Source organism: Engraulis encrasicolus, chromosome 6, assembly GCF_034702125.1.
Source record: "Engraulis encrasicolus isolate BLACKSEA-1 chromosome 6, IST_EnEncr_1.0, whole genome shotgun sequence".
NCBI lineage: Eukaryota > Metazoa > Chordata > Actinopteri > Clupeiformes > Engraulidae > Engraulis > Engraulis encrasicolus.
Genome location: NC_085862.1, coordinates 30,797,465 through 30,940,463, shown reverse-complemented (window position 1 = coordinate 30,940,463; position 142,999 = coordinate 30,797,465). Strand labels below are relative to the sequence as shown.

The 142,999-nt window shown below is 44.4% G+C and overlaps 9 protein-coding genes across 18 annotated transcripts in view; 6 read left to right on the top strand and 3 right to left on the bottom strand.

The window, feature by feature from the left end:
- The first annotated feature begins 2,151 nt into the window (after positions 1-2,151).
- pdcb (phosducin b) lies at positions 2,152-4,720 on the top strand. Its single transcript, XM_063202051.1, has 3 exons — positions 2,152-2,182; positions 3,503-3,648; positions 4,202-4,720. Exons 1-3 carry the CDS (start codon positions 2,152-2,154, stop codon positions 4,718-4,720), a joined length of 696 nt encoding a protein of 231 aa, XP_063058121.1.
- An 18,151-nt stretch (positions 4,721-22,871) lies between these two features.
- LOC134451087 (DET1- and DDB1-associated protein 1) lies at positions 22,872-26,623 on the top strand. The gene is made up of 5 exons (XM_063201250.1): positions 22,872-23,273; positions 23,959-24,039; positions 24,135-24,186; positions 24,331-24,392; positions 24,782-26,623. The coding sequence occupies exons 1-5, from the start codon at positions 23,250-23,252 to the stop codon at positions 24,884-24,886; spliced, it is 324 nt and encodes a 107-aa protein (XP_063057320.1). The 5' UTR covers positions 22,872-23,249; the 3' UTR covers positions 24,887-26,623.
- Positions 26,624-26,664: 41 nt separating this feature from the next.
- On the top strand, positions 26,665-28,694 carry LOC134451085 (uncharacterized). The gene has a single exon (XM_063201246.1). It carries the CDS (start codon positions 27,259-27,261, stop codon positions 28,222-28,224), a length of 966 nt encoding a protein of 321 aa, XP_063057316.1. The 5' UTR covers positions 26,665-27,258; the 3' UTR covers positions 28,225-28,694.
- Positions 28,325-32,379, bottom strand: prpf38a (pre-mRNA processing factor 38A). 2 transcript variants are annotated; one of them, XM_063201247.1, is made up of 10 exons: positions 32,172-32,379; positions 31,835-31,994; positions 31,552-31,673; positions 31,357-31,442; positions 30,950-31,060; positions 30,107-30,216; positions 29,937-29,963; positions 29,660-29,769; positions 28,979-29,027; positions 28,325-28,742 (listed from the first exon to the last, which is right to left on the bottom strand). In XM_063201247.1, the coding sequence occupies exons 1-10, from the start codon at positions 32,299-32,301 to the stop codon at positions 28,706-28,708; spliced, it is 942 nt and encodes a 313-aa protein (XP_063057317.1). In that variant the 5' UTR covers positions 32,302-32,379; the 3' UTR covers positions 28,325-28,705. The 2 variants fall into 2 exon arrangements, with proteins under 2 accessions (XP_063057317.1, XP_063057319.1); XM_063201249.1 differs by having other exon boundaries at positions 28,325-28,739.
- A 56-nt stretch (positions 32,380-32,435) lies between these two features.
- Positions 32,436-55,684, top strand: orc1 (origin recognition complex, subunit 1). 2 transcript variants are annotated; one of them, XM_063201242.1, is made up of 19 exons: positions 32,436-32,619; positions 32,908-33,023; positions 33,158-33,285; positions 34,557-34,729; positions 35,836-36,298; positions 36,892-37,123; positions 37,575-37,682; positions 39,152-39,214; positions 39,855-39,956; positions 40,192-40,435; positions 40,736-40,854; positions 40,945-41,046; positions 42,059-42,230; positions 42,768-42,875; positions 43,281-43,430; positions 51,779-51,898; positions 53,285-53,454; positions 53,666-53,753; positions 54,824-55,684. In XM_063201242.1, exons 2-19 carry the CDS (start codon positions 32,917-32,919, stop codon positions 55,016-55,018), a joined length of 2,844 nt encoding a protein of 947 aa, XP_063057312.1. In that variant the 5' UTR covers positions 32,436-32,619; positions 32,908-32,916; the 3' UTR covers positions 55,019-55,684. The 2 variants fall into 2 exon arrangements, with proteins under 2 accessions (XP_063057312.1, XP_063057313.1); XM_063201243.1 differs by lacking the exon at positions 37,575-37,682.
- An 11-nt stretch (positions 55,685-55,695) lies between these two features.
- On the bottom strand, positions 55,696-65,181 carry mpl (MPL proto-oncogene, thrombopoietin receptor). Of its 2 annotated transcripts, none has more exons than XM_063201244.1 (12): positions 65,001-65,181; positions 63,934-64,054; positions 63,401-63,573; positions 63,136-63,278; positions 62,550-62,694; positions 61,987-62,113; positions 61,371-61,531; positions 60,725-60,867; positions 59,551-59,710; positions 58,979-59,060; positions 58,455-58,542; positions 55,696-58,062 (listed from the first exon to the last, which is right to left on the bottom strand). In XM_063201244.1, exons 1-12 carry the CDS (start codon positions 65,083-65,085, stop codon positions 57,577-57,579), a joined length of 1,914 nt encoding a protein of 637 aa, XP_063057314.1. In that variant the 5' UTR covers positions 65,086-65,181; the 3' UTR covers positions 55,696-57,576. The 2 variants fall into 2 exon arrangements, with proteins under 2 accessions (XP_063057314.1, XP_063057315.1); XM_063201245.1 differs by having other exon boundaries at positions 58,455-58,536.
- A 2,503-nt stretch (positions 65,182-67,684) lies between these two features.
- Positions 67,685-90,410, bottom strand: tie1 (tyrosine kinase with immunoglobulin-like and EGF-like domains 1). Of its 5 annotated transcripts, none has more exons than XM_063201237.1 (23): positions 90,144-90,410; positions 88,799-89,089; positions 86,651-86,764; positions 86,353-86,508; positions 85,669-85,800; positions 84,248-84,388; positions 83,490-83,618; positions 82,923-83,068; positions 82,472-82,616; positions 81,234-81,389; positions 80,132-80,269; positions 78,661-78,966; positions 77,826-78,122; positions 77,271-77,464; positions 75,094-75,307; positions 74,464-74,574; positions 73,800-73,990; positions 73,364-73,498; positions 72,640-72,710; positions 71,346-71,386; positions 70,516-70,612; positions 69,742-69,841; positions 67,685-68,810 (listed from the first exon to the last, which is right to left on the bottom strand). In XM_063201237.1, the coding sequence occupies exons 1-23, from the start codon at positions 90,184-90,186 to the stop codon at positions 68,739-68,741; spliced, it is 3,420 nt and encodes a 1,139-aa protein (XP_063057307.1). In that variant the 5' UTR covers positions 90,187-90,410; the 3' UTR covers positions 67,685-68,738. The 5 variants fall into 5 exon arrangements, with proteins under 5 accessions (XP_063057307.1, XP_063057309.1, XP_063057308.1 ...); XM_063201239.1 differs by having other exon boundaries at positions 73,385-73,498; XM_063201238.1 differs by having other exon boundaries at positions 77,271-77,461.
- A 40,711-nt stretch (positions 90,411-131,121) lies between these two features.
- On the top strand, positions 131,122-140,604 carry c6h1orf210 (chromosome 6 C1orf210 homolog). The gene is made up of 6 exons (XM_063200185.1): positions 131,122-131,249; positions 131,703-131,781; positions 137,538-137,673; positions 138,182-138,734; positions 138,869-138,970; positions 139,674-140,604. Exons 3-6 carry the CDS (start codon positions 137,551-137,553, stop codon positions 140,123-140,125), a joined length of 1,230 nt encoding a protein of 409 aa, XP_063056255.1. The 5' UTR covers positions 131,122-131,249; positions 131,703-131,781; positions 137,538-137,550; the 3' UTR covers positions 140,126-140,604.
- Positions 140,605-140,760: 156 nt separating this feature from the next.
- tmem44 (transmembrane protein 44) overlaps positions 140,761-142,999 on the top strand; it is a 6,585-nt gene continuing 4,346 nt past the window's right edge. For 2 of the 3 annotated variants that reach the window (XM_063200183.1, XM_063200182.1), the window contains exons 1-6: positions 140,761-140,979; positions 141,087-141,216; positions 141,312-141,402; positions 141,678-141,841; positions 142,246-142,332; positions 142,695-142,865. In XM_063200183.1, coding sequence (XP_063056253.1) covers positions 140,786-140,979; positions 141,087-141,216; positions 141,312-141,402; positions 141,678-141,841; positions 142,246-142,332; positions 142,695-142,865 — 837 coding nt within the window. In that variant the 5' untranslated portion in view covers positions 140,761-140,785. The remainder of the gene's footprint in view (positions 140,980-141,086; positions 141,217-141,311; positions 141,403-141,677; positions 141,842-142,245; positions 142,333-142,694; positions 142,866-142,999) is intronic. The other variant, XM_063200184.1, reaches the window with a different exon arrangement.

Genomic DNA, 142,999 nt, shown 5'->3' with positions numbered 1-142,999 from the left:
GTTCGTCATGATGGTTCTGCCTGTGGTGACAAATACCTGTCACTGTCCTCTTTTGCAGTCATCTCGTCTGCCCAAAGCAATGGAAAGGTACACAGAGCTAGCTTTGGTGATAATTGCAGGTAACCAATGGTAGCATTCCGCCTCAGCAACCGTGTTTTTTAAGCTAATGGAGGATTGGGCTAATGCACAACAGTAGCCATCAGTCAGTAGCTAAAAAGGTCTGACGCACATGCCACTGTTGCATGTTACTTTTTTATTCCTGAGGCATTGTTGGGCAAACTTCCCCATTTTATCTGTTATTTACTGACTCCTTGCACTTCATCATATGGTACATGTTCCTCACAAAAGTTGTTACTTCAGTCTTGCTCTTCTCGTACTGAATTAGGGAAAACACACTTTTCTTTTTATGCTCCATACCTATGGAATGAGTTGCAGAATATATCTAGTATGGACTCTCTGCCCTCATTGGAGACGTTTAGGAGGGCAATTAATACTGTATAGCAGAATGTCATTGTTTCTAAACATACCACATAACTTTTATCTGATACTATTATGTAAGTTCCTTTTTTATGTGGCTTTTTAAAGTTTATTTTCCTTATTATATGTCTGTGTCTGTCCATGTCTGGAACTATATGTAGGCTGCCATTTTGACCAGGACTCCCTGGCAGAAAAGACTCTTAGTCTCAATGGGACAATCCTGGCTAAATAACGGATAAATGAGCCTAAGAATGAGTCTAGCCATGCCTACCTCAACCGTCACTTTTCTTTTCTGGCAATGATGCTATCTCTGTCACAACATCCAGTTCCTGTTTGTCGGATCAGATCACGTGTGCTAGTAAAAATGAGCTAATCCACTCAGGGCCTAATCCAGTGGGGTCTGCGGTTAATCCACCTAAGGCTGGAGTGATGCTAACATGAGCCAATCGCGTGTCCCAGACACACGCTTAAGCCCTCCTACCTTTAGGCCATTGCATGAATCAACCCTGATTATGTAATGTGTGAAGAGGGAGTGGATGCGTAAATGATGCAATGTGTTATGTAGCGTTTGTCTGGGCTAAAGCATGGAAGCTGACAGGTGGGGGGGATGATCGTTACAGGCCCAGGCATAGGGTGGGGCCCAGAATTGGGTCCCGTTTACACATCGTACTGTATGTACTGAGTGGAGAGGAATTTCGGATGGTTTTGTCGCGGGCCCAGCCGAAGCTGTCACTGGTGCTGTGTGCCTGTCCTGTATTAGAGAAGTCTGCCATGTTCCTTATGTTGATGACAAAAAAAGAACAGTGAACCTATAGTTAGCAGCTGTGTACTGACACCACATATAGGATAGTTAGTAAATAGTTAGGAAGTGCAATTGGCTTTATAAGCAGCTGAAACATACAATCAAATTTCCTGAATCATCCCCTAAAACAATTTCAGAAATTGACAGACCAGCAATCACTTGCTGTTTAATTGTTTAATTGATAAAGCTACAGAAAGGCATCATACATTGTCGACAAACATTCTTCCACAATATTCTAAAAAATACAGCATTTGGTTTTGAGTTCAGAAGACAGTTAAAAATCTCAGGTCAACACCAGAAATAGCCATTTTTGGTGATGGTAAGGAACAATACACAATGAAACGAATCACTAAGCTGGGCTAAGATGGCCAGAGTGTCAGTGGTGGCAAATTAAGGTTGATATACAGTATATGGGTTACGGTCACCACTGTCCACAGAGACCTGGGTACATATTTTGGTTCGGTTACTTGCAAATGCGATGTACTGTGCATGTATAAAGGGCCACATTTACACTACTGGATCCTTGTGATCTTTTTTAGTCTAAATTTTCTGATTCCTGTTAATCGTATGCCATTTTAGTATTCTATTATTACAAGGTTATCTTCCACACGCCGCGCTCTTCCGTCTTGTTGGTGCGTCTCTGAAATAATCTAGTAGTAGAAAATGGATAGCACTCAATTTTTCTTCTTTCTTGTTGTCTGCAATGTTAAAATAAAAAGAAAACAACAAGAAAGAAGAAAAATTGAGTGCGATCCATTTCCTACTACTAGTATTCTATTATTACTCAGCATATCTTGACGTTAACGTTTGACTCCTATCCTCCTAATTCTCACATTCATGCCTCCTCAGGTAGAAGAAGATCCAGAGACAACATGGCAGACGACGAACAGGTTACACAAACAGGTGAGCGGAAATTTGCCCCAAGTTCAACGGTGTTGTCAATTCATCAAAGTGAAGTGTTTGGTGGTTGCTATTTACACTGGCACAGCCAGATTAGATGCAGCAGGAAGGAAACATGGTGCAGTTGCTGCATCATGCATTATTTTCTCATTACTTACTGTACTTCTATCAACAACTGTAAGAGCAGCGACAGCATGCAGCTTTGAAGCACCACCACCACCACCTTGATTTGTGTATGTGTATCCAGGCAACACACAATGAATGGAAAAAAAGAGAGAACAACAGTCACTCCGCTCAATTCCATTTCGCTATGACAGCCATGAAGTGAAAGACACTGGAGCTTCAAAACAATATTGTCTGCCAAAAAGCAAATAGGACATCCTGACAATACAAGTACCACAAAAAATGGCTATCACATGCTTGTTTGATGCAGATTAACTTCAAATCCCCATCTCAAGTGAATAAGATTGGCACCCTGACTGCACGTGGTTGGCAGACAGTTGACACATGATTGGCACTCAACACGATGTGGTGCTTAACAAAATAATACAATGCTTATTACAATGACAGCTCAAAGACGGCACATGATCGGCACAGGATTGGCAACGTGGCACGACTGGCAAGGCTGTCTGGCAGGGGACTAGTTGTAACAGGAAAGGGACAACAACAGTTTGGCTTAATCCACTGATTGGATCGCCAATGTAATGCATTTACCCAAAATAGAGAATTCGGTGCATCAACTAATGCTATTGCAACCTTGGTAGTGCAGTAAAAGTACAGTAGGCCTAAAAACAGTAAAAGCCTCTATACGATCAGTGCAGAGCCAGGTAATATGTTTGTGCATTTAAAACTCTGAAAAAAACATCAGAGTCTAATGCACGCCTAGCTGGTGTTGAAATAAATTGTCCACACTATTAGGCAAATGGCGAGATCATCTCAAAAGCATTAGCACATGTCCGCCTGTGGCAGTGTTCGTGACAACACGCAGAGCTGATTATTTCATAGAGCTATCAGACAGGGAGTGAGTGTATATGTGTGTGTGTGTGTGTGTGTGAGTGTGAGTGTGTGTGTGTGTGTGTGTGTGCGTGCGTGTGTGTGTGTGTGAGTGTGTGTGTGTGTGTGTGTGTGTGTGTGTGTGTGTGTGTGTGTGTGTGTGTGTGTGTGTGTGTGTGTGTGTGTGTGTGTGTGTGTGTGTGTGTGTGTGCGCGCACGTGTGTGTGTGTGTGCGCGCACGTGTGTATTGTCTGTCTGGGATCTGGCATCTGTTTGGCGTGTGTGTGCGCGCCCGTGCGTGATGTTGTGTGCATTTCTGCGTATGTCCAGGGCCCAAGGGGGTGATTAATGACTGGAGGAGGTTTAAGCTGGAGAGCATGGACGTGGAGAACCTGCCCCAGAAGAAGAAGGAGCTGCTCCGGCAGATGAGCTCGCCAAACAAACCCAACGACGGCCGGGGAGGACTCAACCGCAAGGTTGGGACAAACGTAAACACACACGCGCACACACACACACACATTCACTCAAACACACACACACACACACATACACACACACACACACACACACACACACACACACACACACACAGACAAACACACACACGTGTGCGCACACACACACGCGCGCGTGCACACACACACACACACACACACACACACACACACACACACACACACACACACACACACACACACACACACACACACACACACACACACACACACACACACACACACACTCGGATACTCTAGGAGTGCCCCTTTTTCTCATTCTTTGATCTCTGCATCTGATCTCTATTATGGATTTATAAAAGTGTATTATGCACGTGTTTTGGAAAAAAATCCTTGCTTTTTTCTTTCAATTCTCACAATGTTTTCTATCAATAGCACTTGATAGTACAACAGTTTTTTTCAATTCTCATGATGATAATAAGAACTATTGGTGGTAACTCATGATCTTAACTAATAATAACTATCAATAAAATGTTCTCATTGTTTTCACTTTTCTCCCTCACCACCTCTGCAGATGAGCGTGCAGGAGTACGAGCTGATCAAGGAGGACATGGCGGACGAGCAGTGCCTGAAGCGCTACCGCAAGAACTGCATGCAGGAGATGCACGAGCGGCTGAGCTTCGGGCCGCGCTTCGAGGGCGTGCACGAGCTGGCGGACGGCGAGGCCTTCCTGGAGGTCATCGAGAAGGAGCACCGCAACACGGTGGTGGTGGTGCACATCTGGAAGGCCGGCGTGGCCGGCTGTGACATGCTCAACGGCTGTCTGGACTGCCTGAGCCTGGAGTACCCCACCGTCAAGTTCTGCCGCATCAGCGTGGAGGCCTCGGGCGCCGGCGAGAAGTTCTCGGACGAGGTGCTGCCGGCGCTGCTGGTCTACAAGGCCGGCGAGCTGCTGGGCAACTTCCTGGCCATCACGCAGAACTTCAACGCCGAGTTCTTCGCCACCGACGTGGAGGCCTTCCTCAACGAGTACGGACTGCTGCCCGAGAAGGACGCCGCCATGATGGACACGGAGGACGCCGACGTGGAGTAGAGGGAGCGATGGGAGGGATAGGAGGGATGGAGGGAGAGAAAGAGAAGAAAGGGGGGACAGAGGAGAGGGGAGGGGGGGATGTGGGGTTATCAGAGGGGGAGAGAGGGGGAGGAGAGATAAGATAGGAAGGGGACTGTAGTGATGGAAGGAGATACAGAAAGGAAAGAATGTGTGAGATGTTGAGAGGAAAGAGAGAGAGAGTGTGGGTGGGATAGACAGAGGGAGGGTGAGGCATGGAGTGATGGAGAGATGAGAATGACAAAGAAAGAGGGAAGGAGGGAGAGGCAGAGATGGAGGGAGGCAATGAAAGGAAAGAGAGAGAAGGGAAATGTGACAAGGGAAAGGAATAGAGGCAAAGGTGGAGATGTATTGAAAAGAAAAATAAGGGGAAGGAGGGAGGGAAGGAAGGAAGAATAGAAAGAAAGAAGAAAAGAAAATGGAAAAGGGCCGTTGGATGAGAACAAAGCGTAAGGAATGTATCCATGTATCATGGACTACTTTGGTGAAAGAGAAGGCAAAATCACCATCATCAATCGTCCCCACTATAAATATCAGCCCTTATTTTTGCACTATCATCTACCAGACCTAGCCCTGCGTGGCTCAGGTGATTGGTAATGGTGACGAAATTTACTTGTATTGGTCTTGTCTTATTAAATGTAGTTAAAGGAATCATCTCCAACGCCCATTCTGGGTTAATTATTGGTAAAAAATATATATATTTAATGTGAATTGAAAGTTGAATCATAGTGCATTTTATTGTTTTTTTGTTTTAATTTGTACATGATTGACCACATTGTTCTTTATCTGAAGATCAGAGAATGAAAAAATATAAAAGAAATAAAAATGTACAAATACAATATGGTACATTATTGATGCCCCGTCCTGTATATAGATGACACTGTTACCTTATAACATTGATACAATTTGAGCTAATTTACCCTCTATTTAAAAAAAACGCATAAAATGGTACAAAAACTCTCACACTCTTCCACAAGTGAGTTCAACAAATGTAAAATAAAGTGTACAGCCTCTTTTGAACTGTGCTTAGCCATTAGATACACAACGATGTGTTACAATACTTGAATAAAGTTGCATGTTACTATTGTTAAGATTATTGCAGTCTTTGCAATTAGTGCCATTAAATAAGATTTTATATCAGTTTTACATCAGATATCAGTTATATCAATTGATTAATCCTGTGTATGTGAACACTAAAAGCTATTATTCACCCCTCTTCCCCTTTAGCAGTCCATTCGTGTGTGTGTGTGTGTGTGTGTGTGTGTGTGTGTGTGTGTGTGTGTGTGTGTGTGTGTGTGTGTGTGTGTGTGTGTGTGTGTGTGTGTGTGTGTGTGTGTGACTGCCTGTCTGTCTGTCTTATGCGTGTGTGTGTGTGTGTGTGTGTGTGTGTGTGTGTGTGTGTGTGTGTGTGTGTGTGTGTGTGTGTGTGTGTGTGTGTGTGTGTGTGTGTGTGTGTGTGTGTGCTTGTGTTGTGTGTGTATGTGTGTTTGTGTTACGTGCGGATGTCTTGGTGCGGGCATGGAAAAGCTACTTCACATGTATATACAGCACTCTGCAACCCGAACACATTTGCACCCAGCGAACCCATTATTCAGAAAGTCCAATGACCTCACATGCAAGAAATTCACAGCGTAACCCTGGCAACGGTGCTGGGAAGTGGCTATTAAACGTCTGTGACTGGCTTTCCTCCATCTTGAGACTATTGTTTGGATTGGACGTGCTACAAACAGCTGACTCCTTACACCACAGCAACTCTCGACTTTCTGTCTGTCTGTCTGTCTGCGTCACACACTTCTGATTCTCTCGCCTGTTTTTAATACTAGGGGGAAAGTGACTAATAAAACCATGACCCATGGCTAAAGTGCGGGACTGCTTTCTTCACAGTCAGTAGCTGAATGCTTTTGTCTTAGAACGTAATGCAAGCCCACAAACTGTGTATCAGAAATCAAGTGACACATTGCATGCATGGGAGAATTGTCAATGTTCCATATAATGGACTGACAATCTGGTCAGAAGAAGGGTAGTATTTAGTGGCACGTTGACCCTTCCTTTATTTCACTGAACCTTCTCCATCTCTCTCTCTCTCTCTCTCTCTCTCTCTCTCTCTCTCTCTCTCTCTCTCTCTCTCTCTCTCTCTCTCTCTCTCTCTCTTTCTCCATCTTCACCTTCTGCAGACATGCACACCTGAACACAAACAGACACACACGCACGAACGCACACACACACACACGCTTACCCAAGTGCACGAAACCACACGAAAAGTTCACAAGTTCGTGGCTTACATAAAAGAGGAACTTGCAGCGGTAGATTGCGCTGTGCTGTGAGAGCGTGGTCCAAGTCATTAAGCAGTAATTGGAGGTGTCAGGAATTACATTCATCAGCCTCCCCTTCTGTCTACTGCAATGAACTGCAGGTGAACCGCATGCGGTTAGGCCAGCGTAGTCCTGGGAGCAGCGCCTGGGAATTTATCTCTCTCTCTCTCTCTCTCTCTCTCTCTCTCTCTCTCTCTCTCTCTCTCTCTCTCTCTCTCTCTCTCTCTCTCTCTCCACTTCTGTGTACTGTAAGTGAGTGTCTCCTTTTTTCCTGTGATGTGCTTGAGAGAATCTCTCTTTATCTCTCTTGCTCTCTTTCTCTCTCTCTCTTTTTCTCTGCCTGTTTGTGTGTACAGTAGGTGCGTGCCTCTCTTTCTGTCAGCGGTTCCCCCGGGATATCTCATTCCTTCTCTCTCCCTCTCTCTTTCTCTTCATCTCTATGTACAGTAGAAATGCATGTTTGTCTTTCTCACCCACATCCACTGATTTACAATGATCATTTTCCTATTCTGTTTGTGTGTCACCGACAGTTAGCCACACGGGGAAATCATTTTCTTAAAATGAATTGAATTGCAAGCTTAAAACAATAAACACACCGAGAAATACATGGGAGAGGAAAACCAAAGGTGTTGGGGAAGTATGGTGTTGTGAAATAACAACAAAAGTATGGTGTTGCGAGTACACCCGCTGTTTACCAACAACAACAACAACACAGAAAATTCTTGAGAAAAATTCACATGCATTCATATCCACGCGTGCGCTGGCGTACACGCACACACACGTACACACACACACACACACACACACACACACACACACACACACACACACACACACACACACACACACACACACACACACACACACACACACACACACACACACACACACACACACAGAGAGAGACACAGAGACACACACACACACACACACACACACACACACACACACACACACACACACACACACACACACACTTTTATTTAATTTTCCTCACCCCAGTTCTGTCCAAAAGCCATAAAACATAAGCTTTAAAGATCCTGTTGACATGTCAATAAAGGAGTGTTAAAATGGATGCTGTAAATTCTCTTCTTTTGCCGATGACAGTGTATAATTATGTGTAATAAGCTGTTGTGTGGTGGAAGCTATCTTGCCATATCAGGCATCCACAGGGAAAGCTCCGGAGAACCGCATGACACTAAATGATACACTAGGATGAAAAAAAAAAAAAAAAAAAACGCTTCCAGCGATAGAGCAGCTGAAAGAATAGGCAGGAGTTTACCAAATCTGCAAAATGGACACTCTGGCAATAAGTATACAAGGAAGCCAATATTTCTCTGATGAGTGGTATAGTGTAGAGTAATTGTGCACACTGTGCACATACATAATGCACTCTGATTGCTTTGTGCTGCCTAGTACCCTTTACATTTTAAGAAAATTAGAACTAATGAGATAGTTTTGGTAATACAAACTCCTCTGAAGTAAATCTGACAGCTTTGACACACTGACACAGTGAACTCAAGCAGGTGCAACCCAAACATCAACACCAGCACGGCACAAGCCCTGCACCATGATGCACCACAGTGCGCAGCAGATATTAACCATGTACAGTAGAATACAGCGCAACACACACTAAGGTGGGGTGTGGTGTGTGTGTGTGTCGGGAGAGAAGTCACACAAACACAGCGGCTTATCAAACACTTCTCACGCTAACCTGCCCGGTGCTACCTGTGGCCTTCCGTGAGATGCATGCGTGTGCCTAGGGCTTAGCTGCAGATAGTATGTCTGGTTGGCTAAGAAGCCCAATCACACAAACACACGCACCTGTGTACACACACACACACACACACACACACGCACCCACACACTCACACACACCCACACGAACACGCGCACGCGCACACACACACACACACACACACACACACACACACACACACACACACACACACACACACACACACACACACACACACACACACACACACATCGTTTCGTCCTAGGGGCTATATCTAAGACATGCCTTCACTGGCCCAAACATTTGCTCATATACAAAAATCTTTCTCCCCTCCCACACACACACGTGCACACGCATACACACACAGACATGCGCGCACAACACACACACACACACACACACACACACACACACACACACACACACACACACACACACACACACACTCTAAGAGAATTTCCCTGCAAAATAACGGCAGTTACTGGCAATTATATTTACCTGTAATTCTACTGTTATTTCACACCAAAAATCAAATACAGCTCATTGCTGTTTAATGTATCACAGTATATAACATTTTTTCAGCAGCAATTGAACTGTTAAATAACAGTACTCTACAGAAAAATAACAGTACCTTTCAGTTAAAAAGTTGAATTGTACTGTGTGATGACAGGCAAATACTGGGTCATAGTTGTATTCATGAATATGGCCATGGCAACTTCCCACCCCACCCATCATTCTCCATAATTGTGGTACCCTGGCCATGTTACCACCCCACCCTCCCATCGTTCACCATGACTGGAGTGCCTTGAGCATGATACTATGGCGCAATGCTGTATTGAGAAAATGGTTTGCGGTGGTCCTTTGAAAGTGTGGGCATGAATAAAATTTCAGAGTACGCAGTGCTATGTTACAATAATAGTTTGCGAGGTGGGCTTTTTACTGTATCTCTTGATGAGCCAATGATAAATATAGCATTGGTCAGTCTTTAAAAAATTATTTTGCACCAAGTAGCACAGCAAACAAGCAGCACTACAAGCTAGCTCTCAAAGCAATACCTAATTTGCAGCAGGCACATTATATGCAACAATGCCACAAATGATGCCACATACAGCAAGCTTTCACAAAGAGGAAAGTGTGCAAGCATGTAAGCAAGCTTGTAGGCAAGCTTGTAGGCAAACAAGTGCTATGCTGTGCCATGCAGGCCAGCCAGTAGGCAGGCAAGCAACTGAAGTGTTGATAGTCCAGATTTATATACAGGTGCAAGAGTACCATGTGACCAGAGTCATCAGGCCCTTGGCAGGTGACGCCCGTAATTGAATAATGGCATAACAGCCCTACTCAGGTGAGGCCAGGCACTGATTAGCAGATTGGTTTAGATGGGGCTGCTTGTTGCAAGAGTGTTACAAGTTCTTAAAATGTTTAAGCCATTCACACTTTCATCACTATCAAAATGCATGTGCTACACACACTTTGCTGCATTTCCTTAGAAATTGTTTCATCATGCTTGATAGTATCAGATAATCTTTAACCAGTCAGAATGACTTCAGTTCTTCAGGAGGTATTGAAGTTTGATGGTGATCACGGACAAGTGGAGAATGAATGGGTTTCAATGGTGCTGCCTAAAATAACTTGTTATTTTCTAGAGATGCACCGGATCCGGTTCCGGTTCCGGATCCGTCAGGATAATAGAGTTTTTCACAGGGTCCGGGTCCGGCAGGATCTTAAGCAGTGGATCCGGTATCCGGCATGTTACCTAAAAATCAGGGTCTGGTGCATGTCTAGCCTAGGCTTTTCAGTCTTTCACAACCCCAATCACTGCATGGAGTGAAATCCCTTTGGAAGCGGCTATTGCAGGCAGTGTGGCAATAAGCCAATGCGTCTAAAAAATAGTTTGCGCCAACGTAATAAAAAGGGCCCACGTGTGCGAGTAGACTATATGTTTCGACCCTTTTGTAGGATCCGGTATTCGGTTCCGGATCCGGCAGGATCTTATTCAGTGGATCTGGTATCCGGCAGGATCCTAAAAATCAGGATCCGGTGCATCTCTAGTTTTTTCCACAACGGCGAATACTGCTATTGTGCAGTACTTACTGTTTATGCTCAATATGTGACTCAAAGTAATATTTTCACAGTAGTTGTCTGTTTTTTCGAAAAACAGTAGAATGCTGTTGCAGAATTGCCGTAAATAAACAGCTATTTGTTACAGTGCACACACACACACACACACACACACACACACACACACACACACACACACACACACACACACACACACACACACACACACACAGACACACACCATTTTCCTTTCAGTACCATATCAATAAAAATAATGTGTCTTTTCCATAAAGATGTGACAATAAATACAGCAATGAATGTCTTTAAATACAGTAGAGGACTCATGCTGTAACGTTGTCTGCAGCAGGTTTCCGAATATTTCCCAAACCAGCATGCCGGCCTGCCAATGTCCTCTAGTACATTGCTCTGTGTCCTGTGGTGAATAAACTCGCTGTTTTTGTCACTTACTGTATTCCCTCCCGATTTATGTGGCAGAGACATTTCTGGAAGGCCAATGGATGTCACCGTCAACCGCCTCTCTACACAAAGGGCCATTGGTGTCGTAGACATTATTCTAGAGAAACTGGGGGGGGGGGGAGATTTGCACAGTTTTTAAAACCCTCATACTGTCTTAAAAATGTAATGTAATATTATTACAAAATGTTAATATTCATTTAATAATGTGATAAAATGCAAATATAATGAAAAATGTAATCACAAAAATAGACAATTGTGCTTAATCACATCTGAGAATCTTCATCAAGCATGAATAAAGCTTTTCCAGCTCTTGCCAATCACTTGTCTAAATTTGTTTCTACAAACTAATATTCAAACCTTGTAACAATAATAGTAAAACCTGACTTACTTTAAAAGTAAGATGATAGTAATTAGGTTACACCTTATTCAGCGTCAGACCTTTCGTGTTAAGATATAAAGTGGAATTAAATGAACTAAACAATGCCATGTGGCATGGTTTCCTGTTTTTGTCTCAAAGAGAAGACACTGATGATGACTGTTGGAGCGTGTTCCATTCTCCACTGTGCACTGTGTACTGTGATACAGTGCACTTTCCACCCTCAACTTAACGGCAAATTTTGAGGGTGAAGTGTAGGTCCAATTTACGTTCTGTCTGATACAATTCACGGAATGTCATCGGAGTTTACCAACCGCCAATATACAATTCATCACAGAAGACACTGTTCCTTATGTTGACATTTTTTAAAATTACCCCTTTCTCTTATACACATGGCTATTGTCTTTGGAATCAAAACTATGCTGTCATCACAGAGCTTCGGCAGTTTGACCGATCTGACACTCACTCAACGACGTAACAAACATGGCGGCCGTTGAGTGCGAAAAGTGTACATAACTCCACACTTCAAAAAATGGCCGGTTTGAGGGCGTTTTCCGGGTAGTTTACAGTACACTTCGCCGCCGCGATTACAAATGGAACCGCCCTGCGTATACCCAAACACAGTGCAGGAAGGGCGGAAAGTACGAACATTCGAACAGGCTCCAGGTCCTGCATGGTCTCATCAGCTGCAGATGAAGTAAGAGGGCCACCCAGACACACACACATTCACACGCACACATGCGCACACACGCACACATGTGCACAAACACACACAAATTCTCACGCATCCAGGGACATTGACATACAGCATACTCACACGTGCACAATGTGCAAGCACACCGCCACACACACACACACACACTCATGCACGCACGCACACACGCACGCACATGTGGGCACAGACCACAAACTACTTTGTAGGTTGAGACACACTGTATGAATCATCAAAGTTGACCATTCACAAAAAGTGCAAAAGGTCACAGTAGAAAAAAGTCATGTGAGTGGATCTCGTTAAAACAATCCCACCTCTTACTGTACATCCGTGTGGCCACCCACGTTATCACACACGCACAAATACACGCACACGCACACGCACACACACACACACACACACACACACACACACACACACACACACGCCGTGAGAGGCCTTTCTCTAAGCATCCTTATTGAGGTTTGTCACGCAAGGGCAAAATGACTGAGCTCTATTTGTGTTTCCATGGTGTGTGTGGTAAAACACAGACAGTGTCTGATTCACTAATAGAAACACTCACACGTGCATGTGACAAGTACACTGTATCCATCTAGATGCACACATACGCACACAAACATACGCACGCACACATACACATACACTATTATATATCATCCTCAGTCTCCACAAAGAATAATAAAAAGAGTTTTTCAGGCATTTTCACATATCATTTTAAAATAACGGGTTATAAATTAGTCCAATCGTATCATATACACAGTATGTTGTATCTGTGTGTGTGTGTCTCTGTGTGTGTGTGTGTGTGTGTGTGTGTGTGTGTGTGTGTGTGTGTGTGTGTGTGTGTGTGTGTGTGTGTGTGTGTGTGTGTGTGTGTGTATGATAAAGTGGGCAGCCACACGGATGGAAGAGGTGGAATTGTTTTAACGAGATCCTTACAGCTCAGAGCCATAACCCATAGGCTTTGCAGCACTCTTCATTCCTACTCACGTTACATTAATATCATTCCTTTGGACTTAATCATACCCTTGAGCCACCCACGCACACACACAATTGCATGCCACTACCAGCTCTCCTCACCTCTGTCTTTGAGATAGGTGTAGCCATTCAGATGCACGTGCAGCTCAACACCTACAAAGTCACAAGGCCATTGCAATGTACGACCTCAGACAGCCTAGCAACTTCGAACAATCACAATACAGCATCACGCAGCTGTTTCTTATAGTTTACATAGAGTCCGTTTCATCAAACATTACCTAATGAGTAACAGATGCAGACGGCTGTTTCTGCTACAGCTCCACATGTGCAGATTCAGAAGCTATAGGAACGGCATGTTCAAGCCAACGGCAGTCAGTGCAGTCAAGAGACACCAAGCCGACCCAACTCCTATACTGGATGGGTGTGAGGGCATTTCTGTGGTGCCATAGCGCCCCCAAGTGCATGTATTTATTATCTGGTCCAAGGGGTTGGGCCTGGAATTGCAATGACCCGGGTAGAAGGAGAGCCTGTCTGTCTGCTTGTTTGTGTGTTTTGTGCGACAGGTATGTGAAAGTCGTCTGCAGGGGGCATCACATACACAATATCAACTGCATCTAGTGTTTCTCAATAGCCTCCCAGTCAGGGGGCATTGGTGAAACGTAGGGGGGCGTTGAGAAGGATACAAATGAGAGAGGGCAGTGCATTATCATTTGGGGGCACTAGTTAATTTTATTTTTCAATACTAAGAGGGGTGGGGGTGGCATGGCTTATGACGAGGTCAAGGGGGCATTGGGCGGCTTATGATGAGGTCCAGGGGGCGTTTATTGTAAAAAGGTTGTGAACCACTCAATTCCACCATTAGCCAGAGGGGCAACTTTCCATCTCTCATTACTCTTGTTTTATCCGGCATTCATTCTGTGGTGCGAACATATGCCAAGCCGCTAGAGGGAGCTGTCTTGCTCCAGAACACCCCTGTCTTATAATGATTCACCAGTGTCTGATGGTCAGTTCTACAGTATTACAGTAAAGACAAGTCACGCTTAACCTGGTCTCGTTATTCTTATATTTCACAAAGAAACCTTACTCGACATAGTGTCAGAAGTGGCTCGTCGGTGAAAAGTATGAACGTGAGTGTGTTTATATGAGAAGAGGGAAGTTTAGTTTAGTAAAGTTTGGTTAGGGCAGTTTAGCATGTCGCAAGAGGAGCAACCGCCGATAGCGGGGGAGCAGCTAGCCGTGCCGGCCATGGCGGAGCAGCTAGCCGCGCCAGCCATGCCAGCTCAAGCACATGCGAACGCCTCCGCTACGTTCTCAATAAATCCACCAGAATCCTTCGACTTTTCGAAGCCACAAGACTGGGAAAAGTGGATAAGACGTTTTGAACGCTTCCGAGTGGCCAGCGACCTGGACAAGTCATCGGATGCAAACCAGGTGAATACGCTGATACACTGCATGGGCGACGAGGCAGAGGATGTGTTTAGGGGGCTGTGGATCACGGAGGAAGAAAAACTAGTATACAGCTCAGTAAAAGACGGCTTTACAAACTTTTTTGTGCCTAAAAAGAATGTGATATACCAGCGAGCCAAATTCATCATGCGAGTGCAGGGGGCAACCGAATCTGCAGACTCGTTCATCACAGCCTTGTATGCACTCGCTGAAGACTGCTGATATGGGGCACTTCGCGAGGAGCTACTACGTGACCGGATCGTGGTGGGAATCAGAGACAGCATGCTCTCGCAGAAAATGCGGATGGAGAGAAAGCTGGACTTGGTGAAAGCCATCAACATGGTCAGGCAAGTGGAGGACATTAAATGGCAGCAAACGGACATCCGAGGGGAACCATCGCATGCAAGTAAAGCGACAGTGGACGCAGTGAACAGCACAGCCAGCCTGGAATAGCAAGAAACCGCCAGCTACGCAGACCATGGACAAGCACAACACACACGGCGCAGAACAGTCATGCCAGAATTGTGGTAAGGCGCCATTTCATGCCAAATTCAATTGTCCTGCAAAGAATGCAGATTGCCATAACTGCAGGAAACGTGGGCATTACGGCAAAGTGTGCAAGTCTGCCAAACGTGTGAGTGCAGTCTCAGAGGACACAGACACTGAGGAGGACATTTACCTTTTCACAGTAGACGCAGGGAAACAGGCATGGACAGTTGATTTAAAAATCAGAGACACAAATGTGACATTCAAGATAGACTCAGGGGCTGACGTTACAGACTTACCCGAGCAGGTGTATAGACAGATGTGTGGGGGGGCATCCAGCAGCCTCACACCAGGCAACAAAGCGCTGTTTGGGCCTGGGCACGTGCTACTGTCTGTTGTTGGTGTAGCCAGAGAAGTGTTGCACTGTGGGAACAAGCACACCACAGAGGACTTGTACATAGCTAAAGGCCCGAACACAGCTCTGCTGAGCCGACCAGCATCAGTCAACCTCAGACTGGTAGCTAGGAAAGACAGCATAGACAGGGACTCAGTGAAGCAGACATACCCGAAGCTGTGTACTGGGCTAGGTCTAGTGCAACAGCCGCACACCATTAAGCTCAAGCCTGCCGCCAAGCCTGTGTCTCTGAAAGTGCCACAACGTGTCCCACTGATGGGAAAAGTAAACAGGAGCTCCAGCACATGGAAAAGCTCGGGGTCATCAGCCGCATAGAAGAACCGACTGAGTGGTGCTCCGGCATGGTGGTGGCACCCAAAAAGAACAAAGATGAGGTTCGAATCTGTGTCGACCTCACCCCTCTGAATCAAGCCGTACGCAGGGATAAGTTCATTCTCCCATCAGTGGACCATGCTGTCAGGGGCAAAGTTCTTTTCGAAGATCGGCGCAAACATGGGGTTTTGGCAAATCTCACTGACCAAAGACTGTGCCCACTACACCACATTCATCACCCCATTCGGGCACTACTTCTTCAACCGCCTGCCATTCGGCATCTCGTTGGCGCCGGAACACTTTCAGAACCGGATGGTGAAGGTGATGGAGGGGCTCGAAGGAGTCGTCGGCCACATGGACGACGTCCTTATCTGGGGGTCCATGCAGGCTGAGCACGATGCCCGTGTGCATGCAGTTCTGCAGAGGGCACAAGAAGCAGGCATCACTCTAAACACAGGCAAGTGTGAATTCAGCAGGATGATGGTGAAGTTCCTCGGTTACGTCATCTCGCCAGAGGGAGTGGCCCCGGACCCCGAAAAGACACGTGCCGTGCGAGAGATGGATCCGCCACGGAACATCAGCAAGCTCAGGAGCTTCCTGAGCATGGTGAATCAGCTAGGCAAATCCCCGCCCAACCTTGCTGAAAAGGAGAAAGCTCTGAGGGACCTGCTGTCGAAAAAGAACCAGTGGTTCAGGTGGAAAAAGAAGCGCTGGCCCTGACCTGGGCATGCGAAAGATTCAGGGACTTCATCATTGTCCTTCACTTCGAGCTGGAAACCGACCACAAGCCCCTTGTGAGCCTGCTGGGGGGACAAGCGCTGGATACACTCCCTCCTAAAATACAGAGATTCAGGATGGGACTCATGAGGTACAGGTACACCATCACACACGTTCCAGGGCCTCACGACTGCAGACACACTCTCCCGGGCTCCGCTGCAGTCTGGTGGGGTGACAGAGCGTGACGCCCTTCTGGAAGAGACGAACATCTACGTGGACTGTGTGCTGGCAAACTTACCAGCAAGCAAGGCTTACCCGTCGGACCTGCGCAGACAGCTGAGCGCAGACAGCATCTGTTCCGAAGCGATGAGGCACTGCGCAGAGGGCTGGCCAGATTGCAGCAGACTCGACGCACTGGTAAGACCCTACTGGGCTGAAAGAGCCGTCCTTAGCACACACAATGGACTGTTACTGCGGGGCACTAGACTAGTTATCCCCTCAGTGATGAGGAACAGTGTGCTAGAAAAGATCCACGAGGGGCACCAGGGAATCGTCAAGTGTCGTGGACGTGCCAAGCAGTCAGTGTGGTGGCCGGGGCTCAGTAGCCAGATCGAAGAGCTGGTGCTGAAATGTAATGCATGTGAAACCAAAGAGAACCAACCCAGCCGAGCCCCTCATGCCAACCAAACTGCCAGACAGGCCGTGGCAGAAGTTTGGGGCCGACCTGTTCACACTAAAGAACACAAACTACTTACTAGTGGTGGACTATTTCTCTAGGTACATAGAGGTCGCACAGCTGAGCCCGACAAGGTGTGCTGACGTCATAATGCACCTCAAGTTAATTTTTGCCTGGCATGGCATACCTGAAACTCTAGTGATTGACAACGGCCCACAGTTTTCAGGTGCCCAAATGTCAGCATTTGCAACAGAGTATGAGTTCCAGCACGGGAAGAGCAGCCCGAGATATCCTCAAAGCAACGGGGAGACTGAGCGTGCCATCCAGACCATCAAAAACCTGCTGAAGAAAGCGTCAGATCCTTACCATGCACTGCTGGCCTACAGGAGCACTCCCCTGAGCAACGGCTTCAGCCCAGCCCAGCTGCTCATGGGCAGGCGACTGCGCACCACAGTGCCTTCCTTTCCAGCGATGCTCGAGCCAGCCATCTCAGACCTGCAAGCAGTGCAGAGCAAGGAGAGAGAGAGAAGATGGATGGACGTGAGCAACTTCGACTACAGGGTGAGAAATCTCCCTCACCTGTCCCCAGGAGATTGTGTGTGGATCACAGGTACTGTCACATCTGCACATGACACATCCAAATCTTACCTGATCAGCGGACCCCAGGGCACCATCCGGAGGAATCGGCGTCACCTTGTGCCCATGGCGTCCGACAACAGTGACAACACACAGCACCAAGCTGCCAAGGCAGACTCACCTGACACTGCCCGAGACACTGTTACGGTGTCCACTGAGGGGTCACAAGGGTCACCTCCAATTACCCGAACCAGGTCAGGCATACCTGTCATCAAGCCAGAAAGACTGGACATGTGAAGCTTGAAAAAAAAAGAAAACAGAAATGTTGTATGATGTTATGTTGAATGGTATAATTTATGATCCGAATGTTTGTATTTTGTGATCTGGTGATGTAAGGAGGGAAGTTTAAAAACAACCAGAAATGTGTTACAGGATGATTTCAGTGGCCTGCAGTTTAAGTTAAAGAGGGCCAAAACATATGAGGAATTAATAAGGTTAACTTCTTAAATGCAAGAATGTGTTTCACAATGTTCAGCATTATTGTGTAAGCTTCCAGAACAGAATCTTAGGAAGTAAATGTTATGGTGATAACTGTAAGGTTAACCGTTCCATATTAATGAAGTTGTTGGGGAGATGTGGTGTAATCCATGTGTGAACATATGCCAAGCCACTAGAGGGAGCGGTCTTACTCCAGAACACCCCTGTCTTATAATGATTCACCAGTGTCTGATGGTCAATTCTACAGTATCACAGTAAAGAGAAGTCACACTTAACCTGGTCTCGTCATTCTTACCGCAGAGATACACCAGCGGCGACGCGATTCAAGCGACAGAGTGTAGCAGCAAGCGATACGAGAGATTGAGGAGACTAGAGTATGTCCGTACAGACAGAAGGCAAAGCATTCAAGCATTCCCATTGGCTGTGGTCACTGACCTCTATACAGTCATTGGCTGTCGCGGCTTGTCGCCGAACCGCGTCATAGAAAGTTGAAAAGATTTCAACTTCAAATTGTCGCGCTCGTCGCGCAAATCGCTCTAGTCTCCAGAATCGCTTTTGTCTCTCGACTCAATACAAAGTCAATTACTTCCGTCGCTCGACTCGCTCAGATCGCCGCTGGTGTATCTCTGCGGTTATATTTACAAAGAACCCTTACTGGACACATTCCTCTTTCCACTTGAGTTTCTTGTTGTTCTTCAACAAATACACAACATGATGAATGTTTCCCACTGTGTTTTATGTATTGAACTGCTGTCTTTGTAAACTGAGTGACATGCCTTGTATCTCTGAAAATCATCCTCAAAGCAAGGGGTAACTTAAAAAAAATGTCAACATAAGGAACAGTGTCCTCCGTGATGAATTGTATATTGGCGGTTGGTAAACTCTGATGACACGCAACAACCGTCATTTCCGTGAAGTGTATCAGACAGAACGTGAATTGGACCTTCACTTCACCCTCACAAGAGTCGCCTCCAATTACCCGAACCGGGTCAGACAGACCTAGCCTGGGCGAAAAGCCGACTGTTGACTCGGTCAATCAGTCTGGCAAAAGCCATGAGAAATCCGTCTCCATGGAGGGTGGGAGATGGTCTGATCTTACTCTACCATTTAAATTAAAACCCATATTGTGCCCATTGTGCTTTATTAGCGTGCCTGTTACGATATAGCGTCCCAAAAGCATACAAATAACAAAATGAAAGTATGAATACAGTTACCTTAACCAATCAGTAACGGACATCGCGGTTGAGTTCTGCGTCAGCAATCTCAACTGTTTTCTGATTGGCTAAACACTGAGAGAACCGAGCTTGAGGCTTTTGCCAGACGACGTGCGGAGCCAAAATCTTTGGGTGGAGTACATCGGATGGCGTCGCCAGGCTAAGGCAGACCTGTCATCAAGCCAAAAAGACTGGACTTGTGAAGCTTGAAAAAAAAAGAAAACAGAGATGTTGTATGATGTTATGTTGAATGGTATAATAGCCTATGTGATCTGAATTTTTGTATTTTGTGATCTGGTGATGTAAGGAGGGAAGTTTAAAAACAACCAGAACTGTGTTACAGGATGATTTCAGTGGCCTGCAGTTTAAGTTAAAGATGGCCAAAACATATGAGGAATTAATAAACAGAACGTGAATTGGACAGAACGTGAATTGGACCTGCACTTCACCCTCAAATTTTGCCCTTAAGTTGAGGGTGGAAAGTGCACTGTATCACAGTGCACAGTGTGGAAAATGGAACACACTCTTGGTAGCCGGCTAGTCATGAGCCCCCAGCCTTTACCACGAAATAAAACATCCAAAATGCAACTTGGTATCTATCTAGTTGAGTCTCCATTTGGGTCTGGCCGCGGTGAATGTATTTTGTTAAGTTAATTTCCGTACGTTCTATGAAATCTACTCACGCACCCCAAATCATTTGCCTGCCAGATGAATGACTTGCCAGAGACATGACATCTCTTGGGCAACGTCATCCTGTCCCGTGCACCTGCCTGGCTGTCTTTTGTAGTTTGCTGTCACCTTGTGGACAAAATGTAGACTGCATAGGCCAGGTGATTCTAACTGAAACATCTGGAATGAAGTATGGGTGCAAATGCAATGATGTGTTTTTGAATAATTGGACTTAAATTGTGCAAACACATATTTACATAATCATATTTACATTTCACAAACAGATTCCCACCATAAAAATATGGCTGCCTATATTCTGTGCATACACATATTTATATAGTCATACATTTACATTTCGCAAACAGATTCCCATCATAAAAAATATGGCTGCCTGCACATATTCTGTTGCATATGACTGTGTGAGCTTTTTCCACTGGCCTGGGCCCACTCATATTCCTGTGACACACCAAATTTCATGTTCAAGTCTTATTACAGTATATGTTACAATGATCTTGCAGGCCAACTTAAATAACTCCACGGGCCAGATTTGGTCCCCGGGCCTGAGTTTGACATCCCTGTTTTAAGTCAATAGTTCTCAACCTTTTTTGAACAAAAGCCCCCTTGGCCTCCAAAATGTCCCTTGACCTCATCATAAGCTTGCCAACGTCTCTCAAAGGGACAAATTCCACCCCCAATAGCAACTAAGCAACCCCCTCCCCCTCTCGTCTGTATCCTTCTCAACACCAAAAATGGGTGTTCCTCCCAAAAGCCTCATACAGTGTCGATGCTGTATCGTACTGTGCCTCCCATTTCCGAATCCATGTAGTTGACGAGGTCGCAGGTTCGCATCCCAGAGGGGGACGAACAGGTGCAGGAAGACCTCTGTCACAGTGGTGCCGTGACCCGGATTGGGAATCAGGTTTAAGGGGGAGAGTGTAACTGAGGCTAACTAGCAGAGTTGGTTTGGAAGGTTAGTAAACCTCCCTCCAGAAAGCCTCATACATTGTTGATGCTGTTGGGCTGGGGGACTGGTCCTTTAGTCCAGTGGTATCGTACTGTGCCCCCCATTTCCAAACCAATGTAGTTGACGAGGTCGCTGGTTCGAATCCCCAAGGGAGACGAACAGATGCAGGAAGACCTCCGTCACACATGTTTCATCTGTTTGTGATAGTCTACGTGTATTTCCTTTTCCTGGTGTTAACCTTAAACATAACCTTTTTGATCAAGGACCTCATCCACAAGTGCAAGGGAAGGAGACACCAATCCTGCTGCAGGACTCTATTGAAGACGGAAAAATCTTGGAAAGGAAGGCCTAGGCCAAAGTCTCTTGAGAGTACCATCCATTATTTTCCGACTATAGAAACCATTGTGAGAGCATACACAAAACAGCTGATTCCTCTCCTTTACCAAACTGAAAAAGGAGACGTGGCATGTTTTTTTACAAAGAAGTGTGCTGAAATGGCTGCAAAAGACACAGACACAGGGTTTTTCTCCGATGAGTGCCCCACGACAACTGAATCAATTTGTTGTAATTTTTTTTTTTTTACCTTTATTCTCCCAGGAAAATGGACCCATTGAGATTAAAAATCTCTTACAGGTTACAAGTGGTGGCAGCACAAGTTACAAGGCAGCACAAGTTACAAAAACTATTATACTGTCTGTGGGCCCGGCCAATGGAGTATTGAGTATAGAGTTTTCTATTGCTTCTTTTCAATATGGACAGTCAGTGAGCAACCAACTCAACTCTGCGTGGTCATGTGGCCCTCCGATGGTGGCGATGAGAAAACGTGCCCTTCCTCATCGTAAAAGTTGCCCATCCCTGATTTACATACATGCATCATCTGTGTAGTTACAGCCTGGTCATGGTTATGGGTAAGCAGTTAGGGCATCAGACTTGTAGCTCAAAGGTTGCCGGTTCGAATCCCTATCAGCCAGGTTGGTGTAGGCCTAATCACCAGTAATTAACCAGTGCTCTCACCCATCCTCCTCCATGACTAAGCATAGGCTACCGTGCCATACTGCTCCCTTCTGGGCGGCATTGGGGGCTGCCGCCTTGCACAGATGAGGCATAAATGCAATTTATTTGTGTGCAGTGTTCACTTTTGTGTTCCCTGTCACAATGACAATGGGAGCTGGAGTTTGCCAGTTGAGCTTTCACATGCGTAGTCTCAGATGTAGGCTGGGCAAAAGTTAAACTAGGTTCATCAAATGTGTAATATTTCAATTAGTTTTCATTAAGTTATGTTTCTCTAAAGGTAATGGGTAGAGACTGCTGTAGGTTTACCATGGAGAGAGAGAGAGAGAGAGAAAGAAAGCGCAAGTACGAACAGAGACGCAACCTATCTATGGGGCGGGATTGTTGGGTGAATACCAATGAGATAGCAGTTGTCTTAATTTACTCCATCCAATGGAAAGCCAGTGGGTGTAGCCACAACAAGAGAGTGCTTGCGTTGACCAGGCAGAAAAAATGGTGGGTGTTGTGGTAAAATATCTAATGCAATACCAAATGTAACGCTGAACACGCGAAATGAGCTATGTTGACATGATTACTGTTGATCTTAGGTACCATGTGAAAATGTAAACTGGCTCTGGACATCGTTGCTATTACACTTGTCCTGTTACATTGTACCTAAAGTTGACGTTAACTGTAGCTCAGCTAGCATGTTGCTTCTGGTGTGGCTAAACCACATAGCTTGTTTACGCATTGCTCTTTAGTCGGATCTGTTCGTTTTGGCCTGAATATCAGTACTTTGGACCATATTCGAAGTTGGCCATCTCCTCGCTGTCTTGACTGTTCTATTTGGTGTGTGGTGGTGGCATCAGCCTTTGGAGACTGCCTTGAGTGTGTGGACATATGCGAAGCAGCAAGATGGACAAGGTAACGTGTTAGCCAGTGGCCTAGCTAGACAGTGCTAGCTAGTTATCAACGTTATGTACTGCAACCAAAACTATGGTGTATTGGCAAGCAGTTTTTCGATATCGATTTAAGAATTAAAAGTGTTGTGTGCCTGTTATTTTGCCACAGCCGTTTACATCTTACTGGGCGTTGTTGTCTGTAAAACGTGATGAAGGTAGGAGCCATGCTCTGCTTTGGTGCAATGGACCAATTTGACAGCTAGAGGTATTTAATTCAGTGCAACGTTAATTGTTTCACAGGAATGTTAACTGATTCGGTTATATAACGCTGGCAATTTAAGTGCAATAAGTCATAGAGGACACGGCTTCATATCTCAAGATTCGTGTTGGACAGGGAACGCCCATGGTACATTAGTTCTACACGTAGAAGATGATGCGGCTGCCAGAAGTCAGTGCTGGGAGGAAAAAGTAAATATTAGGACAACTCGCAAAAAATGTGAATTTTTCCTGTATTTGTTGGCTTTCGTCGTTGTCTCGAGACGCATTTTACTGTTTTCCTTCATGGGTACTGTTGATGATTACGCCAAATCTGACTGTCAAAAACATGTTGACTCCACACGACTTGATCAACAGAGTTCCAATCCCCTTGAGTTGCATCTTCAAAAATTGTAAACCACCGACCTTCGTCTCTCTTGTTTTTTCTGCAGGCAGATTTTTTGAAAGGTCTTCCTGTCTACAACAAATCCAATTTCAGCAGGTTCCATGCAGACTCTGTGTGCAAGGCATCGGTAATAATGTGAACCATTTGTTTACATGTACAATACATGTCGTAAGTGGATATGTCTTGGGTGTTGAAGTATCTTTGTATTGTGTTTGGTTACAGAATAGAAGACCATCTGTCTATCTTCCAACAAGAGAATATCCATCAGAACAGAGTAGGTGTTTGCAACAACAACAAAACATTGTGTTTTGGTCATGATCAACAATTAGGATCCATGCCTAGAATAAGGCATATAATTTACACTACGTAAATGTACTGACAGGAATGTTTGTAATGTTCTCTATTTAACTCTTTACAGTTATTGTGACGGAAAAAACGAATATCCTCTTGCGCTATCTTCACCAGCAATGGGATAAAAAGGTATGGGAATGGGAGCGTGTACAAATACATTTCACCTACAGTTATAGAAAAAAGGTTTAGCCGCTTACATAATGCAAGTCGTAAGCCTCTTAATATAGGGGGATCTATGGCTTTGTTTTGCTAGAGGAATTTTAAGTAAGTTTACCCACTGTATGTGTATTGGCAAGGAGATGTTGAATGGTTACAGTAGGCCTATATTATTTATGTTGTGGGCACCTGTGGCCCTTTGAAGAGTACCATCACGTATGTGATTAGAATTTTGACAAAAGTTTGAGTTCTCACTATGATGTCACACAGAGTTCTATGGGATCTGTAGCATGTTAAAGGGTTAAATCTCATTGTACTGACGAAGGCTTTCTGTACTACTCTATTCTTTGAACAAATTGCAGAATGCGGCTAAGAAACGGGAGCAGGAGCAAGGCGAGACAGGGAGCCCACCGCCACCCCGGAAAATCGCCCGGACCGACAGCCAGGAGATGAATGAAGATTCATAAAAGCGGAGTGGAGATGGTGACACTACATGACTACGGACATTTAAAAAAAAAAAAACAGACATAGAAGGGCGAACAGGCACACAAGAAAAAAATCTGAAAAACAAAAACAACGATTGAGCATGTTACAGAAAAAAAGGCTTGCACATCCAGCTCTTCTGTCCTGTATAGGTGCCTGAACTCTGAACTGCTGCACAACAATATAGAGGAGCAGGATTTTTTGGACATGAAAAGACGATAGGATTTATATTTTTAAAGTTGTTGTTTTAGTTGTTGTTACTTTTTACAAAGAGCTGTCTGTCAAGCTCTGTGTGTCCTTTCTCAGCTTAACTGCCCAGTCTTGAGCACATGCCGGGGGCACTATGTTATATTTTCACTGCCAGTTATGTAGTAGACCCATGAAAACACTGTGAACTGCCAAGTAGTAGTCTGTAGGGAAAGCCTGCACAGTGTGTTGAACTTAACCATGCATAATACTGTGTTGGGAGTTTTCGTTTGGTAGTTCTTGCTGCATTTTATTTTTTCGACGTATGCAGATCCCCTTCTTGTGTGCAAAGGGTCATTAGAAGAACTCAATCTTTCAAGCTCTGAATCATAAATGATTTTTTTGATGCATGTCAGTCTAGAATGGGATATACGTATTATGTTGTTGAAAGTGTTAATGTTCATATGCTTTTTTTGTTTTGTTCATTTTGTTTTTTATTTTTTGCACAGTGAACATACCAGGAATTTCATTCTGTCTTATAAAGGTGTTGTCTCTTTTTAACAAGGGATTTTTACGCTATTCATTGAACCCTCCATCTCATGGCAAATTTACATGTTAATATTTGGAGCAAAGGTGGAATGTCAGTTCTGTAGAATTTTTAGACCTTGTATTGCAGTGAATGGCATTTCCTGTTAAATATATGATTTGTAAGCCGGCAGTGAGAGAACTGATGGTATGTGCGTTCCCATTTCACTCATTAGTACCATACCAGCCTTTTCGTGGTGTGTGAAATGTCTGCAAAAACCAGTAATATTTAGTTAAGCGAAAACAGAACGATCTACCATTGCGGTGTCAATGTGGATATGCGTTTCTGTTGAGCAAGATACTGGCAGTTTCTTTTCTAGTGTCTCCGTTTTGCAAGAGTATGTGGATGTGCGTGTTCATACAATTAACCAGGAGTGCGTTTCTCAAAAGTGTTGTTGCTAACCAAGTTAGCAACTTTGTTTGCAGTGCAATTTCCCATTGGCAACATACTAAGTTGCTAACTGGTTAGCAACAATGCTTTTGGGAAATGGGCCCCAGACTAGTGGCTCTGTGATGTTTGGAAATGTTTACACAGAGTGACCTCTGGATATATAGATATTGAAATCGACATCACAGTGCAACCCTCAAAGGCAGGCTGGGTATGTACATAAGTAGTGACCAGGCATGGGCATCAAAGGAATGTTGTACAGTACCTATCGAAGGGTCAGTTTCGGTCCATACACCAGTGTGTGCCATGAATTATAAGTAATGGGAACAATACCCTGCATTTGTTTCCTTCAGAAGATAGATGTTACATCCGGCACTTAACAGTGCAGATGTGACAGCACACTGAGAAGAAATGTGGAAGAAGAGATGGCAAGTCAACCTTTTCTTGCTTAAAAAGATTTTGTTTGCCATCTCCGATTTGGAGTGACTGTCTTATCGAACGCTTCCACATGATTTGCTACAAGTTCCTTTGCAAATTCAAATAAATGGTGGGGAAAGCCTAACAGTTGTGTGAATGTTTCCTTTATTTTTTTATTTTTGGAAGCTGGTGCCGTTTGTGGGAAACTACCTTGACTTGGTAAACCATAGGCAAACAGTGACAAGCATTAACAGTGAAGTGCTACATGCAGGGCCGCTGACAGCCTTGGCCTGGCCCTGAACGGGCCCCCTTATCCAATACATACAATGTAGTGAGGACCCAATTCTAGGCCCCCTCTCCACCTGGGCCCGGGACAGCTGACCCCTTTGTCCACCCCCTGTCTGCTTCCCTGACAACATTTGATGTCCTTTTGCTCAGCAAAACTCAACAGACAGAACTTAAGTTTCAACTATCCTTATAAGATTCTTACACTAGATAAGTGATTATGTGGCTAGTTTTTGAAACCCTCTTGATGTATTGCAGATTGAAGGAATTATTAGAAATCAGTGTGTGTAGTGTTAATGTCAGATTAGGTGATGGTACCTTTGCCACCAAGGAGCAGACACAGACCTTAGTCTCAGTATCTTTTTTTTTTTACAGTTGAATGTTAAACACACCGTCCAAATATTGACACAAGCCAGATCAGAGTCCTTCCTTTTCCCCTGATCTAGTTCTGTAACTCGAACCAAGCACAGCACAGCACAGCCAGAGTTTCCAACAATGTGGTTCCAGCAAGAAGGATTAATCATGGGAAGCAATGCATGTGCTCCTTCTGGAGAGACAATGCAAAATATCTTGTCCATGGCCCAGATTGGGGGCATTATGCCGGACGTCGCCCTTGACAGGACCCTTGCCGGCTACCTTTCCCTGAACTCTGGAACGGCGCTGACAAGCCACTATGAAGCAATTCAGGAGCGTCTGTCTAAGGACCAACTGGCTTTCTTCAACCAGAACCTGACTTCAACATTCGGTGGCAACAAAGTGACACTTGGGAGAACAGGAGTGGTGGCACTGGCCTTGTCCCTGTTCCTGGACATTGTGGCCAACGACATCATGGGTCTACCCACCCCAGATCCCATGCAGAGATTTTTAGGAGTGACACACTCCTCCATTGGGAATATAATAGGCGACTATCTAAGAAAGGTGCCTGAAGTTGTCAACAACAGCGATGGGATGGCAGACATCACAGACCTCTGTGATCTGGAGCTGAAGTTTGAACTCATTGACCTCTTCGAAAGGATGACTCTTCACGGTCAGTTAAACTCCCGTAACCTCAAACTATGGCTAAATGGGGCAGCCATCCACCTGCACGTCAGGATCCATGGGATCCGTCTAGGTTCTGTCCCGCAGGGTTCGGCCGAGTCACTGCGCCTGTCCTACAGCACCGCGTTCCCGAGTCTGGTGCGGAGGTACACAGGGTACCTGCGGCGCTACATCAGGGAGACGCCCCCCTCTCCCAGAACACACGCGACTGGATTTCTGGTCATTGAGCCCAACAGGAACGCCAGTCACTGGGTCAAGCACAGTCCCTGCGAATCTCGAGCCATCGAAAACTCCCTGCTGGCTCACATCATTAATGCACAGCGTGTACCATCGACTGAGGAATATCTCGAGAACTTGGGGAAGAACCTTAACCTGCTGGTCCGACACCGAAACGATTTTGAACTGACAAAAAAGGGAGTTTGAGACTGTATGTGCTGCCCATGCAGCTAGTATTTTACACCTAATTTTAGGGGGATAGAAAGAGACAGAATTAGCTACAATAAGTAAAAGAAAAGAAATCAGATTCAAAATTACAATTGGGTTTATTGTTTCAGCTGCCCAGATGTCTAAAATGTATGTAGGTAGGTATAAATTATGTTTTACACTTTCAAATGGAATTCTGTATGAGCCAATTTTACCTCACTATGCTGTAGTATTTGAAAAAAAAAAAACCTTAACCCTATAATTAACAAAAAAATTTTTAAAAAAATTGACCAAAAAAAAGTTAAACATCTTCACTTTTGGGGGAGGAAGGGTGGGTGTCTATTGTAATATACATCACTTTTTTGAAACATTATCCTGAAAATGGCTCAGAATAGATCAACCAGGACTGCAGCCAAGTAAAAACTGTACAAATGACAACATGTATTGGTGGAATTAAAAAAAAAAAAGAACCATTAAGAAATCAATCCCTTCTCTTCTTATGGCTCCTCTTTGATCTGCTGCAGAAACAGGACAACAACAAGAGACAGAAACAAGATACAGTGAAATCAGTAAAGCTTTCAACTGTAGCACAGTCCCATAATAGAGTTCTCTAAAATGGTTCTCATGAGCTGACTGAAAATTGAATGAACATAATAAAGTATAAAATAATAAAACTGTTCTCATGATGTGCAAATCTATGTATTTAGGTGAAGCGAAAAGCAAATGTGTGTGACTTGTGTTTACATGTTCTTACCTTTCTGGAGATTTGGAGTGACTGCGATGTCTGTGACTCCTGTGATGGCCTGTAAAGACAAGAGAGGTCAGTCAGTCTTTCCTCCATAAAAGCCTCATGTTAACCATAGTCTACACACAGTTAGGCAAAGAAGGCAGTCGGAACAGGCAGTCCACCCATCATTGAATGTGCCATATTGCTACCTGGGAAAATAAATCTGAGTTGGATCTTTTAAGGTTAGTACCACTGCATAATTTGTGTCTGTCTCTGTCTATACTGTAACAAGACTTAAAGTGATACTGTCCCATTTTTTGGGAAATAAGCTCATATTAAACCTCCCCTTGAGTTAAATAGTTGAGTTTTACCTTTCTCCTGTACTCTCAACCGTTCTCTGAGTATGGCAGTGAAAATTTTACCTCCATGCTAGCAGTTAACATTGAGTCCTATGAGACCAGCTGGCGGCTAACTGGTCTTATAGGACTCAAAGTTAACTGCTAGCTTGGAGTTAAAATTTGCACTGCCATACCCAGAGAACGGTTGAAAGTATAGGAGAACGGTAAAACCCTATTATTTAACTCCAGGGGAGGTGTAAAATAAGCTTATTTCCAAAAATGGGACAGTATCACTTTAAGTGAACATTGGTTAAGAACATAGCAAATTATTGCAAGGATGTCGATATAGAACTCCTGAAGGTGGCTGTACCTGGAGATTTGGAGCGGTGACGTCTCTCCCTTGAGCGACTGCGGTGTCTGCGTGGGCTTTTGCTGCGGTGGCGTTCGCGCTCACGGTCCCGCTCACGCCTCGGGGAGGGGCTAAGATTTAGAAAGAACATGGACATTTTAGACACCCTTCTTAGACCAATTCTTCCTGAGATAATTTTTAAAAATTAGAATTTAAAAACAAAGATGAAGGAGTATCGCATAAATACATGTACAAAACAGCATGCTTATGTAAAACATTGGCAAAGGGCCACCCTTACCTTCGTCGTTTTGGCGATCTGCTCCTCCTAGAGACGGAGGAAAACAGAACACACAGTATACATTATTAAAATGGAGAGAAATGAAGCGATCACACAGTTTATACATTCAGGCTAGAGGTTAGCTGTGAAAAATGCCTTTTGAGAAGAGAGATAAAGTTCAGCGATCTAACCTCCTGGGTGATCTGCTGCGCCTGTAGCGAGGAGACGGGGAGCGACGCACTCTGTCGTGGTCACGGTAGCCGCCGCGTCTGTGAGGCTCTGGGGTCATCGCTCTCTCAGGCTACAGGAAGCAACAAGGGCAATCACAGATGGCAAAATCTTTAGAAGAGTAAAAAAGTATGCACACTAGTAGATGTATGTATTGTACATAAATAAGTAACAATATACAGTCAATCCGAAAAGTATTCACAGCGCTTCACTTTTTTCACATTTTATTATCTCTTAACTATCAGCCTTATTCCAAATGCTACAAATGAATCTCTGTCAGCCTTTTCCGAGATCCTAGTCATTGTAATGGGGGCATGTGTTCGTTTACATTTCAAAAACATCTTGATTTATTCCAAAAAACATCCAAAAGGTTATCTAACATCAGCAGACAACTAGCAAACAGCGATACCTTTTGGGAAAACTTTTGGAGTAGGCCTATGTTAAGATTTTTTAAATGTAAACAAACACCTGCCCCCATTAGAATAGCTCAGATCTTGGAAAGGGCTGAGATGAAAAATGCGGCATCACCGGGTAGTGACAAGTCAAGGGTAGCGTGAGCAATACAACAGCATATTGAAATTGGCTGAAGTGGTCCTTCAAGACTTCACAGCACAGCCAAAAGTCTCCCCACATCCACTTAAAGTTGATCATCGTAAGAAATCAATAATCACACACAACTCTGTGCATACGACACACATAAAACGCCCAAATTCTGGTACAACTTGACAAGTGAAGTTAATCGCCCAGCAAATGCAAAATGCACAGCACGTAAACCTCCCAAGTGCTTTGAGTGCTAATGACAATACCCTTTCTTCTTCCTCATCTTCCTCCTCGCTGCTCTCCACTTCATCCAGGTCTTCCTCCAGGGCAGAGATCCGCGTGTCCAGCAGCTCAGCTTCTTCCAACACCTGTCTTTTCTGCATCAATTACACATTGAATATAATACATTAAACAAAGAGGAAACATATGGAGGTGGCATTTCATCACTCGCTTGCTTGCTATGCTTACTCACTCACTCACACATCCTAAGAACCCATGATATTCCTCTGTTAAAGCTAATGTCAACATCACAGTCATGCCAACCATCTGCCTCCTCTTGGATAGAGCATCTAACTAGAGCATCTACTACTCACGGCATCTGTTTTATGCGCAGCAATGGATGAAGAATTTTATAGTTTTCCTTTTTAAAGAGCAAAAAAAGGTAAGCACTGACCTGAAGTCGGGGAAGAATGACATCACACACCCTCTCTGCATGCAGCAGCTCATCAATGAACTCATCTACGTGCATGATGTCAAATTCTGCAAGAATGGAAAAGAGGCATGAGTTTACAATGCAACATTGCTGAGGAAATAAAGCAGGCAGAACATGGCGTAGCTGTAACTAAATGTACAGTTGATGTGGATATACCTCCATCCCTCTTCTGCATTTTGACTTTTCTGTAGTCGTTGTAAAGTGGTTCCAAATACTTATAGCAATCCACTGATGTTCCAGTCAAACGCATGTACGTGGCTCCAAGAAGACGAACATACCTGCAATCAAAATAACAACGTGTATTTGTGGTTAACACAGCACAGGACAGTAGCAGAAACATCAAAAAGGTTCTAGCATAAGTGGAGATGAGCATAGTGCAGATATCTCTTTCTAAACATGTACTTCGTAGTAGCCTACAGGAACAAGAGTCCACGCTTACTTGAAATCTTCATTTTTTATGAACTCGACGATGATATCTTTCTCTGGCTGAATCTGTAGCATCTTGAGGGTCAAGCACAGGAAAGGGGCTGGTTTGATGTTTCCACCATACACACCTCCAATGTACTTCAGCTCCATGGCCTTGTCGACAACAAGCTCGGCTTCACAGGAGAATGAGAACATAATCAAAACATTATAAACCACGTACGTTATCATACATTCTTATTTTGTGAGAGTTAACTGTCCGTGTGTATTATTAAGTGTTTACAACAAGGTTGGCGTCTTTGTAGGCTAGCATGGCTAACAGTAGAGCCACACTAAATCATAACAGAACTCACCAGTGAGTCCAAAGCATTCTTCTTTCCAGTATTTAGACTCGTAGATACGTGTCCGTATGATCTTTTCTACAAGGTATTGAGGATTTGTTCCATGTATACTATTAGCATCTTTGACTGTCCTATTTGCCATTTCCAAATAAAATTGCCGATAGAACGCGACGCGTTCAGAGAAAACTCAAGAATTTCCGGGTCAACAGAACATTTTCCGGAAGTGCAGAAGTGGGTGGAGGATAATAATGTGTTTGTCCAATCACAAGAGAGTTTGATGAAACTTCCCGCGAAACTCCGACGAGGTGGCAATCTGAGTTAAATGACACCGTAGAAGTCTCTTCTCGATAGCAAACAAAGCAACTTTCTGTGAGGACAAGAAAGAGTATAATCGATTTTAACCGAAAGCAGTTGTTGGTGTTTTAACAGTGCTGGGCGGTCTAACACGTCCATTTTATTCGTAAGTATTCTCCGATTAACTTGCCATTTAAAACCAACCAGCTAGGATAAGCAGACACACGCTGCTGTTTTAGTATGAACTGCTTGCTACTACAGCCTAAAAGTCTTACATGACTGAAGCCGATTGCTTTTCATGAGGAGTTTTTTTCTTTGTAAGGGCGTATGGTCCTCAAGTGTGTGAGTGAATTAAGACATGTCAGCTCAAATGGAATTTGCTATCAAGCAAATATGGCCACGTCGGAGGTCAGAGCTGTGTCACCATCACGGTTGTTCTTTTCCCCCTTTGCAGACTCGCAACATGAGTACTAATTCAAGATATTTCACACGACTGCGGGTGAAGAGGAGTTACAGATGGAGAGGTGCTCCAACAAGCATCGATAGGAAGCTGAAGAGACAGTTCCACGAGTATGTTTCTATGAATGTCTTCTATTTTATTCCTGGCAATGATATTGGATCAATTTGCCTGAAGGAAACATGTGTAAACTCTCATATAACCGTACTTGCTAAGTAAGAATGTTAATCAGCACTTCTCCTCGCAGATCCATGATGATTCAAGTGGAAGGCAGACCTGTCGACATGGTTGTTAGGTTGGGCCAGTACATTCTCATTGAAGGTGACGATGATGACAACCCATATGTGGCTCGGCTTTTGAAGTTCTACTGTGATGGTAAGCTGTGCTATCATTATGTGATGGGCAGTGTTGGGTAAGTTACTTTATAAATGTAATCCGTTACAGTTACAAGTTACCTTGATTAAAATGTAATTGTACTGTAACTTTTTGGATTACTTTTACAAAGTAACGTAACTGATTACTTTTGGATTACTTTTGGATTACTTAAGGTTTAAATGAGCATTGACCCATGTTAAACATTTTATTTGTGAGAACGGACACTTTTTTAACCAAATGTTAAAATGTTGATAGAGTGTCAAGGGTCTTACGGATAGGCACACAGATACGGCAGTAACGCAGGAGATTATGTTTTTCTTTTTAGATGCGCCCCAGCATCTCTATAAGAGGGTATGTCAATGTACGAGCACTTGCAGTGCACTCCTCTCTCCTGGCGCTGCACTTGTCTCGCAATGCAATCAGCTGCGTGCTCCGGGGCCAAATAGTCAACACTGCCACCTTGTGGACACAGGAGGGAACAATTTGAAGAATGCGTTTCAGACGGACGGACAGACATACCCTCTTATAGAGATGCTGGGACGCATCTAAAAATAACAAACAAGTACAAATGCATGTCAACATGCAAACGGCAATAATTATGACGTTTTTAGAGATTAACCGTCAATGTGATGGCGAGAGGACGCATACACGCGAACGTGACCAATGATAAAAACGTCACTCTCGCCAGCACGCAACACTTTGCCAAACACGGAAGTGCTGCGAGACCGGTAAGACATGAAACTTTCAAATGCTCAAGAAACATTGCTAAGTGCTCTTAAAACACTGAAAACCCACTCGTTTTAACTCATAAGGATAAACAATGGAATTAGGCAAAACAAAATAAAGAAACAACAGATGTTGACAAAACTTGGATTTCGTGTGGTTTGATTGAAAATGTATGCGCGTTTGGATGCAATGTAGCCTATGCGAGTGTAATGTATGAACAGTCTACTCCGGGTTTAAATGGTTGTCAGCTAAGCATGTGTGTTAATAATTAATTAAATAAAAAGGGCCAAAGACTCAACCTCGCACAAATTGTAATCCTGTTAAGTAATCCCCATTCTCATTGAATGTAACTGTAATCTGATTGCATCGTTTTTTTCTTGTACTGTAACGGATTACAGTTACTTTTATTTTGTATCCTTTTACCGTAACGCCGTTACATGTAATCCGTTACTCCCCAACCCTGGTGATGGGTTTCAAATGTACAGTCTCACCTTTGTAGTGATTTCCCAGGTGACAAGTCAGTTAATGTCATGTCTCTCTTTCAGAAAATGGTAAGGAAAAGAAGGCTCAAGTGCAGTGGTATGTACGCTACTGCGAGGTACCTCAGAACAAGAGGAAACTGCTCGGCAGGCAGCCCTATCCTCAGGAGATCTTCTACTATGACGACTCTTCCTGTGACCGCGAGGTGGACGCAGAGACCATCCTAGGCACTGTGGAGGTGAGTTGTGGGCAGTGTCACTTGCTGCATGTGTGCAGCTTGCTTTGGCTAAAGATATTGGAATTATGGTTGTGTGTGAAGTGTTATTGTATAATAATAACTTAAGACACAAGGACGAGGAGTCTTGGATATAAAGCTCAGCTGATTACTGTTTACTGGGCAACTGGTAACTAACCACCACCGATAGACACATTACAGAATATAGTGCAACTGCGCGGCCAACATTCTATATATTACTCCGCGTAGGGTAATAGTGCAGTTAGATCACATATCACAACAGTGTGCAGCTACGCTTTACCTGCAGTGTCTCTTCTCAGTGATGATGGTAAATTTTGCTTGTTCAATAGACGCTTTTGCACACCTCTGTAGTTGGGCAGGTGCGTAGGATGTTATCCCAGCCGGGTTGTCAATGAAGTGAAAAGAAATCCCGCACACTGTCCGTTCCACCAACAAACTTTAATACAACGTTTCGGTCATCCGACCTTCTTCAGGTAAAGGATGCTTTACCTGAAGAAGGTCGGATGACCGAAACGTTGCATTAAAGTTTGTTGGTGGAATGGACAGTGTGCGGGATTTCTTTTCACTTCAGGTAAATTTTGCTTGGAAATTATCTCAGTGCCCCTGAACATGGGTATGGTATGGGCGTCAGACTTGCAGCCCAAAGGTTGCCGGTTCGAATCCCGACCCACCAGGTTGATGGGGGGAGTAATCAACCAGTGCTCTCCCCCACCCTCCTCCATGACTGAAGTACCCTGAGAATGGTACCGTCCCGCCGCACTGCTCCCTAGGGGCGCCATTGAGTGCTGCCCCCTTGCACGGGTGAGGCATAAAGGCAATTTCGTAGTGTGCAGTGTTCACTTATGTGCTGCGTCACAATGACAATGGGAGTTAGAGTTCCCCAATGGGCTTCCACTTTAAAACAATCTACTACAATACATTACTACTTCCAATATGCTGAAAATGATGACTATACTATGCGTGTCCTGATCTGGTTTTTACTTCGTGCCATTATTGCAGAGTTTGTCAAACCCTAAGAGCAATTCGAAGTCGCAATGGAAAATATACTGTCTGTTCTCTCTAACTCACTGATGTGTTCTCGTTACTAGGTGATCCATCTTCCGAGAGACCAACCGTTCCCTGAGAACTCCAAGCAAGGGGTGCTGTTTGTGAAACTGTCATGGAACACCAAGGCCTTCAAACCAATTCAACCAGACTCCCTGGATTCCTCTGAGAACGTCATGACTCCGCCAAAGCAGATCCTTCAGTCCCCTCCACGAGAGAGCCCCATGCTGACTCCAACGCTTCCAGCGCAACCGCCGGTGACGCCCCCCTCTCGAGGCACCACCCCGCGGCCGCTACCCACGCCCGACCCCCTGGTGATGAAGAGGGCCGACGCCGCCAGCTACACACCGTACTCTCGTGGCTGCATGAGCACGGGCAGGAGGAACGGCCGCGAGGCCGAGTCCGTCCACTCCGCCTCCAAGCTCTCGGCCTCCAAGCTGATGAGCGGCAAGAGGCGTGGGCGCATCGCGTCGGAGCCAGGCATCCGCAAGAAGCTGCAGCTCAGCAGTGAGTTGCCATTTTATGCCGTTATTCTAAGAGTTCTTTCCATTATCCCAACTCCCCCCGTCCTCCACCTGTGCTTGTGGCCTTGCGCTTTACTCTCCCTCTGTGGAGCAAACGGTACAGCTCTCCTGCCGTCAGCCCAGGCACAACAACTTTTTGGGGGAATTTTCCCCCTTCAACTACCCGATTGCAAATGAGAAAGTAGCCTTTGAATCACACTTTTGCTAGGTATTGAAATAAACTTCACAAGGCCACAAGCACAAGGGAGATCTGGAGTCAGGATAATCGAAAACATCTGGTATCGCCACCTTCAGAGGTTCTGAAGGATGTGGGTGACACAACTTTTCACAGCCCTTCAGGTTGACTTCGTAAATAACTGAAAATATTTTCCCAAGAATTAAACAAAATGGTGTGTATCTATGAGACTTAAAGAAATGAACATGTTCCAAATGTAACAACATTTATTATCTAACAAATTCTAAACTTTTGGTAGTGTCTGTCTGTGGTCTGGGCAACCTGATTGCAAGATCATTGACTTACAGCTGTGTGTGTTGGGGTGTGCACTTTTTCCTCATTAAGTCTGTTCCCCTTATAAGGTCCCGGTAAGAAGATGACCAGGGAGGACGTGCTGGGTGAGCTCCTGGATGACGACCTGGCCCAGACGCTCTCCACCTCCCCGCCGCGCTCCGTGAAGCTCACCATCCGCCTCACGCCCCTGGGGGTCAAACAGAACGTCCCCAAAGACGAGGAGGACGACTTCTGCCTCCAGCCGCGCCAGAGCCCCGATAAACCAGAGTCCTCCGCTCTGGACAACGAGGACCTCACAAGGTGGGCTGTCTTGATCATGTGGCGTACTCTACTCCAGTGTTTCCCAACCAGGGGTACGTGTACCACTAGGGGTACGCAAGCACACCTCAGGGGATACGCGAAAAATTAATAATGACAATTGAATAGAGTATAGTCATACTGGGATAAAGGAATATATAGAGAGCATGAGATGGGGGGTACTCATGGTACAACAAAAACGCTTAGGGGGTACGTGAGTGAAAAAAGGTTGGGAAACACTGCTCTACTCAAATGATTGGGAGTTTTTAGAATCTTGATCCTGTGCAAGGAAATCAGCTGTGGTGATGTCCATGTGTGGAACATTTTTTTTCTCCATAATGCCAGTGGGGGACAAACCAAAAAGTCACCCTACAGGCTCTAACGCTTTCCCATTGCAGGAGGGGGGAGGGGGGAGGTTCATACTACTGTACAGATGTTTTGCCTTCATTTCCAGTGTAGAGGTACGTGCTCTTGAGGAGTTTCTGGACGAGGGAGTGACTTCCGCACTTCCGACGCCAAAGCGCAGGAGATCTACTCCCAGGAGAGGGAGTCTGAGGCGGCAGTGAGTGGCAGCCCTCTTTGGCGCTCTGGGATGAGGCACCTCACACTGTATTGGCGAATGGGGTTTCACATCAGAACTATGCTAACCTACTCTAATATTTTTAAAGTTGTCATAGAGGTTCCTCGCTCTTTTAATTTCAGAGAGGGAGGTCCGCACACTTCAAATCCTTTTAGGAAACTACAGTCAGCCATTGTCCTGCACCTTTTCCTGGGATGTGCACAATCTTCACCTTCAACTCCTCGCTCTGTTAAAGCGATGGTTCGGAGTAGAATCACCCTAATGCCATTTGAGCCGTGACACCCATCCACCTTTACACCCGAAGTGTTTTCTGCCGCAGGCTTACATCAACAGAGTTGCCGTGTTATTCGATGTTTATTCCGGTTAGCTTGACTCAAGCGCATATGGATACTGGGCACCGTCTCCAAACTTTCCCCACAAAAATAACATGTCATGACACCAAACTTCTGCAGTAGCACAAATATGGTCTGTACTCACGAAACGAAGCATTTGGAAGTTTGGAAATAGTCCAGGAGTTTATTATTATCAACACAAGCCGAATAGCTTCTCTGCTGCTAAAGCTGCGCCAACGTTACTTCCGTCATCTAAGACAAGCATGTAAGAGTCCTCAACGAAGCTCATAATATCCACAATGAAAAGTGAATTCAGCATCAGATAGTAGGTAAGATTTGAAATATCTTTTAAGTATTTCCTTGAAAATATAAGCCTTAATCACAATTCAGTGAAAACTTTTTTAACACTCTCGTCTGGAAGTTTGTTGAAGACTTTTACGGGCTTGTCTCATATGACGGAAGTAACGTTGGCACAGCTTTAGCAGCAGAGAAGCTATTCAGCTTGTGTTGATAATACTAAACTCCTGGACTATTTCCAAACTTCCAAATGCTTCGTTTCGTGAGTACAGACCATATTTGTGCTACTGCAGAAGTTTGGTGTAATGACATGTTATTTTTGTGGGGAAAGTTTGGAGACGGTGCCCAGTATCCATATGCGCTTGAGTCAAGCTAACCGGAATAAACATCGAATAACACGGCAACTCTGTTGATGTAAGTCTGCGGCAGAAAACACTTCGGGTGTAAAGGTGGATGGGTGTCACGGTTCAAATGGCATTAGGGTGATTCTACTCCGAACCATCGCTTTAAGACATCTGGTGCATATTCTGCACTGTATGACTTCAGCACTACAAGTCAGTAGCAGAGAAGGTGGAATTGGTGTGGAACTGGTGTGATTCACTCGAGGGTTGTTTTTATTTGTTTTAGTTCCACTGGTGTGCACAGTCGTGGGATATGTTCTATATATTCTACTATTCCACTCCCTCTGCCCCTGTCCATCACTTGAGACATCCTATCAGTCAACTCTACTTAAGTCTTCGGGGAACAGGCCATTATTGAGAGGAACAGCAAATAAATGCTGGGTCCAAATGAATGACATTGTGTTGTTCTCATTTTCCTCAGGGCAAGGACCCCTTCACAGAGGAAAAGCTCTTCTGATATCGTGAGGTCATCGTTGTCTGTGCTGTGAGTCATTTTTCCCCCCTTTTTTGGTTCTCTCACCCCCTCTCCTTAAAATGATCTCTGTTTGGTCCCAGTGAAAGCAGAGTATATATCAATGCATAATTCTTCCGCTGAGCCTCTGGGTTCGGGGCATTATAGTTCAGTGGGCTGAGGTGTCATCTCATACATAAGTGGACCAGAGTTCAATTCTGCCCCGTGATCATATCCCGATCCTTCCCCATCTCTCTCTTTCATTACTTTCCTGTCTCCTCTTAAATGGTCCTATCCAAAAAAGGCACAATAGGCTCAAAAATATATGTATTTTTAAAAGTCTTGAGGTTTAATATTGAACGCTAGGGGAAGCAACATGGTAGAAGGATATTGATATGTACCCATGCAGTTCTGCCCTACAAAGGCAAAGTGCAGTAACTACACGTTTTGTCAAAATTGAGTTTAGACGGAAAATGGTGTTCATTACACCTCCTTTATCTTGTGACAAAGCCTTATGGTCCATGTGTGTCCCATTCTAGAGATATATTGCCATGTCAACTTTGCAGTATCTACAATATCCAACCCAATACAAAGGCTTTGAAGGCATTTTTCTCAGTTTTAATGTTGTCATAGCTATGTCCTGACCTCACTGCTTCTTGTCCTCATCTCTCAGGGCGGAGGAGGAGCATGAGGATTCTCCAGCCCAGACGGCAGCTACTCCGCGCTCCAGGAGGAAGTGTGCCCAGCTGGTGTCCTCTCGAATCAAACAACAACTGTAAGCATCCTTTAGACTGGTGTTAAGTTGCGCACAGGGGATCATCTTTTAACCATAAAGTGGTTAACATAATGTTTAAGAGGTATCTGTACTGATGTAGTCATTACAATTGTCTGACTTCCAGAGTGTTTGTGGTAGTGCACCTAATTGTAAATGTGTTCTGTGATCCTTCATGGAAGACTTTTCTTCTGTCATACCATTTGTGGAGTGCTGAATTTTGATTCTTACTTTCTAGTGGAATGTCTGAGGGGAAAGGCTCGGACGATGATGACGAAGATGGGGATGACTGTGCCTTCATTCCGTCCAAAATCGACCTGCAGAGCAGCAGTGACGAGGAGGAGGTGGAGACTAAAGTGGAGAGTGAAGACGAGCTTGTGGTGTCGCGTAAAACCCGACGGGTGAGTGGGGCTCGCACCCCGCAGCCTGCGGAGAAAACACGGGCCTTGACCAGAACACCACGCAAGACCCCCAGCAAGAAGGTAAGGCATAGAACCAGAGCACAGAGGCTTCTGATCCTATGAAAGAAACCAAATTAAGACCCTTTGTCATAAATCATAATTTTGATACCCCATTTTTTCTTGATCTTGGCCCTATGAAAAATCCCACAGATTTTTGGGGTTGTTGGTCATAAATGGGAATATTAATAGTCCCATGTATACGTTGGTCCTGTGTAATTGCTCCAGCTTTTCTCTGGACTGAACCTCTGACATCTTGGCCTTTTTATTTGTCAACTTGAGGTGCATGGTGTGTAAAGTCCCCCTTTCTTTCCCCCCATCCAGCAGACGGCTCCCTCTACTCCTCGGACTCCAAAGACTCCTCGTCACGCCACGCCCGCCATCCCTAGCCGACAGCAGCCTGCCCGGACTCCAGCCAACGTCCTGGAAGAAGCCCGAGCAAGGTGCTGGATGGCTCCTAAAAATACTGATATATCATGTTCTGTAAATCTATTTTGTTCGATACTAAAACGTATTTTTTTCTCCTCTTGTAGTTTGCACGTATCTGCAGTCCCAGAATCTCTGCCTTGTCGGGAGCAGGAGTTTCAGGACATCTATAACTTTGTGGAGAGCAAGGTCATCGATGGCACTGGAGGGTAAGACTGCTTCAGTGGTTTACTTCAGTAGTTGGCATTACCAACATTGCCTGAGGTTTATGGTGTATTATTTGTATGTGGTATTGATGTGCTTGTGCTACATGCGCTCATACTACACCACCACCAAGTCTTATCTGCCTTCGCAACTGAATCCTCTTTTCTGATTGGCTGATGGTGTTGCAACTAATTCCCTATACCTGTCAGGTGTCAAACGCGTGACTAAGTTAGGCGAACTGCCGTTACTAATTCTAAACTGCAGGTTGCTATGGCCAAAAGCCAGTCGTTAGTTCTATCGCATTTGTTTATCAAGTCAAGAGTCAGTCGTTAATTCTATCACATTTGGTTGTCAAGCCAAGAGCCAGTCATCAGTTCTATCGCATTTGGTTGTCAAGTCTGTCGTCCTAAAAGTTCTAGCCTACTATGCATCCGATAGTGGCATACGATATTAGCCTACGTGCACTCTAAATTATTCTGCAGTTGGCATAATTCATAGGTTTATAAATGTATAGATTCATAAATTTACAGATAGCAATAGATGACAAAAATACCCTGTACCGAAATTCTAAGCACCTGCCTCGCCATCAATTGTTTCCAAACGAGTCACCTCGTCATCTGCTCCACTCCCATGGTTTTTAAAATGTAGGCTATTTCCCGAAGCCTTTCCTTTTGTTATTGATCCGAAAACATCCCTTTTTTTAATTAGGCTACAGGAAGGAAGGAACACGTGTGTAAGGGGAAATGGGAGAGTTATTAAAAATGACCCTAGTGTGGGGAATCTGACTGCTTCAGTGGTTTACTTCAGTAGTTGGCATTACCAACATTGCCTGAGGTTTATGGTGTATTATTTGTATGTGGTATTGGTGTGCTTGTGCTACATGTGCTCATACTACACCACCACCAAGTCATAACCAGCAACGTACTGCATGTAAGGTTTGTGGTAAGTTCCATAATGTGTATGTGGTATCTGTGTGCTTGTACATTATGGTGGTATATGTGTGCTTGTGTGTGGCAGGTGCATGTATATCTCCGGCGTGCCCGGCACAGGGAAGACGGCCACAGTGCACGAGGTGATCCGCTCTCTGCAGCAGGCAGCGGATCTGGATGAGATCCCCCAGTTCCGCTTCATCGAGATCAACGGCATGAAGATGACAGACCCGCACCAGGCCTATGTGCAGATATTGCAGGTTTGTGTACTGAGAAGGTTCGACTTGGCCCTACCGTGGCTCTGGCGGTAGGGCACTAGGCTTCTGTGCCGGCGACCCGAGTTCGATTCCGGCCCGGGTCATTTGCCGGTCTTTCCCTGTCTCACTCTCCCCAATCTTTTCCTTTCTCGCTCAACTTTCCGGTCTTAAATAAATTCAAAGAAAGACAAAAAAAAAATAGCTGGGAAAAAAAGATGTTTGGACTTGTAAGCCAAGTCCTGGACATGCATAAATGTAATGATGTCAATGTCTTCGATGGTTGGTAAAACCCATAATAAACCCATTTTGAAACAAAAAGATTAATCAGTAATGCTGCCACCAGTCCATAAAGTAAGTGTGTTGCTGAATTATAATGCTTAATACTCTACATCTCTTGCCAGTATAGTGGATACGTCTTGAAAGGCTAGACGTGAACAAAGTACTTCGGAATGTTTTTTTTACACCACCACAGCATGCCCTTTTGAAACTCTGTATGGGATGTGATATTAAAAGCTAATGATTTGTATTGCGCGTCGACAGAAACTGACCAATCAGAAAGTCACACCAGACCATGCAGCCAGTCTTCTGGAGAAGCGCTTCAGTAGTCCCGCCCCAAAGAAAGAGACCACTGTCTTACTGGTCGATGAGGTAAGTTATACAAAACGAATGCGAAGTATCATGTTGATAGTAGTGAAAATACTCCATTGGTGCTCACTGTGCAGTTTAAATATATTACTGATGAGGACAATATTGTGGATACAAAACAATTTGACCGTACAGCAGCACACTTTTTTTGTTGCCTGTTGCTTTGTTATACCTGTCTGTGTCTCATGTGCCAGCGTCTGTACTGCAAACAAAATTGCCCCAGCCATGGGGACAATAAAGTACTACTACTACTACTACTACTACTACTACTACTACTACTACTACTGAAAAGCTTGTCAAACAATCATCTCGATATGCACTTTAAAGATGTATTTCATGAGAATTATGTGGTATTGTGGTATCCACAACTGAAATGTCTTCTTTTTTTACATTTGCCCATCTCTTCAGCTGGATTTGCTATGGACCAGGAAGCAGAATGTGCTGTACAACCTGTTTGATTGGCCAACACGTCGCCATGCGCGGCTGGTGGTGCTGACCATTGCCAACACCATGGATCTACCAGAGAGGATCATGATCAACCGCGTAGCAAGCCGACTGGTACGACCCTCTCTTGACTACTGCAGTTAACTAACTACTCTACAGTACTACACTGTAACTAAACCGTGTAGCCAGCTGACTGGTATGACCCTCTCTGGACTACCGTAGCTAGCTAGCTAACTACACTACAGTACTATACTGCTCAGCCAGCTGACTGGTAGGAGCATCTCTACTCCTGAAACTAACAAACTACAGTACATTAACTAAACTGCCTTAGTAACCAGCTGACTGTTAGGAGCCTCTCTGGACAGGGTCTCCGCGGATCCTTAAAAAGTCTTATAAAGTCTTACTTTTAATATTTGTTTTTTAAGGGCTTATAAAGCATTATATTTCGCCATTTTTTGGAAGTGTGGTATTATATTTACGTGGGAGGTCTTATATTTCATCTGGGTAGCTTGAGTGTAAGAAAAAAGGTCTATTTTTTGACGCTATAAACCTTATTTAACCGGCATACGTCTCTTATCAAGATGCGTAAAAGTAGAGGAAATAGATCTGTGTTGGTGGCGCAGCGCAGCCCGCTGGCCACACAGCGGGGGGCAGCCGCAGACCTGTGGGCGCAGCGTCTAGCCTACTTGCATGTTCTAGTAGAAACAGTCGAAAAAGTGGTCGAAAAAATATGAACGTGAATCGAGATGGGTAGATAGATGCACGTTCAGTGCAATGTGGCTTGAGGACAAGTAATAAAACGGTTAGCTGCTATCCAAAGCAACGTCGGAATATGAAGCTTGATGTTAACTGTGTCAGGAGGACGCATAGCCTAATCAGTCGTTGAGTGTAAGTTTTAAATGTCTATCGTAAGCATGTTAGCCATGCCCTCGTGTTTGGGTAGAAGCGTTTGCTAAATGTAAAGGGTTCATTTCATAAAGTCCATTATGACCGTATTCGAAAATAATTGTTCCTTCATACAATAGCCTACACTTTCAAAATCGCCTCTAGATACGTGACAGGCTATTGTGCCTATATGCCTCTGTCAAATGCAAAATTATTTCGTTAACATGATGGCAGCATGAGGAAGTGAGCGCAAGGCAATACGAAATCGGATGAGTAACAGAATATGTGCGACGCCAATGATCTGGCGAGGTGCGTAATGTCCAAATCGGTAACCAGATGGGCAACGGTAAACGCGCTAAATGCTTGCTATGGACATGCTGGAAATCGCTTCCAAGTTGTGCGCTGTTTCTTGCGCCCATCTAGAGAACAACAAACTACAGACAGGCTAAGCTCAAAGTAGAACGCTTGCTTCTGCTACCCGTCTCTGATAAAGCGAGCTGGAGAGGAACGGCACTCAGAGTAATCATACATTTAACCCTTTTGACACCAGGTGTCCTCTCTCCTAATAGCAAAGTGCATTCAACTATTTATCCATCAGAAATGATGAATTGTTGAGCCATTTTTAATGTGTACATTTAAAGGCATTTGATGAACATTCATCGGATTTTTCCATAGGCCGTCAAAACATGCGTGGGACCCTCAATTAAATGCCAATTGTCAGTTAACTGACCATATGCATGCATGGTGTCTGTAGGCCTACAGATCAGTTACACCTTGCTACTGCTTACACTGTGTTTACCCTAGGCTACACTATAAAAGCACAGTAGTCATATAATATTGTTTATTATATATAATTATGTACTAGGCCTACATTTCATTATAGCAATGCAAACTAATAACATTAGCAATATTGCAATGCCTCACCCCGAGCGGTGGTCTTATATTTTATCATCAGAGGTCTTATATTTGTCTTAAAAAGTCTTATATTTGGTGATCCAAAATGTGCAGAAAACCTGCTGGACTTCTTTAACTAAAGACTTAGTGTTATTTATGATCAGTGTAGTTTCATTCTAATAATCATTAACATTATGAATTAATATGTGTGTGTGTTTTGAGTATGCTCAGTAAATCCAATTGGTTTGGCTGTAGTTGAGTTATTTTAATAGGTCGTAGAAACATGCATTTTTACTTTTAATGACACAAAAGCTGTGTTTTCAACTCTGAAGTGAATCAACCACATGGTGGCACCATCATAATAGCAAGTTAACGTTTTTGTTAATGTCTCAAGCAGTTTTTTTTCTGAATTGGTCCTCACAGACCACCATCTGTAAAATCTATGTTTCAAAATTCAGACATGAAGTTGACTTTTTACGGGACTTCCGGCCGAGACGCTGACAAGATGGCAGCATGAGGAACCAGCCCCCGGATAAATAACTGAAATTTGCACCCTTAATATGAGAATTGTAACTGAGAGATACGTCATTGCATGAAAAGGACGATTATGTCAAACAAACAAAAAAAAGATAAGGAGAAATCTGGTCTACGTCCAGCAACATTACAAAATCGGACTAACAACTCTCGAAATAGCATGGCTGGAGCTGAGGCTAACCAACAGGAGGACACCACTAGCATGATTCTGCAAGAATTGCGAGATTTTCGCCGGGACAATAAAACGCAACTAGACGACATAAAGGAAGAAATAACCAAGACGAACACCAGACTAGATGAGGCAGAAGAAAGAATCAGTAAAACCGAGGACAGAATTCAAAATATGGAGGACATAGTCGCAGAAGTGATAAAACTCCAAGAGAATTTGGAAGCTAAGATAACAGATCAAGAGAGCCGTTCCAGACGAGAGAATATCCGCTTTTACGGGATACCAGAGGGAGCCGAGGATGACTCCCCGTCTATGATTGAGTTTGTCGAAAAATTGCTTGGTGACAATCTAGGCATTACGGACACCACAAACTTCCGTATCGAGAGGGCACACCGGTCGCTTGGAACTAAACCCCCACCTACTGCTCAGCCGAGATCCATTGTGGTGAAGTTTGCCAGTCAGAATCAAATATACTACTCTGCGCGATGTATGGCAAGAGAAGGGGCTGGACTGGCAAGGATCTAAAGTGAATGCCGACAACGACTACCCGCCACGCATAATCCAAAAGAGGAAAGAATATGCCGAGGCCAGGAGAATCTTGAAAGACAGAGGTATCAAATTCAACACGGTGTTCCCGTCCAGGCTCCATGTCAAGTATACAGATGGACCCGTGACTTACGAGACCGTCGAGGAGGCGACGCGTGACATGCACGAGAGGGGCTTCCCAGTCGAGGTTATCAAACCACCCGAGACGCTGATGGGGCGACTACGGCAGCTGTCCTGGCAGAAGAAAAGACGTGCGACCGACAGAACCTCTACATACAGAGCGAAACTACAAGTGTTCAGGAGGGGATCCCCTCCCGCAAACGCAGATGAGTAACAAGATTATTTATTCATCATGCTGAACCGGTGAGTTATGTTTGATTAATAGACAATGATGCTGATAAACATGCAAGGACGCTTAATTAAGGGACTGCTTATTGACTGTTGAATTTAAAAATGATTATCCGGGTCAACCTTGGACACTGGACTCTTCTTGCTCAACCATTCGCGAGGGCCCTCCTTCTCTGTATGGAGAGGGGGGCTTACCCTTCGAGCCACCTATTATCATCTGGTGGAGGGTCAGGAGCTATTATTTTTGTATTGATCTTTTTTCAAATGTTTATTTTTTTGTTTGTTTACAGTCGTTCTTAACTGTAAAGGGGAAGTCTTACAATTTTACAGAAGAAATGCTAGTGGATATAACTTAAATGCAGAGTATTCGAATAGCCTCTTACAATGTTAATGGTATGCATAGTCCTATTAAGAGGGGGAAAATTTTGTCACAATTGAAGAAAGATAGAGTACAGATAGCGTTCCTTCAAGAAACTCATCTGAATGCTTCAGAACATGCTAAGTTAAACAAAATGGGATTTAAACAGGTGTACTCCTCATCCCACGTCTCAGGACGTAGAAGGGGGGTGGCAATATTATTGGCAGGGGGGCAGAATTATGAGCATTTATCAAGGATTTCAGATACAGAGGGCAGGTTTGTCATGATAATAGGAAAACTGGAGGGAACACTTATTACTCTTCTAAATGTATACTCCCCCCCAGGCAGCAATTGGGAATTTTATAGGAAAATATTTGATTTAATGGCTACAAAATCACAGGGACCGGTTTTCTGCGGAGGAGATCTCAATGTGCATTTAATTCCTAAATTAGATGTATCACGGGGCAATTCAGACTCAACTCTTATAAGTAAGAAAATAAATGCATTAATGAAGGAAATGGGGATAGTGGATGTTTGGAGAGAGCTTTTCCCCACCAGGCGTGACTACTCATACTACTCCACACCACATGCAGTCTACACCAGAATTGATTATTTTCTTACTTTTAGTAGGGACTTACACATGATAGAACAATGTAGCATTGGCTCTATGACTCTGTCTGACCATAGCCCTATATATTTGACTTTAAACCTCAACGGAGAACGAAGAGAAACACTGTGGAGACTAAATTCATCCATTTTGAACAATGTGGGCATAAAAGAAAGTCTAAAGACGGAGATTAACACCTATTTAGAAATCAATGATAATGGGGAAGTTACGCCAAATATTCTCTGGGATACGCTGAAGGCAGTCATGAGAGGCAAAATTATCTCTATTACATCACATATGAAAAAACTCAGAACACAAAAGTTACAAGACTTGGAAAGTGAACTAAAACAGTTATTAAGAGTCCATAGTCATACTTCAGACGCTCAGACTAAACAAGAAATTGATAAACTAAGAAAACAGATACAAGATATAAGTACATTAGACATACAAAACAAGTTGACATTTCTTAAACAGCGATACTATGAGGTAGGGGGGAAGGCCGCAAAACTTTTAGCATATAAACTAAGGAAGCAGCAGGCAGATAATTCTATACACAAGATAAGACATCCAGAGTTAGGAACAATAGATCACGGATTGAAGAACATTCAAAAACATTTTGAAAATTATTATAGGACTCTCTTAGCCTCGCGAGCCATCCTACGTACTTCCGCCAAAGGATTGGCTCCACTACTGTAGTCTGGCCGTGCTTCTCTGTGGAGTGCTTGCAGCAGTAGAATTTTGATTGCAACGCCCCCCCAGAAAACAGCCAATAATCGAATACGCCCCCCACGTGGGGACGAAAGGGAGAGAACGCTCGTGACAATGACGTACACATCTGCGCCAGAGCCATTGGTCTGCGCTATGTTGTTGTTGAGTAACTGCCAGCGATTGGGTGAGAGGTGTCCAATAATTTCAAACTATAACTGAGTGCAAACTTCCTGCTTTCTACAATCGCTTCAGAGCAAACAAATGCCAGACCATAAATACGAAATGAAATGGTAGTATTATGGGATGGTCAGGACCAGGCTAGGACTCTCTACTCTCAACCGCAAATTGATAATGCTCCAGAAACGGACTCATTTCTTGCTTCATTGCACCTACCCTCAGTATCAGAGGAAGAAAACAAAACTTTAATATCAGAAATGAAGAACTGAATTCTGCTATTTCCAGATTGAAGGCTGGTAAAACACCAGGCACAGATGGATTCACTGCTGAATGGTATAAAGCGCTACGCGAGCAACTAGCCCCAATATTATTGAGAACTTATAATTGGATCCTACAAGAAAAGAAAATACCACCCTCCTGGAGAGAAGCGATAATTTCCCTGATTCCTAAGGAGGGAAAAGATAAACTTGAATGTGGCAGTTATCGCCCCATTAGTATCCTTAATGTAGATTATAAATTGTTCACTTCAATATTGACACATAGGATAGACAAGATTTTACCCAGACTTATCCATACAGACCAGACAGGTTTTATCAAACAGAGACAGACACACGACAACTTGAGACGCACATTACATATTGTTAGCCATATTACTCAACAGAATACAGAAGCAGTACTCGTAAGTTTGGACGCAGAGAAAGCGTTCGATTCCGTGCGTTTATCCTTCCTATATAGGGTGCTAGCAAGATTTGGTTTTCACAAATCCATCATAGCAATATTCCAAGCCCTTAATGATTGTCCCACTGCAAGAATTAAAGTAAATGGCGCTCTATCTAGATCTATTACTCTGGAACGAGGGACAAGACAAGGATGCCCTGCCTCCCCCCTCCTCTTTGCCCTGTTTATTGAACCACTGAGCCAGTGGATTAGGCAAAATGGTAATATTAAAGGGATAAGAATGAATGCTGACGAACATAAGCTTGCGCTATTCGCAGACGACGTCTTAATTTATCTAACGCAACCCACATTAACATTCCCCAAATTGATGGATACATTACACAGATATGGGACATTTTCAGGATATAAACTGAATGTGCAGAAAACTCAAGTCCTCTCATGCAACTACACCCCACCCGACCATATATCAAGGAAGTATAACCTGAGATGGGACGCGGATTACATAAAATATTTGGGAGTTAATATCCCTAAGGACATTAGAAAATTGGTTGATTTAAATTACACCCCTTTAAACATCAATATTAGAGCGGACTTGCAAAGATGGACACTTATCCCTTTCCTAAGTTTACATTCTAAAGTTGAATCTATCAGAATGAACATACTCCCGAGATTATTGTACCTTTTTCAAGCACTTCCAGTAGAGGTGCCTACCCATCAGTTTATTGAATGGGATAAACTTATCTCAAGGTTCCTGTGGCAAGGCAAAAAACCTAGGACTAGATATAAAACATTGCAGTTAAATAAGGGAAAAGGAGGCCTAAACCTTCCCTGCTTGCGTGACTACTACTACGCAGCCCAGTTGAGACCCTTGGTGTGCTGGTCCAGCTCCAATTATGTTGCTAGGTGGAAGGATATTGAAAATGATATATCTGGTGAAATTCCCCTTGCGGCTATTATTGCAGATAGTGAATTACAAAAGAATGTGCTAAATCTAAACAACCCCTGGATAAATGCAGGCCTGAAGGTTTGGCAGAGGATAATAAAATCCTGTGATATGGAAAAGCCACTCAGAAAGCTGAAATGGTGCGCATTTGACACAGACTTTCCTCCAGCAAAATTGGACGCCAGATTCCAAATGTGGAATGAAAAGGGGTTAACAACATATACCACCTTTGCAGTGAGAGGGAATTTTAAAAGCTTTGAGGCAATGCAGAATGACCATGGTCTGCAACGGCAAGACTTTTATAGATACCTCCAAGTCAGACACCACTACAATCAAAATATAGCAATAACTCAAGAGGCGGTAGGAAAGGAGGTGTTAGAAGTGTTTGAGAAAGCGTCTATCTTACAAATTTGTTTCAAAGTTGTTTCTAGGGTGTATAGTGCCCTCCGCAGAGCCAAGTTAGATGATTCACTTTATATTAAAGAAAAATGGGAAAAGGAAAGTGGGATTCAACTTACAGCTGAGAACTGGGAAAGTCTTTGTTTCCTGCAATGGCAGACCACATGTTCTAATTCTTGGCGAGAATTTAGTTGGAAAAATCTGTCAAGATTCTTTATTACTCCCTTGCAACAGCGTAAACAAAGGCCTGGTATTAGATGCTGGAGAGCTTGTGGCCTCATTGAGGCCAACCATTACCATGTCTTTTGGGAATGTCCTGTCTTGGCAACATACTGGCAAGAAATACACACACACCTGGAAGCTGTTTTTCAGGTCAATATCCCGTTCCGGTTCGACACAATGTTTTTAGGAAGTATGGACCTGGAGGACTGGAATCACAATGATAAAAGACTACTACTAATGCTTTTAACTGCAAGTAAAAAGGCTATTACTAGGAGATGGTTGAAACCAGATCCTCCTCAATTAAATGATTGGCTAGACGTTATCCACGACATATATGTGATGGAAAAAATGACATACTCATTAAGAATCCAAATTGAAAAATTCTCTGGAATTTGGATCAAGTGGACTGGATATATTTCACACATAAGAGAGGACTTTTGTTAGCTAAATTATTTTACCCTCTGTCTTTTCTTTTTGATTTTTTATTTCAATATACTAAAATTGTATATACAAAGTAACGATTGAAATGCTATGTAAAATGTAAGCTCCCCATGTTCATGTTCTTTTAATTTTCTCTTTTTTATTTTACATTATGTGTAAAAACTGTATAAAACTTTAGGCCTTCAGTGGAAGACTGATATGTGTAATGCAACTAACATATTTTTGTGCCTAAATAAAAAAAAACAATGACAAAAAAAAAAGAAGTTGACTTTTTACATTTCAAGTGTCCAAATCTTTAAATATGTTCAATCCATCTCTCCTCTGTTTTGTGTGCGTCTGCTTGAGTGTGCGTGCATGCTTGCATGCTCTGTAGTCCGTGCCAGTGCCTTATCTTCAATGTTTCTCCGGCCACACGGCTTCCAAAACTGATTTTAAGGGTTTTTCTACCTTGCTGATAAATCAAGAACCCAGATTTTCATGCGAGATTACTCATAATCCACATGCTGCCGTGGGTGTTTTTGACGTAGTTGTTTTTTTGTTTTTCTTTTATCAGGGCCTGACTCGAATGTCGTTCCAGCCGTATACCTTCAAGCAGCTGCAACAGATCATTGCGTCCAGGTTGAACCGCGTGCGGGCGTTTGAAGAAGATGCCCTTCAACTGGTGTCCAGGAAGGCAAGAACCTTTTTTAAAAAATATATATATATGTATTTTTAGGGCTTTTTGCCTTTATTTCTGACAGGACAGTGAGGCATTGTGACACAGCACTCCAAAGCACACAAGTGAACACTGCACACAATTAAATGGCATTCATGCCTCACCCGTGCAAGGGGGCAGCCTTCAATGGTGCCCCAAGGGAGCAGTGCAGCGGGACAGTACCACACTCGGGGTACCTCAGTCATAGAGGAGGATGGGGGAGAGCACTGGTTAATTACTCCCCCCACTGACCTGGCGGGTCGGGATTCGAACCAGCAACCTTTGGGATACAAGTCTGACACCCTAACCGCTTACCCATGACTGCCCTACTTACCCATGCGAGAGATGGGGATGGATCGGCAAATGACCCGAGCCGGAATTGAACTTGGGTCACTGGCGTAATAACCCAGTTGGGCCACGACAGGGCCAGACAAGCACCTCTCAACGTTCTGTTGCGTTTGGTGGAAGACAAAAAAAGAAAAGCAGTCTTATTTTTGAAGCGTAATAGATGCAAAATGTTACTATACATGCCAAAGAAGTGTGAAGAAATAATGATGCCACCATATCCTAACCAGAATTTACTGTAAGTATAGCATTGCAGAGCTCTTCAGAATCGATGTGCTAACTGACTTGCATCAGACACTGCTGGTGTTGTCATCTACCACTGGCAGAACTTGGGTTGCATTGTTCAGATTGGGTCAAAGTGCTGAGCACTCTCTCATGGATGTCAAGAATCATAATTCGTTATTATGACATTTAGAAATGCAATTTGGTTTAGTGTTGGCTGCTTTTTGGCCTTTATTATGAAAGCCCTTTGGGAAACTCCAACTCCCATTGTCATTATGACACAGCACTCCACAGCACACAAGTGAACACTGCACACTGCACACAACGAAATTGCATTTATGCCTCACCCGTCCCGTGCAAGGGGGCAGCCCTCAGTGGCGCCCCATGGGGAGCAGTGCGGTGGGACGCTACCATGCTCAGGGTACCTCAGTCATGGAGGAGGATGGGGGAGAGCACTGGTTGATTACTCCCCCCACCAACCTGGCGGGTCGGGAGTCGAACCGGTAACCTCTGGGATGCAAGTCTGACGCCCTAACCGCTCACCCATGACTGCCCTTTTGACAGGACAGTATGAGAGGAGACAGTAAATAATTCTGAGAGAGAGATGGGGTAGGGCTGGGGAAATGACCCCGGTCGGACTCAGACCGGGTTCCCCGTGGGCATGTACTGTAAGCCCAAATGTGGGGGGCTTAACGAGCTGCGCCACAGCTTCCCCAAACACACGATGCCTTTTTACTCCAGTGTTACTGTGCCAGGGCTTGGCAGTAATTCTTGTTTGTTGTTGTGTTTGCCTCTCAGGTGGCCGCGTTGTCAGGAGATGCCAGGCGCTGTTTGGACATCTGCCGCCGCGCCACAGAGATTTGCGAGTTCTCTGCCAATCCAAAGAGCGGCACGGGATTGGTTGGGATGAGTCACGTGATGCAAGCGCTGGATGAAATGTTCTCGTCTGTCTACATAACTGCCATCAGGTGGGAGATTTGTTTCAATTTATCTTTGTAATGCCAGGTTGGAAACATTTGTATTCTCAAATGTTAGTATTATTTGTAAGTTAGCTGAAAGTAAAGAAATATTCAAGTTATAATGTCAAACATGCAAGTTATAATATCAAATGTGCAAACATATCGAACAACGTTTTTCTATGTGTGCGTGTCCGTGCCCGTCCATCTTCCTGTCGTGCAGGTGTGCGTCTGTTCAGGAGCAGCTCTTCCTCAGGGCTGTCATAGCGGAGTTCCGACGCCTCGGCCTGGAAGAAGCAACTTTCCAACAGGTACGACATCATACACAGCAGTACAGACAACTCTACTTTGGACTTCCAAATGATGGGGTCGCAAGAACTCAAAAACTAAAATCCATTCATTCGATTCAAATCAGTCCTGATTTGCTAAGGAGATACTACATGGGATGCAGCTGAGACAATGTGTTGGATTAGAGCTTCTCAAGTCAGGTTAGCCACAACCACTGAACCTCTATGAAGTATATTGCATTGGATTTCCGTTCTTATCCTCAGTGATTATCATGAATTGGGCACCCTTCTCATAACTTCTGCTGTTTAGATCTAGCCCCTTCGATAGATAATGGGTTATTACTAACCCAACTCCTCTTCCCATAACTTTTTGAAAGCCCATTGGGAAACTCCAACTCCCATTGTCATTGTGACACAGCACTCCACAGCACACAAGTGAACACTGCACACTGCACACAACGAAATTGCATTTATGCCTCACCCGTGCAAGGGGGCAGCCCTCAGTGGCGCCCCATGGGGAGCAGTGCGGTGGGACGCTACCATGCTCAGGGTACCTCAGTCATGGAGGAGGATGGGTGAGAGCACTGGTTGATTACTCCCCCCACCAACCTGGCGGGTCGGGAGTCAAACCGGCAACCTCTGGAATGCAAGTCTGACGCCCTAACCGCTCACCCATGACTGCCCATTTTTCACCACTGCTAATGAAATGGTGTGATCCCATATCCAAGACCAACTTGCTCAGCCATTCATGCCAGCTACAACCATCACAGTAGATCCCTTCATGTGCTCTGGGAATTATGGTAAATACCAAACGCAGACATGCGAAGCACACATGAACGCCCCCCTTTGTGGTATATTCCACTGGACAACTCGTAGAAAATGTTTATATACCAGTTGCCAACACTGGATAATATCTACTGCCCAGAGCACATGAAGGGATGTACTGTAATGGTTGTGGCATGAATGGCTGATCAAGTTGGTCTTGGATATGATGGATGTAGAATAGACACAGTTATCTGTCTATGGATCACCTTCTATCTCAATCTAGGTTAAGAGGTTCACCTGAGTCGTTTTTGTCTCCACCCACCCTGCAGGTGTACGTGCAGCACCAGGCCCTGTGCCGCATCGAGGGCCTGGGCCCCATCACCGTGCCCGAGTCCATGGCGGTGTGCCAGCGGCTGGGGGCCTGCCGCCTGCTGCTGGTGGAGTCCAGTCGCCTGGACATCCTGCTGCGCGTCCGCCTTAATGTCAGCCAGGACGACGTGCTCTACGCCCTCAAGGCCGACTGAGAAAACGGCCCGAGTGACTGACGACCGACCAGCCAACTGACCAAAAGGTCAGACTGACTGATCAACCAACTGACCAAACTCGTTAAGTCAAAACTTTTCTCCGCTAATGCTCCAAGAACATTCCATTGTGCTCTACGCCCTCAAGGCAGACTGAGAAAACGGGCCAGAGTGACTGACCAACCAGCCAACTGAACAAAAGGTCAGACTGACTGATCAACCACCTGACCAAACTTGAGGAGTCAAAGCTCTTCTCCACTAATGCTCCAAAAACATTCCATTGGGCTCTTTTTTTAAGCCTAAGACTATGTCCCTCTCTCAAAGCCCAGTGTTCTAGTCTTGCTAGGACGTGAAACGCCCACCGATTGGATACTCTTTGGTGAACTCTGCAGGGTATCCGATCACCAGGCGTTTCACGTCCTAGCAAGGCTGGAACTCTTGACATGGAGATGGTTTCACTGTCTTGGTGGGGACCTGACCTCCAACAAACAAGACGCTGCTTTTGCAGCCTGTGAGCTAGAACTTGCACATCTTCTCTCCAGCTTTATCTGCTCTCATGTTATCTGCCACTTGGACTGAGCACTTGAGACCTAGCATCTTTTTGTATTGCTGGAAAGCCGAGGACACTCTCTCTCTCTCTCTGAAAGACTTGATCAGGTGAAGGAGAAGAAAATCCCCCCCGCCTCGCTTCAGTCACCAGGAAGTAGAACTTCTCTTTTTTTATCCTTCAGTGCTCTATAAGAAGTAGTCCATGGCTCAACATGTTCATCATCCAAAGTAGGTTAGTGACAAAACCAGTTGATTTAACCCACAAATAGCGTCAATCTGATCCAAACGGTGCTCGTTGGTAGTTTAGGGTAAGAAAATTCAGCCCCTTGGCTCTCCTTCTGATAATTTTATAACCACCTCTAGGTCTAGGTCAAGTTACTGTAGTCTGTGTCTTCTGGTAGACCTTCCCTAGCTTCTGCCATTGCTCCCCCAGTGGGGGGCATGGAACTGTACAGAGGCCCTTCAAGGAGAAATACTTTTTGGTCGTCTCAGTATCTGGTTTTATTGGGAGTTTGCTTTGTTTTTTGTTTGTTTGTTTGTTTTTTCTTATAGACACGGCTCCTTTAGATGATGTTGTCATGAAATACAGTATTTAATGTTTTGAAAGTTGTACGTGTGTGTGTAAGAGTGTGTGCACGTGTGCGGTTGATGATTTCTGGTTTATGGGTGGAAACAGTTCAGGTTTTGGTTCCTCTTTGAACAGCTTCTGTTTCAAGTCGAGGGCAGCCAGTTCACACAGACTGTAGGAGTGAGCGCTTGTTGTGACTGTGTAATTGGCATTTTTTTTAATCCACAAATCACATTGTATTTTATAGAATTGAGGAGTCCTCAGAGACTAGTTTTAGTCATTTCTTTTAGAAGGTTAGAATCTGTTTTGCTCATATTTACTACTACAAATCGTTCTGTCTTTTAATTTATCCAACAGGGCCTTTGTGTGTGTGAATTGTCATCCTCTGTCCTCAGTGTCCTTGAAAACTGTTTTTATTATATTTTCTATGAACAATTGTAAATACATGCATGTAAAGTTTGTGTGAGCTTAATAAAGGGTTTAACAGTATGACTGGACTTAGTTAACAGTGACTTTGAAAAGAAAAACTGATTCATGCAGGTATAAAAAATATTTTATTATTCCTTAATATCCAGAGCTTACAGTAAAACACAGGCATGTATATACGGTATGTATAGGCATATATAAAACACAGGCATGTGTATATAGGAATGAATAAACCAAACATTTATGGCCTCGCGTAGCACACAAAAAAAACAAGTTGATGCTTCATAATTTCCATATTGCGTAATAGTTATTCAATGCATCTTGAGCTCACTATACAATGTGTGAAGGATGCTTTACATTTACAAGGTGGAAGTATGGTAGCTGAATATGGAGTGGTATTTACAGTGGTCAGAATTATTTACACTCGTAGCTTATTTACACTTCATTATCCCATGGTTTACCTCACCACTGAGGAATCCAATAACTGTGTTACAACTCGTGTCATATGCCAAGGTTCCCCTTACCGATTATTCTTTAAAGGTGCACTGTGTAGAATGCGGCCAGAATGGGTACTGCAACTATGCTGCTCATTGCAACTGTGCTGCCTATTACCAAAGTTGATCTATTCATTAATATTCACTGAATAATAAACCCAAATATTTACTAGTATAACCAGAGAACAGTACGTTTTGCTGCTAAAAATGTCTGTTTAATTCAAAATGGCATGGAGAAGATCCTCCTTTTCATGTTTGAAAAGTGCAATTTTCCCAGTCATAATGAATAGTTAGAATTTGGTGGTGGTGGTAAGTATTCATGAAAAAGGTAACATTTGTGAATGGGCAGCATGAATTATGGAAATAAACTACAAAAAAATGACACTGCACCTTTTAAATGTTGCTTATTGATTCATTTCTCCTTACGCAAGGCCCATTTTGGTTTTCCCAACTTACTGTACCACGGAAGCAGTACGTTTAAATGTATTTACTTCACATCAGTTATTAACATGTAAGGTAACATGTTACATGTCGGTCGAGGATATATGAAGGCTTTGCGCAGTTCCGGTGACTGACTCATTCAGGTTGGTGTAGCGGTCACCATGGCCACTATCGCACCCCAGAGGGACCTGGTCGTCCTTCAGCTGCAGCAGGTAGGACTGGTTGAGGAGGCTGGTGGAGGTCAGCTCTGTGAGGCTCGAGCTGCGGGTTTGATTGGTCATGCAGTGGCATTGCATCTCTGCCGAGCCGACGGGCGCGTCACCATATACGTACTCGTTGCCCGACAGACACGGGATCATGACCTTGGTGGTTAAGGTGACGTAGTCGCGGCCTGCCTCCAGGTAGCCCCCTTCGCCACCCGCGTCTTCTTTCTGACTAAGCCGACTGTAGAGGCCCATCTCTGGGGTGGACGGAGCCGGAATGCTCTCGGTGCTTGCGTGGTTGTCAGACACTATCTCCACCACTGACGCTGGTGTGTCATCACATTGCTTGATGTTGAAAGTGGGGTCCTGCGTGTGGAAAGATATGATTTGCCATTGTTGAAAAGTAAGAAGTCTATTAGGTGGTGGTGATGCCACACTGGAACCCTAACAAGCACCAAGATTATGAAGTTGATCATAGCACCTTGCTGTGGAAGCAACTGCCAGGTCCACACTTCTTCTTTAATCTTTTATTAGCTGGTGACTATTCAACTAAGGCAGACACTTACTACTTCACCTATTTCTTTGCTTTTTTTGTACCTATAAGTGTTATTATTTCAGTGTATGTCTTGTTCATAAATGCAGAGTACATGTTATAACCAGAGATGGTTAATTCTGAATTAAAGAATCTTTGTTATAACTTTAAAAAAAGGAAAATCAATATCTAATTGTGATGCCAAGAAAGGACCCGTTCTCCTTACCCACTGAGGTCCTTCTGTTAGGAAACTCTCCAAGATCTTGTCCAATTTGGGAACTGGTGGCCACAGATACTGCTTGATTTTCCTAAAGCTCAAAGCAAGGGAAAAAATCCAAATCAAAATGACATTCCCAACAGTTTTGCCTTTAGCCTGAATCCTGGATAGGCTAAATAAGATAAATGAAATGTATAAAGACGTGGGAGGCAGGTGTCGGGCACTGTGTCTACAAAATGTCCCAGGCTGAATTCAGACCTTGGTGTCCATGTCCACCTACCAGTCCAGGGGTGCGTTTCTCGAATGCGTAGTTATTAGCCAGTTAGCAACTTTGGTAGTTGCCAATGGGAAATTGCGTCGCAAACAACAAAGTAGCTAGTGAAGATAGCGACTATGGTTTCAAGAAATGCACCCCATGGCTGTAATGTTCCCACACTGTGCCACAGCATCTCTCCAATCCATACTTTGAAATGAATTGTGAAGCTTCCTTTTTATGTCAATGTCATACTAAAGAAAGAAATGTCAGAACCAACCTGAAGTAGCGTGTCAGCACTGAGGTAATCACAGCTGTCAGGAGGAGGATGACAAGGGGAATGCAGGCAAAGAACAGCAACCCTGTCCAAGAAGAACAATGCATGGGTTCGCCGTGTTTATAAACACAATGTTGTGAGGACGGGCAAGACACTGGCAGCCAATGAGCTAATTCTTTGACCGACAGCGGTTTCCAACAATCAGAGGTAGATTTGTGCGCAGCTAGTTTCGCGCAGTAAGGGGGAAACAAATATTTAGAACCCATGTATACAGCCAGGGCTCTAAATAACCACCCGCCAAATAGCCAAATGCTGGTGAAAACTCAGTTTGGCTGATGGAAAACAAAATTTACCAGCCACTTTGATCCATTGGTGACGCCAGTAAAATTAATCTCTACTAGCCTTTTTGTCTTGTGCTGAAAAAAGGTTCATTTAGAGCCCTGTGTCCAGCACATGAAAATGCAGGTACTGTGACCTCAGAGGCCAGAGAGCATTGATGTTGATGTCAAACCCTGGTGCTGCCTTATTTAAAAACGTTTCCTACTGTACATAAAAATGTTCTCAATGGAATTCACCATTGTTGGATGGCAAGTCAGCAGTCAGCACGTCTGACCAGTCGCTCCAATATCCATCGTAGAGTACACCGTTGGGCTTGGCCTTGATTTGGACGAGGTACTGGCTGCCTGTTTGCTCATTGAGATGTAGGCTGGCCTCTGGACTCTGCCAGGTGAAGTGCTGTGATAAAAGGAAATGACATTGGATGAAGCAAAAATGATCACCAGGAAATTGTACACTACAGCTCTGGCAAAAATTGAGAGACCACCTCGATATTATCAGATGTTCTAGTCTTACTACTTATTGGCATGTGTGTCAGTAAAATGAACATTGTTGTTTCATTCTATGAACTGCTGACAACATTTTCTCAGAATCTCGAATGAAAATATTGTAATTTAGGGCATTTATTTGCAGAAAGTTACAAATGGTCAAAATAACACAAAATATGTAATAATACACTGTATTTTCAGACCTCAAAAATCCAAAGAAATCAAGATGATATTCACTTTATGACAACAAAATAGGAAAGTGTTAACTTGGGAAGAGTTCAGAAATCAATATTTGGGAGAATAACCCTGGATTTTAATCACAGCTTTCCATGCATCTTGGCATGTTCTCCACAAGTCTTTCACATCGTTCTTGAATGATTTAATTACACCCCAGTGCAAAGATTCAAGTTGCTGAGCTTTGTTTGATGGCTTGTGATCACCTCTCTTCCTTTTGATCATATTTCAGGGGTTTTCCATTGGACTCAGGCCTGGAGATTGGGCTGGCCATGACAGGGTATTGATCCCACCCCTAACCCCACATTGCTCCAGGGACTGTAACCAATACCCTGTAAATAACTATAAGTCACTTTGGATAAAAACGTCAGCTAAGTGTAATGTAATGTGATGTAATGAGTGGAGGGCCAGGGAAAGTTAGCCAGGCCATGCCCTCAGAGTGACACAACACCTTTGGCGCTGCTTCTAGTCAGGCCAAGAGCAATGTGAATATCGTTTCTGCTCTCCCAAAAAATCGGGAACTCCTCCCACTTTGTCAGGAAGCAAAACAACCAGTAGCAAACCAAGGGTGGCGGGGTCAACCATGCCGTTTGGGAAATGTAAATTGTTATGCTCTTGCTCAGACCAAGTCTGAAAGTCGATGATAATCAGGCTAAGGGAAGGTTAGAGTTGGGGTTTGCTTCCACTGTACCTTCCAAGCTGCCTGGTCCCTGGAGCGGTAGCGTATTTCATATATCAGGTGTTGTGCGAAGACCTCGGAAGGTGCGTCCCAGTGCAGGTGAAGCCTTGCACCGTCCGCCTCGCCCCGCAATGCCATTGGGGGTCCAGTCTTTACTGAGGACACAATCAAGATCCATTAAGTTGGAGAGTCATAGAAGCCACAACTTTCTCTTTGATGTGGTCTAGAAAAGGGTGCAGTGTAACTGTCATGAGAAATACATGACACATGTCAGGAACATTGAATGATGATGACACATTCTTGATGTTTATGACAATTTGTCATAATGTGTCATTCCGTTTTTGGAAAGTCGAGTTGACATTATTTAAATGTCATGACAAGAACATATGACAACAGCCATAAACATTAATAATGTGAGTGACTGTCACTAATGTTCCTGACATGTGTCATGTCATTCTTATGATAGACCACTTAGACCACTTAATAAAAATGTTACCAAATATTCCAGCAAGTATTTGCTCTGTCTGCTGTCACAATAGCTTTGAGTTTTCAAGTGTGCACATTTGAGACTTCAACAAAAGCACATCATGCGCTTGAATAATAATTCAATGCGAAATCGCAATACTAGCATTATGTAAAGACACAAAGACCAACTCACTGCTGTTGTTCATTTTGAAAGCCTCAGTGTAAAATATCTGATCTAGTGGTCCGGAGCCATCCCGGATGATGACTTGGTTATCTCTGTACTGTTCGCCATCAAAGCTACAGCCCTGGGTGCCGTTTCCTCTGGTGCAATTCTTCCAATCTCCCCAGTCAGTGCTGTGGTAGAAAATATGCACATGAGGCAATTATCTTTACTTGCTGTGATGCTGAAAATGTAGTGAAACGGGCGGTACAGTCCAATTTCAATATCCTAAGTAAGAGACCATTCTGAACATTTTAGTTAAGACCATTCTGTACATCTTTATACTGTAAGGGCTGTCAACCATTTCATGTCATAATGGTGTTTAAGAGTGTTGACTGGTGAGAATGAGACAAAATGACCTTTGAATACATTTGAAAATAGACAAAACATAACTAAGTAGTGAAAAACATACAGTATATACTGTGTATACAATACATAGTATAGTCAAAACATATTTCTCTTGACCCTGACAAAATGTCCTTTCATTCTACTGTGAATAGATATATCTGGGATATCGCCTAGCCTTACTTCCATGTCCAAGCATCTGGTTGTACAATACAACTGCATGATGGGAAAAAAATAATCTCACCCCATTTTTGTTCTGTAGAGAATGGCAAAGTTGTGATTTTGAGAGCCTTCCTTTACTTCAAATCGCTTGTTCCACTGGCAGTTGATGCTCCATAAATCTGATGTGTAACACAGCAGGTCTGTAGCCTCTGGGAGCAAAAAACACTCATTTAATTCCCAGAATCTGGTATGTATTCAAATATGATTATAGATATATAATTCAGTTGGCAGGAAGCTTCAGAAGATTTCATCTGCTCTGCCTGAATAGCAAAGAAGTAAGCATTGATGAGCAACCTTATCCTGATTTCCTTCTCTCATATTGTAGTAGTAGTAGTGAGTACATAATCACCCCGGGAGTACAGTTTAATACCCCACAGGTTCTCTAAAGAACCTAAACATTCTTGGACGAACCCCAAGGTTCTTCTACAGTGGCAGTCAAAGGGTTAAGTTTGTAGGTTAACTCAACTCAAGACTTAACTCAACTCGAGGCTTTCTCAAGTTGAGTTAACTTACAAACTTAAGGCAGGAGGGCAACTTACTTTTTTACTGCAATGTTTCACAGTGTATACATATTAATGCATGCACCTGCTTTCTGGGGAATCATGACCAAGGTAGGCTTTGACCAGTCACTCCAGAATGATTTCCTGGACTTCACTCTCATCTGCACTGAGCACACCTCTCCTGGTGCCAGGTCCTTCATAGTATATGGGCCTGAGCTTGATGACTTCACCTGTAAAACATACACATGCTCTGAACAGGAGAGGACAGGCTTTAAACCATACAAAATGATTGATTGATTGATTGATTGATTGATTGATTGATTGATTGATTGATTGATTGATTGATTGATTGATTGATTGATTGATTGATTGATTGATTGATTGATTGATTGATTGATTGATTGATTGATTGATTGATTGATTGACTGACTGATTAATTTGGGAGCAACCATGTCTTGTATGATTAGGGAATCAGTCTTGAAATCTGATGGTTGCAGGCATAAATGCGATACATCATCCTTAACTGAAGTGCTCTTGAGTATAGGCACCTTATCCCCTATGGATCCAGGAACCCGGCCTCTACCTAAAATAACTAAGTCACTTTGGATTTTTTTAAAAAATAGCTAAGTGTAATGCTTGAGGTGTGTACTGGAAGTTTTAAAATGCCATACCGTTTCCGTCCTCAATGGCTGGGTCTGGGAGAAGTATTTGATCTCCAATTGCTGTCCTCCCCTGTTGGTCTTGTGTCTCACCTGCAGCTGTCCAGGTTCTGCCACCCGGTCAATTGAGATGTTCTTCATAGGGTATGGCAATACTTTCAAAGAGAAACAAAACATTGATACAAGCTGGCTACCACAATGCATAATGTTGTATTTACTCATTTGACCTCTTTTGGTATTAGAATTTAAGCCAGCTGGTGCTTTAATGACCGCTTACATTTCTCGTCCACATAAACCTCCCGCTGAAGGACTGTCTCATTGGCATGGACGTCAAGCACAGAGAGCTCGATGGGAATGAAGCGGTACACATGGGCGGGATTAAAGAAGCAGACATGGAGAATGGTTCCATTATCGGTTGTCTGCTGGGTGAGATTGCACTCATGTTGGTCTCTGATGAGGAATACATAAGAGCAATAAATATGAGCATTTAAGTTAGTATGCAATTAAGTATTCATATAAAGTGTACATATTCAACACGTTCTGTATCAGTTCTATTCAATTCTATTCTATTCTACGCATAGGCCTACTATTCATGACTTTCTATTAATCTCCATGACATTCAGATGTCAGCATTTCTACTCTCTCCTTCTCTCTCTCTCTCTCTCTCTCTCTCTCTCTCTCTCTCTCTCTCTCTCTCTCTCTCTCTCTCTCTCTGTCTTTCATTTTAACCATTTCACAAAAAATCATCAAAACTGATAACACATTTCATAGTTAAGAAGATCGTAATGATAAAAAAATTGTTTCACATACCGGTCTATCCTATAGAAGAATTTATAAGAATGTCCTGCTACACTCTCCCAAAAGCATGTGAAATCAGAGTCTGTTCTTGCAAAACACGTTGGTTCATTTTCTGATGCCAGCAGTTGAAGTTCTGTTTAAAAATACCATTGCAGAAAAAAAATTATTACCATGATTTCAGTACTTTTAGCAGGACTTCACTGTAGGTCAAACATTGTATCCACAATACAGGAGAAAGTTTGTTAACATTTTATAATAATGTCTGCTTATAAAGCATTAATAACACATAGTAATTAATGAACAAATGATGAAGAACACATTGTTTGTAAACGACTGACAAATGTTAATATTGTATATTTACCAAAAATGTATAGATTGTTTGTAAATGAATAAAAACACTGTAAAAAGATTTGTAAAATATGTAGATATTTTATAAAGCATGAATAACAATTTGTTAATAATAAAACAATCTGTTAATGTTGTGTGCATCATTAGTGATGAGGTAATGATTTACTAAGTCTTATGAGCATATATTTTTTAAAAGATTTACCAAAAGTTTAAGTAATAACAAATCAATATTCTCAATCACCTCTCCTCATATCACTCTGGCTGTTGCAAACATGCCAAGTTGTTTTATGCATCTGTCATTCTCAGGTTAAAAGTTCATTGCCACACACTGCTGTACAACTGACAATTAAAAGGACAAAGTCATTCTTCACTATAAATGCGCAACAATCACAAAGCACCATGGATCATTATCAGGGCTCTACATTAACTTTTTTTCATCAACAGCCAAAATGGCAAGTACTATATGTTAATCCTACTTGCCAAAACTCACACTCACTAATAGGTGAAAGTGGCTGTTAAGTTGGTATTTTTCACCAGCCAAACTGAAATTTCACCAGCATTTGGCCGGCTTGATCATTATTTTTTTTTTACTGCATGTAAGCATAAAGATGGATGTGGTATGATTGGGGAACACCTCATACGTTAACCATTACATACATTCAACCTAATTCTGTATCAGAAAGTGTTCGGGAATAGGAGCGGAGATGAAACATTCATAATTATATTCCTACCGTTTGTTGACAAACCGATTTCTGTGTTTTGTGCGAAGATGCTGCGGCTCTGCATCCAGAGCAAAAGTATCCAGCAGATCAGCATGTTGTCTCTCAGTCCTCCATCACATCAGCAGGTGATCAGTTGACTACTGTGCATGTTTTTGTGGAGCTCCACGGAACATGTGTGAAAGATGGTGCAAGAGTGACGGGCGACGTGTGTGTGTGTGTGTGTGTGGCAGGCGGCACTATCAGGCAAGGTTAAGACAAGCAGGAAGTGTGTTCAGCGTGGATTAAGGCAAGTACCCAAGCAGGGCCTCTACACACACACACACACACACACACACACACTGGCTTTCTCAAACCCACAAAGGTTCTCTCTCTCTCTCTCTCTCTCTCTCTCTCTCTCTCTCTCCCAGTGCCTTGCTGTCTTTTCACCTATAGGTTACTCACTCAGTTTCTTACTTGGCGCTCATCTCACCATTTCACCACTAGTTTATCAGATCCATCCTAATGATGTTGAGGAAGCAAGTACCGGTGCTGTAGCCTATGTAAAAAAACACCACACGGTGATTTCGTGACAGATTCTCCAGGTAAATTGGCATAGACGTGTGATGCACGTAATGACAAAACTTTATCCCCCTTCCATCAATAACCTCAGAGCTTATCTGATGGAGTTTCGTCTGATACGGTGCCAAGGAGGAAGCAGCCAGCAAGCAAGGAAGACGTTTCATGCCAACGAGGAGAAACCAACCGCCAGCTCAGATCTTGCTGTACTTATGAAATTTCAATGTGTACCACACAATCTTGCAGCTATGATGATGACATATATGGCAAGACATATAATATAGCATACATTGAGGTATAGAAACAGAAAAAAAAACATTCAACGTTTTTTAATACGCTAGACCTACTTCTTCATTCTGAGGAAAAAGGATCAATGTAACTGTTGTTTTTAATTTAATTATGATAACATGGAGGGGGCTGTAGACAGAGGTATTTTTCAGTTGTGTATTTGTGTTAGACAGAAAGAGCGAGAGAGAGAGAGATAGAGAGAGAACGCAAGAGAGAGAGAGAGAGTAAGAGAGAGAGCGAGAGCAAGAGAGTGAGAGGGAGCAAGAGAGAGAGAGAGAGCAAGCGAGAGAGGGAAACAAAGAAAGAAAGAAAGATAGGTGGCAGAGAGTACATACTCTGCCAGGAAGCTATGCTGCCATCCTCCTGTATGACATATTGCGGCTGCATGGCTGGTTGCCTGAGGAAGTGCCCTGACAGATGAGTGACTTGCAGTGAGGATGAGGCCAAGGGTGCAGTGCACCACCCCACCATGCATCGCTGGCCCACGACAACTCCCTGCCAAGCCCAAACTGATGCACATAAGCATGCATTACACAAATGTATGGAATATGATATGCAGTGCTCTAAATTAGCTTTTTTCATCAGCAGCCAAAGGGGTCACTTGTCCTGGGCCGAGGGAGAGAGGGGGCCCAGAATTGGATGTAATTTTAATGTTATGCAGCTTCACATGAAATATTACATATTCTGTAATTGAATCTTAGAATATACATTTACAATACAGTTAAGTTATATTCAGGGGACCTAGAGAAGGTGGGGTCTGTTTTAAAGGTGGCTGCCTTCAATATACGCCTAAAGTGCAGGGGGAGATCCCGGTTTGTGTGCATAGTATGGCCCTCGGATGAATTTGAAGTGGCCCCTTGAATGAAAAAGGTTCCCCACCCCTGGAGTAACGGGTATCAGGCAGCATGGCTAGGGAACTCAACCTTGACAATATTTACTTGGTTTAACTGGAATCGCTGATGATGGGCTAGACTCAGAATGTTTGTTTCCTGTTTGTGTGGCCTTTATCGTTACGTCACTTTTAAATTCAAGGATAATTCCAGCCGATTTCAACATGCACTCGTATTGCCCACGCTACCCTTGACTTGTCAGTGCCACTGCCCTTTGCCTCCACATTTTTCTTTGTTCTGTCCTTTTCGAGATCCTGACCAATCTAATGGGGTCATGGTTTGTTTACAATAAAAAATCTTAACATCTACTTCAAATATCGCCCCCAAGATATCCAACATCCACAACATCAACTGTCCGACAGCAAACAATAACACAGCAATAACTTCTGGGATGATATTTGGAGTATGATTAGGCATTTTTTAAATTTAAGCAAACCATGCTCCCATAAGAATAGCCAAGATCTCAGAAAGGGTTGAACAAAAAAGCCTCATTGTCAGGTACTATCAAGTTAAGGGTAGTGTGAGCAATACAACTGCATGTTGAAACTGGCTTAAAGCTGGAATTCTCCTTGAAATATAGAAGTCTGAAGCCAAACTAGGGTGTCAGGCTACAAGTCTGACACCCTAACCGCTTACCCATGACATGCCCTGTATAGAGATGCTGTAGTATATCGTCGTGTCTCTGGTGTGAGCAATGTAGGCCTACATGTATATATAGGAAAAGTATTGCATACAGCTGATGAGTAGTTTCGCTTCAGACTTCTATATTTCAAGGAGAATTCCAGCCAGTTTCAACATGCAGTTGTATTGCTCACGCTACCCTTAACTTGATAGTACCTGACAATGAGGCTTTTTTGTTCAATGACAATGGGATTTGGGGTTTCCCAATGGGCTTTCACTTTCACTATACAGCATCTGTATTGGTATTGTGCTTAAAACATATTACATGTGGTAGGCCTCGTTTTTTCTCTTTGTTGCGAGTCCAGTCACAGCAAAGCCATTTTAATTATGAAATGAGAACATGAATTCTAATACTTTACATGGCAGTGAAAACAAGGTAGCGCTCATTCGCCTCCAAACTACATTCTCAACATAAAATATACCTTTGGTTTGCAATTGTTCAGATGAACTCAAGACTACTTACAGAAAACTAATGCCTCTTTTCCACTGGCGGTTTTCTGGTAGGCCTATAGCTCGACACAGCGCGACACGGGCGCCACTTTTTGCTCTTCGATTGAGCTGTGTCATGCCCAATCGAAAAGCAAAAAGTGGCGGCCGAGTCGTGCTATGTCGAGCTGTAGGCCTACCAGAAAAATGGCAGTGGAAAAGAGGCATGAGAGAATATGTCTCAAAGTGTTTTATAAATACACAAGGCGGCGAGAAGGGAATAAAAAATACACATGTTCAGTATGCTGCAGTGGAGTATATGGTATTTAAGTGCTACATCTTTAAGATTTCAGAGTCACCTCCGCTGAGCTCAGTCAAGTGTAATCCAAAAAGCCATGTCCATGCTCTTGCTCTCAGACAAAGGTAGTAGTGTAAGAGGACAGCAGAGTTTGTTGTTATTGTGAGCAGTATGTACACCCCCAGACCCTGGTTGTCGGTTTACAATAAACCCACTATCTCAGGGTTTCAGTTTCTTGAGAAGTCCTATATCTATCTTCCAGTGCTCCTGAGATGAGAACCATCCACAAAAGTCCCCCCAAGACCTCCTCCTACACCCCTTGCTCCCCCACAGCAGGCTGCTCCATGGCAGGCCAAAGATAGGGCACTATGGCCGCGCCCCCACCTCCAAATCAAGTGTCCTGTCACAGTCTTTTTCGGCGTCTAAAGTCTAGAGCCAGGTGCTGTGGGTGAAGCGTCGGCTGTGGACGTCAGCGTGGGTCTGGGCTTGGGCGAGGGCCGCAGGGGGGTGGTGGCAGTAGCGTGCTGTCGTCGTCGTTGTTGTGGGAGACCGGCCACGGCGCTCCCTCCGCGGGCGACGCGCACTCTCAGGGTCTGGGGGGGCTGGTAGTCAGGCCTCTTCCGCGGTGGCGTCTATTCCAGCGTAGGTGAAGTTCTCGAATAGCGCCATGTTCACGTAGGCCTATGAAACAGTAAAGTTGACAATGAGAACACATGGTCAGACAAACACAGTTACTCTATGTACTGATGCACCGTAAGTACACTGCAAGAAAACACAAATGGACAAATGATTATGCATGTAATTATCTGAGGTAAAGCATGCTGGTCATGAGAAAGTGCAGCCTGATTGTCATTGACTTTCAAATCTCTTCGAGACTTGGTCTGACCATGGAGCATGACAATTAGCATTGCTCTTGACTGAACTAGTAGCAATGCTGAAGGTGTTGCGTCACTAGGAGGGCATGGCCTGGCTATAGAAAGTGCTACGTATGTCAGGGATGGTGTGGCACAGCGTGCTGATGCACCTGAACACATGCAGGCTGCAATACGTGCCCAAGGAGACACAGGTTTGAATACGGCCTGGGTACTTTCCTGACCTTACCCCCATCTCTCTCTTCCTGTTTGCTCTCTAACTGCCTTATCTAAAGATTATGTATGTATATATACTACATATAAACCCCCTGTTTTTTTTCTGTTCCTCTCTCAATTGACTCTGCAGTATGATTAATTGAAGGCAATCACAAGTTATGTATGCTTTCCTCAACAGTATGATGTATCTCCATCTGCTTATTTAACAATATCTGATGAGCTACTTTATCTTCAACATTTGATTTGTGGGTTCTTGTCAACTGTGCTTGTCCCATGGCTGTATCCAGGTCCGCTGACAGCTTTGGTGGGGCCCCGGACAAAAACATCTGGAGGGGCCCCAAATCCGATACTTGGAAAGTAACGAGGACCCAATTCTGGGCCCCCTCTCTCCCTGAGCCCGGGACAAGTGACACCTTTGTCCCCCCGCCCGCCCCGGCAGCTTCCATGGCTGTATCAAAGAGTATGAACAGGGGAAATAAGTCGTGTTGTGTCATGCTCTCCTTTCACACTAAGGCTGATCCCACCTTCCTTGCCTCTTGCATCCTGGTGAGCTGCACAGAGATTTGGGAGAAGGGCGGTCGCTCGTACGGCCGATCCCTCCAGCATTGCCGCATCAGCTCATACCTGCGGAGGGAGAACACAAGCATCTCCTTTAACACTCACTTCACACTAACAGAAGAGATATATCCTGTTTATTCTTAGCATGAATAATGAATTGTTTTCATTTTGACATGTTCTTTAGTTTGTTGAATATAATTGTTCAATCCACAATCCACAAATTCAAAATCCTGCCTGACATGATAATGCCATACCAACCAATGTTGAATGTTGAAATATACACAGACTATTACGACAATGGTCACAAAAAGGCTGAGCCTTTGTGTGAGAATTTACAGAATCATTGTAAAAAAATGTTGAGTCAACTTGTTGCTTTGACAGAGTAAAGTTGAGTCAACTTACAGTATATTGTGTCTATGTGTATTAGTGGAAATGCCCAGCCCTTATGCATTTTAAATCAGAAAGTTGTTCCACAGGCTTTCACATTTGTGACGTTGAACTTGGTTTATCGCGGTAACCTGGTTCTCACGCAGATGGTTGTTACCAACCCCTTGTGACCTCACATAGCTCGGCGGAAATGCACAAGGGTCTGTGTGAGAACCAGGCACGGTTTATGGTAACTCTTGCTACTTTGTTGTGATGGGTAATGACATCACCCAATATAATAACAACAGTAGTGCCTTTCTGCAAAAACATCAACAAATCCTTTTTTACAGTGTATGAGTGAATAGTATACTTACACTTCGTCGTCACAGTTCTTGGGCTTCTCCATGCGGAATCCCTGCGGAAGCTTCTCATAGAGTTCTGCACAGGTCATGCCACAGTAAGGTGTGCCACCTGAGAACAACAGAGAGTGGAACACCTGTAACAAATCTGGGGTCCATATCTCAAAAGAGAAGTTATTAGCCTGTTAGCAACTTCGGTAGTTGCCAATGGGAAAATGCATTGAAAACAACAAAGTAGCTAATGTAGTTAGCAACCACGCTTTCGATAAATGCACCCCTGTATAGTTCTGAGAATGAAGATATTGGCGCTTCTCCTCTTTCTCTTTTCATCTTCGTTGAATCAATGATTGTCTACTATGGTAACCTCTCTGGTTGACTATAGAGACTTAAAAAAGAGCAAGGACATTAATAAGCATCAAAACCATTATCAGTGCCAATAGTGATAATATAATGATCATTAACCGCACCATAATCATGCTAGCTTCATCATACATCTCCACAGTAAGTACTCCACAGTTTTTGTGTGGAATCAGTACAATGTTGAGTGAAGTATCTTACTGCTCGGATAGAGTACATATATATGCACACAAGGTGAACACAAGCCAGACATTTTTCTAAAAAAATAAATAAATAAAGAAGCAAAATGATCTGTCCATGAAAGAAGAAAATCCTACTCAATATTGGACTAATTCTACCAAAAATAACTGGATCATTTTTGTTTATGCACAACGGAAAGTCTCACTAAATGAGGCAGATCTGCTAAATGGGCTTTTACAATGGTGGGAAAATAGGAAATGGCAGGAAAGGCTGACTTCCAGCTTGTTGTAAGTGAGGCATTTGCTTACCTAAGCTGACAATCTCCCACAGCAAGACACCAAATGACCACCTAGAGTAGAGTAGGTGAAGAAGAAGAGGAAGAGGGTGAAAGAAAATCACATGTTAAAGACAGTCTTGTCTTCTAGTTTTGAACTTCATTTTATTTTAAAAGAGAACTCTTGCCCATTTCAACATGCAGTTGTATTGACCACGCTACCCTTGACTTGCAAGTACCCGGCAAAGCAGCATTTTTTTCTGTACAGCCCTTTCTGAGATACTTGCCATTCAGTATGGCTAGTTAAGGGTAAGGGGAGCAATACAACTGCATGTTGGAACTGGCAGGAATTCTACTTCAATAGTAATTTGAATGTGTTGTGCCTTCCAAGTGCCATTAGCAGATGTGTTGAAGTATTTGGATGTAACCTTGTCATGACATCAAGTCAGTTGTATTTTTTAAATCAATGGACTATCTTACTTCTTTCCCTCTCATATACTATACATTGATGTACACTATCCACTGCATTGACACCAACATGATCTTTTAATCGAATCTTCTATCTTAAAAAAATGAGTTTGTTTGTTTGTTCCTTTGCCCGAATGTGTGTCAATGTTGAACTGGGTCTGCCATGTGGTGATAAAGGAGGGTGACAGGCTGTGGCAGTGGCACCACTGGAGCGGTTTGGCACTCTAAGCGCCTGACACTTGTGGCACCAACTTCCTTTGCAATGTTTGAACTCTCTAGCACCCTCAAGTTCTCATGCCCATAAAAATAGCCTGTTTTGACAGGGAGTGAGGCCCAGCCAGTGGGCTTGTGGCTTTTTACTATGCCTACGTCTCAAACTTCCCTCGCGGCGCTCACTTTATCTGTTCCTGCCCCCTGTTAATTTGTCAGGCTTGACACAGCGTATACACATTGTAGTGGAGTACAACTTGTTTACTACATGGCTTGTTTACTAGTAGAAAGTCACATGATGGGGTCATTGGGATTTTTTGTTTTCATGATTCCACATGTCACATGCTGGGTAAATAAAGTGGATCGCAGAGGATGATGGCAGCCTGGGCAGCTGTGGCCAGACGGTTAGGGAGATGGTCTTGTGATCAGAAGGTTGCAGGTTCGAATCTCGTATCAGTAGGAAGAAAGTGTGGGTCCCCCTTTCCCCTCATCCATGGCTCTAGTGCCCAGGGGCAAAGCACTTTACCCTACTTACAGTACATTGTGTCAGGGACTGTAGCCAATATCCTGACTTCATAAATGAACCCTACGTACATATAAATTGAATAATAAAAATGGGATATTGGAGAAGGGATGCCTTAGGGACTTACACGTCACTCTTTGTGGTGTAGACGCTGTAGTTAAGAGATTCTATGGCCATCCATCGCACTGGCAGCCTCCCCTGAAACATTCAGAGAAACATTGTCATTCATTAAATATTTCACTACATGCAAATGCTTTACCAAACACAGTTATACTACTGAACTATATTCACTGTGCAGTGGTTCCTGTTTCATTTGCCCATGCATGGAGGTTCATCAGCAGTGCTACTGAAGTTGCTGTGTTGCCTCTGGTTTGGATTTGGCTCTGCACTGACCTCTACTGGGCTATGCTGGATACATACACACACACTGCCACATTACAGAGAAACAACAACAATGCTGCTCGTGAACTTCAACCCAGAGAGCTAGGGGCTAAGGGGTATTCCAAGGACATGGTTAAGTGATAATCCTGGTTAAGTTAACCTACAGGAAGTGATAAAGCTCGTAATCTATTGCCTGTAGGTTTCATCTAGTTAAGAACATGAGGAGTACATGCTCTTCAATTAGATGGCTTATCACAATTCAGGGGTGAATTTCTCAAAACCAAAGTTGCTTACTACATTAGCTACTTTGTTGTTTCCAATGCATTTTCCCATTGGTAACTACCGAAGTTGCTAACAGGCTAACAACTTCTCTTTTAAGAAACTCGCCCCAGATTACCACTGAACCAGCTTCTTGGAACACTCCCCTGGATGGTGGATACCAGTCTCATCAGCAGATAAATAAAATGTACCGTTATTATTGGTGCATTTACCATGGTCTTCTTGACGTACACCTCTTCTCCCCGAGACAAGCCGAAGTCGGCTATCTTGGCCACCAGGTTCTCTCCAACCAGTACATTTCTGGCGGCCAAGTCGCGGTGGATAAACTGGAAAATATGAAGAGCAGAGAGACAGTCATAAATCAAGATATGGATTTACAATGCCCACATGGTTAACATACAATTACATACTACAAGTCTTTGGACATTATTTGAATAATCAACAATAGCTAATTTATAAAATCATGTAAAAATAAATGTATTTAATGCATTTACAATTTTTTTTTTAAGTATTGAGTATTAAGTATTGTAAGTAGCCTATAGACTGTCTTATAGGGTAGCCTATATACGTATGGAAAAATCTCACAGGGTGGCACTCTAAAATCCCACCATGTCTCTCTTGGCCTACCTGTTTGTCGCTGAGGTAATGCATGCCATTGGCCACGTCCACGGCGAACTGCAGCAGCTGCTGTGAGGTGAGGGTGGAGGCGGTGCCGTGCTCTTTGGCGAAGGCGGGGTCCGTCTCCAACACTCGGCTCTTCCTCAAGAAATCCAGCAGGTTTCCGTAAGGCGCATACTCGATGGCAATGTAGAGGTACCCTGAGAAAGAATATAAGGGCACAAGGCATTAAGGAAGCCGACAGGGGGGACAAAGGTGTTAGTTGTCCCGGGCCCAGGGAGAAGGGTGTCCCTGAATTGGCAGTCGGCTTTTCGCCCAGGCTAGTATCTATGTGCTTCAAGGAGCAACTGCTGCCTGTCTTCAGCAGGCATCAATGCAATTTGTTTTATCAAAATGAAATGGTCCAACATATTATCAAAGACAAGTGGTAATGGGTGAAGGAGCAAAATAAAAATCCCAAGATTTAGAAAATCAGTAAAGAATCAAACTTGAATTGTACTGCTCTCACAGTGAATTTTATTCCAGTATTTCTTCTACGTGTGATTCACACCTTCATATTTTAAGCAAAAGCGCACTGCGGAACATATTATTACAGTATTATTGCATGACTACCAGCGGTATTTGGACTTTTTTAATGTAATTATGACAAAATCCCACAGGGTGGCGCTCTTACCTCTGTTCTCACAGGCACCAATGAGGTTGATGATGTTGGGGTGTTGACCAAGCTTACATAAAACCTCCAGCTCTCCAGCAAAGTCTCGGTGGTCGTTCTCAGAGGCAAATTCTTCACAGGACAACAGGACACACACAGAGACACACAGACACAGACACAGACACAGACAGACACAGACACAGACACAGACACAGACACAGACACAGACACACACACACACACACGGAAATACATGAGAAGTGAGTGAGAGAGAAAAAAACACTGCTTCCACTGCTTCTATCTTTGTTTATTTTGACCACCTAAAGGTGATGCACTAGGCAACATTTTTAGCAATATTTCTGGGCAGCAATACAATACTTTACCATACAAGACTTTATTTGGACTGTTAACCACTGCAACACTTCTGTCAATAGCAGTAAACAACTTTTGTTAATGTTCCTCACAGAAAATTAGGAGCCAAACATGTTGTTGCCTATCAACATTGCTCAAAATAGATCCCTGAGTGCTTTGTATCATCACCTTAAATGTACGACTCACCTTTCAGCATTTGGCAGCGCTCATTTTATACCCATCTTGGTTCTTGATGATAGCTGTACTTTGCATCATCATCTCCTTAAATGCACGGCTCACCTTTTAGCATTTTGATGGCGGCACTCATCTTGTTCCCGTCTTTGTTCTTGATCATGGCCTTGATCACCTGGCCGAAGTTGCCCTCCCCAATCACGTCCTCGAACTTGATGTCGTCCCACTCCAGGATGGGGTAGGTGAGGGGCTCCGGGTTGGGTTTAGGCCGCCTGGTCAGAGTCAGGGTGCCAGAGTTAAACTGGAGGATGGTCTCCTCTCCCTGGGAACAGATAGAGATACAGACACAAGTCCTTGAGAAGAATGATCAATATACTTTCTAAGGCCCCTTAAAGGAACAGTCCACCCTTTTTTGATTTTCACATATTTGCAGTCTTTCCCAGCATTATTTATGAATGTGCATATCATTTTCGTCTATGTGTTTCCATTGCCTAGTATAACAGTATAGCCAAATTAAGCGTAGCAATGCAAGTCTATGGGGGCAAACAAAACATCATCAAATGTACTTATAAAGTACTTTAAAATTCATGTCAAATTCACCAGAGTGCAAAACAGCTATTTAATCTTATCCTGTGATCACTTGTGGTTTGATGCTAATGCCCCCATTCACTTTGAGTGATTATGCTAAGCTATGCTAATAATTCTGATCCAATAAATCTAATTACTGAAAAAGCTGAGAAGAACATGATATGCACATTCATGAATAATGCTTGGAAATACTGCAAATATGTGAAAATCAAAAAATGCTGGACTGTTCCTTTAATGGTTAAACTGGAGGATTGTCTCCTCTCCCTGTGAACAGTTAGAGACACAGACACAAGTCCTGAGGAAAAAAAGTATTGGCCAAAATGCTGATGAACTTTCAAAGGCCCCTTAGTGGTTATACTGGGGGATGGTCTCCTCTCCTTGATTTTTTAATTTAGTTTATGTGAATAGATGCATAGAATGTAGGTTGTATAACAGCCCAACAGCAAGCATCATAGCATTTATAGCAAACGCTAATTTATTCCAATGCCCGTCCCCAATTAGAGGCACAGACACACGTCCTGAGAAGAAATAATGGCCAATGTGCTGATGAACATTCAAAGGCTCCTCAGTGGACATGATATCCACAGTGCCATGAAAGAATAATCAGTGTTTTTTCTTGCAACTTCAGTGGATAGCAAGCTTAACTGAAACAACATCAACAGGCATTAAGGATATTCGTTGCATCACTTTCAGAGCAATTCAATAAGCCACAAAAGCAACCAATTAGGACCAATTAGATGCTACAGAATACCACTTGCTGTTGGTCAGACAGTGGCAGACATGGTCTCTTTGGGAGTCTCTGTGTGGGTTTCCTTTGTAATGTAGGATGAGGAGCACTGCTTGGAAAGCTTGGAAGCCAAAGGAGGTTTGCTTGCTTTATTGATTGATACACTATTCTTTATTGACATTCTACCAGTCATGACACATTAATTGCGAATTATATAATTAAAGGTAGAGATGCACCGGATCCTGATTTTTAGGATCCTGCCGGATACCGGATCCACTGCTTAAGATCCTGCCTGATCCGGAACCGGATACCGGATCCTACGAAAGGGTTGAAACACATAGCCTACTCACACATGTGGGCCCTTTTTATCACGTTGGCTCAAACTATTTTGACTGAAAAGCCTCGGCTACCGGATCCTGGATCCTGGAACCGGATCCGGATCCTGTGAAAAACCCTATTATCCTGCCGGGATCCGGAACCGGATCTTGGATCCTGTGCATCTCTAATTAAAGGTGCACTGTGTAGGATGTGGCCAGAGTAGGTATTGCAATTACCCTGTTCATTGAAACTGTGCTGCTTATTGCCAAATAAGATCTTTTCATGAATATTTATTACTAAGTAATGAACCAATATTTATTAATATAACCAAAGTACAGCAATTTTCACAGCTGAAATTCAAAATGGCAGACCATGGAGAAGATCCCCCTTTTCATGCATGAAAAGTGCAATTTTCTCAGTCATAATGAATACTTAGAATTTGATGGTGGTGGTAAGTATTCGTGAAAAAGGTAACATTTGTGAATGGGCAGCATGAATTCTGGAGATAAACAACTAAAAATCTTACACAGTGCACCTTTAATGATAGTTGAAGTTCTGGAACTTATTTCCATTGTGGTGCGTGTGTGTCCATGCAAATGTACAGGTAGGCTTGGGTTCAAATAAGTGTTGGTGCTGCTGTGTTGGGGCTTACCGATCCCGACTGGTAGGTGAAGGTGCGTCGGCGCTTGAGCAGACTCTTGCGAATGCAGAAGAGGATGACGAGGGCCAACAGGATGGTGACGCAGGTGACAGTCACCGAGCCCACCACAGCCACCAGGAGCTGGTAGCTGTCTCCGCCTGGACGCACCACCCCCTGGGTAGTGGGTGTGAAGCTGAGGGTGCCTGCTGGGACATACGGCGAGAGACTTTCAGGATACAAGGCATGCACCGTTAAAGACCAAACAAACGATTGAAAGAAAGAAATCTTTTCGGAATATGTGAAGGATAATTAGTGACATTATGACATTATATCGTTGTGGCCTAATGCCAGGTGGCGTTGGGGAGCCCTTGGGGCTGGGGAGGGGGCGGTGTTTAGTTGCCATTGGGGCGCATTGGTCCAATTTGTTTTCTTTAATACTAAGAGCGGCGTTGGCAGGCTTATGATGAGGTTGGAATGGTGTGTGTTTATGCCCGATTTACAACAGCTATCAGCCAATCAGAATCGAGAATCAGACCGCACAGTGTTAGATTCAACTTTATTACTCACCATCCCCACCTCCGCGGGTCCTGGCCTCCACGAACCGGCTCCACTCCCCCGGCACCTTGGAGAAAGCCCTGACCCTGAAGAGGTAGCTGGTGCTGCCGTTCAGCGCCGTGATCTCCTTGGCCGTCCTGTTGCTGTCGTCCGTGTCCACCCACTGGTGCGTGCTGACCTGGCCCGCCGGCTGGTACTCGATGGTGTACTTGATGATGCCGCCGTTGGGGTCGTCCGGAGGCTGCCACTGGACGCGCACCGCGTTGAACGAGATGGCCTCGGCACGGACGTGCTTCGGGGACGAGGGTCCTGCCATGGCGCACAAGAGAAAAATACGCACACAAATATACACAGCTGTAACACACGGGTTATTGCAACAACGGAGCTCCACATGGTTATTTTCATTTGGGGTGGTTATTTCCTACGCTTAACTCCTGCAAACATAAAATGTAGCCTGAAGATAGAAAACAATCAATAATGTCTTGCTCTATGAGTCCCTCAGACCTGTTCTCTTTCTATTCTACTCTTCCATGGCACTAACTGAAAATGCACTCTGATGGGGCGTTGAAATAGAGGGTTAAAATGAGACACCAGGGCCAGGGCTCCACGTATCGAGGGGCATCACAGAGTAACATTTGTTTCTTTTGTTTTTACATATTAATATCATAAACGGGTGGAGGGGAGTCAACTGGGACTCTGTCCCCAGAATCTTGTGCTACGCCCCTGGCAGGGACCAATGACAGGGATGGTATTATGGAAATCCTCCCAGGCCCAGGTGACAGTAATGATACCAACAGTGGGAGGTTGTGGTAAAGCAAGTGGTAGGGGGAGGGATGGGGGGTGTTACCCTGGCTCTTGACGCGGAGGACGTACGGCTTGGACGCCGGGCCGAGACTGCCGCAGTTCACCAAGCGGACGACCACGCTATAGTCCCGGTGGTACTCGAGGTTGGGCAGCTGGATGGCGTGCACATTGAGCAAGATGTGCCTGTCCCACAGCTTCGGCGGGGGGAGGCCGGGGCTCGGCGGGGGGTCGTAGAACTCAACTAAAAAGCCGGTGGCCGCACCGTGGCCGCCGGGGGGCAAAGACCACCTGACCGTGGCGTTACGGCCCTCCAGCGAGTTGAAATCGATCTCCGGCCTGGCAGTGGGCTCTGACGGACGACAACAGAAGACGCAGTCGGTCAGTCAGAGGCAGGCAGAGTTGGGACGGACAAACGCCCCAGCTTCAGAAAGTAGAAGTCCATTTGTTTCTTTTTCTGTCTTTTTCAGCCAATTCAGTGAATCAGCGGATACTACAACAACTGTTCAGTATGGAGCCCCTGAAATGACATGTGGAAAAACCTTAAGGGTTTCTTGTGTGCATCTGGAACTTTTCTGTACACAAGATACTTTCAGGTGCGGACTAGAGACTTTCAGGTGCACAGAGGTGCGCCGCAGCGATGAGAAATCCCTCTGGGTTTTTTTCCTCACACATGTCATTGTAGGGGCTCCATAGTTTATCACAGGCAGATAAGCTAATAAGCTGAGGCAAGCGCAAGGCAACAGCATTAATACTATGGCAGGACTTTTACTTTCTCAGTCTGGTTTGTTTGGCCACCTGTGGTCAGAGCCAGTCTGCCATTCTCTGCAGTCAGAGTCACTCACTGACAGGGGCGTGGGCTGGGTCCCCCTCTCTCTTGCAGCTAAGCAGGGCTACAAGCTAAGAGCACGACCGTATCAAGACACTGTGGTGCCCCCGGGCAATACACCTCGCAGGTGCCCACTGCGCCACTGGCCCTTATGGATAACCCGGCCCTGGCTAAGAGTGTCACCTAGCTAAGATGGTTGTATCAGTGGATGTGTTTACTACTCTACACTACGCTGGCCAGGGTGGAGTGTTGCTAACTCACTTCACTAGCACACATGCCCTGACTGCTCTTATCCTGTACAGTAAGCGGCAGAGGTGCAAATGCCCTCTTCAGAAAGTTTTTAAAAACCCTGCAAAAGTTTTGTTCCACCCATTTTCTGTACAACAAGTGGTCCTAATGAGCACTGCATTAGTCAAATCAGAAAAATCATATAAAACATAAGTGAAATCCCATGCGTTAAGTGGAAAAGATACAGAGAATGAGGGAGGTCCAAAGAGTTTTAGCTGTAAGCAACTTGACTTAAACTCAACAGACAACGTCCAGTTGACTACAGTTGAACTCTTTGTTGACCTGGGCGAATGACACAAGTACGGCAGGGTTTTTCTTTACTTTGCAAAGCCAGGACCGACACCTCTGTCAGGCTGTAGCGGTGACAATGACATGGAAACAGGCTTGGACGTCCTCTTACCTGGGCAGTCTGTCTCCATGATGGCCTCGGGGCCCATGTCCCCCTCTCCTCCCTCGCCAGGCCTGGTCAGCTGCACCCTCAGCAGGTACCGCGTCGAGGGCTGCAGGTGCATCAGGGTGATGGGCTCCCTGCTGTACACTGGACCAAGAAAGACAAAAAACAACACGGTACTGTAATTGTATAAGGGCAGCCATGGCCTAATGGTTAAGTAGATGATCAGAGGTTTGGAGGTTCAAATCCCATCCTTCTACTCCCGGCTACCTCACTCCATGGCTGATGTGCTCTTGAGCAAGACACCTAACCCCACAGGGACTGTAACCAAGACCTTGTACTTAAAATAACTAAGTCACTTTGGATAAAACAGTCAGATAAGTCTAGGCCTAATGTAATGTACTGTAATTCAAGGTAATGTAATAGAAAAACGCATACAGTAATGTGCCCACCCCTGATACATTCCTATGCAGTTATGACCAAACCACTGTTAATCTGTGAAATTATCCAACTGCAGTATGCCAGTTCCACCGACGATTTGAAATCAGCTCTTGTGTCTGCCAATAAAGACTTCCAACCTCACACAGCATTCACTACTAGAAACACAAGTCTTTCAGAAGGCTCGGCAGTGCTATGCTATGCACCCATGCAGTCATGGCCTAGTGGTTACGGCGTTCCTATTTAGTCCAGAGAGTTGCAGGTTCAAATCCCACCCATGGCTGAAGTGCCCTTGAGCAAGGCACCTAACCCTTTATTGCTCCAGGGGCTGTAACCAATACCTTGTGAATATCTGTAAGGCTGTTTGGATTAGGGCAGTGGTTCTCAACCTTTTTTGAACAAACGCCCCCTGGACCTCATCATTATAATCCTCCCTACGCCCCCTTGACCTCATCATAAGCCTGTCACAACCCCCCACCCCACCACCTTACTTACTTAAAAAAAAACAATGGATTAATGTCCCCAATGACAACTAAGCACCACCCCCTCTAAACTGTACCCTCCTCAACACAGTCCTAGGGCTCCCCAACGCCCCCTGGGGGGCTGTACCGCCCCCTTTTAGAAACACTAGATTAGGGCGTCAGCTGCGTGTAATGCAATGTAATGCACCCACCCCTGATGGAGGAGAAGGACTCCTCTCCCATGGGCTTGTAGAGGAGCTTGGTGGAGATGATGGGGCCGTCCCCCGTGTAGACGTCCATAGGGATCACCACCAGCTGCTTGCTCTTCTTCTCCAGGAGCCTAGGGGGCGTAGTGGGACGCGGGGGCTCTGAAGGGAGAAGCAGAGCCGAGAAGGTAAGAGTTAGGCTACTCCCATTGACCTCCATAGGTGGATTCCAATATGCAGACTTCTGTCCTCTCTTGCTCACTTGCTCGCTTGTGACCTCATGATGACGTCACTGACGACAGAAAATTAATTTAATATCTTGCAAAAGCACAATTCTAATGTCATTTCCTCATTTGCAATCAGGATGGTGAATGAAGAATAGTCCCCCAAAAAATGTTGTAGCTAGGATGACAGTGGGGAAACTTAATTGTTTTCTCCAAGGAGGAGGGGCATCATCAAGGTCAAAAGCACAAGTGGAGGACGACATATTGGAATGCACCCCATGTTCCACTTTTACACAACAATGGCAGCTCATGGTGCCTTTGACACACAGATCGCCATTGAAATAGTTCAAAAATAGTACCAAGAAGTGAGAGTCAAACACAGAAAGTACAGTAAAGGTAAATGTAATTAATGTTAATTAATTTTCACTTCATCTTTGCTGGTTCTGTGTTCGTCTCCAGCGAAAAGTCTAGAAATGTCTAGAAATATTCTACTCTACATGAATCATGTCACCAACCAACTTCCTGTACCCCAGTTGTCACAACTCTGAATTCTATGGCTCTGGGGAGAAGGACCAAGTGGAGGAAATCATTACTGATATGACAACTATTCCTTCTCATGAGAATCACTGTATGCCTCTGTCTCTCACAAATATTTGACACAAATTGTAATCTACAAAGAGGCTCTGACTGTAGAGGAACGATGCAGACATAATTTATAATAGTAGTATTTCTTACAACAGTCTTGTCCTCGCCTCTCACAAATATTTGATATAGGCTAACTTCCTTTACAAGTGAGCAGGTATTCTGCAAAAGCTATGCACCATGGATTTTTTCTGAGTGGAGAGGAATTATGTAACGGAGAACATAGCAGCTAACGTCTTATGACAATGTTGTCTTTCACAAATATTTAACAAAACTGCCTTTACAACTATATTCTGCAATAGTTAAGCATCAAGTTTTGTTTGTTTAAGACTATGTTCTGAAATAAGTAAGTATGCCAGTGTAAGTATCTGTGCTCACCCTTGACGGTTAGATTGAACTTGCGGGAGTCCCCTCCGCCATTGGTGGACACTCTGCACTCCCACAGTCCTCCGTGCTCTGCCTGCAAGCGCTTGATCTCAAAATGGGCAGTGCTCTTGTCCGAGTCTGTGGTCGTGTGGACAGGCTGATGGTGAAGAGGAGGGAAAAAATAGTGGAAAAAATGTATTATGTATATGTATTATGTCTATTTATTATATATTTATTAGGTCTATTTCTATTTTAAATGTATTTATAGTGAGTAAACCGTTGTATCTGGTTGAGGTTTGGATTCAATTAAGCTAATAATCTGTTAGGCCAATGCCATGAAAGTTTTAAATTCTCTATGGGTGGAGTGCATGTCCAAAACAAATATACAATGCATGCAATTAATAAAACAATAATGCGAAAACTGATATTCCCCGATAAATATGCATTTTGAGACTGTAGCTACCTGAAGCTCGGTGCTGTCCAGCTTGCGTAGTACTATGCTGAGGTGCCTGGGTGGAGGGTTGCCTGTGGCCGAGCAGGTGATCTTGGGACTGGACAGCAGGTTCCATTCCAGGTTGCTGGCCATCTCGATGATCTGAGGAGCGTGCTCTACAAGACCAGGGCAGAGCTAAGTCATTTAGCATCTGACAAACTCCCCCCAAGAAAATTGCTTAACCCCTGTTATACATTAGCTGTTACCAGAATGGCAATGACCAAGTCATAATGTTTTACTAAAGGCCTTGTGCACTGTCATAGTGGTGTAGTACTATGGTAGTTATGTTTTTTCAGTGACTACAATGTCCCTGTGGTGGGACAGTGTCTAGTAAGGTGCTACAAGAGTTAATTGTCTGTGAATTAGAGAATTGGAATTGCATAATGCTACTGTTTCATTCGAAAATAACAAAATATCTACTCTGTTGTGTAAAATGCTAATAAAGTGTTAACTAATATAGCCCAAAATAAAAAGCTAAATGCTAATAAATTCACTAGCTTGTCCATCCATGTTTGTATGCTAAGGGGTATTCCTCACCTGATTTTTCACAGTGTTGTCCACGCCACCCCGTCTGACACTGGCAGCCACTGTAGGGACTGCAGGTTCCGCCGTTCTTACAGTCGCAGCGCAGCCGACAGCCCGCTCCATACATACCATGAGGACACTCTGGCAGAGTACATAATGGGAAAAGAAACAAGTTACAACAATTTAAATTGATCCTGCAAATGAACTTCAGCATCACAGTAAATAAACAATGTGAGTAGAGTAGTAGTAGAGTAGAGTAACTTCACTGATCCCCAGGGGGAAAATAAGGTATCAAGAAGCTTACATAAATACACATAATGCCCACATGGACCCTTCAAGACACACATACTGTGCACACAAGCATTAATACAGATGGAACTTGCAAGATGTTCTACAGGTAATGGCAGCAGTATCATCAGTTTTCACCAGATGTGAGGGACAGTAAAATGTGTTTGCATACTTCTTTAAATTTATTTTCTTCTTTAAGTTCTTGATTAATTTGCCTCTAGTCACACCACGGGCTTACATCCTGGAGCTGTAAGGGTTAAGCTGACTCCACCACCTCAGACAGGTGCTGTACATAGTGTGTATAGCCTACTGTGTGTCTTTGTTAGTGTATATGAAAGTCATCATGCCACTGAATGAATAAAATCCAAAGGAGTGTGCAAACTTTTTTTTTTTTAAAAGTCACTTTTTTGTTCAGCACCAGGGGATTACGCCCAAGGTGGGCCACAGTAAAATAAAGTAAAAACAAGTAAAGCAGATCTTACTCTCATTACAGAGGGGTCCATGCCATCCACTGGCGCAGGAGCATCCGTAGGGGTCCAGCAGGCAGAAGGCTAAACCCCTGCAGTTCATCGTCTTATTGCACGACTCCTGGCAGTTGTGGCCAAACTTCCCTTCTCTGCACGCTGCAAAAGGAGAGGACTCGCTCAGGATGGGCTGTACACAAAGAGCTTGATAAACAATGGACTTCTCCACTTAGATGTTACAGCGAAGGCATGTGCAGGATTGTGGCCATGTATTTCATATCAACTTGCTAAAATTCTACCTAAAACAATAGAGATCTGATGACTCAGACAGGAGCCTTATGCAATACAGACAAAAGGGATGGGTGTTATCCCCCCAGAGTGTCATGAGAGACAGGCGGTCCCATGTCCTCTCTGACTCCCACCCATGCCTTCATGATCCAGCGGCAGTCAGTCAGCCCTTCCCGTCACCACCACCACCACCACCACCAGTTATGGGGCAGTCATGGGTAAGCGATTAGGGCGACAGACTTGTAGAACCTGCCAAAATGTAGCAAAGTGGACCTTTAGATGTTAAATTTCCTAAAAATAATAATCATCTCTTTGATGTGTAATTGCACGACTACGCCACTGGGGGACTGCCACCCCAGAATATATTTTGATTTCAACCAATAAGGCACAACAGGTTCGGATAGAATGCACAAGAGACGTACCTTTGTTTAAAGGGATAACAATCTTTTCTTTATTAATACAATTTAAGTCAACAGTTAAAACCCTGCGCCGCTGGGATAAAAACAGTAATGCTCAAGAACGGGGTTGGCTGCCACAGAATAAAGGGTGTCACCGAGCCAGGCTAGCCGGGCAGGTTTACTAGTCGAGAATAATTTAGTTCACCACTCGTGCACGAAACCAAGGGCCTATGGTAAACACCAGTCACACACACGCTCATAGGCTCGCTACGCTATGTAAGTGATTAAATGCACAATCAGTGTGGATATCCACTACACACAGAATAAATCCGTATAATAATACACACTCAAACTACTAGTCTACTGTATGGCCCTGCCCCGACTAGAGCAGCATACAGGCCTAGAACTGTGACAACCAAACCCCGTAAAATAACAGTGTGACAAGCTGAAGCGGCGGACAGGTAAAAGAAAATCAAACAAACAAAAACAGAAAGGCTAAACAATTTGGCTATGGTGATCAACCAGTGCTCTCCCCCATCGCTCTCCCCCATCATCCTCCATGACTGAGGTACCCTGAGCACGGTACCGTCCTGCCGCACTGCTCCCTTGTGGCGCCATTGAGGGCTGCCCCCTTGCATGGGTGAGGCATAAATGCAATTTCGTTGTGTGCAGTGTCCACAGTGTGCTGTGGAGTGCTGGGTCACAATGACAATGGGAGTTGGAGTTTCCCAATTGGACTTTCACTTCACCTACCTGTCTCACAGCGCATGCCCATGAATCCCGGCGGGCACAGGCAATCTCCGCTCTTGTCGTGGCACACGCCGCCATTCAGGCACTCTGGGCATTCCTGGTCACAGTACGTCCCCCACTTCTTGTCAGGGCACGCTGGAATGGTCACATATCAGCAGTAGTTATCAACATAGTACAGACACCTACTAAACCCTGGTCATCATGTAAACACGGTGTGGTACAGTAGTAGGGCTTTACCCTCAGGCCATAACACAGCTAAATTCATATACTACTGCTGACAGCTTCTACAGTGCCCAACACTGGGTAGCCTCTTACTGCAGATGGGGTCACCGGCGGGCCTATTCACTATATACTGAACATACTCAACTACATCATAACAACATTGCTATGACAGTATGGAGAGCCTTAAGTAACAGATTAAGACATAGCCATTACAATTTTGATGACAGTAGGGCCTAAGGTTATAACATAGGCTGTACGCTAAGGGGTTAAATGATTACACTGGGTTATATATATAGGCGTTTCTACGGTTATTTGTGGGAACAGGGAGCTTATTTTTTTATTTATGGGATTTATGGTTATATTTATGGGATTATAAAAAAATCCATACAACAGTGGCACTGGCAGTCATTTAGACGCCCTGACGCCCTAGCGTGTACACTACTGAAACGTCACAGACCCTCATACCTCTGACGAGGAGTCTCATGCTGGCCCCTTGGATGAAGCTGTCCCCGATGAAGTTGGCACTGTAGATTCCTGCCAAGTCCTCCGTGACGGCATTTAAAGTTAACCTTGCTGTGTTCTCCACACGCTCCTGAACATGTGTTGTGGAGTAGAAGTTACCTAAGGATAAGAAAATGAATGAAATCAGGTCTTTTGCCAAACAGGAGCAAATGTTGTATTACCGATTGATTTCATAAAACAATTAGTAGCATGAGTAGTAGTATTATTCAATTACTTGACAGAAACAAAAACGTGTTATTACCATTTTGTTTCCAAGTGATCTCTTCTTTTCTGTCTGTTTTGTGAATGTAAATGACCAGCTCCACTGTGTCTCCCTTGTTGGCTGTCACGGAGAGCTGTGCAGGGGCCAACATCCCTGTTTTTCACATGAAGAACAGCAAGGCTATCACATAAACTCTGTCTTTCCCACTGTCCAAACTCCACAGAGGAAAATGTTACACAGAAATCTTGTCTTTGCCTTTGAATAAATAAATTACGTTATTGATTTTTGATCTATTTGTGACTAGCCACAACAAAACAGGCTGTAAGTAGTCCTGGGGGCATATTGAGTAATTAATCTGATAGTGAACTTTGTTAGCTTTACAATGATACCTTACGCATGGGAATCTGGAAACAGCTGATGAACTTTTTAATTAACTTTTTAATGTGTTCACTTCTTTAAAGGAGCACTTCTGCCAATTTCAATATGTTGCTGTATTGCTCACGTTACCCTTGACTTGTCAGTACCCAGTGATGCTGTATTTTTTGGCTCAGTCCTTTTCCGAGATCTGAGCTATTCTAATGGGGGCAGATTTTGTTCACATTTTTAAAAATTCTTAACATAGGCCTACTCCAAACATTTCCCAAAAGGTATCGCTGTTTGCTAGTTGTCTGTTGATGTTGCATAACCTTTAGGATGTTTTTGGGAATAAATCAAGATGTTTTTTTGAAATGTATACAAACTCTGCCCCCATTACAATGACCAGGATCTCGGAAAAGGCTGAAGAAAAACAATCTCAGGTACTGACAAGTCCAGGGTAATATGAACATTGTAACTGCATGTTAAAATTGGCTGAAGTTATCCCTTAAGTAGAAAACAGAAACTCAGCTCTGAAAGTTCCTCTTGCCCATTGAAAGATATGAAGTTAGCATTTTTAAAGACAAAATATGAGCTTTTAGATAAACCAATACAGTTTTCTGAAGTTGTGCATTCTGCAAAAAAAATTAAATCACAAAAAATGAAAATAAATATCTTCAATGGCGCTTCTCTCAGTTTCGCTCTAAGAGATATGTGACTGGGAATTTAAAATCCAGTCACATTTATCCCATAGTCATTAGAAAAGAAGTCTTCACATTTTTCAAGAATTTTAAAACAAAAGCCTGACCATATTTACCATATCTATATGGTTTTTTTTTTACTCACAGGCTTCAAGGGAGAAAAAAAACATGAATTATCCATCGCTCTGATTAAGGAATTTACAACACAAATAGTTGTCAAGTAGGAGACGACAGGTCAACAATGGCCATGCATCATCACCATCTTAAAGGTCCACTGTGTAAGATTTGCCTTCCTTCCTTTCTTTAAATCTGCCAGGGCGAAGAAGTGACTACTCGATCTGAGAGTGTTTTGAGTTTGCCATGTCATATAGCAAGCAAAAAGCAAGAATACAAAGAGGTAAAATGGGAGCCACCAGGCCCTCCTGAATCAGGGCCCTCACAACGAGTTTTTAAAATTATTATTATTATTATTATTTTACATACAGGGGCGGGGTCACAGATCCATTGAAGGTGGATCCATTGAGCCCAAAATTTGGCGCTGGTTAGGTACAGGCAGAGCCGGATTAAGATGGACTGGGGGGCCCTAGGCTACAGGTTGATGGAGGCCCCCTCAGAATGCAAATTTCGTGGCAAAACTACATAGCCAGCGACATAATTCCGAGCAAGAAATTAAAAATAAATAACATATGTGCAGACAAATCTCAATATTGCCACTTGTCACAATTCTGTCCTCCACTCTCACCCCACTTTGGCCAACTGGGGCCCCCTGGCAAGTGGGGGCCCCTAGCCTGCAGCCATGTCTAGCCTGTGGGTTAATCCAGCCCTGGGTACGTGAGTATGAGTATGGAGGACCCTCCATGTCATGTATACTATATTGAAAGCCAATAGTGAGATGAGACATGGATGGTAAATATTCCTGAAATGAATAAGTGTGTAAACAGGCAGCTAAAATTTGGATATTTGGATAAATTTGGAACCTGGATAATGAACACCTAAACATTATGCACTGTTGATCTTTGATGTACAGTAGTTTTGAAGACAAAACTAAGAGAACATATTCCCATATTTGATCTGTGATGGGGTGTGTAGTGAAGTCAAGTGAGTCTGTCTATGTTTTGAAGGTCAGCCTTACCATTGATGCTGTTGCTGATGAAGGTCACAGTGTATTGGCTGGCCTCGTGTGTGGCCTCACAGTAAAAGATCCCTATGTAGTCTATGCGGTGGAAATCGTAGGCCACCACCTCGTTGACCTCGCTGGAGCCTTTGGTCTCCTTGAACTTTGGCGCGTGTGGATACTTGATGATCTTCTGGTCCTTAGTGATAGCCAGTTGAAGATTGGAGTTACGCTCACCAGATACACACGTGATGGTGCGAGTGTGACCGTGTTCCACATTTGAAATCATGGTGAGGTCCATTATGGAATCTAGAAAAGAGCAATAATTGAGATCCACTTGTAGTTTTTATCCATGCATTGCTCCAAGAATTTAGAAACCTTGTCCTCAGAAAAGCAGGTTCATTATTACTAATGAGGTCAGGCACGAGTATTGTTTAAATGGATAATGGAAATAACTCTGAATGTTTTGAGTACCACACACTACAATATACCACACACAAACAGGGCCGCTGACAGCTTTGTCCAGGCCCAGGACAAAATCTAAATAAATGGGCCCTTGACCCAATACATATAATGTAATGAAGACCAAATTCTGGGCCCCTTTCTGTCTGGGCCCAGGACAACATACCCCTTTGTCCTCCCCGGTCAACTTCCTGCATGCAAACATACTAGATAAACTGTATACAGTGAGCCCATGTCTATGCAACACACAGCAAAGACCAGACATGGGTGAATTTTACCTATGGCCATAGAGTAGGCACTGTATCACTAGATAGGCTAACGCTACAGCCTGTTTCATTTTGCTACACAGGTGCACCATGTGAGTTTGCAAGAACTTGACATAGCTACAACTCTCCCTTTATTGTAATATCTAATTAGTTCTAGCCTAGATCTTATTCAAAATCACACTAGTAAACACATTTTCAGTGAGTTGTTCTCCAGTCACTGAGCTCTGCTTATTTTCAGTGAGTCGTTCATCCACCCCCTCCATCCTCTACATGCCATTGCTAGGGATATGACCCCGCAAACAATTGAAGGAAGCAAAGATGAGCTCTGGCAACCTCGGGAGATCACATACCACTTCAGATACTGTGAGACGACGGTGAGTATGTGGAACCAAAAAGTTATTCTGGTTGCAGTTGTGGATACAATAATTAGGCTATGCATACAGTATGTTACTGTTCATTATTTTCCAAACTTTAGCATTCGAAGCGTCCGCAAATGATTCACAGCCCTTTACAATCACTGTCAATGTCTGTTTAACTGGAGAGTAAAAGGCCATGTTTTCAAGTTGTTCTGAGGCTGACAGATTAAACAACGTGCCAAGCTATTAGCGCAGGCTAAATATGAAGGCGGTAGTTACCTGAGGTAGAGACGAAACATGCCCATAAAATGATGTGAATCATTATTCCAGCTGTTGTAGTAATCCACAAAGTACTGGATAACTCCGAATCCGATGTCGCGGTCCGCTGTCCAGATTTTTATTCCAGTGTGCCAACGGGAGTGGCGCGCTTTTGCGCATCTCCAGTCATTCCCAACGTTACATCTGTGCTTTAAAAAATCAGACAAGACCTGATGGTTTCGGATATATGTTTTTTTTTTTTCGTCGACAAGCCCTTTACTTTACTACACCCAGTAGTGTGTGTGCTGTGTGTTCTCAGTACACTCCGCTCCGTCCTCTGGGTGGGAAAGGAAGGAAGACGCGTCACACCGGTCGGGGGAGAACTGAGGATTTTGGCGCTTCACACTACTTGACATCAAAACACAGCAGCGCTGCGTGACACTGTTTTACTGCTCCTACCTACTAAGTTCACATGTATTTATCATCTAGATGCGACACGTTTGCGTTTGTGTTTTAAACATTTCCATCTTCTGTGCACACCAGACATGTCACTTTATTTTGCTAACCGCCTAATATGACTTAGAAATCCCCAAGCATGAATCACGAATCCCTTCATAAAAACTGTAAACTGTAATATAATGTTTTATGTTGCCCTTGGCCTTACAGTTTGCACTGTCCAGACATGCTGTCAGTTCACTAATAGTATGGCGATCATGGCCAGGGGAGAGGCTAGATATGGCTGCTGTAGGGGCCCCACCTGCCAGGGACCCCCCTGATTGGCCAAATGGCGGACAAATCAATAATTACAGAATTGTGATGAGATTCAATATTGAAAAAAATGTCTGCTGTGTCAAGTACAGTTTTAAACATACTTAATATTTATAAATACCACAGTTTTACACTGTCTTTCGACAAGGAATGAACTAAATGCACACAACCTCTTTCATGTTTGGTTGTTTGATTATTGTTGGCTGTTGCATATTCACCCCACTACTCCCTTTTAGCCATGTGTTCCTTCTCCATGTTAAAGCGATAAATGATGCCTGATGGAAGTAGTTTCAAGACGATTAAATGGTTTACACATGTGCCAGTAACAGGTCTTTATGCCAATCAAGTGGAAGTCCTTCAGCATTTTAATCCAATATCTTTTTGCTGGTTGCAAGCCACATGGAGTGATTAACTGTGCAGCCATTCATAATATACAGGAAAGAACAGACCCTTTTGGTCATTCACCTGCATTAGCAATTGATTATGATTTAACCTTCCAACGGGCCGTGGAGTGGGACGCGTGCGTACAGCTCAAAACCTCAGAGGAAGTTGTGGTTTCTTGATGTTTGCCAGCGGTTCAGCTCCCCTGACAATCTTACAACAACAACAACACATGGGCTTTAACTTTGGATTGGTCTTGGATTCGATTGAAGCAACTGGAAATGTCAGAAGCAACATGATAATCCAAGCCACCCCCACCCCCACCCCCACCTCCACCATCACTGTCAGGATATGAAGAACAATCTTTTCTCTGCATTTGTTATGTCTGCCTGTTCGGTCCCGCCTGTAATTGCATGGACGGCATCCAGTACAATACTTTTTGAAGTCATTAAAAAGAGAGAGCTGAAGCGCACTTTGCAATTGTGGTGGGTGCGGGCGGTTGGGGGGGGGGAAGCGTTGATTTCATGCTTTCTCCCTCGGTTTCCTGATCACAGCACGCTGTCAGAGCTGACTCACTTGGGCATTGTTGCCTTTTCCTGTTTTGCATTTGTCCCAAGCCAAGATTTTTAAAAATGTGTTTAAGCAATTCTATATATTCTTCTGCTGATGCCTTTTTTCTTATCAGTTTTCAGCCATTATTTTGCGTAGCCATCGTGTCTATTATCTGTATATGCTTATGCAGGCGCATGGCGAGCAGGTTATCTTGATGGCCCTTTGTGTATCCTTCCCTCTTACAGTGACCTCTGAAGAAGACAGTGCAAAGCAAGGCTTTGGAATGGTAATCTGGCATACAGGGCATTTTCCAGTTGAGCTAACAGTAACCAGGCACAGATACTGTTTGTTTATTTGTTTTTCTCTCGTAGCCCCTTAATGCAGGCCGTACCTCCAGTGGCACGCTAGTCATTGAAATTTAACTACCATAGCACTACAATACTATGACACAACACAGGCCCTTTAGTAATGCACTATGACTTGGTCATTACCATACTGGTAACAACAAAATTATAAAGCCGTGTCTTAAGGGGTTAGAGACTGAGCCACATTTTAGAGGGGTGACCCATAGGCCTATCTTCAATATAGGCCTACAGTGGACTGAGTCTAGCAGGATATAGTATGAAAATGCCTTGTATGTTTGAGGGGCCATCTCATCAACAATGCCTGTGGGTGCTTTTTTGGTCCCAGTCCAGCCCTGGTGCAAAGCAAAGCAAAGGAAAGTGGGCAGAGGACTGGACTGAGGGGAACAGGGGCGTAGCAGAACATCTTTGGCCCTATGTACAATCACCTCACAAGTCACAAAGACCATCCCCAGCCATATAGCTCCATAAATCGGACTGTCTGTGGGCCCCCTACTGTGTATTCTACATGGGGCCCTTGTGAGTCATTCACACCGTACCCCGCTGACCGACACCCCTGGAGGGGAGTATTCTATGGTCGTCTTTTGCCATTGTCACCCAATGTCCACTACATCAGGCCCCTTTGGCTCACAGCAAAAAATAGCTCATCACCTTGAGCAGCTTTTCCTATTTCCTCTGCACGTGGCCAGAAATGCAAAATATTTCCAAAAGGCTCATCGCAGAAGAACTATGTGAGGCCGGCGACAGGCAGGGTAAAAAACACACAAACAGGAAGTGCTTTCCTTTTTTAAGATGCCATCTGCCGTTACAGTATACATTTGGTATGTAGCATATCATATAATACATCTGACTATAGTAAGGGATTTTTAGCTTTAGGGCGAAAAGGTTGAGCAACCACATAAAGAAAACATTTGACTGATCACATGTAACAGAAAGAACTAAACAATTCAGTCAAGGAACAGTTTTTAATTGTCCATCCCTATCTGCCAGACACTACTCTCTCCCAGTAAGGCCTTACTATACTGAAGCATTTCATCCACCTTGCTAGAGTATGAACACAACCAATCACAGAATAACACATTTACAGTATAAACCAAAGCTCAATCCTGCTAACCACACGGACATGAAAGCCAGAGAATTGATTGCAGCAGTGGTCATGGGTGGTGATATGGTGTGGAGAGGAGAGTGTTGTGGAGGAGGAGGAGGAGGAGGAGGAGGAGGAGGAGGAGAGTGTTGTGGAGGAGGAGAGGAGGAGGAGGAGAGGAGGAGGAGATGGAGGAAGCCCCAGGGGAAGCACACTACATGCTGTGTCAACAGAGACACTTAGTTGTGGTTGTGTTAGACAGGGTGTGGGTGGGTGTCTGTGTGTGTGTGTGTGTGTGTGTGTGTGTGTGTGTGTGTGTGTGTGTGTGTGTGTGTGTGTGTGTGTCTGTGTCTGTGTCTGTGTCTGTGTGTGCATGGGTGTGTGTGTGTGTGTGTTTGTGTGTGCATGTTTGTGTGTATGTGTGTATGTGTGTGTGTGTGTGTGTGTGCATGTGCGTGTGTGAGTGTGTATGCATACATATTTGCATGTCTGTTTGTGTATATGTGTATGTTTGTGTGTGTGTGTGGGGAAGGGGTCTGTCTGAGCATGTGTGTGTGTGTGTTTGTGTGTGCATGGCATGCATATATTTGCGTGTCTGTGTGGGTACATGTGCGTGTGTGTGTGTGTGTGTGTGTGTGTGTGTGTGTGTGTGTGTGTGTGTGTGTGTGTGTGTGTGTGTGTGAGTGTGTGTGTGTGTGTGTGTGTGTGTGTGAGATCGTGGTCCTCTTTGTCAGGGTGGGGACCTGAGCTGAGTCCAACACACACTGCTCTGCTCTTGAAGCGCCGCGAGCACCATTGTCCCCCGTTCCCATTGTTATCTCACCTCAATCGCTGGCCTGGCTTATTGTGAGAGCAGAGAGGAGGGATTGTTGATTATTCTTCCTTCTTACCCTCACTTGCCATCAGACAAAGATGACTGCTTCTCACTTAAGTGAACATGCCCCCACACCCTTATCCAAAATAGTTCATTTGTGTCACGTTTGTGCCTTAAAATAGTTTGCGCTGTCAAAGGTACACTGTGCAATAGTACAAGTTTATCATTTACGTAGCAAATATTCATGAAAATATCAGATATGGCAATGGGACACCTCAGTTTCAATGAGCAGCATAGTTGCAATACCTTCTCTTGCCGCCATCATACACAGTGCACCTGTTAAGCTTTGAAGTAATTACAAAAGGCTCCATCCTGCTCTTTTCATTTCAGGTGGCTTTCTTTGTAAGGGCCATCACATAATATGACTCTGAATGTACACAGCTAAGTCCTTTCTTTTTGGGGGTCTTTATAGACTTTATTGAGGACAGTAGGAGAGTTAGACAGGAAGTGAATGGGGAGAGAGACGGGGAGGGGTTGGCAAATGACGCGGGCTAGAATTGAACTCGGGTCGCCAACGTAGCAGCTCAGTATTATAGTCATGGTAGCTCCCAGCTAAGAGGCAGATTTCTGTGTATCTCTGTTTGGGGTGTTGTGTGATCTATACAACATTTTCCAAATTTAGCTCCACCATTTTGTATTGTGTTATGTCCTCCTAATGTGCTTACAATTCAATACAAGCAGTTGTACAGGTTTTCTAAACAGTGTCATAACCAATCTGTGTGGGAACATTTCAAGTCTTACTGTACTGTAGCCTTGTTCTCTCTCTCTCGTATAAGACAGAACTCTAGTAGTGTTTTGGCACTTTTTGTGTGTTGACTTGCATGTGTGTTTGCAGGAGGAGGGGGTGGGGGTTACTTGTGAAAGCCTTGTGAGAAAGTTTGTATTAAATTCCCATTTCCACCCATTGTAAGGAGCACTGGCAGACTTCCACACGCACTGACCCACGCCGGGGCGGGAGGGCAAGAGAGAGCACCGCTGCTGCTTGATGGTGTGTGTGTGTGTGTGTGTGTGTGTGTGTGTGTGTGTGTGTGTGTGTGTGTGTGTGTGTGTGTGTGTGTGTGTGTGTGTGTGTGTGTCTGTGTGCCTGCGTGTGTGCGCATGTGTGTGTGTGTTTGTGAGTCCCTGTGTGGGGCTGATGTGTACGTGCGTATGTTTCCCTGTCTCTATGGGAGGTGTTGATATGCAGATGTGTGTGTGCATTGCTGTGTGTGTGTGTGTGTGTGTGTGTGTGTGTGTGTGTGTGTGTGTGTGTGTGTGTGTGTGTGTGAGTGTGAGTGTGAGTGCTTGTGTGTGTGTATGCATTGCTGAGAGGTGCTAATGTGTACTTGTGTGAGTGTATGTACACGCTCAATGTTGTGTGTATGAGTGTGTATGTATTTGTGTGTGTGTGTGTGTGTGTGTGTGTGTGTGTGTGTGTGTGTGTGTGTGTGTGTGTGTGTGTGTGTGTGTGTGTATAGGTGTGTGTGTGAGAGAGAGACTGCAACTCTGGAGGAAGCCCTGGCCGGGGTTCGGGAGCACTCTGGGTGCTGCGATAGACCTGGGGGAGGCTGCAGGAAATCCCGCGGGCGATAAAGGAGGAGGGTGAAAACACAGGACTGGGCACCGGGCGGCTTGGGAAATAAAGTCTCCTGTGCTGTGGGCCTCCTGTGTACGCTGACCGACCGACCAGCAGGCAGGACGATCCATCAATCAGCTCCAACACTCTCAACACATTTTTTGTGCCCCCCACTTTTTTCCCGTCTAACTACATAAACCAGAGTTACGGGTGGAAAAGGCTGCTGAAGGCTTTGCTGTGGCCGACGGTGGGGCACTTGTCTACCGTGCGGCTGACCCGGGTTCGGTTCCCGGCCCGGGTCCTTTGCCGGCCCTTCCCCATCTCTCCCCATTCGCTTCCTGTCACCACCTTCACTGTCCTGTCATAAATAAAGTCAAAAAGACCAAAAAATATCTTTAAAAAAATAATAACTACATAAATCAGAGTCACGGGTGGAAAAGGTTGCTGGAGGGTTCTGAGTACTGCCAAGAAATGCAAGAAATCTTTCTATACATCCATCCATCCATCCATCCATCCATCCATCCGTCCATCCATCCATCCATCCATCAATACATCCATCCATCTATCCATCCGTCAGTGTTAAGCTACCTATTTGTCTTTTCATGTATGTAGTCAGTGTCTGATTGTGCAAACCCCGTTTTTCGCTTGCGAAATTCGCCGCCAAAGCAGACAAATTTGATAAAATTTCTCCGCTGCGGATTTTCGCCTTTTGGTGTGCACAGAGTAATTAGAATAGCCTACATGCGTTTGTTAATTTGCGAATTTCACTGCGAATATTCGCACGGAAATTACGCGCCGGTGTGGAAAGCCCTTTAAGTTGAGTCCCACAAACCCTCTATTCAGCGATCTTTAACCAATTCTCACAAGCAGAAACAACTCCAGTGGGCCTAGGAATACATGTACATCCAGACAACCTTTCAAAGAGTCTTGTTAACTATTGAGTGCCCTTGCAGCCCGGATTGTGGACAGCTGGATGTGGACAGTTGGATGCTGCATAGCGCAATGAACATGGTTTAATGCAAGATGAGTGTCTTAGCTATTAAATACAATGTATTTCACATTTTTGTGCTTCAGATGCAGAGATATTTAGGTTTCTATAGACTGACCGTACCTTTTTCCAAAAATGGCTCAGATTAACAGGCTTTTTTGCAGGTGTTAAAGTATTTCCGACCAGATGAACTCAAGCAAATAGCCATTTAATCATTTATGACTTCACATTTATGTCTGTGACTTCAAACACTTGACAAGAACATGTGTGATTTTTTTCTCTGTAAAGCGGCTTTGAGTACCAAGAAAAGCGCTATATAAAACCGATCTATTATTATTATTATTATTATTATTATTATTATTTATTATTATTATTTACTTACATTCAAGTTCTCAATTCAGTTTTTCTGTGCTTCACTTTAGCGTAGGCCTAGCATACAGTAGAAATGGAACATGCGCTCGCCCTAGTTTAGGTGTAAATGGGCTATGCCTAGCGTAGGTGTAAATGGGACATACGGTATACTAGGCCTAGCATAGGTGTAAATGGGACATACGCTAGGCCTAGCGTAGGTGTAATGGGACGTATGGTATGCTAGGCCTAGCGTAGGTGTAATGGGACGTACGGTATGCTAGGCCTAGCATAGGTGTAATGGGACGTATGGTATGCTAGGCCTAGCGTAGGTGTAATGGGACGTATGGTATGCTAGGCCTAGCGTAGGTGTAATGGGACGTACGGTATGCTAGGCCTAGCGTAGGTGTAATGGGACGTACGCTACGCCCAGTGTAGGTGTAAATGGAGTATATGACCTTTTGGCTCCAACAGCGATGCCCTCTGAGTAAGGTCTTAGTTGTTATGTTGTTTTATTCAATATAGATTGATTTCTGATATGTATTTTTATGTACAGTTAGATAGAGCTCATGAAGACCTTATTTGCAAAGATGGTTTTGAAGGGCAGTTTGGGTGGCTGCTACAGGGCCAAGTCGGCCTAGCCCCATGGGCCTGGGCCCAGCAGGTCCGGTCATTACTCCACCTCTGAATGTATGCAGGGCCCTACATTTTAAAAAAAATCACCACCAGCCACAATGGCTAGATCTTACAAGTCTATTAATCTATCTATCTATCTATCTATCTATCTATCTATCTATCTATCTATCTATCTATCTATCTATCTATCTATCTATCTATCTATCTATCTATCTATCTATCTATCCTATACACTTAGCCTCTCACCCACCCATCCACCCATCCACCTCGCCAGTACACACTACCTCACTCCTCTTACAACACCAGGTCAACAGAGCGAGTGTGGCACACAGTGGCACTGTTACAGTTTAACATGAGCACTCTGTGGAATAACAAACAGGGCTGTCTGGTCTGGCAGGGCCGAGGTGAGGGAAGAGAAGATGTCCCCATTTCTTTAGACACGGAGAGCCAACAAACACCAGCTACAGCAGCACGACAGACGAGTAGCGACGACAACAACACAGACGGCGGTGGCGAGACAGACAGACAGATCTTTGAAGATGAGCGGCGATCGAGGAGGGGGGGACCTCGGGGACCAGGAGAGGAGGATACAGGGGGCCGGGCGGAGGAAGAATCAGAACAAAGAAAAGAGCAGGAGGAGAGACAGAACAAAGACGGACAGGAGGAGAGGAGAGCGGCAGGCCTGAGGACGGTGGCTGCTGGGGGGTTTCCTCAAAGTCTGTTCCCATAAGTCCCATCACTCGGCGGCCATCTTGGCTACGCCTCAAACTGACTATTTGAGATTAGTCAGTGATGGGGTATATAAGAATGAATGGGGGGAATAATGTTGTGTGACAGTGGGACAACACAGCGATACACAACTCATATGGTTGGAATCACAATGAAAAACTGGGTTTAATGGCAGTCTTAGAATGACCGAAACATGAAAGTAACACTTTAAAACAGCGTTTTTCTTTATGCTATTTTTGATCTGCGCATGCGCCACATTCCACGACAACGTTCTGTTTTGCGGCAGGTGGGAGCAAGTTGCGTGGACCTCTTCCGGCCGGCTGTCAAACGGGCATCCATTCTCCGGTCATTTGTACAGAAAAGACACTGGATTTATTTTCTGATAGCCAAAGTGTCACAGGGGTGACAACGATAAGTGGGGGAGGGAATGTAAATTTAGGTTGGGGAAGACTTTCTGCGCCGCACCCCTGTAAACAAACATGGCGGCCTCCTTAGTTTTAGGCCTAGGCCTACATGCTGGCTAATCAGGATGAGTGGATGCAGGTGTGAGAGTGGATGCAGGTGTGAATGGAAATGAATGTGATGGATGATTGGCACACACGGAAGGGGCAAGGGTATTTAGAGACAGACGGAGCAGCAAAAGAGGAGGGCACGGACAGAGGAGAAAGGCCAGAACCGGGGGGAGCCGAATGCAGCCCAGAGGGGGGAGAGATGCCGCCGCCGCCGGGAGCAGCCGTGCAGGAGAGGGTGAAAGCTGACCGGTAACCGGACGGAAGCAAGCGGGAGAAGATGGCACGAAGTGAAACCGTTCCTACGGATCTGGATCCATGCAGCCGAGAGGTCGACGGACGGCATAGTGCCAGAGTTGAGGTCCGCGGAACGACCGACTCCGACGAAGCTGCCGAGTTGGACATGCGGGGGTGATGGAGCACCTCCCCCGATCAGTTAAGTGCCTACGCTTGCTTACCGTGGCCTCCAAGTTGGGAGACCCTCTCCAAATGTGTATGCTGCTCCTGGCTCTCTGTCTCTCCCTCCCTCTCACTTACCCCCTCGGGTTCACCGTCTCTCTCTCTCAATGTTGGACAAAACCACATGCAGGACAGACTCCACTTTCATGTGGCTGGCTAGGCTACCCCCTGTTTATTCACCGTTGCAGTGACTTTTTACGTAGCTAGAGATTAACTTCGCGTGCAGTGTTTATATGGTGTGGCTACACGAGTGTTGGGTAGTAGCTGCCTTTGCCATACTTGAGACCTGTAGCCTGCGTGGACAGTGACGACTGCACTTGTTCTTACAGAGATTGGACCCCACTCCTCCCGTGTGTCAGGAGGCCACGAACCCTGCTGGAAATGGACCGACCCCAAATGAGTGCAATATGAACTCTGGACTGGATTCGGACTCTGGATGAGAACCCAAGGAACGAACTGGTTAAGAAGGACATTAGACCTGCCCATGGGACCTGCGTGAGTGAGAGAGAATGAGTCTGTGTGAGTGAGGGACCGTGCGTGTGTGTGCGTGACTGACTGTGTGTGTGTGTGCGCATGATGGTGCTTTTAGGAATCGAATAGTAAATAAATATCGAATTTGATTCCATCCTGGTGTCCTGGTTTATCTGTGGTGTGCAGTATGTTCCTCGGGGTAGCTGGTGGTTAAATGGGGGCGCCGCTTTTGAAACCGAGCGCCCCCTACCTGTGACAAGTGGCGATAGTCGGCAAGGATGCTACCCCAAGTTGAGCAGCTGCGCACCCCAGATGGGCCAGACCCAGATATTAGAATTTTAAAGATGGTTTTAACTGAAAAAAAAAATCAAAAAAAAAAATAATAATAATCTTGATCTAGCCTACCTTTTTCATTCATGATCAGAATGTTCTTCCGCCACAACATCTAGCTGGGGACTTAGATCAATTCTCGGGACGAGAATTTTTTTTAGTGGGGGAGAATGTCACAGGGGTGACAACGATAAGTGGGGGAGGGAATGTAAATTTAGGTTGGGGAAGACTTTCTGCGCCGCACCCCTGTAAACAAACATGGCGGCCTCCTTAGTTTTAGGCCTAGGCCTACATGCTGGCTAATCAGGATGAGTGGATGCAGGTGTGAGAGTGGATGCAGGTGTGAATGGAAATGAATGTGATGGATGATTGGCACACACGGAAGGGGCAAGGGTATTTAGAGACAGACGGAGCAGCAAAAGAGGAGGGCACGGACAGAGGAGAAAGGCCAGAACCGGGGGGAGCCGAATGCAGCCCAGAGGGGGAGAGATGCCGCCGCCGCCGGGAGCAGCCGTGCAGGAGAGGGTGAAAGCTGACCGGTAACCGGACGGAAGCAAGCGGGAGAAGATGGCACGAAGTGAAACCGTTCCTACGGATCTGGATCCATGCAGCCGAGAGGTCGACGGACGGCATAGTGCCAGAGTTGAGGTCCGCGGAACGACCGACTCCGACGAAGCTGCCGAGTTGGACATGCGGGGGTGATGGAGCACCTCCCCCGATCAGTTAAGTGCCTACGCTTGCTTACCGTGGCCTCCAAGTTGGGAGACCCTCTCCAAATGTGTATGCTGCTCCTGGCTCTCTGTCTCTCCCTCCCTCTCACTTACCCCCTCGGGTTCACCGTCTCTCTCTCTCAATGTTGGACAAAACCACATGCAGGACAGACTCCACTTTCATGTGGCTGGCTAGGCTACCCCCTGTTTATTCACCGTTGCAGTGACTTTTTACGTAGCTAGAGATTAACTTCGCGTGCAGTGTTTATATGGTGTGGCTACACGAGTGTTGGGTAGTAGCTGCCTTTGCCATACTTGAGACCTGTAGCCTGCGTGGACAGTGACGACTGCACTTGTTCTTACAGAGATTGGACCCCACTCCTCCCGTGTGTCAGGAGGCCACGAACCCTGCTGGAAATGGACCGACCCCAAATGAGTGCAATATGAACTCTGGACTGGATTCGGACTCTGGATGAGAACCCAAGGAACGAACTGGTTAAGAAGGACATTAGACCTGCCCATGGGACCTGCGTGAGTGAGAGAGAATGAGTCTGTGTGAGTGAGGGACCGTGCGCGTGTGTGCGTGACTGACTGTGTGTGTGTGTGCGCATGATGGTGCTTTTAGGAATCGAATAGTAAATAAATATCGAATTTGATTCCATCCTGGTGTCCTGGTTTATCTGTGGTGTGCAGTATGTTCCTCGGGGTAGCTGGTGGTTAAATGGGGGCGCCGCTTTTGAAACCGAGCACCCCCTACCTGTGACAAAAGCAGTAAGCACAATGGTCGTCCCTGCTCATCAGTAATAATAAAAAAAATAGGCTATTGAATAAATTAATGATGTAGGCTAGCCTGCCTCAAAATTGGTGTTTTATCATGTTGTTGCCTAAACTGATAATAGCTATGACCAACGGTGAAAAATATAAGAAAAAAGCTAAACTGATCAAAGTTGAATGTCTTGCAGACTTGCTCCCGTTTTGCTTTTTCTTACTTATTTGTTTTCAACCATAAGAAAAAACACAACGGGTGTGCACATGTATGCACACGGCCGGTTTTGTTTCCGTGATTATATCTGTCCCTTTGTCTTGCACCTGCATTTTGGATGGGCGCAGAAAGGTGATTAATGGTCGCGTTGCGCTCTCTGCCCAATTCACAATGAAGTTTCCACGGACGGCAAACAAACCACATGGCCGCCAGCAAACAAACCGATTAGGTACGAGCAGTCGTAAAGGTTTACGTTTGCACTTGCGTCGAGGCGTCGAGACGATTGGATAAGTGACAGCGCAGCTCAGCAAGCAATTGGCTCTCGTTACCGGACAGGTGGGAGTGACGCCGGCAAACGGCATGAACGCGTAGCCAAATGCTCTCGTTCATTCCTATGAAAGGTTTCATGATAGTAGGGGCTCTAAGCCGAGAAATCGTTACGCGCTGGATAGAAGCATATAATTCGGTACACATGTTCCTTGACTGATTTGAAGACATCCTAGAAGGGGTGCCCCTTGAAAAAATGTCTACCATGTCATATACAATATGTCATGTTGGTAACGCATTACATTGTTATTACATGACATTATACTTAGCTGACAATGTTAATATAGTCCTCAGAAGAGATGAAGCAAGGGTAGCCTGCTAGACCAGATTGATAAAACTACAAAATGTACATAGTGTGAAAGTATGGGTGAGTCTGTGCTTACGTGCTTGACAGCATGTAACATTGTGAACGATTTGAGAAGATTCTTGGTCTGAATTAAAATGAGCATTGCCAACACTAAAACTATGGTGAGAATAGACTGCTGCTAATGCTCGATTTGAATGGGATAGTGTCAGTGCAAGATGCCCTAGGTAGCAGGTTCTCCATCCTCTAATTTCCATAACAGATATACGTATTTTATTTGTATGAGAGAGGGTAAAGGACAGGACCTTTCCATATGTATGAAGAACCCCATAAGATCACCTAATTCTATATTTTTACAAGTGCATATTGTGAGAGCATTTCAGTCATCTTTAGAATGGCATTACAGATTACTCAATATAGGCCTACATGTAGGCCACAGTATGGCTTCAGTTCAAATTAAATGGGAATGATTTCTTAGTGTATGTTGAGTAAGAAGACAGAGATAAAAAAATGTTTATTTGCAGACAAGTCCTCAACTAGTACTTGTGATGTATTAGTTAGCTCAGTAATCATTGAGTACTTAAACTGCTATCAAAACTGACAGCTGATGGACAACATGTACTGTAGGTCTTTTGCTACCCTTACCCATAGGAGAAATATCTATATAGAACAACACTTCTCATATGGTATATACTATGAAAGTAAATCATTACTTGGACTCATTTTCTTGATATGCAAGGCACACAAATAGTCTGGGCGGAAGAATAGTCGATCATACCCCGCCCCCCCAAACAAAATGCCACAAGACTTTTTTTAACCTTCAAGATTTTGAGTGGTAACAGTAACATAACTCATTCCCACTACACCTTTTTGCATAATATTGTACATGTCCTCAGAATGCTCTACATCAGTGGTTCTCAAACCTTTTGTGTGAAGTACCCCCTGAGAAAATATTGAGCTCTCCGAGTACCACCTTGACAACCAACATTAGAATATCGCAGTAAAGGCCTTCCATATTCACTTCTGCCAGTCAGTACAGGAGAGGTTCATAATGGCATTCCAAGTACCACCAGAGATGTCTCAAGTACCACCAGTGGTACGCGTACCACAGTTTGAGCACCACCGCTCTACATGTTTCAGTTCTATAGTTGTACTGTACAGTACAGTGCAGTGCAGTGGAGTGCAGTACAGTAGCATACAGAATGGTGCAGTATAATAAAGTACAGTAGAGTATAGTACAGTACAGTACAGTAGCATACAGTACGGTGCAGTACAGTACAGTAGCATACAGTACGGTGCAGTATAGTACAGTACAGTACAGTACAGTACAGTACAGTAGCATACAGTACGGTGCAGTACAGTACAGTAGCATACAGTACGGTGCAGTACAGTAAAGTAAAGTACAGTACAGTACAGTACAGTACAGTAGCATAAAGTACGGTGGAGTCTAGTTAAGTACAGTACAGTAGCATACAGTACGGTGCAGTCTAGTACAGTACAGTACAGTACAGTACAGTGCAGTAGCATACTGCACGGTGCAGTAGAGTACAGTACGGTATATCACATTACAGTACAGTACAGTACAGTACAGTATAGTAGAGTACAGTACAGTGCAATACAGTAGAGTACAGTATAGTCTTATAGACGTTAGCCCTCCAAAGCCAATAGGATTTCCACATGCTGTTGTTTTAAGTTTTTGAAAGACTATTTTAGTAGCCTATGTGAGAGAGGGAAGGCAGGCAGACATGTTTTAAACAAAGGACCACACCCACAAATGAAAAATAACGAGCAAACAATAAATTAAGTGGTTAGGTAGCCAACATGTCATCTAGATTAAAGCCAAAAGTAGATGGAAAAACAGACATGTTACCATTTTGCTCTTTTAAAACAAAGTATTTGTCAATATACTGTATGTATTGTGTATTGCATATTGATTATTCATAATTTCCTAAGCATAAATGCCCTTATCACTCCATTGTACACTTAGGACTGCGATATACATATCTGAACATTAATCAGCATACATTTGTCATTTGACAGCTGTCACTGACACTTGATATGTACATGTATTATTGACTTCATTGATATGAATATATTTCAGTTGGACTCCTAGGGTTAAATCATTGAGGGGGTCCTAAGGAAGTAGTAGTAGTTTGTGTGTGTGCGCCCATGTGTAAGTGGGATTACAATTATTGTTTGCCATCTTTATCTGAAGAGCAGACTGAGTGTCTGAACCTGCTAATGCTAGCATGCTAACATAGGGACAGTTATGTGTGGCCCAGTTCAAGGGTTTATCTCTTCTCCCCTAAATTTTCTAACCACAATTTTCTTTTTGGATGTTATAGATATGACCCACTGCAAATTTTTGAAAACTCTTAATGAATGTTGGTTCAATAGCTAAATGCCCAGAAATGAGCTCTCAATTGTAGAGTGATCTCATTCTGACCATGGTTTTTATGATTTTCCTGTTTTTGAATCTAAATAAGACATATATAACATTGTTTTTATGGTAAGTTTTGCACATATTTTCAAAGTTCAGTTTGTATACATCACACACAAATAGGTGAATTGGCACATAACACCATTATGTCCAGGCAGTACAGCATTTTACTACTATTGGCTGGTTTTGGGCAGCCATCTTGGATTTACCCCATAAAAATGACCTTAATGACATTGAAATTTGGGGCACCCCTTCTGAAATGATGGAGAACACCCTAAGGAAGGTCTACACCGATTTTGGTGCTTCTATCCAGCGCGTAACGATTAGGCCCTTTTTGGACGGTAAGAGACCCAGCTATGAGTGATTCGTCTCGTATAAGACCGTCTCTGGTTTCCTCTGCTCCTGTGCTGCTTTTACAGTTTTTTTCAGTTGCTAACAAGCTTTTGTCCAATCCTCAGCGACATTTGCAAAACTCTTAACACAGTTAGCACACCAAGGGCTTTCCATTGCCATACAGTTGACACATTACATGCCTTTTTCACACAATTAGCAGTCAATGAATGCATTTCTTTGTGTGATTTTGAGAAGAAAATGAACTGTTTGGCCAATTGTGCTTGGTAGGTGGTAGTCTGTGTTAAGAGTTTAGAAAAAGTATCCAAAGTATGGGTAAGCGCTTGCTAGCAATTGAAAAAAACTGTAATGAGGGATGCAGACACGAGGGGACAAGCAGGTCAGTGGTCCGGGGCCCAGGGGAAGGGAAAGGAAGGGGGCAGATGGACAGATCTGCACTAGAGACTATGGGAGGGAGATAGGTGGATATATGCTCTTCCTTTGCGATAGAGAGAAAGACAGAGAGAGAGAAGGACAGAGACAGAGAAAGCAAGAGAGCAAGAAATTGACAGCTCTCTACAGAGAGAGAGAGAGAGAGAGAGATGGATATGCTCTACTCAGAATAAGTTTTGTTAAAAGACGTGTATTGAGGGGTGGGCCCTTTCAGATGACTTTGTCCAAGGCCCAGTATAAGCTGTCAGCGGCCCTGCTCCCAACGTTGACCTATCTCCCTCCCTCCCTCTCCTCTGATTGTTGTCATGCTGGTTATTCTTGTCAGGCGTCGGCCCGTATAAATACACTACTACACACACACAAACACGTGTATGGAGAAAGTAGTCTTAGTGAGTGTTACTGAGAAACGCACATAAAACATGACACTTTTACTCCAAACTATGCAACCAATTACTTGCACACATTCGCAAATGTATGGAATAAGTAATGTTATCATTAAAATGAAAATTATGTGAAATATGAATATAATATCACATAATGTTTTTCTTTCTGTAGTTCCAGCGCAGTCAGTATAGACAAAAATCCTGATTATAAGAGATATCGTGAGCTATATTTCGTTGGCATGACTTACTGGACACAGGTCACTGCACAAACTTACGTAAGGCCCAGACACAAACCGAGGACCTCAAAGCAACTCCAAATTTTGAGGAGGCCTTATATAAAAAGTATAAGTTTGCAGTGTATTCTCTTGAGGTGTTGATTGACTGAGCTTTGATTACATTCAAGTGCTGAGCTAGGCTATAGCAGCATCCGTTACGTATATACAGCGCATGTACAGAGTGCTTGCTAAGCACATTGCTCTGAAGAAAGCATAGCAAGTCCCCAGCATGTCAAGGAGGGGGTGTCACACTTCTCACGCACACGCTCCCTTCTTTCCCTTTTCCTCTTCTTCTGGCTGTCTGGGGAAAAAAAGTCGCAGACAACTTTAAATGTCTTCAGGCAAATATCTGTTTTACAGACAGATATTATGTGATCTTCCACCCCTTATTTCCATGCGCCTACCGGTATCATTGCCTAAGCGACATATTTATGGTTTCCTTACTCTTAATGTGGTTAGTGGGTCAGAGAAAAAAACAACATCCTCTTCGAATTGATACAGGATCGTGCAATGCTTATACTGTATATCTCTGGTTCTGACTGATGAGCAGCCAACCCCAATGTCCTTAAAAGGAAGTGTATATTGACAGCAGCCTCACTGACGACAGTTATGAGTTTAAAAACCTTGCCGGGCCAGCTGCAATAAGATTTATTTGAACTTACAACTTCAAGTAGGATTTGGATTGTATAACTTCTTGAAGAGGACTTGAGTAGGAGCACAGACAAAACTTCTTCAACTTGTCCTGTGAAACCTAACTGGTGCCTTTGGTTTGTTTAGTTGTTTGAGATGTTGAGAGGGACAGCTAGGAAAAGCTTGAAGTATACGGTACAAACTCACAGGAAGAGTATGTGAGTCATTGAGGTCATTGAACCGTTGCAATGTTGTTTCACTTATATAAATATTCTGGCTCTTTCAGGTCAACTCGGATCCAAGATTCACAACATGAGGAAAACATTGCAGGGTGGTGTTGAGTCGGTACTAGTGCAAGTCATAATGGGAAACTGATTAATTGCGACTTTTACTGTCGTTTTTTTTACTGTTTTTTTACTGTCGTTTTATGTTTACTGAGTTATATTATGTCTTGTGTTGTGTTGTATTATGTTATGTTGTGTTATGTGGTGTTGAGTATGTATTATGTTGTGTTATGTGTTGGTATGTTGCAGTATGTGTTAAGCTATGTGATGTTGTGTTATGTGGTGTTATGTGTTATGTGGTGTTGTGTTATGTCGTGTTATGTGTTGTGTTGTGTTATGTTATGTTATCTGTGCAGTCACTGTCCCATTCACCTTCTCATATTAAAGCTCACCACACATGCACAACAACTGGCTGATTTCTTTTTTCTTTCCAGAGAACAGAACAGACAGTCAATGTAGTGAGAGGGACACCTAATCATTTTCATGGCTTTGGCACAGAGACCTCCTCCTGGCTCAAATATCATGTATACTGAGGAGAGCTGTCCTGGAAATGCATTTAGGCAAATGCATCACTTTTTGTTTTACGAGCTTGGACAGTACACTGGAATACCATACTGATGTACGTAACACATCCTGTTCTCTCAGGAGAGGACTGCACGTCTTCTTTGACCTATCATGAGGTCTAACTCTGTTACTATATTTCGATGATGTTTGGATGGAGACAGTTGGCCTCTATGTGCACTTACGTTATTGACGATGGACGATGGTGGCACTGCGTGGGAAATGGTGGCAACTGTGGCATACCATTAGGTGGTAGAGGTGCCGGTTCAGCAACTGCAAAGTTTGAGGTTTGCGCTCTGCTTTGCCCGACCCCATCATGGTGTCCGTAGCCCCATGATGTACCGAGCATGATGTGCCTGAGCATGGTACTGTTCCGCCGCACTGCTCCCTTGGGGCGCCATGGGGGCCACCTCCTTGCACGGGTGAGGCATGAATGCAAATTTGTTGTGTGCAGTGTGTGTCGCGGGTTTACCTTGTGTGTATTGTGTGGGGATATTTTTGTATTTGGGAAGTGGGAACTGCTTTTACTTGTGAATGAACTGAGATTGGACTAATTGCTGAGCTCGTTGACTCTGCTTGTGCTCAGCACTTTTCTCCCCACTGTGATTGAACTGCTAACAACCCATAACGAGCTCAGGTGTGGACAATGTGGAGCTGGGCTGCTGATTGGCTGCTCTGGCTATGGGCTGCAGCTGTGGTTGGGGATAAAAAGCAAGGGTTCCTGCTCTACTGTAAGACGGCACCGGCGGCGGCAAGACGGGCAGACGGACGGACCGAGAGCCAGTGATGGACCGGAGGGGCACCAACGCCGATCACCAAACTCTAACAGGGAAGTGAGAGTTGGCTTCTTTGTTGTTATTTGAAGGTGTCTATTTGCCTGACGGTGGTGCCCACTTTCCCAGGTCGAGAGGTGCAACTGGAACCAGAGGGAGAACCACTACACACACGACTCAGCCCGACCGTGTGCCGGAGACGGACGTGGACAGCCCGACCTGACCGTACGGGTGCCCCGTCGCCGTGTGACTGAATGCGAGCTGCTGACTGCCACTTGTTCCTGGAGGGTCCCTTGGATCCTCTCCTGCTGGCCCCCTAACGTGGTTGGGGGCGGGTGAGACTCTTGTGAGACTCTTGTGCGCTGGGGTGGGGTGAGAGACTGGTCCAGAGACACTCTTGTTTTGTTTTGTTTTTTTTGGCCGGGAGGAGCCCGGCCAACGGACATTTACTTTTCTTATTTTTCATGCATGCATTTTTAGGCTGTTTTAAAGTGTGGGTTGGATAGTGGGTAGGCCTGGGAATATTGGGGAAATAGGCATCGAGGGGGCCGTGCACCGTTGCTGTGTTAAGTAGCACTATTCTAGTCTAGAGTGATTTGCACACTCTTTGTGCCGTGGTTGTGTGCCCTTTACCTTTGCAGTGTCTAAACGTTGCCCTAAGTGTGGGGGTGGGATTTGCTGTGTATTTACCTGGCCCTGAGGTGTAATTTAACTAATGTCCTGGGGATACCCTGAATGCCAAGCCTACACCATTGTTTTAGTATTGTTTTAAAAAATAAAGTGTATCTTTGACCTTGTCCTCGACTCCCGTGTTTGGTGTGTGTAACTGGGATTCCTTGTATCAATTGCACCCCCTGCTGGTGACATATTTAGTGGCGTAGTACGGCAGGTTCCCAGTTCACACATCAACATGGAAAATGGGGCAGGTAACGCTGATGCAGGGGCAACTGCAGGAAACCCTGTGTTTATGCCTTGGTTCATGGGTGGGCCTTGGGTACCAAAATTCAGTGGGAAGGGGGGTACTGCTGCATTCCGGGAGTGGCAGGCTCAAATTAAGGCATTCTTGCGGGCTCAGGGGCTAACTGGACAGAAAGTGGACTTTGTTCTAAGCGCTTTGGAAGGGGATGCAAAAAGGGAGGTCCTACTTGTTGAAGAGGCTAACCGAAATACTGACAATAAAATCTTTGCTTTATTACAGACTTTTTATGGAGGTGGCGAGTCCGTTGCTAAACTGAGGGCTCAATTCTTTCAGTATCGGCAGGGGGCAGAAGAGAGCGTGGCATCTTTTACCCTGAAATTCCGTGAGCTTCACCAACGCTGGCGTGCAGTGGATGCGGCACCAGCGGGTGGCGACGATGAAATGCTGCGTGCTCAATTCTCCATGGGCCTGAGACCAGGGCCAGTGCAACAAGAACTTCAGCGCCAGCTGCGGCGCAACCCAAATACAACTTTCAAAGACGCCTACACTGAGGCTAAGGCCCTAGAGAGAGAATTGGACCAGGGAGAGACCTTGGTATGCCGCACCCAAACTGCACCGCCTGCATCAAGCGCTCCAACTGCTCCAGCCATCGACCCGTCCTGGCAACGATGGAGAGAAACGCTGAAGGCCGAGCTACAGCAGGAAATGAAAGAGCAAATGTCTGCCATGAGCAAAGCATTGATGGATGACTTCCAAAAAATCTGCCACCAAGTCCCTACGGGTACTGCCCCCCACGATCGTAACCCTTCTACCACTGCTGCCCCCTCTCGACCCAGGTCAAGTCACGCTTCCAGAGCAACCCAGTCATTTCAATGGGACTCCCAGGGCCAGCCAATATGCAGAAACTGTGGTGAATCCGGACACATCCAGCGCTTCTGTCCACGCCGCCGCCAGCCACCATCGGGTTTTTAGAACCCTCGGTTGCAGTGGGGCAAGCTACCGGGGAGAAGACAGAAAAGCCCCATAGCCAAGGAACTTCAATGATCGGCAGTTGTCCACGAGTAGAGGTGATGGTACAAGGTAAAACAGTCCCATGCATACTTGACACGGGATCTCAGGTTAGTCTTTTTAGCCATTCATTTTTCAAAAAGCACTTTGGGAAGGGGATCCTACGAGAAGCTGGGGAAATCCCCTGGCTAACATTGAGAGCTGCTAATGGGCTCTCAATCCCCTATATTGGGTATGCCCTAATGGACTTTGAGGTGGGGGGTGTTAGCTTACCGGAGAAGGGAGTTGTGATTGTGCAGGATTCTTGTCTGGGGGCTGACTGTGGTATCCTGGGCATGAATGTGATCTCTGACTGTTGGACACAGGTGTTCCAGGGGAGCCACCCAGGAGAGACCGCCTTCAAGTCCACCACCACCCAGGTGGCCGGGGAAGCATGGGGGAAAGCCTTTGCGGTCTGCCGGCGGACGTTGGCGCAAGGACCCGATCTGCACCTGCAAGGGGTGGCCAAGCTGGAGCGCCAGCCCCCTGTGGTCCTCCCACCAGAGACTGAGATGGTGGTGTGGACGTGCGTACCCCAGGGGACTGGCAAGGCTGACTGCTGGCTCCTGGTAGAAGACCTGGACGACTGGACTCGTGACTGGAGGGTAGCAAGAACCCTAACCTGGATGCGTAATGGAAGAGTGGCACTCCGTCTATGTAACCCCAATCCCTTCCCAGTCCAAGTACCCCAGGGCTCCCCCTTGGCAGTTGTGGCCCAAGTCACTGCGGAGGATGTGAGGGGCCAGACGGAGTTGATCTTCACCCACCCAGAGCCCACTGTGGTGGAAGTAGCAGTTCAAAAGGTGGACGCCGAACCCCCGAAAGACCACCCCGCACTGGTCCTGCAGGGCGAGGGGCTGACTAAGGAGCAACAGGACCAGCTCGCTTCTCTGCTGAAGAAATGGTCCATGGTGTTTGCCAAGGACGAAGACGACTTTGGCCGAACGGATGCTGTGCTACACCGGATCCCGACAGGGGAGGCCCCTCCTGTTCGGGAGCGGCACAGACCTGTCCCTCCCAAACTGTATGCCGAGTTGCGGGGTCTACTGCAAGGGATGTTGGAGAAAGGGGTGGTGAAGGAGAGCTCCAGCCCGTGGGTCGCCCCCATCGTCCTCGTTCGCAAAAAGGATGGTTCTTGGAGATTCTGCGTTGATTATCGCAAATTGAACCACGTCACCCACAAAGACGCATTTCCCCTCCCGCGGATTGAGGAATCCTTGACCACCTTGAAGCGAGCGGCCTGGTACTCGACCCTGGACTTGGCTTGTGGGTATTGGCAGGTCGGAGTGGATCCTCGTGACCAAGAAAAGACAGCGTTTGTAACACCCCTTGGTCTATATGAGTTTGAGAGGATGCCCTTCGGCCTGTGCAATGCCCCGGCCACCTTCCAGCGGTTGATGCAGCGTTGCTTGGGAGATCAGGTGAATGACTTTTTACTAATTTATCTTGACGACGTGATCGTGTTTTCCCCCTGTTTTGACTCTCACTTGTCCCACCTTGAGCAAGTCTTTCAGCGCCTGCAAACTCATAGACAGGTCATCAGCTGGGAAAATTAGGCCTTTCGTCCTACCGCACTTTTCTCTGTGGATTACCGACCAGAAGGCCTCTTGGAAGAAATTAAAACATGGGGCCACGTCAATTTTTGCTCAGAATTCAATATGGCCGCCATTTTCCAAAATTACTTGTTTTCATGCATTATTACATTGTACTATAAGGTGATATTCATGAAAGATTAACTACTTTCAGCACTATTCTGTCCTATTTCCTTACATACATCTTTACAAAGGTTGATTAAACTAAAACAAATGAAAATAAAGTTGGCCACCTTGCAATATCCACAGGAAAGTGCTGAAAATAATGATTGAAAATGCACATAGAGTTTGGGCCAATGATTATGAACTGGATAAGAGCATTATATTTTAAACCAACCGCCACAGTGAAAACGAATGGTATTAAATCCAAACTTTTTGAGCTCCATCGGTCAACCCGGCAGGGCTGCACCGTGAGCCCCCTTATTTTTATCCTGGCATTGGAACCATTAGCGTGCGCCATACGCGCCCAGAAGGACATATGCGGCATAACCATTGGCAACCACGAGTTTAAAGCCAATCTATTTGCAGATGACATTCTACTAACACTAACTAATCCACAACAATCAATCCCACAAGTATTAAAAATCATAGACGACTTTGGTAAATTGTCTGGATATAAAGTTAACTATTCTAAAAGTGAATCCATTCCTCTGAACAATTATACTTTTCAGTCGCACCTTGGCTCCGCCCCCTTTAGCTGGAAACCAGGAGGAATGAAATACTTGGGAATCAAGATACAGGCCCCTATTGATAAAGTGGTTGAACTAAATACCTCAGAGATACTAAAGTCTATGAGGGATGACACCAAAAGATGGTCTGTGTTACCTATGTCTCTCTGGGCCAGAGCTGAAATTATTAAAATGAATCTCTTACCAAGATTGACTTTTATAATCTCGTCCATCCCACTTAAATTCCCCACAAGCTGGTTTAAGGAGGTAAATAAAATACTGCATGGATTCCTATGGAACTATAAAAAACCGAGGATTAGCCAGAAAAAATTGAAGGAACCACGGTCTAGGGGTGGAATAGCATTACCTGACATTTACCAGTACTATATTGCAATTTACGGTATCCACTGCAATGGGGCTATAATACTGAGAGAAAAATTGGAAGCTGGGACTGGCTGGAAGAAAAGATAATCTCAGAACATTGTAAAGAGTTGACATTAAGTAAACTATGGTATAACCCAAAGACGCGACTAAATAACCCAATACTCAAATTCTCATGCGAAATTGTGTCAATAATACAAAAAGGCTTGTCTTTTACTGGATATTCACTGCCATCCTGCCCACTGTGGCGAAACTTCTTGTTTGAAGCGGGCGGGGTAACACTTAAAGATAACCAATGGCAGCAACATGGTGTAAACCAGGTGGGGCAAGTAATACAGAATGGGAAAATAGTGGCTTTTAATGACTTGAAAGCAGAATTTGGGCTGACTGATGTACATTTCCTAACTTATAATAGATTTTATTCCATATTTAAATCATTGATGTCAAAGGGTATACAGCTGGGAACACACAATGACCTGGAGAACAAGCTAATTACAGCCATAAAAGGAAAAGGCACTGTGTCAAAGATTTATAAACTACTATCTTCAGCGAAACCATGTGTGAATTTACCAGTAAAAGGTCAATGGGAACGTGAAATGGGATTGCCCATCTCCGAGTCACAATGGAATGCAGCACTTAGAAATAGCACAACTAGTTCAAAATGTGTCAGATACAAATTGATCCAGTTAAAAACAATTCACAGAGCTTACATTACCCCAGAAACATTGAATAAAATGGACCCTTCTGTGTCCAATAAGTGCTGGCATGGTTGTGGCTCGGTAGGGACATTGACTCACATGTTGTGGAATTGTCCTGCTGTTAAGCAATTTTGGCAGGACATCATTAACAAGTTGAATTCTGTATTTAATATATGTATTACCCCTTGCCCAATTGCATGCTTGCTTGGAAATGAAATAGATGGAGTGCAAGCAAGGAAAATACAACATGTACTCTGTCTAGCGTTTCTGGTGGCAAAGCGGACAATCCTCATGAACTGGAAAGTACGCAAGAACAGCTGCTTCAACATGGACCAATGGCAAAACGAATTTATGGATACCCTAGCCATGGAACAGGCGGCCCTATCTTTAAAGCCAACAGAGAGGCCTGGTGGCACACAGGGACCCTTGGACTTTATAAGAACACAAATCTGAACTGAACTCTGAACACTGCAGCCCCCCCCCCCTCCTTTTGTTTTGTGTATGTGAAGGTATGTGTATATGTTTGTGGTGTATGATTGTGAGAAAAAGTAATAAAAAATTTCAATATCAAAAAAAAGAAAATGCACATAGAGAGTCTATGGCTGGGAAAATTAGGCCTATTGTCCTGTCAGGGTTTTCACAGTGGATTACAGACCAGAAGGCCTATTGAAAAAGATTCACCAGCTGGTTGCCATCTCAAATGTGCTCCAAAATTCAAAATGTTCTCTGTTTTTCAGAATGGCAGACTTTCATACATTTTTCTCAATATTGTAAGGCCATAATTATCAATAAAGATGATCTATTTTGCAGTTAAATCTCATTACAGATGTGAGTATAAAGGTTGTCTAGAAAAAGGCATGAATATATATATCTTGCCACTTTGAAATATCCAAAGGAATGTCAAATGATTGAATTTCACAAACACAGTGGACTGCTGAAAAAAGGCATATTGTCCTGCCAAACTGTGTGTGTGTGTTTGCGCGCACGCGCGCACGTTTTTGAGTGTGCGCATGCGTTTGTATGTGTGTGTATGTGCCTGAGTGCGCCTGAGTGTGTGGCCAGTGTGCTTCTTTACACACACTGACATAGACACAGTAGACCGTGTGTGTGTGTGTTGGGGGGGAAGACTGTAGAGGAGAGAGAGAGAGATGGGTGGGGTAGGGGGGACTGAATGATGTGGAGGAGTGGGGGGATGAATGAGGGGGTGAGCGGGGGTTGCGGGGGCAGAATTGTGTGGGGGGATGAGTGAGGTGGGGGGGGGGGTAATGTGGGGGGTTTGGGGGGGTAGAATAGTGTGTGTGTGTGGGTGGGGGGGGTAAGTTGAGTCGGGGGGGGGGGGGTGACCTGCCAAACTTTTCACATTGGATGGGGGGTCGGCGAGTATTTTGTGGGGGGGTTGGGAGAGAATGAGTCAAGGGGTGGTGAGCGTGGGGGGGCAGAATAGTGGGGGGTGAGTGAGGGGTGGGGGGGCAGAGTAGCATGGGGGGGATGAGTGAGGGGGTTTGGGGGCAGAATAGTGTTGGGGGGGGTGGTGCAGAATAGTGTGTGTGTGTGGGGGGGGGATGAGTGAGAGGGTGGGGGAGGCAGAATAGTGTGGGGGGGGGGGGTTGAGACACTGTAGAGCAGGGGAAAGATGAGTGGGGGATACACGCAAGCACACGCACATGCACCCTTGCTTTACTGCAAAAGAATGTAGGCCTGAAAAACTTTTGGTCAGTAATCCAATATGAAAAGTTTGGCAGGTCAATAGCCTTTTTTCAGCAGTCAACTGTGTATGTGTAATTCAATTATTTTCTGACAACAATCCTTAGGATATTTCAAAGGGGCAAGATATATATTTTCATCTTTCTGTTGCCAAACATTGTACTCACGTCTGTAGATAGGAGATAGGACAGAATTTCACTGAAAATAGGTTATCTTTATTGATGATTACAGTATTGAGCACATTTGAGATGGCAACCAGCTGGATAATCTTTTTCAATAGGCCTTCTGGTCTGTAATCCACTGTGAAAACCCTGACAGGACAATAGGCCTAATTTTCCCAGCCATAGACTCTTTCAATCATTATTTTCAGCACTTTCCTGTGGATATTGCAAGGTGGCCAACTTTATTTTCATTTGTTTTAGTTTAATCAACCTTTGTAAACATGTATGTAAGGAAATAGGACAGAATAGTGCTGAATGTAGTTAATCTTTTATGAATATCACCTTATAGTACAATGTAATAATGCATGAAAACAAGTAATTTTGGAAAATGGCGGCCATATTGAATTCTGAGCAAAAATTGACGTGGCCCCATGTTTTAATTTCTTCCAATAGGCCTTCAGGTCAGTAATCCACAGAGAAAAGTGCGGTAGGATGAAAGGCCTAATTTTCCCAGCTGATGACCTGTCTATCATGGTCTAAAGCTTCAACCCCAGAAGTGCCACATCTTCCAGAGGGAAGTGCGCTACCTGGGACACGTTGTGAGTGAAAAGGGGGTGGCCACTGACCCAGAGAAGACCTCACCAGTGAGGGAATGGCCCCCTCCAAAGACCGTAAAGCAGGTCAGGTCCTTTCTGGGATTCGCTGGATATTACCGCCGCTTCATACCTGGGTTCTCCAAGGTCGCTGGGCCGCTGCATCGGCTGCTGGAGGGCACCGCCGGAACAAAGAATAGGCCAGTGGAGTGGACAGAGGCATGCCAAACAGCGTTTGACCGGCTGAAGGAGTCCCTGCTGGACGCCCCCATTCTAGCATACGCCAACTTCAGTTTGCCGTTCCGAGTGTATGTGGATGCCAGCCTGGAGGGGCTGGGAGCGGTCTTGTCGCAAGTGCAGGATGGCCACGAAAGGGTGATCGCCTACGCCAGCCGCAGCCTACACCCAGCAGAACGCAACGACCGGAACTACAGCTCCTTCAAGCTGGAACTTCTGGGTCTAAAGTGGGCGGTCACTGAAAAGTTTAAAGACTACCTATGGGGAGCCGATATTGAGGTCTTCACCGATAACAACCCACTCGTCCACCTAGACACAGCAAACCTGGGGGCTACAGAGCAACGTTGGGTGGCCCAGCTAGCCAACTTTAAGTACTCCCTCAAATACCGTCCTGGTAGCCGGAACGGCAATGCTGATTCCTTGTCCCGCCTCCCTGCAGCCACAGAGGTGAGGACAGTCCAGACCGCTTCAGAGCCAGCCTCATCAGGGCCAGACCTACAAGCTGGCCAGGCCGGGCTTACAGCAGCTGAAGCTGCTCCATGGGGTTACTGGAAGGGGGTCCAGCAAGCCGACAGGGAACTTCGACAGCTCGCTAGCTGGAGGGCGGGACCTTCTCCACCCCCCGCAGAAGCCATGGGACAGGAGACCCCAATGATGCGCAGGTGGATGGCTGAGTGGGAAAAGCTGGATCTCCGCGAAGGAGTCTTGCGCCGTATGGGAGAGGAAAACTCTGGAGTTGCCGCTGAGCAGATCTTGCTGCCAATTAACGAAGCACGGGCCGTATGGAACGACTACCACCAGGCTGCTGGACATGCAAGCAATGACCGCACGTTTAGTCTGCTCAATAGACGCTTCTTCTGGCCCGGAATGGCTAAGGACTGCGGCCAATGGGACAAGGAATGTGCACAATGTGTCATATCCAAGGCTGGTTCGGAGGGCAAGGCACCCCTTCAGCCGATCAAGAGCACTTATCCCTTTGAAATTGTGGGGCTAGATTACCTGTCTTTGGGGCGGCCTGCTGATACTTACCCTTATATTCTTGTCATTACAGATCTGTTCTCCCGTTATGCAGTCGCTGTACCCACCCGGGACCAGTCCGCTGTAACCACTGCCAAAGCTCTATGGGAGTCCTTCATCCAAACCTTTGGCTGCCCCGAGCGGTTGCTTTCCGACCGGGGTGGGGCATTTGAGTCAGAGGTGATGCGACAACTGTGTGCCCTATACGGATGTGTAAAGAGTCGAACTACTCCCTACCATCCTCAGGGAAATGGTGCAGTAGAACGTTTTAACCAGACATTGCTAGGACTGCTGAGTTCTCTGCCAGTAGAAAACCAAGCCCAATGGCCTGCCAGGCTACCGGCACTGGTGCAGGCATACAATAACACTGTGCATGGCACTACAGGGCTTGAAAACGAAATTATTTTTCAAACGTTCCGTTCCGAACGGTTCAGGCAAGTTTCAGTTTAACGTTTTCGTTCCTGCAATCGTTCCCCCACAAAAATATCGTTCCTGAACCGGTTCGGAACGAAAAATAACGTTCGTTCTTAACGTTCCTGCAGTGTTTAACGGCCATATTAAGTCTATTTTCGTGGACTTTATCTTAGAATAGACGTACTCATTATTTCCCCTTGATTTACACAGCTATTCTCAAAAATAATAACACACCCAAAAACACTCAGATGGGCTATCCATCCTGGCAGATTTAACCGGATGCCTATAATTCTTATCAAAAGTAGCCTATGCCAGCCCAGTAGCGGTGGGTGGATGTTGATTAGGGAGGCACAATACAGAACAGCCAGAGAGAGTTTAAAAAAATAGCCGGAGAGAGTTCCTAAAAAAATCTCTGGAATAGCGCAGGTAACGTCAGCATAAGAGGTGTCGATAGGCATGGATTTCAGTTCTTGCCTAGCTCTATTTAATAGGCCATGATGAGGTTTGCAGCAAGTGAAACGTGTAAGTTAAGTAAAAGGGACACAGTTTGCTCCACAAAAAAACCTAAACTGTTTGAGATGTGCACGATGCAAGGGGTCACTAGTTCTAGAGAAGGGACAGGTTGCATAGTCTGAAACCTCGGATATGCTCTCAGATATCGGCTACCAACCATTCCAGTGCAAGTCCATCACCACAAAACTGGAGACTTTTTGTAGCCTAACAGACAAGCGTCACAAAATAGTAAGAGTTTCCACGTAGTCCATCCCATCAGCCCAGCCCTCTGCACGACAGAAGAGAATAATAACTTAAACAACAACAAATGCGCTGTCTTTCTCTATCCCTGCTTGTTGTCACACGCGACCTACTGTTACTCGTGATGACAGCCAGGAAATATTGCGCTATATTACTGAGGAAACCATCGATTGAGCGGGCCAGCTAACGTCAGCTAGCATCTGTCCATCTGCCACGAATGACTTTATCCCGCATTGACCACAACAACAGATAAATAAGACGTCCTTGATTACAGCACATAAAACACCAGCTCTCACCTCTCTTCTCTACAACCGACAGTGGGATACGCTGCGCACAACAAAAGCACTTCAGTAACTTTATGACAACATAATTTGCCATAACCGCATTTAACATCGAGGCACTCGGCGGTGCCATTACAAGTAGTAAGCTAAACATGACTTACCCACCAGTTGCCTCTCGAGAGCACTCTGCGAATTAGGTTCATCAAATCGCCTATCCAATTCCTTTGCAAATCATAGACTGTATGGTCCAAATACTCTGTCCCTGTAGGAATCCCAACACCGATCTCAAGACATGTTCTCTTTTGCTCTCCATGGTGTCAATATAAAACTCTGTAGGCCTACTGTCCGTGAATGAGACTGAAGAACAGCGCGGGTAAAGTGTCATTTCTCTTACAAAAACGTATTTGATATTGGTGGTCAACAACTTTAGGGCGGGTTTATTAGAGCCAACTTCCAATCACTACGAGAAAGCCAGGAGAACAGAGACAGTTTAGTTCTAGTTTCCTATCAAAATCTCTGAGGAGAAGCACTGACTTGTATAGTATAACTGGACTCCGCAGTCTAGTTATAATAGAAGTCTGTGGGAGAAGCACATCCTAAAATTTACCCAGGAAGTTTCTCCATACAATACAGTCGCACTCTGATTGGCCAATACTCCTCAATATTTTATCAATCGGCGGCAAGAGCTCAGGTGAAGCAAAATGCTGTTGCTGTAGGCTATGCATGTTTCCCCTCATACACGTCAGTAGCCGAACTAAAAGACTGCTCGTCGCCATGGTTACTCCTCAAACAAAATCGTGCACTTGTATGAAATATAGAGAACGAAAAAAAAACCGTTATTAACCGGTTTGTGGATTTCAGAATAACGTTTTTGTTCCGGAACACTTGAAGACCATTTCGTTTTCGTTTCCGTTTCCGTTCCTTGTAAAATTCCATAAAATTTCGTTCGTTTTCGGTTTTCGTTTTCGTTCCTTGAACCGGTTCGGAGCCCTGATGGGAGTACAGGACTAACCCCACATTTTGTTGTTTTTGGCAGACATGCTAGGCTCCCAGTTGACTTATGCCTTGGCGTCACTCCCCCGCAACCCCGACTAGACCTGAATGGATGGGTCCAACAACATCACCGGACACTCTTGGGAGCCTATCATCAGGTCCAAGCCCATACCCAGCAACGACAAACCTGGGACAAAAACCGCTATGACCGCAAGGCTAGAGCTGCACCTCTGCTGACTGGGGAACGAGTCCTAGTACGGAACTTTCGGCGCAGAGCTCGAGGCAAGCTGGAGCCCCGGTGGGTCCCGATACCCTATGTCGTGATCGCCCAGGTGAGGCCGCAGCAGCCCGTCTACAGTGTACGTCCCGAGGGTAAGGATGGCCCTGTGAGGACCTTGCACCGAAACAATCTACGCCTCTGCCCCCTCGCCTTGCAACCGCCACCCCAAACTGACTCTGCTCCCCAGACCTTACAACGAGGGCCAGAGGGTGCATTCCCCCTTTGTTGGCCATTGCAGAATGCCCAAGCCCCGATGCCTCGGACAGACTCAGAGCCTGCCGCTCCTGCGCCAATAGAGCAGACAGACCCCGGGCCAGACGGAGCAAGTGGGGTGAGTGAACCAAGGGGGGAAGATGGGGCGGCTACTGGGGGTACTGACTCGACTCCTGTGCTTAGACGGTCTCAAAGGGGTAACATTGGCATTCCACCCTCTCGGTTTGAGTGCTGAGCGGGTCGGGACGACCACGCATTTAGTGGGGGGGTAATTATGTCGCGGGTTTACCTTGTGTGTATTGTGTGGGGATATTTTTGTATTTGGGAAGTGGGAACTGCTTTTACTTGTGAATGAACTGAGATTGGACTAATTGCTGAGCTCGTTGACTCTGCTTGTGCTCAGCACTTTTCTCCCCACTGTGATTGAACTGCTAACAACCCATAACGAGCTCAGGTGTGGACAATGTGGAGCTGGGCTGCTGATTGGCTGCTCTGGCTATGGGCTGCAGCTGTGGTTGGGGATAAAAAGCAAGGGTTCCTGCTCTACTGTAAGACAGCACCGGCGGCGGCAAGACGGACAGACGGAAGGACCGGGGGCCAGTGATGGATCGGAGGGGCACCAACGCCGATCACCAAACTCTAACAGGGAAGTGAGAGTTGGCTTCTTTGTTTGTTATTTGAAGGTGTTTATTTGCCTGACGGTGGTGCCCACTTTACCAGGTCGAAAGGTGCGACTGGAACCAGAGGGAGAACCACTGCACGCACGACTCAGCCCGACCGTGTGCCGGAGACGGACGTGGACAGCCCGACCTGACCGTTCCGGTTCCCCCGCCGCCGTGTGACTGAATGCGAGCTGCTGACTGCCACTTGTTCCTGGAGGGTCCCTTGGATCCTCTCCTGCTGGCCCCCTAACGTGGTTGGGGGCGGGTGAGACTCTTGTGAGACTCTTGTGCGCTGGGGTGGGGTGAGAGACTGGTCCAGAGACACTCTTGTTTTGTTTTGTTTTTTTTGGCCGGGAGGAGCCCGGCCAACGGACATTTACTTTTCTTATTTTTCATGCATGCATTTTTAGGCTGTTTTAAAGTGTGGGTTGGATAGTGGGTAGGCCTGGGAATATTGGGGAAATAGGCATCGAGGGGGCCGTGCACCGTTGCTGTGTTAAGTAGCACTATTCTAGTCTAGAGTGATTTGCACACTCTTTGTGCCGTGGTTGTGTGCCCTTTACCTTTGCAGTGTCTAAACGTTGCCCTAAGTGTGGGGGTGGGATTTGCTGTGTATTTACCTGGCCCTGAGGTGTAATTTAACTAATGTCCTGGGGATACCCTGAATGCCAAGCCTACACCATTGTTTTAGTATTGTTTTAAAAAATAAAGTGTATCTTTGACCTTGTCCTCGACTCCCGTGTTTGGTGTGTGTAACTGGGATTCCTTGTATCAATTGCACCCCCTGCTGGTGACATGTGCACTTGTATTCTGTGGACTGCCGTGTGTCACAATAACAATGGGAGTTCGAGGAGTTTCCCAGGTGGGGTTTCACTTCATTGAAAAGATTGTAGTGCCATAGTACTACAGTAGTACAACATCATACTACAATAGCACATTCATTAGTTCACTATCTGAAATTTGGATTAAGCATGTATACATACATCTTCGTTCTCGCTGGGGAACGGACTTCTCATGATTCGTGTGGCTCTTGCAGGATTGCGGCTGTCCACGTGGTGGACCGATCATCAAAGTGCTTTACGGGGTCTGCGCGGACCACTGCACTCGAGAAGCTGAGATAGATAGATGACACGGCGTATTGGGCAAGATCGCTGGCCGTGGTGCTGAAGTACTGCCACAGCCGAGAAATGTCTATGCAGTGAACATTCTCAAGTACGGTACGCCACTAAGAGCTCGGGCAGTATCTGCGCCTGCAGATATGTGCGAGATCTGAGTGAACACCCCCCGGCCGATGATGGTCAGGGCAAGACACCTGACGAATCGCTCGAAAAACGGTGGAAGGGAGGTGAACGGGGAGGTGGTGGGTGTGAGCGAGAAAGAAAGTTTCTGACTGGAGGCAGGTGAACAGAGAATAAATGCTGTATAGTTAATTAAGGGGCGTTCCAAATTTCAGTGCGCTGAAATTCCACTGAATGACGGCAAAGTGGAGAATGAGATGCTGTTGGATCAATAGGTGTGCCTGTCTTTAGCACTGAATTCAGGCGAAGGGCAGTTGAGTCGAGAATAGAATGCAGGTGGTAAATTAAGCATGCCAGTTTCATTACTCTTCTTTTAACAAAACATGCATTTATTACCTGCTCATTGCAATTCTGGTAACAGCCAATTTAAAACAGTGGCCATGTCTTAAGAACTTAAGGAGACACTGTGCAGGAAATGGTCAAAAAATGTACTGCAACTATGCTGCTCATTGAAACTGGGCTGCCTATTGCCAAATTGATATTTACATGAAAGTTTACTAGGTAATAAACAAATATTTTCAGTCATTTTTGCAGCTAAAAATGGCTATTTTTGGAAATTCAAAATGGTGGACAATGGAGAAGATCCCCCTTTTCATGTATGAAAAGTGCAATTTTTCCAGTCATAATGAATACTTAGAATTTGATGGTGGTGGTGAGTATTCATGCAAAAGGTACCATTAGTGAATGGGCAGCATGAATTCTGGAAATAAACAACTAAAAATCTCACACAGTGTCCCTTTAAGGAAGACACTTAACCCCAAATACCTCCTGCTGGTGGGTTGGCACCTTTGTACGTATGGCAGCTTTTTGTACTGGTGTGTGAATGGGTGAATTTGAAGCATACACAGTAAATTCTGCAGTGCTCATTTAACACTTAGAGAGTTCATTTGAGTCCATTTGGACTTAAATGAACTCTGTAAGTGTTGAATTAACACCACAACATTTACTGTGTAGAGGAGAAGCGCTCTATGAAGAGCTTTGTTGCAAAATGACTTATATCCATTTTGAATTTTTTGGGGAAATTGACATTTTTGTATTGGGCATTGCATTGCAAAATACATTTTATATAGATTTTCAAAATATTTCAATGGCAAGAATTCAGACAAAGATGATAGGACGTCTGAAGGGTTATTTCCAATAATAAAATGCAAAAGTAAAAAAAGGCGAGTATGTCATTTTGCAACAAAACTCTTGAAATGCAGTCCATGGTTTCCATGAGCTTCCACATACGGGGTGTCTGTTAGGGGAGGGGGGGAAGTCCACTATCCGGGTGCAGTGTGACGGTTCCCTAGGGCCCCACCATCAGCCTGTGCTGCATATCCTATTGTGTCCTGAGTGACACCCCCCCTCTCCCCATATTTCCATTGCTGCTTTGGTCATTTGTGTTCGCTTAGGGAACTCCCCCCTAACCACCCACCCACCGGCCACAATTGTGTATGTATGTTCCCATATTCATTCACTCGCTCATTCACTCACTCACACATACACACACACATACACACACGTATACGTATGTGGCACCCACAAACACACGCACAGACACACACACACACACACACACACACACACACACACACACACACACACACACACACACACACACACGCACAGCTGGGCACGCAGGTTGACATATGCTTTAGCTACTAAGTGGTGATGGGCTGGACAGGAGGGGAGTATCGGGGAGGTCTTAGTTGATGACTAAATGGCTCAAACAAGATATCCGTAGACTTCCTGAACCACAGTCACCGCAGTTTATTTAAAGGAAGCTGTTATCATAACACATCTCTCTTGCATAGTCTAATATTCCTCTATTTGTCTGCCAGAGTTGTTACTGGAGGCAGGACGATTGACAGCTGTGGCCAGACCCAGAACGAAGTCATCTAAAAGGGCACCCCATCCAAACATAAAATTATAATGAGGATGTATTTCTGGGCCCCCTCTCGCCCTGGGCCTCAGACAACTGACCCTTTTGTCCTCGCTCTGTCGGCTTCCCTGGTGGTGCTTTTCATTCTGGGTGATCTTTGCTGTTTATGTTGTATATTTATTTCCTTAGAACTGCAAACATGTTGGAGTGAATATTTCAGCAGTAGCTTTTTCAATTTGTTTTTGAGATGGAAACACAATAACATGGCTGATATTTTTCACTTTTTCACTTTTGATCATAACTTTTTTGGGGGCATTTTTGTTGTGAACACGGCTACTTGTAGCCCCTTAATGCACGCCGTACCTCCAGTGGCACGCTGTAATAGTCTTTGAAATTTAACTACCATAGCACTACAATACCGTGACACAACACAGGCCCTTTAGTAATGCACTATGACTTGGTCATTACCATACTGGTAACAACAAAATTATAAAGCCGTGGCTTAAGGGGTTAATTGAAAACATCTCATCTCCTCTTTAAAAATCAAATGAAGGCACAACAAGTGTTTTTGTCTTCAGAGTGGTCACAGAGGATACAGTTACAGAATAAAAAGATAACCCTTATCTGTGTAGTAATTTTAATCGCAGAGCTTTGACAATCACTACAGGAATAGAACAACTTTCCCTTTCGTATTTATTTATAGCACGTTGTAGCATGGGATGATATTTTAACCATCATCAGCCTCTCTTGGGAACAGGACCACGGCCAGGAAGTTTTGATATTGGACAGGGGATAGGTGTGGTTTTTGCAAACTGTGATGTTTATTTGAGGAAGTGTGAAGAAGAAAACTTACACGACACGTTCAAATAATTCATGACGGAAGGGCGGATTAAAAAACAATCATTTGAAATGAAATGAAAGTGCTAACTGAAGAAGTAAATATAACAGGAACAACGGTAATAGCAACAATTGGGAAAATGCTAAATAGTGGATGTGCTATGACGCAGCTGCCCTGAGTATGTGAGTACAGTGTACTCAACACGCAATTCTGTTATCAAATTTATTTGTCAATGAAAATAAAAAGCTCTTGATTCTGATTGTCTTATATACACTGTACCAAGGGGAGCTAATCAGAGAAAGTCTTACGTCAGAGAGTAAAGAAACATGTAATGATGCTGTCCAGCTGTGTAGCCTGTCATCATAGATGAGAGTACTGAGGGAACAGTGAGAGAGGCAACAGATAGTCAGACTTTGACTGAGAGAGAGAGACAGAGAGAGAGAGAAAGAAAGAGAGAGAGAGAGACAGAGAGACAGAGAGAGAGAAAGAAAGAGAGAGAGACAGAGAGAGAGAGAGAGAGAGATGGACAAATCTGCACAAGAGACTATGGGAAAAAGACAGCGAGAGAGGGTGAGTGAGAGAGAGAGATGGGTGGATCTATACTCTACTCTGAGAGAGGGAGAGAGAGAGAAAGAGTGCAAGCAATGGGTATATCTGCAAAGAGAGAGAGAGAGATGGGTGGATTTGCTCTACTCTGAGCGACAGACTGCAAGATAACACGAGAGAGAGAGAGAGAGAGAGAGAGAGAGAGAGAGAGAGAGAGAGAGAGAGAGAGAGATGGACTGATGGACAGCTCTGATCTGAGCTCCGGGCCGCTGTCCTCTGTGGCATTGGTGTCCTCCGCTCCGGAGCCTGCGGGTCAGGAAGTTGCTGCTGCTGGAGCTGATACACAGGCCGACAGGAAGCGGGCCGAGGCAAGCTAGCGAGCAAGAGAGCAGGAGAGCGAGCTAGAGCGGGAACCAAACAGTGGGCAGCAGAAACAGGAAGTCCTGTGCCGGCCTCCTGTCTGCCGTGTGTTTGCTCAGCTAGAGCTACGCTGCTCCTATATCCCAGAAGCCCTCTCTGGAGAGCCTGCTATGGCCGCAGCAGTGGTGGACGCCTACTCTACCTACCACGGCACTGACCCAGCATGCACTGCCAGGGCCGCTGACAGCTTTGGCAGGGCCCGGGACAAAGACATCTGAAAGGGCCCCAAACCCAAGCAATACAATGTAATTAGGACTCAATTCTGGGCCCCGGTTCTCCCTGGGCCCAGGACAAGTGACCCCTTTGTTCCCCCCGTCGGCTTCCCAGCATGCACTGGGACTAAGCCGACTGACATGAAAGTTCTGAAGTTCTGCCGTGTCATGTGTCCTCAGGGTGCGTGCAATGGTCGGAGGTGCTGACTGCTTTATAGCTCATTTACTGTAGTATGTGTCATATAGTATCATCTGGTGTTGCACGCTCTCTCTCTCTCTCTCTCTCTCTCTGTATGTGCGTGCAGTCTCTGTTTAGTGTGTGTGTGTGTGTGTGTGTGTGTGTGTGTGTGTGTGTGTGTGTGTGTGTGTGTGTGTGTGTGTGTGTGTGTGTGTGTGTGTGTGTGTGTGTGTGTGTGTGTGTGTGTGTTTGAATCATTGCACTTTCACGTGGCCATGAGTTTCACAAGGCAGTCTCTGTACAAATGCAGTGTGGGAATACTATAGTTTATACATATACATTTGATACACGCTGTGGAGTGAACTATCCTTTGGCATATCGCTGCCTCCTGCCTGCCTGCCTAGTGCCTACTCAAGGAGGGGGTCCTCATGCATTTTGTATAACATCAGCAGGTATTTACAGTTAGGGTTAATGTATGGAGAGAAAGGGCCAAAGATTTAAGATTACTCTGCTTTGATGTGCTGTAAATGCTGAGTGGACATTAAGCCAATGTCTTGTGGAGGTGCGCCATGTCAAACTTTCTGCGGTTCAACCTACATTTTGTTCAAGAAAAATTGTGATTTGGATGTAAGAGAAATATATGGCTACTTATGTATGTATGTATATGGCTACTTATGTATATATGTGGCTACTTGGTGAAGTACAATACTAGAGAAAATGACTGAAAACTACTATGTAACACATAACTATGTAATATTCTGTAGGTCATTTAGTAAACTATTTAGAACTCGCAGGTAACATTTTGTGTTGTTCCCCTGCTTGTGTTGCTCTGACGTACCCTGCATTTGTTGTTTATCTGATTAGAAATTGGTGAAATGTGTTACACATTGGACAGACATCAGGAATCTGGAGCAGTGGACGTCACTGTTAAATATTTCCAGGTTGGTACAACGGGTAAAGACAAGGGGTCACAGGCCAAGCATATAAAAATACTGAATAACACATTTGCAACGGGAGTCTTGGTAACAAACAAGACCTGAGGGAGATAGCACTGAATTAAGTGATATGAATGAAGTGATGGCATTTGTAGAAAACCTACTAAACAACAAGAAAACCATCCAGTTGTTAAAATGAAGGAGTTTATAACAGATGTCAATTCAAAACACTTGTAATTTAAGACAGCTTCTTACAAATACGGTAATAAATGACATTGTTCAGGCAAACAAACTCAAACATCCATTGAGTATCTTTTGTAGCTGCTATGTATTTTCACTATCACCGTATCTTATGTGTCATTGTATTTCATTAAATACAGGTGAGAGGTAGCCTATGTGTATAGTTTATGAGTACATATACTGTATGCTTATAGTTTGACATGGTTCATTTTGTTTTAACATAAAAAACATGTAAATAGGAGAAATCCCCAACACAAGGTGCCGGTATAGCCTCCTCCAGAGCTCAGTGCCGAGGTAAACAGTTTTAGTAACTGCAAAAGCTTTGTACACCGCACTGTTTTTGTTGCCCCAACCCCCTGTTCACACACACACACACACACACACACACACACACACACACACACACACACACACACACACACACACACACACACACACACACACACACACACACACACACACACACACACACACACAAGCCAATCCAAACACTGCTGTGATAAAATTACTGAAATACCACCTGCCCAAAACCCCATCTGGTTTCCAGAGCGCTGGGCTGTGCTGTGCTGCGCTGTGCTGCAGATGCTGGAGACTCACACACACACACACACACACACACACACACACACACACACACACACACACACACACACACACACACACACACACACACACACACACACACACACACACACACACACACACACACACACACTCTGTTGTCCTGTGCTGCGATGTGCTGCGGATGCAAGTGGCTCCCTTTCCAAACCAGCAGGAATGTTCAGCTGCTTATGAGGCGCTGTGCAGAGCAGATGTAAAACAATCAGGAGTCAAGCAAACAGCCCCTGTGTACCTCTCTCTCTCTCTCTCTCTCTCTCTCTCTCTCTCTCTCTCTCTCTCTCTCTCTCTCTCTCTCTCTCTCTCTCTCTCTCTCTCTCTCTCTCTCTCTCTCTCTCTCTCTCTCTCTCTCTCTGGTTGTGGCACAGCTGCAGAATTTATTATTTTTAATTTCAATTGACAGTTAAAGTACTTTTGAATGAATCGTCATAGGGATAGGGGCGTTGACAATGATCTTTGAAGGTAGGCCACCAAGTCAGGCCTAAGCATCATAGGGTTGAGATCAATGACTCCACCACTTTCTCTATCTCTCTCTTGTTCTGTGTGTGTGTGTGTGTGTGTGTGTGTGTGTGTGTGTGTGTGTGTGTGTGTGTGTGTGTGTGTGTGTGTGTGTGTGTGTGTGTGTGTGTGTGTGTGTGTGTGTGTGTGTGTGTGTGCGCGCGCCCGTACGGGGGGGGAGTGAGTCTAAATAATCTTTCTCACACACCCTTCTCCTCTGCACACACATGCACTAACACATTTACACACACATGGACGCACACACACACACACACACAATACATTGTTATAGGCTCTGTTTATCATAGGAATAGGCTATGTTTATACTATATATGCTATGTTCCTAATGTTATGATTTCACAGTCCAAATATATTGGCATGCCAATAAAACAATGAATTGAAAGAGAAAGAGAGAGAGAGAGAGGGATAGAGAGACAGACAGACAGACAGACAGACAGACAAACAGACGGACGGATGGACAGACAAACAGACAGACAGACAGACAGACAGACAGACAGACAGACAGACAGACAGACAGACAGACAGACAGACAGACAGGTAAAGGCAGATGGACAGAGGCTGAGACAGACGGCAGAGGAAAATCTGTGTGTGTGCAAAACTGGAAAAAGATGACAAAATTCAGACAGATAGCATGTGCATCTCTATAGGAGCCGATGGAGCAAAGAGCAGCATCTTGGGGACGGCTGACTGGCCTTGCAGGCTGCACGGCTATTGTTCTTGTGTCAAGTTGTTTTTCCGGAGTAAGGGAGTGAAGCTAGCATACGGCAGATGTCCTTGTGGAATCCCCTGACCCCCCCATCCCGCCGCCACTCCTGCCACCGCCACCGCATCACATCCCTCAGCCATGTCTGTCACATCTGCAGCCATAAGTGCACAACAAGCACATAAAGGCACACGCGCACCCGGATGCAAACACACATGCCTGCATACAGTATGCACACATGCACTCACGCACATACACACACATGAGCACGCACACACGCACGCATGCACATACACTCAGACTTGCACACGCACACACACACACACACACACACACACACACACACACACACACACACACACACACACACACACACACACACACACACACACACACACACACACACACACACACACACAAACGCACACGCACACACACACACATTCACCGTATTACAGACGAAGGAGCAATAAACAAAGATGTGATTGATGTCATAATATTTAATACTCTTTTTGACACACAATACTTCTGAGTAAAGGGGATCCGTCTCTTATCAACCTTCTTCTGCCTGATTAAGCCTGTGTTTGCCTGATTGGATTTGAGAGATAAGTGAAGGAAAGTGTGATGATAGCGTCAGATTGGGTGGTCACCAAAGCTTACAGTGGACGAAAAGACAAAGACGAGGGGGCCACCAAATCAGGTCTAATCATATGGCTGAGATGAATGACTTCACCACTTTCTCTCCTTCTCTCCCTCTCTCTCTGTCTCTGGTGTGTGTGTGTGTGTGTAGGCGAGAGAGAGAGAGAGAGAGTGAAAGAGAAATATGAGAGAGAGAGAGAGAGAGAGAGAGAGAGAGAGAGAGAGAGAGAGAGAGAGAGAGAGAGAGAGAGAGAGAGAGAGGGAGAGAGAGAGAGCGCGAGGTGGGGTGGAGTGGAGTGGAGTGGAGAATGGAGGATGGAGGAGGACCCAACCTTATTGTGCATAATGCTCTCCCCCTATTTTGAAGAGCTCTCATGCCACTGCTTTGGGTCACCCTCGAAATGTCCGTGTTGCAATCTCGAGTGAGGTAACCACATTTTCACTCTGTCGTAAATTCCATTATTTTACGACATTTATAACAACAATCACAGACCTTTGGGGATTATGGTGGTAGAAAATGTATGTCATCTGAAATAGGCCTGCCAATAGGCTACTATATAAGCCTGCCTTCAAAGATCATTTTCATTTTTCAAAGTACTTAAACAGTCAATTTAAATTTAAACGAAATAAGCTTTGGCACAACCAAGACTTTGATCTATTGTAACACAGTATCTGTCTTTTCTCACAATCGTCCTCTGTGCTCATAGAATGATTGTTGATGTTTCAGTCTCTCCGCTACTTCAATGCGACCGGGTTAAGCCAAAGTACAAAGGCAAAGAGGAAATGACTGATTTGGTTAGCAGGTTACTTATTAACCAACTCTAAGGGATAATACACTACACATTTAAAGCCCCCTTGCACTCTCAGCCACCATTCAGACCAAAAACATGGCTCAAACCTTCTTCCCGTCAAGGATTACGACAACGAGCCAGTTGGCCTACGAGACGTTTTGAAGTAGTTCAAGTTTGTTGGAACTGTTTTGGATTAAACAAATTCAGACTTCCTGGTAAGATGTCGTTTCTAGTCCAGCATGGTTCAGTGTCTGACCTTCATACTTAAAAGCCATTGTGAGGTAGGGTTAGTTTGCTTACATAGAATTCATACCTTTCATTGTTCACCAGAGTACGGCGAGTAAATCTTTTTTGAAAGTCACAATTCCAACTGGATGATGTTTAAATAAACTGAACATCAATTGATTTCAGATCTATTTTTAAATCCCTTGTGTTGCAATTTTGGCAATGAGTGACAGTAAGTGGCCTAATATAACTGCTAAGTGCCAGTGCCAACTACCAAGGGCAAACACAAAGCACAATCAGGAATCTATCTTTGTGGCCAGTGTGTACGTGTTACACTTAATGTTATCTAGCCCGTATGACTCTGCATGCCTCTCTGTTTTGAACCAAAATATTAAGAGCAGCCGGCTGATACCTAACATGATCTCTTTGCTCTGTCTATGTAGTTTGTTTTTAGCTGAGAGAGGAATAGGGAGCTGTGACTTCATGGGGCTGCGTAGGGCAACTTCACCTTAACAACCAAACGTAAGTTGACCACCAACAACCCAACACAACACCCATTCTTATATCTCTGTGCAAAGTCGTTACACCACATGTACTCTGTCGTCTTTATCTCTTTGTCTGCTTTTGAATATGATGAGTCATGTCCATTAGCATCGCTACGAAGGTGAATAACTGCATAGAAAATTACTACTTTGACGTACAACACAAACATCAGACATTGCTTTTCTTCGCATAGCTCAAATGTAAATACACAGCCATTAGTGCACTTGCTGGGTTATGTCTCAATGACTGATATAACACAGGGGAAACGCAGGAAGCTGGCCCCTCTCTGTACCAGCCTTAGTGACAATGATATCGACCAATCTACCTAAGATTTAAAGCAAAGACAAGAGGCTGTGTATATGTAAGAGGGGGGAAAGGGAGGGGTCTCACAGGGCTGCTCGAGCACCGTGGAGGATCACCAGGGGGTCAGGCCAAGGGCTCTTTGTGCAAGATTTCCGTGCGGTCCGCCGTCGTCTGGCGAGACTGTCGGGGGCCTGGGGAATGCATTAACATGACTTGGTCTCTCTCGCCACACACAAATACAAACACAAGCACCCACGCGCACGCGCGCGCACACGCGCGCACGCACGCACACACACACACACACACACACACACACACACACACACACACACACACACACACACACACACACAAGCCAATCCACACATGCATGTAGGCCTACACAATGCACCAATGCACACAAATATTGATTGAAGTGCTGTGCTGAGTTGCTCCTAGTAGTTATACCAAAATAAGGCACTGGGCGGGCGAGGTTCTTTTTTATGGCGACGGGTACTGTAAGATGCAACCATAATTTGCTCCAGGGAATGAGGGTGTGCCAGCGGTTAAGTGTGGCAATGTGGCTTGGAGCTCCACTCAGGACTTTGTGTAAAGAACATACATTTGTAAAGAAAGACATTAAACTGCATGACACCCAGAGATAAGCTTGGAGACATGACTATGTGCACTAACACAAATGATCGTCCATCCTGTTTTATCTACAGGCTGACACACTACATGTATACAGTATATTATGAGAAATATGAGAGCTGAGTGCTACAAATGCATGCACGTCGTGCACACACACACGCACACGCACGCACGCACGCACGCACGCACGCACGCACGCAGGCGCGCGCGCACACACACACACACACACACACACACACACACACACACACACACACACACACACACACACACACACACACACACACACACACACGTGCACACAGAAGCAGACAGAGACAGAGTCCCTCCTGCTGAACTACTAGACCCCAGGTTGTGGGGTGCAGAGCAGAGCAGAGCGGTGTGTGTGTGTATGTGTGTGTTGTTGTGCTTGTGTGTGTGTGTGTGTGTGTGTGTGTGTGTGTGTGTGTGTGTGTGTGTGTGTGTGTGTGTGTGTGTGTGTGTGTGTGTGTGTGTGTGTGTGTGTGTGTGTTGTTGTGCTTGAGCATTGAGCGGGGACAGGAAGAGATAATGGGAGCCCCTAACGAGTGTTTACCGGCCAACAATGCTGAATTGAATAGTGGGAGGGGGAGAGGAGTGGGAGAGGGGAAGAGTTCTAATAACAGAGCAGAGACCCCTCACCGCACACATGGCTCCAGAGCCAAGATGTGTCTGCAGCAAGGCTGATGGGGAGGGGTAGCTCTACTTAAAGACAAAACTAGGACATTAGGACATTATGGCGCTATACTATACTAAGTAACAGAGCAATGGCATATGGAAATATCTACGATATTCGAATATCAAATATACAGTACCAACATTGCCAGTTCTTCCAAAATCAGTCAGTTATGCAAGGAGGACTGGAGGAGACGTTTAGGTGGCTGATGGGGAGGGGTAGCACGACTTAAAGACAAAACTATAGGACATTATGGCGCTATACTATACTATACTGTTCTCAGATGCTTTCCCCTAGCTTAAATTATATATCATTCTTATTTTTTTATTTTTATGTTTATTTTATTTTATTTTTTTACCTTATGTTTTATCTTAATGTTTTAAATGTTCTTTGATTTTAATTTATTTGCTTCTTTCTTCCCTGTTTCCTCTCTTTTTGCATTTGTTAATTTTGTGAAGCACATTGAGTTGCACCTGTGTATGAAATGCGCTATACAAATAAACTTGCCTTGCCTTGCCTTGCCTAAGTAACAGAGCAATGGGATATGGAAATTTCAGCGATATTCGAATATCAAATATACCAACGTTGCCAGTTCTTGTAAAATCAGTCAGTTATGCAAAGAGGACTGGAGGAGACGTTTAGGTGGCTGATGGGGAGGGGTAGCACGACTTAAAGACAAAACTATAGGACATTATGGTGCTATACTAAGTAGCAGAGCAAGGGAATATGGAAATATCGCCGGTTCTTGCAAAACCAGTCATGTCATGTACTTTTTTTTTTTTTGAACTTCCTTTTATTTTGATTTCCATAGTCATACAGTGCATCACTACATCTCCATTCTTACATATTTCAACCGGGGATACAAACACATCCGTCATGTACCTTTAAAACACAAAACTACATTATGGTACTCTGCTATTTGCAGAGCAATAATATGTCACCATTGCCAAGTTCTTACGAAATCAGTCAGTTTTGCCAGGAGGACTGGGCAAGGCATGAAATGTTCAGGTGGATATAAAGCAGAAACCGTTATGTTTTCATACCAACTCCATGAAAATACTCTTCACAGTGTTTGTCAAGAGTGACAAAATCATGACTGTAAGTCTTGGTGTGGAATCTGTACATGGGTAGATGACGTGACTTGTAAATTTTGCTGTCGCAGGCTCTTAAAATTAAGTAAATTCATGCTTTCAAAATTGTTAATGCTTTAAATGATTAAACTAATGTCGTTGTTGTGAAAAAGTAATGTGTAATAAAACCAGAGTTTAAATGAGTATACTTAATTTTGAGTCAAATGTCACATTTGTCCTATGGTGTGACTGAGGCAAGCCTGGTGCTCCATATTAAAACATTTTTAAATAAATAATCAAAGCTCAGTCATTTGTCTAAACAACCCTGGCATGTTTTTCAAGGTGTCTATTTTAGCAAGTGGCAATGCTTAATTTTTTTCCTGTTTTTCTGAGACCGTATGGACTTATGAAACTTTGTCACAGAAAACAATGTCCTGTGGTGTGACATCATATTTTTGGTAAATTCTGTGGATAATTATCTATTGTTGAAGCTCCAGCGGTACATAAATTGTGACTTTAGACCCAATGGCAAGGGTGGATTTTAGATTTTTCTCTCAGAGTTCTTCAGTCAATCAATTATGTTTTGCTACCACAAGATGTATTAGTTTTGTAGTCCTTTGGTGTGACAGCCATAAAATACATTTTGACAATAGTGTATATTTTTCATATTTTTTTCTTATGTAGATGTATGAAAATGCATCTTACTAAAGGTGAAATTGTATTTCAGTTGGCAACGACATGGCTTTAAATTAACTCAAAAGCTCAAAAGTCCTATGGTGTGATGGTAAAAGTCCTATGGTGTGATGGTAAAAGTCCTATGGTGTGACACTTTGGAGTATCACACCAAAGGACAAACAGGTCACACCAATGGACTAGATATTTGAGAAATAGCTTTTAAAACAACTGGTAGTACATATTTTTTTGTTTTGTTGTTTGACTAGATAAATATTGTGTATTCGAATTACTTATTCCTTTATTGGCCTTTGGAATTTATACTTTGATGCATTGTTGATGAATATTTGCTGTTGATTTTAGATACTGTCAAATGATATAAAATGTCATTAATGGTGCTTTGAAACCATAAAATATAACGGTAACAGTGAAGGAAAGATCAGTGAGAGAGTATATACAGGAGTATAGATGAATAAAGTATGCTGTGGAGAGCTCAATATACAGCATAAATGTGCTGTCCAGCTTGAGATACCAAACAGGCACTGGCCACTACACACTACAGGTTCAATGGTGTGACAGTCATAGCATACCTACAAAAGTGTGATGGTCATGCCAAGGTCACACTTCAGTATGAGTCTTATGAGCTCTGCAGGTTACATTTAATGACCGCATGGCTGTCATTAAGAGTTACGATAGGCTGATAATCGACGATTCAAAGACTTATAAGTGTAAAGTGTAGGTCCATATTGACTACAACATTATATTATGATCAAAAACACAAAATAATCATGTTGATATATTGTTTCTGGCTCAGTTTTGCATTTCTGTCCTTTAGCGTGACATGAATGTCCTACGGTGTGACATGTTTTAAACGCTCAAATATTTGTTTGAGCTAAACAATATGTTTGATAAACACTGAATATTGCATTAGGGAAGAACAAATTATCGTCCCTGAAAAGTTAGTATAAATTCGGACAATTTTGAACATTTAAAAGAAAGATATCCCTGTTTTTCCTCGAAGGTTTCTAATAATCTCACATCTAATGGGGAAAAAATACTAAAATGGTAATTTCTCATTAAATTAAGACTTTAAAAAATTGCAATAAATATGAAGAGTGTAACAATGTTCATAAAACTCCATCAAGCCATTTCCACATTACTTAATATATTTATTTCTTAACGTCACACCAAAGGACATATTTTCAGCAAATTGCTTTATCAACGTAAATAAATAATCAATTAATAGACCAACATTGTGACCACTTGGATTTTTTGAAAGATTAATTGCTGCACTACGTAGACATATACTTTTTTCCCTCATAAACAATGTTTTGTAAAAAAAAATGTTTTTTGCTGCCTATCCGTCATCTACCCACATTTGCAAAGCACAGAACCCTTTGTTGGACATGCCGGCTCCATGACTATGGTCTACTAAAATCATGATGATAAAATCATGAAGATGCAAATTAAGAATGTTTTCATGTAGGCCCTACCTTGGCCATCTGGTAGGGCACTCACCTGCCATGCGGCTGACCCGGGTTCGATTCCTGGCCCGGGTCCTTTGCCGACCCCTCCCCGTCTCTCTCTCCCCATTTGCTTCCTCTCAACCTCTCGTGCTGTCCTGTCCATAATAAAGTCTAAAAGACCTAAAAAACATCATAAAAAAGTTTTTTTTTCATGTCAAAAAAGGCATTTCTACACACTTACTTGAAAAGAGTAGCTATACTGCAGATATTAGTCACAACAATACAAAAAAAACCCACAGATGCTGATCTTACCCATATTATATGATGTGAATGTTATTGAAATCTGATTCATTATGAAGAGGTCATCAAATGAAATTGAAATATTATTCAAACAGACAATGACAATAAAGTAGAGGAGAAACTCTCGCAAACTGACCATTTCGCTGTTCTTTCTTGAGATTGCCTGATGAAGGTCTAGTATCGAATATCGAATCGTTATTAAAGAAAGAACAGCGAAATGGTCAGTGTGCGGGAGTTTCTTTAAGTTGTTGCTGAGTGTCCTATGGGCCATCTCCGACGCACTTGCCAACTGAGGTGTGCGAAAAAGTCGAAGTTTAATAAAGTAGAGGAGGAAATATGCCGCATGTACACTACTGTATGTTCAGATAAGTGACTGACTGAATTAGTACAGGAAATGTGACTGCATATAATAGTTTGTATAATGGCTTGTTCTTCATAAAAAGAACAATTGCATAATAAAACCTGACGATTGTTTGTCTGCAGTAAAAATCTTGAACATGACTGCACAATATTCAGCACAGCCAGACACAGTGGTCATCATTTTTAAAAGTCTGACTGTTCTTTGTTTTCTTTAGCCAAACCTCTATTTTCTTTTCAAAGGCAAAGAGGGAAGATGGGGTCGTCGGGTCGCCTTCTCGCTGTGTTTCTGCTACTGTGTGTCTGTGGAGGCAGCGTTGGAGGTCACTCCAGCCGTGCCGCTGTGGGCCCCTGCATGGTAGACGCAGGCAAAGGCAAGGTGTGTGTGTGTGGAAAAAAACATTCCCCCCTCTTTTTCTCTTCTTTTGTTCTCTCGGGCCACATAGTGGATAACGGGACTGGGAATATCCTGTTTGTAGGCACACATTTCCTGTTGTTGATGACAAGCTAATACTGGAGTGAGGTCTTGGCAAACGTGTCAGGGGTCTGACATACTGGTTCTTGTTGAGTGTGAAATGTTTGCATTATGCCATGCTGACTAGTGGAGGCACTTTTAGAGCCCATAAACTATGCGGAACAAGCATTCAAGTTTTCTTGATATTTTAAGATATCAGACTGTAGTCAATCTCTGTTTCATAAATGAAGTGCATATTTCATTTTTACAGCCAGTTAAAAAAAACAAAAAAACAATTGGGGTTTTAGACAAAGGGCAAACGACATTTAATACGTTTGTTGCATATGGCTGATTGCTGCTTGATTGCTTCAGGGATGCGTTTAATGTAAAATTAATGCCAATAATGTAAAAATGTGTTTTCTATGCAACTCAGGTGGTATTCAACTGCAGTCAGAAGAATCTCACAAAGATTCCTAAGGAAATATGGAGCAATGTGACCAAACTGGACCTCTCGCACAATGGTCTGACCTTGCACCTCCACAAGTCTCAGAGAGCGCTGCAGAGGTTTCACAGGCTGACCCACCTGAATCTGTCAGCTAACCACCTCCCCCTGCTGGCCAGAGGCTGTCTAAGCAGCCTCGCGTCTCTCCAGGTCCTTGACCTTAGCCACTGCCAGCTTGCTGAGGTGGAGGCCGGTGCCTTTGAAGGCCTGCCCAGGTTGCAGAAGCTTTTTCTGGGGCACAACATGCTGGAAGAGTCAGTGGCCCCTGCCTTGGAAGACCTTAGAGGGGTCCTGCACCTTCTGGATGTACGAGGCAATCGCCTTCTGAATGTACGAGGCAATCACCTTCTGGATGTACGAGGCAATCTTCTTCTGGATGTACGCGGCAATCGCCGTTCTCCAACCTCACGTGGGCGATGTGGAACAAATAGACGGATCCGAGTCAGAGGCTCCAAACCAATTGTTCATGAAGGGAATCATGAAGGTTTGTGAACAGACTAATATGTTTTTTTTGTCATTGTAAAAAGTAGTACGAAATCAGGTAGTATTTTGTGCTAAGGCAAAATTCTATGTATGCATCACTCTGATCAATCTCATATTTTATCCCTGACATTCTAGGGCTTGAAGAAAAACTTCTCAGTAAACTAAACCACAGAAAGTTGCTTGCTGAAGATCCCAATGAATTCCTAACTACATTAGCACCAACTACTGCCCTTAATGGTAAGCATTCACCACTTGGAACTCTTACAATACTGTATTACACAGCTCAGTGGGTAAGAATGAAAGAGACCAAGCTACGCTGTTTTTGTGTATCCTTCAAAATGTGTCTGTGTGGATAAAACACAAACAAAGCTTACAATAATTTACCTGGCCGGTACGCTTTAAGCAACAATCTAGGCCAGGTATGGGCAACTTCCACGATCAGAGGGCCATACCACGGATCTGACAGCAACTCACAGGTGCAGTTGGTTGCACACTGACTGCCGATATTGTTTGGAAGTAAGGTTTTGTATCAGCCAAAAGTATAATTACAACAGATTGATTCAGTGGTAAGCCTAGTCATTTTGTATTTAATTATGTTACAGAGCGCGCTGACAGAGGAGGTGGGCCGCATGTGCCCCCCGGGCCTCCAGTTGCCCATCCCTTAACCTAGGCCTATTGACCCAGTCGCCAACTCTGGGTCCGCCCATGAAATTGCTTGTTTTCCCCCATGTTTGCTCCACCCGCTGAATGTAAGTGGCTAATCAATATGCAAAATGACTGGCAGTGATTGGCACCGCATGACCAAGGGTGGAGCATTCGGAGGAGAAAACAATGCAGTCTCATGGGCGGGCCAGAGGTGCCGACTGGGTCAATTGAGTGAGTTTAGGCTGCTATGACGCCGTAGTAACTGTGATGATGCGCATGCTTTTCCCCTCCTCAGACACCGTTAGCCCCCGGGGCCCTGCTCACAACTGGAAGTTCCTGGTGGGCGTGCTGGTATCAGCCATCGTGCTCTCCAGCGTCATCGCCGTGGTGGCCAAGTGCAAACTCCTCCACCGCTACATAGCCAGCTACCGCCACTCGCGCTTCACCAACGTGGACTCCCTGAGCCACTGTGACCCTGACGTGTATGAGGTGGGGTTCGCCTCAAGGGGAGGAGCCAGCACGACATCAGGAGGGGTGGGAGGGTACCGTGAGGAGGAGGAGGAGGACGACGACGACGATGACGAAGGAGAAGGGGAAGATGACGATGGCTTCATTGAGGACAATTATATCCAGCCCAGTGAGAGGGAGAGGGCAGCGAAAGCAGCACGTCATGTGAAAGAGGAAGAGGAGGAGGAGGGGATGGGGGAGATGGAAGAGATGGAGGAGGATATGTTCACTATAGGCTGAGATGCTAAGACTGGAACAGGTTGCTGTATTGAGAAAGGCCCTAGCTACTGTATGAGGGCCAACAAACAAACAAACAAAAAAATATCCAAAAATACAAAGTTTTTGGAAATACTGAATCAGGACCCAAACTCTACAAGTTTTCTGAGTTGATGGGTTTGGATTGAATGTATGGGGAAGGAAAGGCCCTACTGTAAAAATTGAAAGGCTGTAGAGACAACAACAAAAAATGGGGTGCTTAATACATGATTTTGTTGATCTAAGTTGCACTATTCTTGTTGTATCATGTATGTTCATGAAACCTGACAAATAATGCAAACTAGTTCTGTGCATGACTTTGATGTGATAGCCTAATTTGTGAAAATTAATCTTTGATGGTAGGCTATATTGTGACTTGAAAATGTGCCCTACACTCCCTTGTAAATAGTTGGGCAGATACTGTTAAAAAATATTTTCACTCCAGTTTAAATAAAATGTTTATTCTCACTTTAACTTACAAAGAACATATTTTGGTCAGTTTTTATTTTCAGATGGCTGGAGTTTTCTGTCTCCTTTTTTGGGTTTACAGTGCCTCCTGCTGGTTGAGTCCAGATAACTGGTTTGAGGATATTTTGTATCCTGTCTGCTTCCGTGCCTTGTCAGGTGAGACGTGAGTTGCAAGCTATGGTAGTTGTGACTTCAACACCGGGAGATTCCGATACTGATCAGAAAACAAATGATTTAGATGTTTTTGAGTCGTCGTTCTGGGAGAGCTACGATGCAATTGACAGATGCCTCAACAACAAGACCGAGAAAGTTTGTATCTCATATGGACTGTGCGCATTATCAACGATTTTGTCAGTCTTCGCGTGTCTGCTGTGAGTAAACTAGAGCTCTACAGTTCGTGAACATGCTTCATCTGTGAGAAACAATGGTTGAGTAGTTAGCCTACTCTGAATTATTTTTAAACCTCTGTTTCATGTAGTCTGACTTACCAAAGATGCTACCTGAGAAAGAACGTTACCGTCAACGCTGCCACCTGCGCAATGTATTGTTTCTTTGGCAATTTATGTCACAGCGTGGGAGCGTTTCTCTCCAAGCAGATGTCTTTTCAGGTGAGTAGTTATTTTGTCGAGTCGCGTGGACTTGTGGCATTCTATTTTTTCCTACTTGTGGCGGTAGATGGAGTTTTCATTTCGTTATTATTCAGGTGTTAATGGGCGCGCTTTGGGCTGCCCTGGATGTGATCTCCGTGTTTGCTGTGTTGCTCTCCATCTGCATATCCCATCATTCAGAAAAAGGTACGTTGACAGCACGGCACGCGCATGTGTCCTCCCTCCCAAAAGGTAAATATGCATCACAACTAAAACAAACATAGCCTAACCTACATGCAGCCTTTGGTAGTCGTCTTTTTTTTTTTTTTTTTTTAGCAGATGGTAACCATATTTTACTATAGCCAATTCACAATACAAAAAGGTCTGTCTCAGAGTAATAGGCCAACTTATGAAATTGATAGTATCCAGTAAACTGATCATTAAAAAAAAAAATCAGTAGGAACATTTCCTGTGTTAAAAAGGGAAAAGGATGAGGATGCTGAGGAAGAGGAGAAGGCAGAACCTGCTGATGGTGGTGCTGGTGATGATGGTTGGCGGGGGCATTCATTTTACTACAGAGAGTCATTTGCATACACTTGGAGAAACATCTGCCCACCAGAGAAGACTTTTAAGTGTTTTTACTGAAGTAAGTTTAATAAGACAAAATGATTAATAATAAGTGTCCTGTAGATACAGTTTCTACGTTTAGCCGGATCACACCGCACTCTCGATTAAAAGGTGCCAAACATAAACAAAAAATGTGTAAAATTGAAAGAAAAATGTCTGCACACTTAAATCCCCCTTGTGTTCTTTTTAATAGGCCAAACTGTAGATACAGTTTCTATAAAATTATTTAACAACTGACAGCACCACTGACTAGCCAACTAAATATCTGTGTTGTTGGCAGTAGTTTAAATTAATACATTATTCAACTTTCATCTCATCTAAGTTTTGATCCTCATGTAGCCTACAGTTTATATTGCTATGCAAATTGGGTCAATGTGCTAATGCAAACCACTTTTGTGTGATTTGAATGTCATCTCCAACAAGGGCAAATTGGGACACCTCGGCTACATACTTGGTCTGTTGAGTTTTGTGATCAGCTGGACATCCCGTTTTCCAACTATTCTGGAAGCGGTAAGTGTTGCAACAGTGTAGACACTGTCATGATAAACCTTAAAGAAATATCTGGATATATTATCAGTATTCTTCATTACATTTACATTACATTTTGTTTGGTGTAAATTGGGAAAATAACCCTTCATGCGAACAGTGTTCTCTCTCTCTCTCTCTCACTCACTCACTCACTCACTCACTCACTCACTCACTCACTCACTCACTCACTCACTCACTCACTCACTCACTCTTTCTCTCTCTCTCTCTCTCTCTCTCTCTCTCTCTCTCTCTCTCTCTCTCTCTCTCTCTCTCTCTCTCTCACACACACACACTCACCCCTTTAAAACTGTTTGATTTATTTATAATGAACTTCTATTTCCAAGTACAATAGAAAGCAAAGAAGTTCGGTCCATGCTGTGGCCGGGAGTTTGTTTGCAGTGGCTGGCGGCCTTTATACAGCGGCCATCTTGGTTTATGACGCAAAACTTGCATTTGTTGTCAAAGCCCTGCCCTGGATCATGTCCTCAGCCTGTCTGGGAGTTCTGGAACTTCTCGTATCTTTTTGTGTCTTGCTTATTTGTCTCCCGTTTTTTGTCGCTATACCTTCATGCTTTAAAAGGTGGTGATGGGCCCCTCACACCTCTGTTCCTGTCGCCCATGAGATATTGCCAACCAGTAATAGAGTAAG

Coding starts and splice junctions, on each gene's coding strand:
- pdcb (XM_063202051.1), top strand. CDS start 2,152: ATGGCAGACGACGAACAGGTTACACAAACAG. Junction 2,183..3,502: donor CGAACAGGTTACACAAACAG/GTGAGCGGAAAT, acceptor GCGTATGTCCAG/GGCCCAAGGGGGTGATTAAT. Junction 3,649..4,201: donor GGGGAGGACTCAACCGCAAG/GTTGGGACAAAC, acceptor CCACCTCTGCAG/ATGAGCGTGCAGGAGTACGA.
- LOC134451087 (XM_063201250.1), top strand. CDS start 23,250: ATGCGAAGCAGCAAGATGGACAAG. Junction 24,040..24,134: donor ACTCTGTGTGCAAGGCATCG/GTAATAATGTGA, acceptor GTTTGGTTACAG/AATAGAAGACCATCTGTCTA. Junction 24,393..24,781: donor ACCAGCAATGGGATAAAAAG/GTATGGGAATGG, acceptor AACAAATTGCAG/AATGCGGCTAAGAAACGGGA.
- LOC134451085 (XM_063201246.1), top strand. CDS start 27,259: ATGTGGTTCCAGCAAGAAGGATTAATCATGGGAAGCAATGCATGTGCT.
- prpf38a (XM_063201247.1), bottom strand. CDS start 32,301: ATGGCAAATAGGACAGTCAAAGATGCTAATAGTATACATGGAACAAAT. Junction 30,217..30,949: donor AAGATGAGGAAGAAGAAAGG/GTATTGTCATTA, acceptor TGCTTCCTGTAG/CCTGAGAGAGCGATGACCCC. Junction 28,743..28,978: donor CACTCCAAATCTCCAGAAAG/GTAAGAACATGT, acceptor CTGTTTCTGCAG/CAGATCAAAGAGGAGCCATA.
- orc1 (XM_063201242.1), top strand. CDS start 32,917: ATGAGTACTAATTCAAGATATTTCACACGACTGCGGGTGAAGAGGAGT. Junction 40,855..40,944: donor CTGGAAGAAGCCCGAGCAAG/GTGCTGGATGGC, acceptor CTCCTCTTGTAG/TTTGCACGTATCTGCAGTCC. Junction 53,455..53,665: donor GTCTACATAACTGCCATCAG/GTGGGAGATTTG, acceptor CCTGTCGTGCAG/GTGTGCGTCTGTTCAGGAGC.
- mpl (XM_063201244.1), bottom strand. CDS start 65,085: ATGCTGATCTGCTGGATACTTTTGCTCTGGATGCAGAGCCGCAGCATC. Junction 63,574..63,933: donor TTCTTCTATAGGATAGACCG/GTATGTGAAACA, acceptor ATTCCTCATCAG/AGACCAACATGAGTGCAATC. Junction 62,114..62,549: donor CATGATTCCCCAGAAAGCAG/GTGCATGCATTA, acceptor TTTTGCTCCCAG/AGGCTACAGACCTGCTGTGT.
- tie1 (XM_063201237.1), bottom strand. CDS start 90,186: ATGATTCACATCATTTTATGGGCATGTTTCGTCTCTACCTCAG. Junction 78,123..78,660: donor CCTCCGCGTCAAGAGCCAGG/GTAACACCCCCC, acceptor GCGCCATGGCAG/GACCCTCGTCCCCGAAGCAC. Junction 74,575..75,093: donor CGCCATCAAAATGCTAAAAG/GTGAGCCGTGCA, acceptor TGTCCTGTGAAG/AATTTGCCTCTGAGAACGAC.
- c6h1orf210 (XM_063200185.1), top strand. CDS start 137,551: ATGGGGTCGTCGGGTCGCCTTCTCGCTGTGTTTCTGCTACTGTGTGTC. Junction 137,674..138,181: donor TAGACGCAGGCAAAGGCAAG/GTGTGTGTGTGT, acceptor TATGCAACTCAG/GTGGTATTCAACTGCAGTCA. Junction 138,735..138,868: donor TCATGAAGGGAATCATGAAG/GTTTGTGAACAG, acceptor CTGACATTCTAG/GGCTTGAAGAAAAACTTCTC.